The following is a 140343-nucleotide window of genomic DNA, read 5'->3' as shown; positions in this document are numbered from 1 at the left end:
TTTTTAACATTGTATTTTTATACATTTATGCTAGGGGTGCCCAAATCTAGTTTTCCAGAGCTACCATCTGCAACTTTAGATGCATTCCTTCTCTAACAAACCTGGATCATTGACTCATTATAAGCCTCTACAGAACTGAATGAGGGAAGTCAACCTTTTGTCTGGGGTGTGTTTTAGCAGGGATGCACTCCTGATTTGTACCGTCAATGTGGCCCGTTGAGGGTGGCCAATATGCTGAAGTGGCCCTCTGTGAAATTGAGTTTGACACCCCTGTTCTAGAAGGTTCTATTTATGTTCTAGAAGGGTAAAGACTGTTTTAGAATAATCAAGAGATGTGCATAAGGAGATGAATCGCCCACAACACAATCCCACAAATTTGTTTGTTTTGTGCCACTACATGCTACTCTAGACTATATACATATTCATTATGTCTTTCTTGTGCTCAGCTTTATTTGCTCTGATATTCAGAGGATATATTTGTCGGTCTTACTAAATTACTTGCAGCTCCAGGCGACTGTCAGCAATTACTTTTGTAAGACAATTTGAACACGGACAGTGTGACTACGGTGCAGCCAAAGCCTTTTCCTTCATTCTTCACTCGAAGAATGAAGAATGAAGGACAAATCTGTAATAATTTACAGATTTGAAAGTATCCATCATGTTGATTCGAAAGCTTTCTCTGTTCTTCCGAAAACATGATTATCAATCCTAAAACTGTCCGACAGCAGTTTGTGATTTTCCTCTCTTTCTGTTTGGAAGGTGATGTTTTTTATGGGATTGAAGGATGAAAAATGAGACTCATAAACAGAGAGAGTGCAACTAGGACAGCTAGTTTACAGCTAGAAACTAATGATCAGGCTTGACATCTGGCTGCAGCAACGGACTCAGACCTGAACATTCAAAGTCACATAAAGACAGCTACAAAGTCGGCCTTCTATCGCCTGAAGAACATTTCCACGATTAGAGGACTAATGTCTCAGCAAGATCTATAGAAACTCATCCATGTGTTTATCTTTATTTACATTGATTAGTATCTTCACAGGTCTGACTAAAAAAATCATTCAGCTGCAACTGATCCATAACGCTGCTGCTCACGTTCTCACTAAAACCAGGGACCACATGGAGCCTTGCACTGTCTGTTGTATGCTGTTGTTGTATCGACCTTCCAGACCCATCAGATCTTCTGGTTCTGGTTTTCCTCTGCATCCCCAGAATCAGAACCAAACGAGGAGAAGCAGCATTCAGCTTCTATGCACCACAAATCTGGAACAAACTTCCAGAAAACTGCAAAACAGCTGAAACACAGATTTCCTTTAAATCTAGGCTACAACCTCGCCTGTTTAGAGTTGTTTTTGATTAGTAGTAAATGGAACATCGATCAGTATATTTGATGTACATATGATTATTTTGATGATGGCATTTGACAAAATGCAAAGTTTGCTTGTTTCGTATTTGGTCACTGTATTATGCTTTTATGACGTCAACCACTTTGAACTGGCTTGTTGCTGAAACGTGTGATGCAAATAAACTGGGCTTACGACTTTAATTTGGATCTTTTTTTGAAAAACAGTAACAAAATCAAACTGATTGAAGCTACTAGTTTAAATATCGGGGATATGTGCTATGGTACTAGAGCATAAATCATAAATATTTCACCAATCTTATTTCTAATTCTTTCTTGTCTAATAATAACTTCTTTTTTTTTTTAACTAAATCTGAAGCCCGATTTCATGACCTTCGCCCCAATTGATGACCTTAACCTGCGGCTGAACACAGTTTGGCACAAAGTTCCAAAGTGAAAAAAATAAATAAAAATGGCTCCCATTCCCCCAAGCTCTACAACCATCCCATCAGCTCCCATTCATTACATCCCGCTAAGTCCCACCTCGGTGCTAATCATTTACGACCTCAACGACTGAGTGTGTGGCTGAATATATGGGCCTGATCAAAAGCCAGCAGTGAACATCAAACGGGCCCATTCAGTTGTAAGTCTGCCGGTAATTCAGTGAGACATTACAACGTGGCATCTCTGGTGCCAGCAGCCGGAGCCGGAGCTGGGGCAGCAGTTTAGATTAACAAGACAGGAGAAGGCGATGATGACATGCTGGCGAATGTCAGTACTCTCAACTCCACACACTGGCAAACGGCTGAGAGCTCCTTGCAAAAACAAAACAAACAAACAAACAAAAAAAAAAACGATGTGACGTATTCATCTAAATTTGCATGACATCATCTCAGGGGTGTGTGGCTTGATTTTTTTTATTAAGAATCAGCGCATCAGTACAGGAAGCACTGGCACATCTGTTCACTTTTCTCATGAAACAAAAAAAAAGTCTGTTTTAAATCACTGCGTATCTTGACAACCCACCGTCTCCAAACCTATGGCTTAAGCTTGTAGCCTCATGGGCACAAAAAAAAAAAAAAAAATGAGGCATTAGCAAAAAATCTTGACACAGCACATTCTGGAGTCGGACTCAGCAGCATGCATAGTTAAACTCAAGGGGACAGTTTTCTCTTAAAAGCTCCTCCACCGGCTTTGCCTCTTTCTGCAAGTTGAAAAACGCAGTTTTCAAAAGGAATTGGGTCATGGTAATGGCAGAAGAACATGGCATGTATAAAGGATTGGCCCCCGGAGAGAGAGAGGGAGGGAGAAAGACAGAGAGGAGAGGGGAACAATGGCAGAGCCGCTCTCAGACCCGGGACGTGCTCCACTGCTTTGTCAGTGCTGTACCAGCAAACTCCACAGCGCTGGAAAAAGTGAACTCCAACCGGAGGGAGCACGCATCACCTGAAGGCAGCAGAAAGGGGGGGCTAGTCCGGGACGCAGGAGGTAGGGAAGGGTGGGGGAGTTCATTTCATAAACACATAAGAAGCTTAGAGGGCTTCTGAGCGTTAAATTATGCTTACATTTAGAGGCTTAATGCCTTTTTTATTGTTATTTTTTGCATAAAAAGTGCTTTTTTTGGTGGAAACAAAAATGAGTAAATCTAACACCTTTGGAAAACTTGTCTGGAGTCTTTATTCTGCATGGCTAGTTTTAATTGCAAGTTTAAAATTACAGTGTGGGTGGCGGGGGGGCCGCAGGGGGGGAGCGATCTGAGGCACTCAGAAATCAGTTAGGAAGCCTTTATTCTGCTCGGCTGCTCTCTGTGAAGTTTTAAACCGGCTCTTATGACCGCACAGGCGCAAATTCCCAAGCTTTTCCATGGCTTTTTGCTCCGCCTCAAATTTCAACCACAAACTTTTCTTTTTGCAGGAAAGTACGGTATTTCAGGAAAACAAACATATCTTAACTGTGAAAGAGAATAGAAGTCGGTAGATGTTTTTGAGCAGCTATGGACCATGTAGTAATGGAGAAACATCCATCGTTCGTCTCAATCACGTCATTTTTAACGTCGTTTGATTGGATGAGTAATCAGAGTTGGGATTCCACAGGGAAGTTGTCACATTTTCATTTAGAAACTGCTCATTAGCTCCGTTTTAACTCCGCTTTCTGTCAAACCAAAGTTATTGTTCAGTGATCTAACGCTACCTGGTGTATATTTAACTCTTCTTTCATTGGTACCAATTTTGTACTTCGTACTATTGGATAGAGTCTAATACCTCTGGACACAAATGGCTTTCCTTACAAAAGCTAAAGGTCACTGAATGTTGGAAGCACAGATGAGGAAAAAAAAGAAGTAGGCATAGTTGAATATTCCAATTTTTGTCATTATCACAAATATTAAAACTAATCAACATAAGATTTGCTAACATTATACAGCCCTGCTCCTGTGTGGTTTCTGAATCTCTAAACTAGAACAATTTGGCTCTTCTTTGCAAAGTGAATCATCAGAGCAATTTGTACTTAATTACAATTGCTTGAATTCCTCCTTGGAGTCTGATGGTCTTTAGGGATGTCGTCATTTTGTGTAAGCCTACATTTCTCCTTCTGCTGTTTTTTTTTTGTTTTTGTTTTGTTTTTTCTCCCAGCGGGGATAATCGAGAAATGCGTTGTTTCTTACATTTCAATTCTTTTTTTTTTTTCTTTCTGTGAAGACGGTAAAACTGAACATTATGAACCTGTAGTGAAAACTATGTATTTCTGACTGGCTGTTTATGTGCTAAAACGTAAAGTATGAATAGAAGGATCTAACTTTGGTTTCACAGTGAACATGCTTTACGGGGAATAAAATAAAGATAAAGGAACTATATGTACATACTACTATATCTGCAGCCAAATCTTATAGATATGGGGGAATAAGGCTTGATGTGACAGTGCAGAAATACTTATTTTGTTTCACAGCAGTGGAGCTGACTTACTCTGGTTGTAAAATGTTCACTGTGCTCATCAGACAGCCCGGGGGAAGAAACTGCCTCTGTGACTGCTGGTTTTTGCAAACAAAATCCAGAAGTTAAGCAGTTTGTGTCCAGGATGTGTGTGGTCTGCAAAGATGCTAACTGCTCATTTCCTGGACGGAGGGAAAGTGAGCCCCGTTTATCTCCTCTACAGACCTGATTGTTTATCTAAGTCTGCTCCTGTGTGGTTTTTTGTATATGAGCCAAGCCACTCAGTGAGGGACAAAGAGAAATGGATCAGTGTGGTTTAAGGGGGGAAAACAAGAATGAGAACGAAACAAAATCAGGGAATCCGGCAGGACATAAACGCCACTTGACACAGATGAATGAAGTGACGCAAATCAACTCGCAGATCAACAGGAAGACGCAAAAAACAACATACTAAGCAAAGTCAAAACCTGAAACATATCCAAGAAGTGCTGATTACAAACTAAAAGCCAAAACTCGTGACATCCACATATCGTTTTCTGTTTTATTTTATTTATTTATTTTTTTATCGTTCAGGTGTTTTGGTATTCATGATGTAGCCGTCTTAAGCCCACGCAGGTACATAAATGAGTCTTTTTGTTGCTAAAGTGTGATTCGTCCACATCAGGAATTTACAAGCCATCCAACAATTTCTGGCTCAGTCATTTATATTTGAACAGCTGACATCCTTCTTTAAATATGTTCATTTTGTAACACATATAGATACATAAATAACACAGCCTGTGTTTCCCCCCTCACCTCCTCCTCTTTGCTGTGACATAACTGAAGAGCAAAAGGAGGAAATAAATGTTGCATGAATGGAGCTCCATCAGCAGAGGGCTGTCTGAGGAGCAGCCGGTGGTGTTGGATCCGGACGATGGAGGAAGAGGAGGAAGAGGTCACCTGGCTGACCACTCTCTCGCAGATCGGTGACGCCGTTTAAAAAACCAAAAACAACAAGAGACAAATCTCCTGCAGCTTCTGTACAAAACGACTTTTCCTGACGGTGGCACTCTGACTGCTGTCATCTTCCTTCTTTCTTTCTTTTTTCTTTCTTTCTTTCTTTCTTTCTTTCTTTCTTTCTTTCTTTCTTTCTTTCTTTCTTTCTTTCTTTCTTTCTTTCTTTCTTTCTTCTTTACCCTCCCTGCACGTCCTCCAGAGAAAATACTGAAAGAAGGTGGAATGCCAGCTCCCATTAGAAAAGGGATTTCAAAAGCTCCCTGACAGGAACACTAGGGGGGAAAAAAAGCTTTGCATAAGCATCTTTTTTTTCTTTTTCTTTTTTTTTTTACCCCCCTCCACCACCTCCTACTGCCATCGTGGGTGTGACTAGCAGCAGGTTAAAGCAGCCGAAGATTCTAATTTAAAGTCTAAGCGGTTTCTATAAAACTTACAGTATCTCCTGAATGGTTTATAAAACCTCAGCCTGATTGATTTGTACCTCAGCAAGAAACTGTTTTTTTTTTGTTGTTTTTTGTTTTTTATCAGAACAGTTTTATTCCTCTTTCTTTTTTTTGTACACACTGAATGACACCCTGAAGAGGAAAAAAGAAAAAAAAAAAGAGTGTGATGATGTTTGAATCTGAATTCCAAAACCAACTCCGCGCCCTGATTGGGAGGCAGAGCAGCAGTTGCCTGGTAACCACGTTTTACGATGCCAGCCATAGTTGTTGCAATGAAAAATTTAAACTCCCCGACGCCGAACTCGTCTCGGGGACCGTGAGATGAGGCGCGGATGCTTTCTCGGATCAGAGCCGGGGGAAGACGAGCAGGCGGATGAGAAGCGCACGGCGGAGCTGAACGCGCCGCGCCGCGCCGCTCCTCCATCAGCCATCCTTTTTTTTACTGCATCTCCACCAGATGGTCGAACAGCTCGAAGCCGCTTCGTTTGCCGCCAAAGTTGATCGACAGAAGTTATTGTTTTACTTACAGATTCTTCAGCGTTTAAGCTCTCCAGTTTGTGACCAAGGGGGTTCTTTCATTTCCGCTTTTCCCCCCCCCCCCCGCCTTTTTTTTTGGAACGATGAACGTGATTGATGATGCCTACTTTTCGAGTGTAATATTAAATGTTTGTTTTTCTGCAGCATTACATTTGGTTTACCCTGTTTTTAGTGGTATTGGTTTTTTTAAGTGACTTAACTATACAGAGCTACAACCAAGGTTATCCGAAAAAAATCAATCAATAAAAGTAGCATTACATAATACTTCTTTTATTTTCCCAATATCAAATGGTTTCTTTGTCTAACTTTCTAGATATTTTCCAAGAAAACTTTCCCGAGAATTTTACACATTTTCAAGAAAGTAACCAGAAAGTTCTGGAAATGTAACCAATAAAGTCTGTAAATTATGAACAAGCCAGGTGAGAACTTAATAAGCTCCAATCAATCAATCAATCAATCAATCAATCAATCAATCAATCAATCAATCAATCAATCAATCAATAAATCAATCAATAAATCAATCAATAAATCAATCAATCAATCATAATTTCAGCCGCAAGGCATTTCAAAGTGCTCTACATCATAAAAACACAAAGTCATGCAATGTAGAATCAACAATTGAAACATTACATTTATTCAAGTGTTATTGTCAAAATCTTAATTGACTGTGCTTCATCAGTGACTCCAAACCTTTGGGCTTTTAGTCTAGATTTAAAGGCACTCCGTGTTTCAGCCATTTTGCAGTTTTCTGGGAAGTTTGTTCCAAATTTGTGGTGCATGTAGAAACTCCAGTAAGGTTCTCGAATGTACCTGGTAAGTTCTGGAGAAACAATGTAGCAAGTTTTTGAAAAAATAGGATATAAGATCCCATTAAAGTCTTAGCAAGGTGATATTTTAAAAACCGCGTTGTCTTATAAGCTATCAATTTTAGACAGGTTTAGTCATTTTAGTGGAGTCATTTAGTAATCACAAGGGCCGGTTAAAGTTTCAGGAAAGAAGCTAGATAGAAACCTCTACAAAAGTAAGGTCCCCAGACAGTTCTGGACAGTAACTTCTGGTAAAATAGAAATAAAATAATAATAATACTAACATGTATGTGTCTAAATATCCCTGTCAATGACAGGTTACATCCTGTTCTAACACACTGCTCCTCCTGCTTGCTGCTGATTGCTCCCACATTTGCTGCTGCCTGTATAAATTTCTGCTCCGCTCTCACGCTCAGTCATCTACTGGAAAGCCGTCTATGTCCGTTTCAGCCTGTTGTGTTTAGACACTGTTCTCTGTAGCATCACAGAGTTCCCTCTTAGTTAAATTAAAACATCCTTAAATCGCCAACGTGAGTTTTTTTTGCTGACACCAAACAATGTTTGACTGAGGAATAACCTCGGTGTCTGAAGAGCGGATTTGCTTTTCCAACTTTTTTTCACAGCCACGACCTGTATACTTGGTTTTGCTGCTCAGCCCACTCTGCGTTTCCTTTCAAACGAGGCGTCGTACAAAGGGAAATAAACACTCTCCAACTGTAAAATATTTATTGCTAAGGTAAGTGCGGAGTTTACAACCGGTGTAGCCATTTCAAGCTTGAACTTTCACTGCCTGTTTTCCACAAGCCTTTCAAAGGTCTTCTTTGAATCATTCCTCTTCGGTGCTTCAGCGAGATGGAAAATCTCCAGTCTTTTCATCTCATTCTTCAGTGGACCCATCTTCTACATGATACGTTTTCACAGTTTATGGTCCATCAGGAATTATCTTTTTTTTATTTTTTTGGCTCTTCAAACTTTTGTCAGTTTTGTATATGCTGTTTGACAAAAGGGAACATATTTTTGCACAGCAACACGCGGCTAATAGCAAAGCTCCCCAAAGGTCCAACATAAAAACCGGGTCCATGGGAAGCCTCGGCGCTTCAGCTGCTAGTTGTAAACTAATAGATCCACGTTTGTTAAAAGTAAAAAAGTATGTTCTACTCTTTCTGAGTAAAAATAAGAGGACACATGTTCAGATAACAAATCATTTGCAGCTAAAGCTGTTCTACAAACTGGAGCTTTGGGACTTTACAGATACACATTATCACACAACTGTGACAGTTTGACAAAGATTTTCGAAAAGAATGAGTGGCGATTTATGAATAAAATATACAACATAATTTTTTTTAACTCTGTGGATTGGAAGAAATTCCACAATGAGGTCAAACTTACGCACCCAGTTCTTTAATTCCCTATTAATGAACGTATGTGCACACTTCCGCACCACAACGTGTGCACATTTCGTCTAATATTCAGTAAATCTACAGATTCACCAAGGTAAACGTTTAGGATTGAGTTTTTAATGATGGTGAAAACATGATTCACAGGCTTGTTCTTTGCCACCTTTCTAAAGCAACTGCTTTGTTCTTACAGTTTTTCCAAGACAGGTCTTCACAACTTCTCTGAGAAAGATCACAGTGGAACTGTTATGCTCACTCTCTGAAGAAGGAAACTCAGTTTCTTAGCAGATTTTTAAGGTTAGATATTCTTTTTTTCTTCTCCTTTGGATTATTGTGGGGTTTTTTCCTGTAATTTTGTCTATTTCAGCCAGATTCATTTTGTTTTTATCATGTTCAGTCTGTCCGTTTTCATTCAGTTAGTGGAGCTGGTTCAGGGTCACTGCTGGTGGTTGGAGCTCATAAATACAGAGTTTAAAAGGAAGCAGACATACAAGCAAAAATACTACCAAACTACTCTCTTTTTCTCACTTGAAACCCTAGTAGTTTACAAAAAGGGAAAAAGGCCACTAAGGAGAGAATCAAGTCAGAATCCTTATAAAGTCAAAATAAAAGTTGGATATTATGATAAAGGTTAGATATTAATAAAGCCAAAATTCTGAGGAAAATGTCCAAATTTGGATAAAAAAAAAATTCAGGAACTCAGAATTCTCAATTTAAAGTCAAAATTCTGAGATTAGAGTCTCTTTTGTTTCCAGTCACCCTAAGTTCATTTAAATGTAAAGTCTCCCATGTAACCTAGCAGTGCCTGTTTCAGGGTGCAGCTCACCTCTCCCCTGATGACAGCAGCCATCAGCCTCGGCTGCCACGTGGCATCGATGGGAAGAGTCAGAATGAAAAATGAATGAGCTGTAAAGGCCTCTCATTTTCAGGCATTTTTTGACAGACCGAGTTAATTTCTGGCTCCGTCGTTAACACTTTTACAAGCCGACGCGGCAGCAGATAACAAACGTGACAGTTTCACGACAGCACCCTGTAAAAATATTTAGAACCCCAAAGTGTTTTGTTTTGTTTTTTTCTTTTACCCATCGTCGTTTTATAACCGCAATGATTTTACCGGGCCTTTTATTTCATAGACCAACGGCTAATTTTGAAGTGGAAAGGAAAGAAAAAGCGGCTGTACACAGCTGTTTGAAAAACAGAATCCGGAAGTTACGGCGTGATTTTCTACTGAGTCCTCTCTAAACGGAGATCTAGAGTAACCAAGTGCATCCAGGTAATGTTCTTAGAATCTTAAAAACGCACATTTAAAGAAGCAAAAAAAGAAAGAAAGAATGAATGAAAGGAAGAAAGAAAGCACAAATAAAAAAAGCCCAGCATGCATTTGTAATTAGCTTTTTCAAAGATACAATTAAATCATCCTGAATACACCATCCCAACTTAAGATAGTGATGGCAGCATCATGCAGCAAGATGGGTTTTATTTCAACTCGACTACGTTTGTGCAACAAAATGTTTTGCTTGTGCAAAGATATTTATGAAAATTTAAAGAACCAGCCTCCCCCTCCCACTTTTACAAAATCAAAATGACTTTTAAAATGTCATTAATATCTTCAAAGCCAAAGCAGCACAAACAAACAAAAAAAAATGTTTTGCTGCACAAACCAGCACAAACATGGTCGAGTTGATTTACAACGATTTTGTCTGAGTTGAAGAAGGTGGGTGAGGAGCTAGCTGACCTTTAGTGACCTCTGGAAAGATTTTTTTAATATCTTCAAAATGACAGCGGCACAAACCAGGACAAACGTAGCACAAACGTTTGTCACCATTTTTGTCTGATTTGAAGAAGGTGGGGGAGGGGACAACTTCATAGTTGACGTCATAGTTTATGTTCTTTTGCGCATGCAGGTCAGTTAGGAACCGCGAACAGTCTACACTGAAGTCGGAAATATTCCCAGCATCTCCCCCAGTTCTGAAACTTTTTTTATTTATTTATTTTTGGTCTGTTCCATGAGATCCAGGCCAAAATCAGGTTTATGGCCACATCTGATCAATAATTAATGAAAATTGGAGCGGACGGAGCGCTTTCAAGCTACACACGAGGCTGTAATGTTAGGCATAAAACAAAAACCGCTTTTGGAGTTTCAGCTCTGCTTTAATCCGAGGATCAGTGATGCAGCGGCTGATGTGAAGACTGAATAATTCTGCTCTTATCTGAAACCGTGACACGCTGCGATATCAGGACTTGAGACCAGGCACGGAAACGCTCACAAGAACAAGAAGACCCAACTTTTTTTCTCTTTTCTTTTTTTCCCTGAATATTTGCACAACCAACAAGCATCATTTCACACTGACTGTGAGCAGAGGCATTCACACATCACAAGGATCTTCAAGAAAGACGTTAAAATGAGCATAACTCACTAAGATCTTTGAGGCGCACAGGCTGAGAAAGGAGATGCAGACGGTTTAAATCTTCGCTTAATCTCTAATTTGGCCAATCCGCAGCATGGACGCTTTAGCAAATCTGCTTTCATTTGCACACAGAGCACGTCGTCGGTGACATGTGGCAAAGAGCAGCTTTAATTAGCCTGTTTTTGCCTCCTGATGTGCTGAATGCAGTGCTTCCAGTCCAAATCCAGCACCTTCTCCTGTGCCAACACACGCACACATACACACACACACACACACACACTCCATGCACACATAGATCATGCTCAATTCAGCAGTGATGTGAAATTCCAGCCTAGTTGGCCTGTAAATCACGCAACTGCACACCCTGGAATGGTTCACATGAGTATAAAACTTGCTTGCTTTATATCTTGCTTTAATCTGCTCCTGTGGCTTTATTGCCCCCAAATATTTGTCTAAAGCCGTTGTAACCGTGGAAAACGGACCAATTAAAGGTTTTTTTTCCCCAGGCACCTGAGGGTAGCAGAATCAGCTGTGGAACAACACTGGAGGAATATTTAAACCTATTTTTGGACAATAAAAATTACTGGCTGACCAGCAAAAATATCCCCATGCTGATGGTTCCGTGGTGTTTTGTAAAAGGAATCGACCGGAACTCATATCACACTCCATTATATGATAAAAAGGTTCTTTATCGCATCTATATGTGAAAGTAGCATTGAGTCTGTGACATCCCTTAAACAATTGTATTTTTAATGGGATTTCACATGAGAGAAAAAGACTCCATGATGAAAAAAAAAAAACGTATAGTTTTCATATTTGTTATTAAAGCACCCATAAAAAGTTCCATTTTGGTCGCATCTGTCCAGATCACTGTCTTCTACATGCTTTTTGTGCCCACACTCTTCCATACATGTCAGATCCACCAATGGCTGGTGGAAAAAGAAAAGTTTTGTTGTTGTCATATACCATCCAGAAACCTCTTCCTGCATTCTTGTTGGTTTTGCAGGAGGCTCCACTTCTGCTTTTCGCAGATGTATGGTTGTACTATTGCACACGTGTTTGCAGCCATTTCCCCCCTACCCTCTTCATTCTTCCATTAAATCCAGATTTGCATTGTACAATGGCTGCTGGAAAAAGACAAAAGCTTTTGTTGCTGTCTTCCCATCCAGAAACCGCTTCCTGCATTCTTGTTGGTCGCGCAGGAGACTCTACTTCTGCTTGTTGCAGATGTACGTTTGTACAATTGCACACGTGTTTGCAGCCATTGAATTGGTGAGGCCGTGGCCAGCAGCTGCTTGCTTTGATTTAAAGTGACAAGATGCCCTAAAACAGCTCATTCTGAAAAGGATATTGAAATAGGCAGGACTGAGCAGACTGAAATCTCATCACCTAAGACCGATTTTGTGCAAAATATTTTCCAATAGTTCACCTGAAAGAGACACCAAAGAGAAGTTGAAGTTTTTCCTTGACACAAATGGATGAAAGAGAGAAATCAAGGACGGCACTGAGGAGCAGAGGTAAGCGGTTGTTATAAGAGGTGGGATATGTTTGGGATATGATGGACGAGACGGTTAGAAGGTGGAAGGTGTGAGCCTGACATCACCAGGAGGTGGTGAGTGGTGCTTGTCAGTAATGGTTCTTTGTGTCATTTCTTCCAGGAGGAGGGGTGAGAGACGGAGGAGTGTCGGAGGGCGGACGGACACCCGAGTCAGGACGGACGGTGCTGTAGAGGAGGCCTGACCGCGTGAACCAAAAGGAGCGAGAGCTGCAGAGGAGAAATCCTCGATAAGCAGAGAGGGACACAGTAGAGACCAGGAACACAGCATGAACTGGGAAACTGGTTTCCTGGGGGAAAAACAGCAAAAAATAAAAAATCGGAAGACCACAGAATGCAGGAGATGAAATATAGCAGGCCTGATTATCCCTCCTGGAGAAAAACAATCTAGCATCTGCTTCTTGTTTTTTATTTATTTATTTGTTGTTTTTTTGCCCATTTTTAAGAAACATATGGCACCCATTACTGCCACCTATACTGGTATGGAGTGTGGCTCACAATGCCTATTTTATTTCATACGTGTGTTTTGTTGTAAACATATTTATTCATTTATTTATTTCGAACCGACAAAAAGTAAAAACAATTTTTAAAAACTTCAAACAAGTTATCGTGCCCAATTGACGTGCAATTTTACGTTATCTGTTCAATTTCATTAATCAAATTTGTTTCTGTAAAAGGAAAAAAAAATGTAAATTAGAATATTTTTACTTCCTTAATCTCCCTGTACTTATGAAATTGAATGTTTATTTTGTGTTATTTTTCCTAAATTCTTCATGTTCTTCTCCCGTGTCATGTCATCGTTTTCGAAGTAAAGAGCTGTGAAGTCCAAGCTTTTAATTTTACTAACAGTTTTTACTCATTTGTTTTTTTCATCTTGCAAAACCAACTTCCTTCTTCAGAACCTGAAGGTGAGGAGTTCAGAAGTGGAGAAGAGGAGAAGTTTCTTCCCACCGGTGCACAGCTTCCTCTGCGGTGGCAGCAGAAACAGTAAAAGCAGTGGCAATAAATGTAGAAAACCAAACAGAATCAAATCCTTCCACAGTACTCCGGGCTTGTATCGACTTCAGATATTGTCCAAGAAATCAGAGCCACAAACATTTAACCGTACGTATCTGCTAAAATCTGTAATCAGATATTTACAGTACCAAATAAAAAATAAAAAAAACCTCAAAATCTCCACCCAGCTTCTTCCAGCTGTTCTTCTGTTTTTCCCCTCCCGGCTCTCTCTGCAGGCTCTTCCACTCCAACACTCTCTCCCTCTGATCTTTACTTGCGCTCCTTTGGCCCCACATCATTACAGCCCCGGAACACTTCCCCATTAACAATGTGCTGCATGCTTGTCACGTCGCTCGCATTCCCATCCGAGGGGGAGGAAGACGAAGAGGAGGGGGAGGATATAGCTGCGATTTAAGGTCCCGCTCCCGCCCTGCGGCTTCCACACCTCGCTCTTAGCTGCTGTTGTCAAGACACCCGCACCATCGTGATCAGAGAAGTGTCTGGGGTGCAAATCTGACGCTCCAACCAAGTGACACCGAGAGATGTGTGTGCAGGTCTCATACCATCATTATCGAGCCCTGCTCCTCCTGCCATGTTTGGGCTGCTTTAACGTGTAATTAGTGAGCGTCTTTATTTAGAAACCTTCATATTATCATTTCTTTTTTCTTTCTCTCCCCCCCAAACCGGTGACCATGGATTTTCTTTTTTTCTTTGTCGAAGAAAAACAAAACAAAGCCGTGTGGAGGAGTGTGCCTCACGGCTTTGGCTCGTCTTGGCATACTCTTCGCTTGTAATTTACCCCCATCGGTTTCCACCACCATCCCCCAGGTGCCTTTGGCCTGCCTACAGACCCCACATGAGTGACCTTATCTGCAATAACGAGCACATTAAGGCAGTTCTGCACCGAGGTACGACTGCGGTGCGGTGGAAGGCGCTCCATTCACCTCCAGAGTCGCGCAAAATCTGAAAACCAGAGGAGACAGTTTCACTGTTATCCGCAACGCCAAGGGTACCTTCTGTTGGAAGCGCAACAGTACAATCAGTGCGCAGTGATGGTTTAACGAGGTGCAAAGCAGCTTGGAAACGAAATAACAAACGGTTTATTTATTTCTCCAGCTTTCGCTGGCTTTCATGCAGGTGTGTCACGAAATCTGCGGTTGTTTGGGTTTTAAGATGCATCTCTCTGTGTGTGTGTTTGGCTTGTTTCCTTGTTTCCCACATTCTAATAGCTACTTGTCCAATTTCCTCAATCAAATTGGATTACTTGCCTTCCCACACAGGTGCACAACATTTCTACTCAACCACCCAATCCTGGTTCACCAGTCAACTCTCCTAACCCTAACCCTACCTCTCAGTCAGAAAGCTCTTGGTTATGTTGACCAACCTTTTTCCCCCATGTGCTGTACACTTTGGACTTTTGTAAATTTGAGTTTCTTGTTGCTTTCAAGTACGGTCATATTCGATAAATTACAATATAGGTCCTGATGAGTTTTGTTTGCCAGGTAGAAAGTGCCTGGTGAAAGAAAAGATTATTTTAAAGGGACAGTGTTTTATATTTTCTAACCACATAAGTGCCATTTTATTGCACGAGTAAAGAGCTATGTTACCTTCAGTTATTATTAAAAACAACACAAAGTCAAAAAGAAATTTGACTTTGTAAGTTAATGTCTCAAAAATGGGTCTCTGTCTCTTTAAGAAACCCCTGCTCTTGCTGACATTCTAAATCAGGAAGTCATCGTAACATCGCTCCTCTATTAATGTTTTAACAATGTTTTTTAGCAGCGTTGCACTTAAGAGTAGCTTGTATAATGAGCTCAGCACACACGCAGTTCCTCCAGGTGTTTGCTAATTGCTGCTGGCTAGTCTGAAGGAGCTGAAGGGGAGGAGTCGCAGAGGACGGCTCACATGTATGAGGCGGAAGTCCGGAAACTTGGGAACTGCAGGTCAGAGGAGGAACTTCTTTTGTCTTCCCCCAAGTGTTTTGGACACCTGAATGGTTGTCACAGGAGATTAAAGGATTTCTCAAAGATGCATAAAAGAATCAAAGCAACACTGAGGAAATGGCATTACAACATGATGTAAGGCTCAAAAAAAGTCAATTTTACACAGCACTGCCCCTTTAAACCAATTTGAATAACAAACTGAACTTGACTGTTCTGCTTGATAACTAGGATAAATTAGAAAGTACGTATGATTTTATTGAAATCTCTTTGTTTTTGTAAAGATGACGGTTACAAATCTGAAAAATGAACATTTAATCTGACAAAGGAGCAATTTTAGAACACACTCCAATTTAATGAATAGGAACGTGGCGTTGTGATTACATGAGGCAGCCGACTTTCTCTGGTCGCATCTGAAAAATTCTGACTTGAGTACAAATTAAAAGGCACTGTTAATAATGTTCCTGATACAAGTTGGAGAAGCGCCAGTGTCTGTTAATCATTTTAGCTAATTCGAAGAGGTGCACTATATGTCAAATCACTTAGTCTTTGCAACATTCATTTGTGGAATATTGCAATCGTAAAAGACAAATGGCATGCTATAATATTTCAGGAGCCGCGTATTAAAATTCTGCTTCCTAATTGAATGGCACGTCTGCCCAAAAAGCAGATTTAACATCAGCATCCTAATAGCAGTAGGCAAATAGTGGTAGTAGTAGCAATTAATTTCTCTGTATCTACAGAAACAAACAAATAAAATATATACACATAGAGATGTAGGTGTAGCTGGTGATTTAAATGTAAATTGGCAGTTTATATTTGTAGCCGGAGGTAGGTTTTGTATGTTTGGGTTATAGGATTTAAAGTGAGCATTTGAAAGGGGATTCAGAGCTTCCATGTCAAAGTTCTGGTTCAAAGAGGAAATTTCTGATATTTTCTCAGAATAAAGTGTTACATATCCCAGGTATTACATGAACACATAATGTCCAGTTGGGCTTAGTAAGTACTTAATTAGTAAAACAAAACAAAAACAAAAAAAAAAAAGCTTGTTACAATCCAGTTCTCTTTATTCTATGCAGTAAAACGTGTTCACTAGATTTTGGACAGAAAGTGTGTTCCACTGACTTAGAGATGATTTGTTTCTCAATCGTTCTGTACTTTTTATACAGTTGAAATCTGAAGTTCAGAAATACCAAATAAAAAGACACACAGGGTTTTTTTTTTCTGTTTTTTTTTTTGCTTTTTTGCTCTGAAGTTAAATTGGACTAATCTTTAGGTTGGTTAGACTTACCAAAAGTATTTTTATTTTGCTAAATACCACAATAATGACATAATATGTTAGAGATTTATTTAGTATTGTCTTCAAAGTCAACATTTTAAACACACTTCCTTAGTATTTGGTAGAATCGTCTTTGAATTGTATGACTAGGGTCAAACATTTCGGACAAAAACATGTTCTCTGGTACACAGAACCTGTCTTCTCCCTGAGCAATATGATAGCCAGACATTCCCACTTTGACTAAAACATTGATACATTGTTTGAACAGACACCTTTCCGGGTTTGAACCAGGCTGTTGCAGCTCTGCCATTCTGTTCCTGTCATCTTTGGTGTTTTCTTTTGACTTCAAGTGAGAAGGCAGTGTGTCCCAAAAACACATCCACAGACGTGCCTCCGATTAACTCAAACGTGCCTGTTAACCTGTCAGATGTTTCTGAAGCTACGTAATCTGGGCTTTCCCTCATTGTTTAAAGAGGTAATCATTCTGTATGTAAACTCCTGATTTTGAATACATTTTTAAATAAATCTGACACTTTTTTTTTGCTCTCATTATTGTAGCAGTTAGATAGGAATGATTTTGGTCATTCTGATTGGTCAAAAGCACAAAACCTTTGGTCTGATTTAACTTCAGACAGAAAAATGTATTTAGTCTATTTAGTGTATACTTGTGGTTTCAACTGGATGTGTGCTATTACACGTATTGGGTTTTGTGGTGGGAGCTTGTGAGCTGCTTCCTTTTTTTCCATGACAATATCACCCCAAGGTTTGTCCAAGTTGATTACATTGTTTACTTCCAATAAAAATGTGACAGGACCAATAGTACTCCAGTTGGAACTCAGAAGACACGGGATTTTCTTATGTTTTGCTCAGTGACTAGTTATTAGCAATATAAGCTGTATTACTCTGCAGTTAGGCACTAAAACTAACTAATCATGTTCACAACTAGAGCAGAAAACTGTTTATTACTCCAGCTGTCGCAAAGTTTTAAAGACGCGGCCGCCATGTTGGATTTGAAATCGGGTTAGCTTGCTTTCTATCCATCCATCCATCCATTTTCTTTACAGCCTTGGGGTCGGGAGGGTTGCTGGTGCCCATCTCCAGCTATAGTTCCGGGCGAGAGGCGGGGTCACCCTGGACAGGTCGCCAGTCTGTCGCAGGGCAACACAGAGACAGACAGGACAAACAACCATGCACACAGAGGCCAATTAACCTATGGCTTTGGACTGTGGTTTTGGACCGGAGTACCCGGAGAAAATGCACACGGAGAACATGCAAACTCCGAACCCAGAACCTTCTTGCTGCAAGGCAACAGCTCTATCAACTGTGCAGTCCGCTTGCTTTCTAAAAGTTGGAAATTCAACTTGAACAGAAAATTAACTTTTTTTTTTCCCTCAATTGTAATGTGGAAAGTTTGACTTCTAAGTAAAAGAAAAAAAAAGAAGAAGCCATTAACAATTTTGAGGTTACAAGTCGCGGAACAAATGCCATTAGCTATTTTGCCGTGCTTAATTTTACGTCACTTAGCCAAACTTCAAATGTCGTGATGCAGAGAAAACATGCAAAAACAAATCGATATGTTTTTTTTCTTTTCCCTTTTTCTCCTTTTCTTCGTTTTTAACAAACAGATATATGATTGCAGGTGTTTGCTGTTGATTTACGTGTAAATAAAAACTTTCTTACTCCAAATTTGTCATTTTTTAACGATATCCGCAGCCATGTTGGATTTTCTAAAGGTGGCTCCGGGAAAACATCCTGCTTTTCCCAGTCAGAAAAAAAAATTGCTCTTATTGGGCTTTGCAGCTGATTTGTCCGAACTTCAAACTAAACACAAATCGAATCCCCCATAATTATATGGAATATGCAGCTGCCAAGAGGACTGTGTGGGCAAATAAACAAGCACGGGGAATGTGTGTGTGTAGAGAAAGAGAGAGAGAGAGAGAGATACAGAGACAGAGAGAGAGAGAGAGAGAGAGAGAGAGAGAGAGAGAGAGAGAGGCCACCGTGTTCTGCAAACACAGACCTGCGAACCGCCCTTTAATTTAGACGTGTTAATGCCAATAAGCGGGGCTTACTTTCATAAAACAGGAGGCGGCGGAGGCAGGGAGGAAAAAAAGAAGGGAGGGAAGGAGGTCCAATTTACCGATACTTGGCTGAGTTCTGACGTCAGCACCGAAGTGATGTAAGAGACGGAGGGAGGGAGAAGAGAAGAAGTGCGGAGAGAAGGGAGAGAGAGTGACAGAGCCGCTAGGAGCTCTGATGCGCTCCTCACTTTCGGAGACCCAGACATAGAGCGAGTCCCTAGCGGGGATCCAACCAGAGGTAGGTCGCTTTTCATCCTCCCACTCCGAAAAAACACCAGCTGAGCCGAACTTGAATCGCCGAAAAGCCTTAAAAGATGTCATCCGGTTTAGTTTTGCGCAGTTTTTCTTCTGTCAACTGAAATATCATCAATGTTTTCCATTACATTTTCTCTGTGTGGGTGTCGTGTTATTACCCAGTTGAGAAAAAAGAAAGAAAGAAAAAAACCGAGCTGACCAGCATGCGTGAAAAAAAACAAACAAACAAACAAAAAAAGAAACACGCTAAGTTATTAGGGCTCAAGCTGAAAGCATTGTTATTAATTAACGACGGGGTTTGTTACGTGACGGAAATCCTAATGAAGTCGTCTGGTGTATACTTGTGTTCCCTTCAGATTAAGTTTGCCTCCAGGAGAAGTGGCTGGGTCTCCGGGTATCAGCACCTTGGACAGCGACCCGCGCCGCAGCTCAGCCGGGGAGGAGAGCGCGCGGAGCCGGGGCTTCCCCCTCAGCTCCTGTCCCTGCCGGGATCGGGCGTTCTGTTGTCACCGCTCTCTCTCTCTTTCTCTCTCTCTCTCTCTCTCTCTTTCTTTCTCTCCTTCTCTACCTCTCTCTCTTGCGCCGCAATGGGCTTTAGAGCGTTCATTGCATAATAAAAGCAGAGAATGCCCTTGACGACCGCTTTGCGCCCAGCCGTACTCGCAATGATTGCACGGGAAACTGCGCGAACAAGGGCAAGACTGTGATTAAGAAGCCCGTTTTTTAATGCTTGACCAGAGTTAAAAGTGTCTTTCGCCAACACGTCTAGAACTTGAAGAGTTTTTTTCGCGCTGCCATGGGGATAAGGCACATTCTCCTGCTGCTCATATACCTGGACCCCCTCTGCGTCCTGAGCGCAGCCACGGGGGGCAAAAAGCCCAAGCAAGCTCCCAGGAAAGCCCCCAAAGCCACGGTGGTGCCCACGGTCGTCCCGCAGAGGACCCCGAAGCCGGCGCCCGCCAAGGATCACGACACCTGCCAGGGCTACTACGACGTGAGCGGCCAGTTCGACATGTCGTTCGAGTGCAACAACACGTACCACCGCTACTGCTGCGGGACGTGCTCCATGCGCTTCTGCTGCGAGCACAAGAAGGACCGGCTGAACCAGGCGGGCTGCAAATTCATCACGCCGGTCCCGGATGCGACCTCCACCTCGACGCCCATCCCGACCATCAACGAGCTGAGCATGGATCACACCAACACGGCGGTGTACATCACCGGAGGGGTCATAGCCTTCATCATAGTGGTGGGGGTGTCGGTCAAAGTGGCTTACGACAAGGCTACGGGTCCGCCTCAGGAAATGAACATACACAGGTGAGTCCATCATCCAGGACGGAAGTGAGTGAAAACATTGCAAACCATTTAGTACCATCATTTCTGCCTGGAGAGCAAAAGTCAGGAGGATGATGGTGTCACGTGTTAATGGAGAGCCGCGTTAGAAACGTGAAAGCGAAGATGACAGTTAATCTGCTGTTAAGGGTGATGGTTATCTGAAGCAGGCGTTAAACCCCCAAAAGAGTCAAAAGCCTGAAATAATTGCATGTGAGTTGAAAGAGATCTTCGTGAAAGTGCACATCCATCCTGAAGAGATTAATACCCAACATTCATATTGCATGTTGTGTCTCACATTGCCTCCATCCCAGATACTTTAGCTAGTGAGGCAGATAAGTCAGAGCGGTTAGCTCCAACACCATAACTGCACCACCCCCTACCCCTCCCACTGACCCCGCCCTCTGTCTGTGGGCTTCATGTGGGCATCTTGACACACCAATCCCCCCCACAATGAACACTTGCCATAGTGACAGGTCGCTTCACGCCTCCTCCTGTACTGCGGCCGCATCCTAGAAACAGCGCTGATGGTGAATGGTGCATTATTCAGCACCTGAGCATCCTTCAGTCTGTGAATAATGTCACAGGGCCCCATCAAGAGTGTGTGACATGCATGCACTGCTGCACGTCCAATAAAGCACAGGAGGATGAGTGTGCGGGCATGCACAAGGAGAGGGAGGGGTGAAATATTAATTTCAAAGCAAAAGGTTACATGGCTCATACATTTTGTCGTACAAAAGCTTTGAGCCGTGGCTCTGCAGATGTAATTAGATTTCCTTCTGTTTTTTGTTTTTCACCTCTCCCCCTCCTCTCTCTTCCAGAAACCATGCCAGAACGAGCAAACAAACAATTTTTTTCCAACTTTCTTTCATCATGATTGCTTCTCTCCCCGTTCCTTCCACCCCTCTCAGATTCCCACCCTCTTCCCCCCCTTGAGGGCTTCAGCCCTCCATATGCACCTGGTGCCGTCTGAAAAACATCCAAATTCAACCCAATTAGTCTGGATGTGCGCAGCATCCAGTGTTTGTTCCTCTTGCAAATTAACTTTTCGTCACGTTCCCAGACGTGGGAAAAGAGGAAAAGAGTAAATGTATCAGAGCAGTTTTCAAACACCTGTACCCTCTCGTTCCTTTAATCTCGTGTGTAACTGTTGTTCCTGTGTTGCCTTCTCCAGGGCCCTTGCAGACATTCTAATGCAACAGGGGCCCATCCCCATATCCCAATACGACTGTGAGAATTTTGCAGCGATGAACGGCTCGCCAAAAGACAACACGCCGATCAGAACCTCGTCGAAGAATCACTACACCCCTGTGCATTCCTCCAAATCCAACCACGGTGAGCCCCCCCTTGGACCCTCGTCTGCGACGCATGTTAGAAATACACGGATCAGAAACTTAAAGATAGCTTCTGATCTCCGATTTTTTGCAAGAGGACTGATGTGCTGGAACTGATAATGTGGTTTTTCTTCAAACTCTTTAGTGTGTTATGTTAGCATTTAGCACAACTATCATTTCCACCATGTTCCAAAATGTAGTCAGAGGTTAGAAGTGCTAAAAAAAACAAAAACAAAGGATAAAGCAGACCAATTCTCCTGTACTCCACTCAGCTTTTTTTTTTTTGTTCCGTGCAACCTAGCGGCTCTGTGTATGATGCATTCACTAACTGGAAAAAGATTACATTTCAGAGTTTCCGACTGGCTGATCAAGCAGAAAATAGCCTGATTCTGGTCATCCGCCGATTTCTCTGCGCATCTTCACTTTGCTCTGAAAGCACCGCAGCTTTCCCCACACGCATCTGCTGAGGTGTTATACCTGTATGAAGTTAACTCTGTGTCTTTCACTGTGAAGCCTGCTTATTGTTCTCATGTAGAATTCGGAGAAACTTTCCTCACCTGTTCGCTGGTATAATTTCCGACAGAAACATCCTGTAATCATCCGATTAGAGAGAGAGAAAGATACAGCAGCAGAGAGGGGGTGAAAAGAGAGAAAGAGAGGGGGGGGGGAAGTAGCGGCCCCTTTAGTGGAGATAATGACAGGCTGGCAGGGCAGTGAGGACTTCACAGACTCTGACAGGCTGGAAGTGACGACCTCTCTCGCTCAGTCAGTGGGTGAATCGGAGCCAGGCTGCTCGGCGTGATTTAACCTCGCAATTCAGAGAGCAGAGGGGGAGCATCAATCGCTAAAACGCCACCCTCTAAATCTCCCCCCAGCCCCAACGAAAAAAAAAAAGAACTCAGTATGGAGAACACATAAGGTCCAGGAAGCTAGGCGTCATTGGCGGCGGAGGCGGCAGGTTCTTAGGCGAGGCAGGTGTTATCAGATGAAGAGAGGCAAACACACAGATGGAGAATAATGAGATATTACAAAGCAGCCAGTGAGATGGAAAGAAAAACAGGGATGCGGGAGGCTTCAATGTGCAGAATGAGAGAAACTAGAGGGGTTGATTTTGCAGCTGTTAAAGTAAACACACTGACAGTGATTAACTGGCATTTGGAACAAATTCGTCTCGTTGTCCTTCCCATATCCGATCCAGATAACTGACAAAAAAGAAAAGATTCAATTTTTGTGTGTTGGATCATTTTTGTTGCAAGCTGCGTTTCCACTGACCATGAAGTTTCGCAAATTGGAATTACAAAATTAAATTTGCTTAATGGAACCTGCTAATTAAAAAAAAAAACAACAACAAAAAACTGGATAACTGGATGAAAAGTTGTTTCGCAAGGGTGAGGTGGTTTTCTTGGCTGTGTCGGAATTAATGTTTTTTGCAAAACTGCAATGGAAAAACTTTTTTAGCAACACGAGTCATGTGATCAAATGCCTGATGTTACTACTGGCGAAAATGACAAAGAACAAGACAGGAAGTCGTAGAAGGATGATGGCACCTCATGTTTATTAACGACTTATTGCATTAAACTTATTCACATGGAATTTTAATTGTGTTTCTTATTTATATTCATTAGTCGAAGAATATCGTCAAAGCTTTGTGCACATTTTGTAATGGAGCTACTGTTTTGCACAGTTCCCCTGAGATACTGACTTTTCTGACATCAGTGCTGGCTTCAGTTTGTAGTTTTGAAGACGGTTTGCAACTCTGATCCTCTGTTTTTCTGTGGCATCCCTGATCCTCTGTTTTTCTGTGGCATCCCATCCCAACCGATTGAACTTGGAAGTAAGGCATTGGAAAACTAAACAAATTGCATATTTGGGTGAATATATAAGCTGCTCCCTGAACCCGGCACTCGTTGGCACTCCTCCCCATAGTGCTTCTTTGTTGAAGCTAATGGTAGGAACTGTTGCTTATGTTGGCAACTTTTCTTTGATGTTTTTTTTTTTTTTTTTAGTGATATTGCGATTGATGATCCAGGTAATGACGTTTCTGTTTTCCCGGTGCAATAAAACTGAACATAGCCAATCAAAAGTCAGATAAGTTGGACATAAAACTCCAATGTGCCAACAGAGCATTATTTTTAGCTCATTAATTTCAGATGTAAAGTGAGATTCACTTCTGCACTGGAGAAACTGCAGTTAATAATGAAGCAAAAGAGCAAGTCTGTGTGTTTTGACCTGCTGGATGGAAGCTGGAGTTTGGTGGAGATAAAGATGGAGTATTCTGAGCCTGAAGAAGGTATTTCCAAACCTACGTAACTTCAGTGTGTTGAGTTAAGAGAAGGCATGAGCTACTTGATTAATGACAACATGGTGTTCACACAGAGACCTAGAAGTGAAACGCATGACATCATTCAGTTGTTTTTATAGAAAAGAGAAAACAATTACTCCTATTGAGGCTAAAACAACAAAAGAGAGAAACGCTCTCGTTTTTGTAAGTGGAAATACTTCCAAACAGCTGATATTGGTTATTTATTTATTTATTTTTTCTGTAAGCTGGGAGTTTGCAGGAACTAGTGTAGGGGAGGAAAACCATACAGCCTGGGAAAACTCTGGTTCCTTTGACTCTTTTTCTGGCATCTCAGTGAAAGGACTTTAAAATAGGAATGTCCTGATCAGTGTTTCATTTTGTCCTTTAACAATAGCCACGTTCTGATCCCGAGTCACAGCCTGATACTTCTGAAAAATTAAATGTCTTGAAATTTATGGACCGGATGAAAAGTTGATAGCTTTATAGTTCATTTCAGTGTCGCTTTGCTTCATTTCTGGACAGCCTGGACACTGTAGTCTTCCAGCTGGTGATATGGATTTATGTGACTTTGTGTTAAAATCTAAGTCTGGTCACTTCTGAAGATGATTACATCTGAGGCAGCTTACTAAAGTGTAGCTGTACATTGCCTGGCCAAAGAAAAAGTTGTCATCTGAATTTACTTGAAAAAACAGGCATGAGCTTCCTACTGGGTAGGTACTGTCAGCTGGCAAGACATTATTTAACCCCAGCTGATGCAACGAGTAACTTATCATTTCTTAAACAACCATGTGGAAAGACAAATCCTGTGGTCAAGGAACAGATGTTAATCTTTAAGAAGGGTCATGTCATTAGCATTAAGCAGAAAAAAAACATCTAAGGAGATAGTAGAAGCTACTGATATTGGGCTAAGAACCATCCAACGCGTTGTTAAAAACAGGAAGGATAGAGGGGTTTAGAGAAATGTACTCTCCTAGGTTAGAAACTTTTCGTTTCCTGTATGTTGTCAAAGTGAGTGACCAGTGACTCCCCCCAACAATGGGAGCTGTCTTGAGCACATCTGAGCTCGGTGTGTGTGTGGTGGTGGTGGGTGGGGTGGGGGTAGCAGGTCACACACAAACAAAGTGCAGCAGTCGACAGAAAAAACTCTAAACTCTTCTTGTGTTGCTGAGGGAGCGACTGACATAATCACAGACAGCAGTTCTTTAACAGATATCCGAAACTAAGTTTCACGAGGGACTCCAGGCGCTAATCACTAAAAACATGGTGATTGGAGACCTGAGCCAATGCTTATAGGATTGGATCTGGATATCCTTATTAAACCACAGGAATGGGCTCACTCTCACAGCAGTGCTGTGACAAAGAAAATCTTTGAAACTTTGACATATTTTTGCACCTTGTTTAGATCCGAAATAACTCCAGTTGTGAAGAATACATTCAAACAGTAAAAGAGCTTTAAACACTAGTCATAACCTGTGTATAGATAACCTTTGAACTTAGTGACTTGTATTTTTTTTTACACTGGACTGACAAAATTAATTAAAGAATCACTTAAATCTCTTGAATCTTTGCTGAAGGAGACAGCTAAGGAGTTTGATTCAAGCGAAGTAGCAGATTACAGACTTGCTGTATTTTGGTGACAGTGGTTACACCCATAAATACTACATCATTCTGTGCCATGTCATAAAGAGTACTACTCACATAATCATACATAATACGACCACTTGGACTTAGCAAGCCCACAGTATAACCCCTATTAAACTCATGGTTTAATAGTGCTGGTATTGCTGTCTACTCTACAAGGCATCCTGTGTGTTTGATGACCTTTATTTAACCGCCTGACAGTAAGAAATCCCAGGAATTGCCTCATAGCGTAATATTTTGACTTGTGATGGCACCACTTCTTTGCATGGTGCCCTTTTGGTCATGCAGGCTCTTCACAACTTGAATCCTTTCCAGATCCATAGCTGACTAGCATGTGTATCACAGTGCATCCAAATTCCTTAGGGTACTTGGATGTTGGAACATAACCAACAAGTAATTTTTTTTAGAGTGTACTTCTTGCCTTAATCCGTCTCATATTTTACTTTCACATTTGGAAAAAAGTTGCAGTATCCAGATTAAGAAGGATTTAGGGTTTGAGGACTCTAAAGGCTGTAACGTCTAGAAAGCCAAACCGCACCATGTGATTGGTTTTTATGAATGGATCTCGATCTCAGAGGACGGTGTAAATAGACCCACAGACGGCACAATGGTGCCAAACCAAAAAGGAACAAAAATAAAATCTGATAATGGTTTTGAATACATATATTTAAAGATATTGCTACAGCTGTAGTGGTGGATTGTGAGAGAGAAGCAAGTCATGCGGCAGAGGTTAAGGGACGGAGCTAGAACCTGTGACGACCGCATCGAAGACTAAGACTGTATGTGGATCGCATGTTTTACCACTTCACCATCACCGCGCCTATACTTTTTTTTTCGCCTATACTTTTTTTTTAAAGATGATGCTGAAATCTGTACTTTTTTTTTTTTTACTTTTGCTAGTTATGGCGAAGCTCAACCTGTGTTCTTTCACCCAATACACCGTGTACTTTTTAGAGTCCACTTGTGCCACAGGACAGCATCCACTTGGCATAGTGGCAGCTAAATAAAGGATTCCTATTCATATCCATCCAGTGGGTACATGGGGGACTTTTTTTACATTTCTCTATTATGACTGCAGTCTGCATTCATTCACTAAGTGTCTCAGTCCATTCCGTCGCCACATCACTCTCCGCCTAATGTTCGCCAGGCGGCCTTGGAGCGAGACAAGGCTGACATGGAGCTGCACGTGGCAGGCTGCCTTTTGTTCAACCTTGCTTGTACTTATTGTCAGCAAAGGTCAGGCATTGCTCGATTCGTCTATCCGTGGCTTTGCTTGGCCCGGGAGAATTCTGCCTGCTTGCTAAAGCTAGCCAGGCCAAACCCTTCCCAACCCTCACGTCAGGAGGAACAGGCGGTCCTGATGGCACTTGGACATGAAAGGCAGTGGCAGCGCAGGCGAGAGCATGCTTGATGTGCGCATAATAATCGGGAGCCCCACTGTACACACCCGCTCTTGAAAGAGAATGCATATTCATGCGCGTTTAAATGGGCATTTGGCACACACGGAGGAGGCGGGCCTCTTAAGAAGAGGGTCCTCAGATGGAGTCATCGCTGATGAGTTTGGCACTTCACATCCAGAGGCTTTTTCGAGACGCTTTTAAATCAGGTAGAGAGACCTCATAAAGCAAGTGGCTAAAGGGCCCAGGAGGATCCTATCAGCTTCAGTTTGGAGCGGGCATAACATCCATTTTTCCTTTGATCCGCGGCATGTGAAGATGCTCTGTCGCTCTCAGCAGTAATCACATCCTTGCCAAAGTATTTTTTTTTATTCCTTTCTTGTCGTTTTGGAACTTCTTTTTTCTTGGAGACTCTAAAAATACAAGCTGATTTCTTTTTTCCACCTTCACAGGCCTTATGTGACATGGCACCCTTGGTGCATGACAAACTTTCTTGCTTTTTCAGGGCTATATATTCGGGTTTAAAGAGAGAAAAAAAATTGGGGCCCATAGCAAAAAATAAATAAAAATAGTGCAGACAGCATAATATGATACCAGCGCAAAGTGCAGCTATTTTTATTTGAATCCCCTCTGCATTATTGTCGGGCTCAGATTCTCTTTTAGGCCGGGGTGTAAACACAGAGCGCCCTGCAGCCACAACAAGTCGCAGTCCTTGAGAGGGGAGGAGCAGATAACTTAACAGTGGTTCGCCTTTGGTTAAAGTAAACAATAACCGCTCACTGAGTAATGCAGTTTGGCTCACGGCTTTCCTCAGATGAAGTTGATTTATCTGCCGCACACCGGAGACACAGATCTGCTCTTTCTTTTTTGTCTTAAAAAAAAAAAGAAAGAAAAAAAGCAGAAAAATACAAAATGTGTTGCTTGGTTTCCTCTCTGACATTTTCCTAATGCGCAGAATGATGAAATATAGTTTCCAGGTAGTGCGGAGAGTTGCTGTTCTCCTCCGTCTCGCTTTGTTCAACGGCGGGGGAAAAAAAAAGAGAAGAAAACAATCACTCCCGTAGAGCAGTTCCGCAAAAAAAAAAGAAAAAAAAAAAAGAAAGCAAATTGGATTATGAGTTATGAGGCTATGTTCCCGGCATCACAGCTATGAGAGTAAGCAGAATCACCATCTTAGAGCACTTGCCCCCATGGCGGCTGAGAAGCCGTCAGCAGCTGTCTGTATCTGCCTCAGCGCCTCCAGCGTGGGGAACGCCGGGGGGGGTTTTGGGCAATCGGCTAATTTCGTTTGAGATGGGCAAACTTTGGAGCTTAAAGGTCAGCAGTGGTGGACCATGAGAGGTCCTCATGATCGAGTAATCATTCCAGCAGTTTAAGCTGCTTTGACATGACCTTCAGATATTTTTAAAGCGCCACAGTGCCTATAGCACCATGAGAAAGTATTCACAGTCCTCAAATGCTACTGCATGCGGCCACACATTTATATGTGTTTTATTCACTGCTAAAACTTGCTAAGTATTTTTTGGTCTAATTTCGAGGGCAAATATCGTAGCACACTTGAAATAAGATATAAGGGACTGTTTTAAGTCAATAATTCCTTAATACTGATGAAAAATTAGTAGTTATTGGTGAAATTATCTGTCAGTGAGGCAAGAGATTTTTCTCTTATTATGAGTGAAACAATCTACTGGTGAAACTAGTACTTTTTTTTTTTTTACCAATATTAAGGAATTATTGACTTAAAACAAGCTCATGATTCTTACTGAAACGTTACTTATAAGCTAGTTTCTTCTTGTTTCAAGTGTACTTGAAACTAGACCAAAAATACTAGATTTTGTGCTTTTGCAGTGTTGGAATTTTTAAACTAGTAGAGCAACACAAAATAGTCAATAACAGTGAAGTGGAAGAAAAAAGATCTAAGGTGTGAATCATTTTTGCTAATAAAAATAGGGCGATAACATCTGCAAGTTTCTGGGGTATGTCTACAGGTTTTTTACGTCTAGACCCTGGTGGTGCAAGTATTGCGAGAAATACTTTGGTGTTATATCTTTGGTGGTATTTACAATAAAGTTTTATAGGGATTATTTATAAAGATTTCAAGTTTGATCTGCAGCTAACGAGATGAAAGGTTCAAGCACATTTATCTTTGCTTTAATCTCAAGAGAGATTAAAGTATGGGACTGACATCAGACCTGACTTCACTGTTGATTATTAGTAAACCACTGAGGTCTGCTTTCATGTATACTCAGTGACCAGACTGACTGCTCCCATTGAAACACAATAGCAGCATTTTCAACAGAGATCCCAGTAGTTCTCACTAGGCCTTAAGTCCAAAGAAGCCATATTGGATGTTGAGATCAAGTTTTTAGTGAGAACTCAACAGATTTCCTACATTATGTTCCAAATTCATGGGAAACATTATGTAAAGTTTTCTAATCTAAAATGGGAAACTTCAACTTCCATGTAAAAAATAGAATTGACAATAAAACCAGCCGTTCCATAGGTAAGAGCCCACTTAACAATGTGTCGATCTTATTTTAAAAAGTATGCAAAGATGGTGGTGCTTGGTAGACTTAACATTTTCTAAATTGCTTAAGAGAGAAACACTGAACTGAAGAATTATTTTATGGCACTAGCTGGACGTCTGAGGTCATTGGCTTGCTGAATATACCCTACAATTTCCATATTGCTACTGAAAAAAACATTCTTGTTAAATGGTTCAGTGACTATTGTCCTGCACAAGTAGCATTTTGCATGTTTCATCTTGCCAGCGCAGTCTTCCACATGTGTGCTGTGTCCCCCACATTGCTTATATTATTTTGATTATCCACTACTAAAGTGACTTATGAGATCAGTTGCAGTTATAACCCCTTTATTTAGGGGTTATTTAGGGGTAGATGCTAATGTGAAACGTGAGGCTGCATGCCTCACTTTTCACATTCTTATTTGTACAAAAAGAAAAAGAACCATGCACAATTTCCCTTCCATTTTGAAATTCTGTGCTACTCTGTGTTGATTGGTCCAAATAAAAACCCAATACAACATATTTAAGTTTGTGGTCACAGCAGAACAACATTTGGAAAAAGTTAAACAGCTTTGCAAGGCACTCCAGCTCCCTTTATTTACCCAGACAGTATATGTACAGACAATAATTAGTGTCATTGTTTGCCAAAAGGTTCTTTTAGCATTATATTCAGTGAGTTGTCCTGTCCCAGCCACACACCCAAACACGTGCACACTCACACCCAAACACGTGCACACACACACACACACACACACACACACACACACACACANCAAACACGTGCACACTCACACCCAAACACGTGCACGCACACACACACACACACACACACACACACACGTGCACAAACTCATTTTGCCCCCCACACCTCTTTCTCCTTCCCGCCAATTAATCCTGCCATAACATCTCTGCTGTGCTGACTGTGACCTCTCCGGCTCCTGATTGGCCGGATGAGCTTCAACCCAGTATTATAAATAACGTTTCCGTGCTGACTGCATCAACATATTTAATTGAGGCTTCTCCCAGAGTGCACCTGTGTTAAACCTCAGCGTCTCAGAGACCCAAGCTAATTGTCTCCTGGCCTTCGTCTCATTATTACCCCTTATTATGCAGATGGACCTTTGGCCCCGCAAAGTGTATACATGTTCATCAGAGGTGGGATTCAGGTGTGAAGGCAGAGATTCATCAGCATCTCTTTGTAGTGTACGGTTAATTATGACCTACAATGAAATCGGGACTCCTGCAATTCGCCAGTATTAACACAAGAGGGCTTGTGTTAATGGCACCAAAAAGTGGCATTTTGGTACTTTGCCAAAATGGCATTAAACAAATCTCAAAATGTCTCAGCATATAAAACAAAAAGGTACATAGATGGAGACTGTTTTAGATTGTTTTAGGATATACTGAATAATTAAGATTCCCTCTGCCTGGCTCTAGTACGGGTTGGCTGACTTTGAATTCGCACACCCTCCCTCGTCTCAGCAACGCAGCATCGCACTCTGCTCCATTCAAGATGCAATTATCTAAATATTCAAATTCATCCTCTCCTGGAGGTAATTCAGAAAGTGTAAGTGTCCAGTAATGGCTGATTAAAGAATGATTACCTTGTGGATTCTCAGCCCCTCCTAGCCACAGTGTGCCAGGCGTATACGAAGTCACCATTTCCTTTGTATCAGGGACGATAAATTCATAATGCGCGGCCATTGCCCTGCGGACCCTTCGCGACAAACGTCGGCTTAATGAGCTGGAGATGGGAGCGGGTTGGCGAAACGAGCGGGATGACGGCTCTTGAGGGGGTCTTTCAGATGGAAGGGGTTGTCGCATTTGGTTGCGGGGCGGCCTATCAGTGACAAAGGTGACGGAGGGAAACAACAATGGCATGTGTTTGTGTCAGACACAAAATTGCTTGTATGATTGAATGGGAAAAATAACCCCAGCAGATACTCTATCTGCAGCCATAAAAGCAATGTGCTGAGAGGTGTGATTGAGTTCAAAGTGCATCGGTATGTGGGCGGTGGAAATATATTGCTTTTCAGACCTTTTTTTCCCCACCTTTCTTTCTTTTCCTCTCTCAAACGTTCCAGAGTGTTTGTCTGTACGGTTCACAGATCAGCCGTTCCTCCTTTATTTGTGTCTAACAGAAATGACACCATGCAGAAATTGTCTTCTTGATATCTGGGTAAGAGAGTTAAAATAGCCAAATATTTGACAATTTTAACAGGTCACCGGCAAAACTTGAACTGCTAAACATATCTGCTTTGTTAAGCTCCTCAAACATAAGATTGTATAATAATTGCTTTCAGTGGTGGGGATGTGATGTTTCAGAATCCTGGTCTATATTAAAAGGGTAGCTATGCTGTTCAGAGATGTACTTATAGTGGATTTGTTTTGGATTTCTGATTTTCAAGAAGCTGGGATTTGCTACTTATTTGTCTTTAGGTAACTTCTCTTTAGACCCCTCCTGTCATTAGTGGTCATTAATTTATTAAATTAGTAGCTGAGGCAACTTCCCACCCTTGTTCATTGAGAACAGTTGCAGTAAAGCAGAGATTTATTTCTTTAAAACAAAGAAAATAATTCGGAGTAGCTTCTTAAGCGCCTCACATTAGTCAGGAGTCGTAAACATTGATTTCTGCTCGTATTCTGTAGAAAATTCATCCCAATACATTCACTTAACGATTTCCACCACTTTTAATTTTTAGTTTCTGTAACAAACAAAGTTTGAAAGCTGAGAAGAAATGATAAAAAACAAAAAAAACAAAAAACAAAACAAAGCAACTTTTTTGTAAAAGCATTCAGCCTTGCCGGTGTCTGCTGAAGTTAGTTCTGGATCAGTTCGCTGCTTCAGCAATTCAATAAAATGTCCCCAAGGCTGGTACAGATTTATATCCTTTGATGCTCTGCTCCATTTTGGGTACAAAACTGCAAAAGTACAAAATGGAGATGGAGTGAAATGACCAGCGACCCATCAAAGTCTGGTTCTGTTGTAACAGCTTTGGTGGAGGCTGGTTGAACTGGCACGACTCCACTGGAGACATAGTTACCGAAAAATCGTCAACTTTCGTTTACTTATTCCAACAGCAGCTTTTACCCTGAAAATAGGCTCGGTTTACTAATTAGTAAGCAATCTGAGCTTTGATTGGCCATTTCTGGTCACCAGCAAAACTCTCAATGTGTTTCAAGCAATCATGAAAACCCCCTTCGTATCCGATTGGGAGGTATTTAAAACACTCGCACCAATGGCCAATCCTGTGGCTGTACGTGATAAAAATGTTTTCCTGTGTAATTTGTTACTTGTTAGGAAGTGCAATTAGCTGTACATAAGCAGAGGTGACATTGGTGTGCCCACTTGTGTCATGTGCATATATGTATATATATATCATGTTAATGACCTGTGTTAATGTGCGTTCAGGAAGCCAAATTACGAGAGAGCATTCTGCTCTAAGCCTGATGGTTCAAAACTAGAAAAATGTCACCTTCGAATTAGTGAAAGGTTTCTGGCTGACTTTAAGGTCCTTAGTGTCTTATTGATGAGACACGGCTGGATGGAGCATGAACTTTAGGATGTATTCGGCTTCCATCTGTTGGAATAAAGAAAGACCTAAGACAAAAAAATACAACCTTATTCAAGTCAACCTACAGAATGATACCCGCAATACAAATTACTAAAATGAAACTACCCTTTTTAAGCAGAAGGGCTTTGGGGAGAGCCTGAGTATTGTTGCCAATCCGTGACCAAAAGAGGTCAGCAGAGGTGGATGTATGCCTGGCTAAGGAATCCATTTGGACGTTTTCTTTGTATGTCCCTCTCAGAAGGCCGACCCTGAAACATTTGGAGGCATTTTCAAAGCCTTCCAGCCTAATGGGCTTGACACACGGGGAGTGAAGTCGCTCACTCTCCGTCCATTTTCTATGGTACGTGTACGATGAGGACAATTGCTGCCAAGCAACTGGCAAAATTCGAACATGTAAAATTTCAAGCTTGTATGTAGACGTTGACACATGGGCCCGTTGGACTCACCCCTTTAGCTTTCGTTTGTTGCTCCCTGTGTGTAGACCCCATGGATGAATGGAAGGAATGCCAAAAATCAGATGTCACACATACATCACACTACAACGGCCCACATTGCCCCCCGGACTGGAAACTGTTTTGGGACTGTTTTGGGACGTCGTAACCTGTTTTTCCGAGCCACCCTTAAACGCAACATGAGCGCTAAGGCGCTTGCGCTGGGTTTACATCTGTGCAGCATGAAGGCTGAACTGTGCAGGTGTGTTAGAATCATGGCAGCAAACCAGCAAAACGCAAAAACTTGGCATAGCTCCCCCACCCCGCAAATAACCGACTGAGTTGAGTAAAGCTGTTGGATGCAGGTAATGTTAGCTAAATGATGACTAATTAGCTAATACCAATACAGCTCCTTAAGGTTGTTCACAAGTAGCCTACATGCTACTGGTGTTGTTGTCTATGTTCATGTTACATTCATTTGAGTAACTTTTTTTGAAAGGTACTTTTAAGAGTAGTTTTACTACACTGTACCTTTTTCTTTAACTTGAGTAATATTATTATTGCTATGTATATTAATTTTGCCCCCCTCTGTTAAACTCATCTGGAGCCTGGGTTTCAATGCTTTGCTAACCCTTCTGAGTTTGATTATGACCTTGGAAGAAACAACAAAAACAAGCAAAGCACTGCTCTAGCTCAATTAAAAATCCAAATTTAATAGTCAGAATACTAACAAAACCTTTTTTCTCTCTGTCTGCATTCATGTGTCTGCGTGTGCTGTGTCCACCTGAATGAACCAACGTGCTAATGTGGTGCTCGCGCCACCAGGTCTCCACTACGGGAAAGAGAGCATCCGGAGCAGCGGCGGCGGCGGCGGCGACCTTCACAACTTCATCTCCTCTGGCTTCGTGACGCTCGGTCGAGGCCACCAGAAAGGTAGAGCGCCACCTTTTCTCCGCATTTCCTTCTCTTTTCCTCACGCAGGCGGCCTCCTCTCTCATCCATATCGACACGCCGCGCTGCATACACCCCGCTGCATACACACAGCTGAATGCTAATTCCCACCCTCTAATGTTCCACTTGCAACACTGGTGATCAACAACAAGACACTCGATGAAGGTGAAATGTTTTCAGATTCAATTTCCCTCCCCGGGTAATTCACATGGACTCCTGCCTCTGCATTTTTGCAATTAAGTACAAGCTCGCGCGTGTGCCAGCCTCCACTGGTGGGTGACGCAGGGGCGGAGAAGGTGACTTCCAACTCATACACAGTCATGACCACATGCCATTAGTTGGGGGTTTTGCAGGGGGCAAAGTTTTCCCATGGGTAAAACACTAATTAGTATGCAGCTAAGACGTTGTGATTTATTCCGTTTAATTTTTATTTATTTATTTTTTGTTCCGCTATACCAGATGCAGTTCATGGGAGCACGCAACCCCCCTTTCACCTGATAACATCTTTTTGAATATTTAATTGAACGCTTGTTCTGCTGCATTGTAAATAATTGCTCTAGTGACAAGTCTACATGGTTTAAATATAATTTGACTTCCGCTGCTGTGTGCGTCGTTATCACTCCTCCGCTCCCTTCGTATCGCCGTCAGAGCTTGCTGGTTTCCGGTTCGTCGTCCTGACCTGCTGTAGCTGTGGTATCCGCTTGGTTTGATTTCACGCCTTGTTTTGGCCGCCACGCGTCGCGGGTTTTGTCTTCAACTACGTTGAATTGCCTGGGGTGTTGGTGGGGGGAGAAGTTTCCCCCATGTCCTTAACGCGCTTTACGAGCAAACTTCGTGTTTTTATTTTGATGACTTCTTCTTCTTCTATGGCGTTTACTGGCAGTTTACATACTTGATGTATTACCGCCATCAACTGAACAGAGATGTAATTCAGAAGTTAAATCCTGTACCTTCAAAAACCTTAAAATATCCGTATTATATACATACTTATACACTCACACACACAGACATGCATACTAAATCCTCCAGGTTTTGATCTGTTTCACAATCTCATGCCACTAGATTTGGGAAAAAAAAATCAGACGTTGAAACCCCCTTCTCCCACAATGGTCCCCTCCCAATTTCTCTACAAGAGATGAGTAATGTGGGAAAAAGTTATTAGGGTTTTATGAATCTTGCGAATTTTACAGTCCCTAATTTGTTTAAATAGATTTTCGCTTTTGTGCAAACATGACAATAGCGGGCCTCCCACACGGCTGGCAGTGAACCCCCTGTGACAGTATGGGGTGTGCTTTAGCTTTCAGCATCTGTGCTGGTAATTCTGCAGTAATTCTGTGCTTTTCCTCGCAGCGGCTTGCTTCTGACTACTGTTGGGCAAAAACAAATGACAGATTGTGAGATTGGGATGGCGTGCTGATGCTAAAACACCCTCCCCTCCTCCTTTAAAAAGAAAAAAAGGAAAACAGAACAGAAAAGAGAAATAAGTAAAGCACATGGAATCTTTAAACAGTTTTCTCTTTTTTGGCAGCATCTCTGTTTGGCTGCGCGGCGCCCGGAGGCAGGTGTTACTGCAGACTGAATCCTTAAAATCAATGAAGCTCTGTTATGAAATTTCGCTTGGATATTGTTGCCTCTCGGAATTATCTTCAGCATCTTCACCACTGTACAATAACTCCGGGGGCAACAGAACGAAACGAGCAGTTTCTGCTAATGCCACCCCCGCTCTCCGTCTCTCCCGCAAGCCGCTTCTTTTCTCATCTACAAATGCAGATTGGTTTCTTCTATATCCACAAATGTGTTGCTGTGCTGTCCTCCTGCTGCATTGTCGAGGCAGCCAACACACAGCAGGGGAAACAAGTATTGAGCAAATGAATGTTTTTCTAAGTAAATATACTTTGAATGAGGCACCAGATGTTGGTAATTAACCAAATATTTGTGGGAAAATTACTTAATAACCTAAGTTGTATGAAGCAAAGCGGGATTACACAGGTTACACGTTGTAGAATTGCATTTTTAACGCAATTTCACAACATGTTCTGTATGGAGAAACTGTCACATGGATTTCTCAGGTGGATTTTTTTCCCCATAAAAATCTTAAATGCTCTTGGCTCGCTCTGTTTTTCACTTCTTTCTCTAGATTTTCACTTCAATTCAAGCCGAGTGGCTGACTGGGCTCTTCTGGCAGATTTTCTTTCTATCTCTGAAACCAAAAGAGAGTTTTTATGGCTGTGTTTGGAATCATTTCCTGGTGTATTTTCACATTCTCATTTAGAATATTTTGTTGTTTTTCTCAATTAAGCTATTTCTTGTGTTATGGGAAGACTGCTGGTGTACCATAAAATGAAAGACATTCCTACACCATAATGAAACCACCTCCAAATTTCCATATTAGTATTAGTTGATGTGCAGATCCAAATCTACTTCTACTTGAAAGAACATCCAAAAAGTTAGTCTGTTTTAACTCAATTGAACCGTATTTTCCCAGTATTTCACTGGCTTATCCTTGTGTTTCAAAGTCAACTTTAAATAAGCCAAAATATGCTTTTTCTTCACTGGTGGAGTCTTGCGCAGCATTGGTTTAATAAAAAAAACAAACAAATATTTTGATTATTCTTTTGGCTCCTTTGTCAGTAATTTTGTGAAGAGGACATGGTTGTGTCTGGTTTATGATAAATTAATTAATTAATTTTTTTTTATTATGAGCCCAACCAGTCCTCATTTGAGTATTTGGAAGTTTACAAATGTTTCTGTAATGAGTGGCATCAGAATGTTTTGGGTCAATGGCTTTGTTTGACTTTGTTGGTCTATTTAAAGGCGATAAACCTTTAAATAGGCCAATTGTTGGGAGTAAATCAGCTGCTACTGAAAAGAAGCAGGATTTTTCTTTTATGCTGATAGTTTTTCTTGGGTTTCCATTTTTTTTAAGTTTCTTTAGCTTCATATAACACCTATTCCCAATGTCATTCCACTTAAACCTCCCCCCACCCCAAAAAAAGATTAAGTTATGAACTTTATTCTCTGAATGTCAGGATCACTTGATTTGTTGCCACCTTTTGGTGTGGATTTGATGTAAAACAGCCTTAACAGAAATAGATTTACTTGTAAAAAGTAATTATTTCACTCGCTGCATAATGATTTGGAAATTCTTCCATGAACCTGCTAATGTTTCGTCTTGCTCCGTTTTTTTTGGAATTATCTCAAATTTGTCCGTCGTTAAAGCCTTGTGTGCGGCTGATGTGAACTCTGATGAGTCACATTAAGGTTCGCAGCGTGTAAACACTCCGTCTGAATTACAATCATACAGAGTTTCATTATTTTTTGATGAGGTTTGCTCAGCTTAGTTTAATTTGGCTAAAGACAACAAGGCAGGAGAGGGGGGAAAAAAAAGAGAGAGAATACACAAGCACAGACTCAGGGCTGTCGGTGGGAAAATAAATCCAGTAACAGATGTTTGTATTTTTCACTGGATCTTTTTTAAAAAAAAACAACTTTATCTTACAATGACTGAACGAGGTTCAGGAGTCATGATTGTGGTCCTCTGGCGTAGACAAGCTCGCCGTCTGTTATCGTGCCTAATTATACACGCAGTAGGTGTGTTTGATTGTTAATTACGACAAGTTTTGTCTGTACATTGCAAAGCCGTTCCCTTTGGGGAGCGGGGCGGGAGCGGCAGGAGAGTTCAGGGGGTGTCGGCGAGCGTCGGAGCAGCTGGATGCTTCACATCTGTGCGGCAGAGTACATCACAGCTACGCGCTAAATAAGATCAGCTGCAGGCTCCAGGGGGAACTCGCATAATTGGTTTTCCATATTTTCTCAAAAAGTTTTTTCCCTCTCCCCCTCCCCTCACCTTTGCTGGTTTTGGTTTCAGGTCTTCATTAGGCAGGTTTCCATCTTTCAGTCTGATATAATTTTTTTGCATGTAATTGAAATGGGTTGTTATATTTTTGCCAATTTACCAATAGAATGTTTTATAATTACTAAATAAATTGAAGCTACTGTGGACTAGTCTAGTTTGAAGCGTGTTAAGGTGTTAGAACAGCACAATAAAATACTTTAATGCAACATGACAAAGTGTGAAATCCTGTAAGGGGTGTTTGTGTTGTGTTTGCAAGGCATTAATTGTGTTAGCAGACCTGATGGATTCAAAATAATTTAGAAAAATGATTCCAATCCTTTACAATAAAAGTATTTTTTTACTCTTATGTATGCAAATTGTAATAAGAAGAGACATTTTTCTCTGTTAGCCATGGTCTCTGTCTTCTGTCATGTTCCATTTATGTTGGAAATCAGAATGAATAGCAAAACACAGATATTCCTAATGATAGTTAAATAAGGATAATTATTACAAGCAAACAAGCCATTTCTTAAATGAAACATATGTGTGCAACTAATTTGTAACGTAGACATGGTCAGAGGTGTGATTAAATGATTTAGTACAGCAGGTGAGCAGCTAAAGAATTGGCAATTGTGGATTAAAGGAAGGAAACAGAATTTTCTAAATATAATGTTTTAATTAAAAATTTCGAACACTGGTCATTCACAAAGAATGAAAGAAGTGACAAGAAATACCTGTTCTATTATGAAATAATGTTTAAGGTTGTTTTTTTCTATAACAGAAATCTAATCAACAAATGGACCAACACAGACAGAGACTAATGCTTACATGAAATCCATTTTTAGGGAAGTTAAGAGTTTCCAATAAAACTTGCATGTCTTGGATTTTTGAAATAAGTACCTGGAGTAAAATATGAAGAACCGTTGTATTTATGTCATTTAACTGATTTCCATTCTTTAGATTTTATTCTGTTTTTCTCTGTGGATCGTTCTTTGTCACTGAAGGTTTGGAAACTTTTCACAAAGACTTACTTCTAACCACATCGTTTACTATCAGAAAAAAAATAAATTAAGTGATTGTGAGTTGTGGACAACAACAAAGTGGATTTATGAAATAAACAATGTTCCAATTTAATGTTGATTGTTGTTTAAAAGGTTGCTTTGACGTATTTATTTCAGTGCTTTTTCATTCCCTAATCTGTGACTCTGTATGCAATCATAATAAGCAGAGCACCTGCCGTTTCCTGAACAATTACGTTAACGAGGGTAAGGCTGTTTATTGCAGCATGGCCCGAGAAGTCTTAGGATTTATAGTGGCTTGTTAAAGTATTACAATTAAATGCAGATCATTTATTTAGCACCAATTCGCAACAAATGTCATTGCGACACGCTTTACAAGGCACACAGGTCCAGTTTATATCCAGTCACGTTGAGGGCAAACTCCTTCTTGGCTTTTTACACATTACAGCCACAAACCCATATTTAGTACTGGGCTTTAACGTTACAGAATAACACAAATTGTTCGTAATCAGAGAACAATATTATTTTCTTTTAACATTTTTGTCACAAATAGACATTTGGTATTCATATTTAGAGACACCTCTTTCTGAAAGTGCAACTGCATGTCCTTTAGGGTGTTTCACACCAACTTTACACATCATAAGATGAAGATTTTTGTCTATTCCTCTTTATAAAAGAAGCTCCAACTCAGTCACATTGGATTGAACATCAAATTTTAACTCTTACTTCAGATTCTCAATTGGCCCAGTGTGTGTCCTTTGACTGAGCCATTCTAACAGCACATTATTGAGCTAAACCAATCGAATTGACCTCTCCCTCTATATTGAGGGCTGTTTTCCCGATGAAAGGTGAACCACTTTCACATCGTTTGCATCCTCTAAGAGGTTTTATTCAAGGACTGCTCTGTATTTGGCTCCACCCATCTTCACATCAACTCTAACCAGCTGCCTTAAGAAAAGCGCCCCCTAACAACCAGGTTGTTCCACTACATGTTTAAGAAATGCTTTGCGATGGTTCACCATGTAAACGTCCATTATTTATTTATTTATTTATTGTATATCCATAAAGATTTCAGTTTATGGATGCAACATGAGTAAAATCTAAGGATTTTTCAATAGTTTTTTTTCTAGGCTGTGTGTTGTTACAAGTGGTCTGATCTCCATCTTCTACCGACATGAACTCCAAGTACTCAGGATCTTATCTTGACACAGAAGTGTTTTCTCTCTGGCACCCTCCGAGACTTATTAGCTAATTGCGTTCCATTGATTAGCAACCCTCCCCCCCAAAAAAACAACAAAAAAACAACAACCTATTAAGTTTAAAAGTTTATTTTCTTTTACACATCTAAGTGTTTTCCCTGGGTGACAGAGTTTTACTTGTGCTAAACTTTATTTAGTATGCACAGCTGCTAACCTTGCTCCCGTCCCCACGGCCATCTGTCCAGATCGATGCACTGCCTCACACATTCCTTTGTTTCTGCGTATTCTCTTGTCCTCTTGTCCAAAATTAGGAGGCAGCGAGGTGGAGGCTTCTGTCAAACTGAGCCAAACTAATGAGCTTGCTCACTGATCTGTTGTCTGCGTGCCTGTGTGTGTGTATGCGTGTGTCTATGTGTGTGCCGCTGTCAGATGGGACCGCACTGTTACACCGCCTTGGGTGCGAAAACTGCAGAACTCAGTTTGAAGCGTCAGAGATGCCAGAAATTGTATAAAAGTTCACTGGGAACATAATCTCAGAAGATAGATAAGAAGGGAGCCGGAGCAACTTTGCTTCCTCTGTGTGTGTGTGTGTGTGTGTGTGTGTGTGTGTGTGTGTGTGTGTGTGTGTGTGTGTGTGTGTGTGTGTGCTGGCAGTAGTGATGCAACGCCGCAACACATCATCGCTTCCAGCTAATGCAGCCCGATCGACAGTTTGTTAATTGTTCTTGTCACGGGAGAGCTGCAGCGTGGGTTTCCATTGGCTCTCAGTCGCCAGGCCAAAACCGCAAATCTGTAAACTCCCGCTCAGGAAAAAGGCGCGGCGTCCGGATCAAGGATCCCCGTCTTTTGGGCGGCTAGATTACAATGCAACACCTTGATTGACTTGAATTTTCGGCGTCGGACTGAAGATTGACAGCCCGTATGCAAATTTGATTGCATAATGTAAATATGCAGCTTGCAAGCTGTTATTGGTTGAATGCGTCAGTTTTAATTATTTTCCTGTATGTCACTCTTGTTGGTATAAAACACAGCCAAGCCGTAGAAACCGGAGGAAGTGATTACTCCAGACAAAGCCTCCATTCTTGACTTAGCATGTGCAATACTTCATTACCTTGCTAAGCCCAACTTTTAATTCTGCCCTGTGGAGGAAGTCAAATTGGTTTTCATGGCAGGCAATTACTTCTTTTTTCTTTTTTTTATGAATATAATGTGCCTGGGATGGCGGAATTGGAGATGTACGAGCGGCATTAGTGAGGGATGTTATCACAGAACTTTTATTTACAATGTAATTTCAGGGAATTAGGGAGTGCAGGAGGTGCTAATTGGTGTTTTTATGTGGCAAGTTGTTCTGCAAAACAACACATTACTAAGAGAAGGCAGGTTCAGGCCCGGTTTGTACGTACACTTCAGAAAAAGACAACTTTTTTTTCCTGACTGACATTAAATCAGACTAACTTTTTCTGTTATAGGTTTTACAAAAATATTTCTACTTACTGAATCGTTTTTCACAAGAGTTTGCTGGAATATTTTGGTTCATCTTTCCTGGCAGAACTGCTGTAACTAAGTCAGTTATTTAGACCATCTTGACCTTATCAGCCCACAGATTTCCCATGTAGCAAAAGTCATGGAGTTTTGATGGCCACTCCAAAAATACTCACTTTGCTGCCACTTATGGCATTGGTAACTCATTTGAGAGATGTTGCGCTTTCCAGCCAATGTCGAGTTACTACGGTAATTTCACCCCCGCTGAGCAGGAAGTGAAATTAATCTGAGGGGCGACTCTTTTAATAGATGGTAAATTGTAAAAACTTGCTAGTTCCAGTTGTCATAGATAAATGAACAAATATATTTACTCACATGACGTTTAATTGACTGCATACTATTAAAATAAGCAAAAATATCCAGGCGGACATTTGAGACTTGGGTCATAAAGGGTTAAACAACGTGGCGGAGGTCTTCATGATTATAAAGACCCGGTTATGTGTTGTTCATCCCTGCTAAACAGAAATTCCCAAACAGTTGTCTGGATTCTCCCATGGTGGCTTCATTTGCATACAGTTGTTTGAACAGATGAACGTGGCACCTTCAGGCATCTGGAAATTGTACCCAAGGATGAGCCAGACTTGAGGCAGCGCACAGTTCTCTTCCCGATATCTTGTCTGATTCATCTTCATTTTTCCAGGATATCACCGTGTGCTTAAGTTTGTGTCTTTTTGTACGTTGTATTAGCTGTAGATAACAGAACAGCTGCTGCCTGCTAATTCTCCTCTTTTTGTCAACCATTAGTCAGAAAATTCAGTGCTAAAGAGAGAGAGAGAGAGAAAGAGAGAGGTAGAGATAGAGAGAGAGAAAGAAAGTCATTTCCTGCTTTTTGAATAAATCAAATGCCATGGAAGAAAAAGCCCATGGGCAGCACCATCCTCTCCCATCCATGTAATCAACACCCACCCTTCATGATGAAAGCATCCGCCCATGAAAGAGTTTTTTGGGTTTTTTTAAGGAGGAGAAACAACTAGAGCTGAAGTGGTTCACCTATGACCACAAATCATCAAACAAGAGACAGAGGAAGAGATTTGTGATGGAGCACTCACATGTCCAGGCCAATCAGATATGGGTGGTGTTACTCCGTCAGGTGTCAGACTGCCTTCAGCAGACATAATAATGCACTGGGCCAAGGTTGGGGTAATGTCATATTTTCCAGAAGTAGCAATTAAGCAATCAAGGACTCTATTACTTTTAAACTGACCTTGAATAGTTTGACTAAGACATGTAAAGTTGTACAGAGAAGAACTAGAGTCTACAACTTAGATTTAAGCAAAACTTTGCAAACTTAAGAAAAGAAATGAGTGAGAATAAAACTCTAAATACTTACAAAACTAACTCAAAACATATGTCTTGGATTTAAGTCTCATAAGAAATGAGTTTCTTGTGTGAATGCAAGTCGGTAAACTTACAGAAGGGTGTAAACATCTCTGGCTTTGATTGTAACATTACACACTATATGTTGGTTGTCTTCAGTAACTCTTAATGATATATACCAGTGTAAGGAGTCTATTGAAGTTTCCAGTTGATCTGTTTTTATTAAGCATCAAGAAATCTGCTGCAGTAAATAAACAAAGTCCTAACCTTCAACCCATATTCTGCAGTTAAATTGTGCAGTTGGTTTATTAATTATTGTTGAATGGGTCAACAAAAGGTTAATATGTGTTGTAGCATCTTGATGACCATGAAGATTTATCTCAAACTGAACTTTGCATTAAATAATCTTTTAAGATTTGAAAATAGAAAAAAAAAACACTTAACTTTACCCTGACATCTTTATCTCTCGATGTTAAGCTCGCATCCTTCCAGAGACAGTAATAGTCCTTCACAATAAAAGCTCTTCCTGCTTGATTCATTTTATAAATCCTACATTAACACATGCGTATCCCATTTCTATTTTTTTAAACTAAAATTGCTCATCAGTTTTTAAAATGATTAATAAAGATGATAATACTGTAAGCCAACATGAACCTAAAGGGAAAATGTTGTTTTCAGCCACTAGAGATGTGAGACGAGGTCTGGATTTATAGGGTCCCTTAGATTGAGCCTGGACAGAAATCAGAACATTCTTATTCCTGAGATGTGTTTTACTAAAATGTTGACTTCTGTGTGGCATGTGTAGGGTTCAACCACGACTGGATTTTCTCCATGTACTCCAAATTCAATGAATGTTGGATTGATTGGAGGACTGATGTTGGACTGAGGTGTATGTTTGTGTGTGAATTGGTGTTTGTCTAGTATCCTGCATGGCTGCATAGACAGGCTTCAGTTCTGACAAAGACAGAAAAAGAGAAAAAACACTTTGTGTTTTACTGGTCAACTTTTATATAGCCCTGTGAAACATGTATTAGTTTGAGTGAACGCTCTATTTCCTGTTGCTGACAAATCACAGAGAATGCAGTATTTTTTGTTTATTTTCAGGGAATGCTGTATTGATAGGTTCATCAACATCGAGTTGGAACTCTTCGCATTAAAGCTCGCAGAGAGTCTCATTTCTAAACTGAAGCTGCAGGTGTTCAGAAATGCCCTCGCTAAATCTGTAAAAATAATGTGGCATTTTCATTCACTTATCATTCAGACAGAGAGGAAATGCAGTATGATTTTTATTTTATTTATTTGCAAAAGTGCATCTCTAACATTGTTCTGCTCAGATTTCTGCTCAAAACTCTCTTATGAATTTCCTTATAAATTCTCTTCAGTTAAACAAGAAAAAGTCTCATTTAGGTCATTTAGAAGTCGGGGAAAAGAAATCTTTACAAATTGAAATTTACATCAAAGGCTGGTTGAATTTGGTAACCATGCGGATCACACATGCATTTTTAATTTGATTTTTGGAGCTGCATCATTTTAATTTAAAACTCCCTCCTTAATAGTTTGAAGCTTAGAACGAGGCAGCCAAGCTGCACTGCACTGCCATCTATGATTGATGATCATTTAAAGGCCGCAGTAAAGAGACTGCTATCCATGCTACAGTTATAAGAAGCGTTGTCAAACTTAAGTTACTCTGAAGTAAATAAATTACGGAGGCTGTTTTTTGTATTCTGTGAGCTTGAAGGTTTTAATGGAAGTTCATCATTTTGTTTCTGTATCATCTTCCCTCAAAACATTGAGTTTAATTTCAATATAATGAGGGATATATATAAAAAAGGCATATAGCTGTAAGCACCTTACATAGAAAACAAGCTCTCCTAATGTGGTCGAGCCCTAAGGTGTTTTATTTCTGTTGTTTAATTTTGTAATGCAGGCCTAAAATATGGACCTATATGCCCATATTGCAAAATTATCTAATTTAGATACCTTTTGTGCACTATGTAGACTGCTTTCCCCCCCTTTTTGAACAAGCACTGATATTGAAAAACTTATACTGCTGCTTTTCTAACTTCCTATAGCAGCTAATCGTGCTGCAGTGCTACCAATGTTAGCTTATTTTGTAACAACAGCTTTTTTTTTTGGATAACATCAGAATCAGCTACAGTATAGATTGAATGCTACTGGGTCTAAACCTCTAAAGGATTGTTTTGAATTAATTCAGAATTGAAGCGCTCTGAGTCAAATTTCTGTGCATTTTAGAAGGTTTTTGAATTTTACGCCCTAAAACGTCTTCAATAAAGGTAGCAAGCAGATGGGGTGGAGTACAAACCTGAACCGCTGATTGTTTGACATAAGGGATTCAGGTTTATCGGATGGATCGATACTAAATCAACAACTACAGCTCTGTTCAAACCTTCCTCCTCCATGTTCTTATCCTGCGAGAAATAACCGATGCACTTGTCAAAACTTTTCTGAGCATCTGAGCTGATTTTGAAAAAAAAAAAAAGTTGCCAAATGTTTGTATCGCATGTTTTTTTTGCTTTTTAGATCTGCTTACGCAGGGCATCGTTAATGAACAGCTATAAATGGCATATCTGTAAGTCATTAATGAAACTGTTAATGGTATGTATTGTACATGCAAATTGCCTTCTGTGTTTTTTGTTTTTTTTTTAATAACTTTTTGTTGGAAGATTCACCCTCAGCCAACCGGACAAAAAGCTGCCAAAAACTTCTGTTCTTCTTAATTTGTTCAGGTGTGTTGGAGCAAAACATAAAGGCCAGTGTTCCCTAAGGACCAGGAGTTCACAAACAAAAAGTAAAAAACTTGAACAGGCCCTGCAGTGTTTAAATGCTAAATTGATGTTAAGTAAACTAAAGCTTGCTCCGTTCAACCAAACTGACTGTGCAAGATGAGTTAGCTAGTGTAGCATTTTTATTTTTAGACATTGTTTGAGGATAGGAGGAGCTTATAAATAGTTACCATATATTATGATTGAATTTTATCTGAACAAATGAGGCATTTAAAATAAATATACAACATATCCATAAACTAATAATAAACCCACTGATACACACTCCAATCTTCACCGTCTAGAATTTTACACACTCGCCATGGTCTTCTGGATTGTTCCGATCAATTCGCACCTTTATTGATTAAGTTTGAAAATTCTTTCATGTGGGAATGTTTATGAGATACCGAGGAATCTTAACTCACTCAACTAATACATCCTGATGTGTGGGTGGAGCACAACAATGTGTGCAACTATCAAATGATGTGTAAATGGGTTCACACTTTGTGGTTGTGCAACATCACAGTCCGTGAATAATCAGATTTATGAAGTCTATTGGTTTTTATAATCCTTTTTGATCCACTCTTCAATGTCTGGCTCAGTTTTCTACTGACTAGATTTGGCATCAACTGATTCTCCCTCTCTGTCACTCCAAGTCCTAGAGGAACAGACTCAAAATGACAGTATTTTTTGCAAAATAAGTACCCATGAGTAGGTCTCAACGAGTTTTATTGCTGAGATCTGACGTAGATAATTCACTGTGAGACTAAGTACCTTTTGTGGGTTTCCCAATAAAGCTTGGTCCTGGAGTTGACGGATTTGAGTCCGACATCTGGAAGTAAGAGAAATGACCCTGATAGACTCTGAACTGCCACCTAACTATCAGTGTTGTAAAGTAGCCCATTGGAACAATGACAACACATTTCATGGTACAATTTCAATGTGACTGGTTTTTATGCTAAACAAACAAAGCAATGTGAAATCATATCTACGTACCTAGCTGGTCTCAGTAGTCTGTGGAAAGGTGTTGTCATTCTCTAAACTCTCTCCCGTTGCTTGGCTTTTGTTATTAACAATGATAATCAGTGATTGATGTCATATAACTCTGCTGTGTTGTCCCAAGGAATGGTCTTTGACACAAAAATACACCCTGCAAGTGTAGAAAATTGTTCACATCATAAGCCACGTCAATTTATTTAACATAATAGATAAATGCGTTTGAATGAAATCTTTCTAAACAAAGTTTTCCCACAATCAACTTTTGGAAATGTTTAACTAACCATTTTAGATGTTCAGTGAAGTTGCTGGCTGAAATAGAGAACTACTCTTTCTCCCCCACTTCACATCCGCTCTCCAACTCAGCCCTGTGACGAAGCCCACATCAATTCTTTTCACGTTTGCAGAAAAAAAAACCCAACTATCTGTTAAATCAGTGCCAGTTTTTCCCTTTTTTTGTCCAGAGGTCCTTCACTGTCAGTATTTGAATTGCATGCCACAGAATGCCCTAAAGGAGCTGCTGAAAGCACAACCATTCTATAGATTACAGTTCTATTCTCTGACAGCTGAAGGTGTTACAGCTCGCTTTAACCAGAGCAACTTCTTTTACTAGCCTCACCGATATAAATTCCAGTTAGAATGCTTTGAAAAAGCCAGCCCGCACTTCAGGGAGCAATCTTTACCCCCAAATCTGTTTTCCATGGCTTAAAATGCGGCTTGAGTGTCCTGTGTGAGTTTTTGATTGACAGCGCCCGCCGTACTGGAGGGAGGCATTACGGCTCATACAAATTGATGGTCAGGTTCTGGGGAGGTGGCACGGCTGACCTGCTGGCTAAGCACTCTTACAGAATAACCAATAAGAAAGTGTTAATAAGGTCCTGGAGAGCAGAGCCTGGGCCATGGCACTCATTAGCAGAGCGAGGTTGGGAACGGAAGAATTATTGTATTCACGAGGTGGGGGAAATGACCGGGCATCTTTGCCCCATGCCTTGTCTCATCTCCCACGCGTCTTCCCTTGAATACCGAGGAGTGTTTAAAACCAGGACGGAGTTGAATAATTGTGGCTATTGTTCAAAAGAGCACTGTTTCCTTGTCGTTTTCCATTAGGGGCTCACCGGGTATTTCTAGGTATCTTGTGTTAGATGTCTGTTATAAAATTCGCCTTGAAGAGGAAGTCACTGCGTGGAAGAAAGTCACTTGCTGAGCCTTTCACTTTGGTCTGCTTTATGGCCTCTAAAGCCAAATCTGAGGACATGTCCTCCAGCAGGGTGTTACTCTCAGGGACCAGTTAGGGGAAGACGGGGCACTTTCAAAACAATAGTTGCGTTACACAAATAATACATTAATAAATACTGAAAGTTCTATGACTCATAAAAGTTGTTGATGGAATTTTTCTCAAAAGATCCGATGGGAAAGGTTGATTCTTGACCTGCGACTGTACAGTATTTTGAACTTTTTAGCATGATTGTCCAAACCTTGATTTATCCTTTTTGCCATTTCTTGCAGCTAGTGAATGTCAGTGCAATGTTTCATTAAAGTTACTCAAAGGACCTTATTTTTTCCAGGAATCAAAGGTTGTAATGACTAAAACTGAAGGAAAATTTTCACATTTATTAAAGGGTTTGACTGAAAAACTGTCTTCTGGTAGACTTTCACAGATATGCACATTAGATTGCATATGCATCTGTGTCGGCCTTCCAGTCAATTCTAGGTTTAACATATCGGTTTTCCACAATGTGCAGTATCTGAGTGATTTTATATGCCGCCAACCGAGGCTAATCATTTGGTTTAAGGTCCCACAAGAACCCTAAGTTCATTCTTCAGACACGCACAGGTGTGCACAACTTCCTACGTTTATGACTATTAGGGAATAATAAACATTGGCTATTATTTTACCTTTATTTACTCAACTCAGCAGCAAACCCCCGTGTTCATTTAGTGGAAACTGAGATAATAGCTCTCATTGGCTTTTACAGAATTAACACTTTTCCAAGCTCCTTGTAGCTATTGAAATTACCACCAGAGAACAAATATGTTGAGGTCAGTGAATGACAAAACTCCCCAGATTTTCTGACAAGACCCTTGGGAGTCTTGAGGAACAATAGCACTCTCAGATAGCAGTCAATTACGGTGATGTGAGATGTGGCAGCAGACAGAGAAAATGACAGCTGGAAGACAGCTCTCTTATCATTGTCCTTCTGTTGGGGCCACTTTAGAGCAAGTGAAGCTATTTGTCTGGCAATGTGCTATCCTGGAGGGGAAAAGAAAGTCGGCTTTTATCTCTTAAGGAAAAGACAAGGGAAGAAAGAATAATAAAAAAAACACGTCAAAAAGAAAATAGCAAACTTAAAAAGTCGAATTAATTCAAGAGAATTTGTTTGCTGAGCACAGACTGCAAACAAGCAGGTAGTTTGGTGGGTTGATAGGCAGACAACGCTGCTGTGACGTTTGCTTGGGCACAGTAACATCATCTTAATGCGCCGCATCAATCAAGACGCTGCCCGCTGCACAGCACGGCGACTCTTATCGGCGCTCATTAAAGTAAGCACAGATATTTTATGCATCGGTTGGAATGCAAGGACTTTTTCATGCTAATTTCCCTCCTTCCGAATCGGCATTCATCATTTTTGATCAGCGGGGCTCTACACACAAATAAAGCACCATATCGGACTGAAATCAGTCATGTGCTGAAGCATCATGCCGGTGGATTGTTTTGTTTGCTCAAGCTTACTTAGCAAGGTCAGGAGTTTCATTCTTGTTTAATGTCACTGTGTAAAGCATTGAACAATCCTCCAGCTGAAGGGAAGAGCGGCTAGCTCTTTTATGCTAACATGTAGCTATGCCAGTAGAAAGTAGGGCCGGTTTGGCATTCTCGTTGTATGCTAACATCGTTTCTCTTGTGTTGTTTTTGGTGCCTGTCCTGAAAAAGCAGACAGTAGAAGTGCAATGTTGGGAAAAGTTTAGAGTTTCTATGCCCAACATTACCTAAACACTCAAGCAGAGCTATTGTTGTTTATGCACATTAACAATGATATGGTACTTTTCCTAACATCGTGAAGCCCAGGCTGAAACAGATGTCTAGGAAACCTTTTATTTTGTTTTGGGAGCCTGGAGAAAGTGTTGCTAGGCAGTTTTGTATGATCTGGCAAAACTGCAGGAGTTAGTTTCTCAGTGTTGGACCTTTCAGGTGAAAGTCATTCAGTCATAAAATACCATAAGTGTACGATGTTTTCTCTTCCACTTTTCAATAAGCCCATTTAGTTCGGACATATAGGTATCCCAGGGAAAACTGTGTTGTTTTATAACTATTACACTCTACAATCCTTCTAGCAATGTTAACATAAGGGTTTATGTAATGCTGAAAAATATGATTTTAAGTGCATTTTCAGGAGAGGTGTGTGTGAGAGTGTCCATTATTTTTCGTTAAGAAACTTGTTTCCACATGAGAAACTTGAAGATAAAATTATTTTGTGACTGCATATATTTACAAGTCTTTATGTTTTTCTTAGGTGAAGGTGTAGGTTTTCTTCAACCTACAAAAGGGGGAGAAATTACAGAACTGTGTTACGTTACACTAGATAAAGCTGAGGAAAACACTGATTCTTCTGGTACCTCCTGTGGCATCTAATTTTAAAAGTTTTCAACAACAGAAGTCATAATCATTCAGTTTTGAAATGACTTTTAGAAGCCTTGATATATTTTGGCTCTGCAGGGTCTCAAAGAACTTTCAGCTCGAGAACATTTGCAAATCCTTGTGAAGGTGTTTTTTCTCTTCAGATACTTGTTAGGTAAGGTAAGCTAACGCGCTATCAACTATTGACAGGGAAGTGAGACCCTGCAAGGAATAAGCATATAGAGAAAATGGACAGATTTTGCACGTTGATACCATGACTACTTTATCGTCCTTCAAACTAAACTCTCTGCAAAGTCTGGAAATTTTCTTTTCTTGTCCTTCAACTCTTCTCCTGGTAGCGATTCCTGGATGAAAATAACTTTTAGCACCTTTAATTCTTTCCACCTCCTTCGTCGCCGTCTTAACCTTCACTTGGGGAAATCCATAATAAAAGTGACTCGAAACGCTATTATGCTCTGCTCAGAAATCAAATGAACTTGTGAACTTTTAGCCTGAATATCAATCCCTGTGGACCGTTTGCCTCTTTCCTGCACATTTTCTCGCAGATGAAAGGAGGATGGCTGTAGCGGTTGAAATTTGTTTCGGCCCTTTGAATTTCAAGCCTTTTCACACAGAGCATTTTTCCTCCTCTTTTCTGCGTAAGTGATGGGATTTGAATCCAGTGTGTGCCTTTAATTGATTTTTTTTTCTTTTTTTGCTATGACCGAATGTGAGCAGTGAGCACCCTCTCTCATTAAACACACGACAGCAGATCTGAGAGTTGCTAATCCGTTGCTAAAAGGACAGCGTCGAGGCTTTGAACGAAAAGTCCTTTTTTTTTTTCTTCCAACCACCCCTATTTAAAATGCCTTTAGGTCCCGGCTACGCATTTAATTTACACAGCTGCAGCTGCTTGGATTCCTGTCCTCTCTAAATACCTTTAACCTGCAGTTCTCAGCTGGTGTCGCTCCCCACCAACTGAGAATCCAACTGAGAGAGCATAAAGACGGCTAAGCCCGACACAAGGGAGGGAAACGTCTTACAGACACACCAGCGAAATACCTAACAGACAAAGATTTAGCAACAAAAATAGCTGACCTTTGCCTACAATTGTGTTGAGAAGCTTGACATTGCCCTCTGAAAAGCTGTGTCCTTCACAGAGATGCCTTGAGTGATAGAAGGATGAGACATGAAAAGTCTTTCGCTGAGAGCAATTTCCCAAGTACTTCTAGACCAACCTGGTGAAGCACCGATCATGGCACTGGTATGTTGACCTCAATCGGCTCTATACCCACTTCCCTACAGCAAAAAAAAAAAAAAAAAAAAAAAAACAAGTCACACACTCATCTGTAATCTATTATTCATTACGAGGAGGCAGAGACAGAAACTGGGAAAGGCAGATAACTTGGTTGCATCTTCCGCCGCCCGCCCCCACCCGCCAATCGCTATTGTCCAGAGGCCATTGTGTGGGGAAAACAAATGGAACGATTGCCTTTTGTTGTACAAGAGAAGGGGAGACTTCATATTCTGTGCAGAGTCTGAACGTAGACTTGCCATTCAGAGCACACGAGTTGCGGCTGCCGGTTGCATTGTGCAAATACCGATGCACGGGAGGGATCAAATTAAAATTTATCAGCTCCGGGTTGGCATCCATCTCAAAATCCATTTCCAGCCGATGAAAAATTGAAAAGGCAAAAGGGGAGTGCGCGTCTCTAGAACAGCGCTAATTTGCACCATCGTTCCTTCTAGATTCTTCTCATTGATTTTTTTTTTTGTTCAAGGCGAACTCCAAAATGTGTTTGTTGTTACCCTGCTTGGACTGAGGAAGAGTTTTTTTAATGTCAATTTCATCTCGAGTTAATGCATGCACATTTTAAATGCTTTATTGTTAAACGCAAGTGAGCGCAAAACTAGGACAGCGTGGACACCCAGCACACCCGGCCATCCGAGTTGATGTCAGGACTCGGTTTTCAGTTTTTTGCTTACAGTACAACATTAATAACCCATGTGTGCACAAGCACTTATTCCAATAAAAACCCAGACACGTCAAGATCTAGCAGCTCAGCTTCCAATGCGGAGGCTGATAAATGAGTCTTGTTTCCTTGGTAATAAGTAATCATTATCAATTTGCATTGGGCAATTGTTTACTGCACACCTAAACAATTTGCTAATTTCGCATTCACAGACGATAAACCATTACGGGGCACCCTTTTCTTGTTGCTCTCGGTGAATAATAGAATCCAGTCTGGAACTTTAAACTCGCCGTTTCATTATCTCTGCCACATATTTAGCAGGAATGCCGACACGCCGCGCCTCGCCTTAACCACCTCACGCTGTTTTTTTTCCTTTCTTTTTTTTTCATGCAACACGTCGGCTGAACGATGAGGGATTAATGCCCTGTCAAGTTTGGCGTGAGGTACTAATTTTAAGCAAAAACACACACAGACACACGCACACACAATACATGAGAGACTTGACATGCTGAGCGGAGCTCTGTGGGCCGATGAAGGCTCTTCAGGACCTGGTAGTTAAAGAGAGAGAGAGAAAGCATGGCCATGTCTACATCTCATAGCTGTCACTTACTCCATTCCCTCACTGCACATTACGGCACACCATTCCCCGGCCCTCTCCTCCACCAGAATGGCAAATTGCCTCCACCTTGTCGCCATGGCAGGTTCTGTGAACTAGGTGGGCGCTTGAATTACCGCCGATAGACGCTACAGGTATTCAATCTGCTAGTTCAGACTGTGAGGGTAATGGACGAGGGGAGGCAGGAGGGTGTGCAGAGGTATTATAATTGAAAGGCCCCTTCTACAGCGATAAATAATGAAGTTTCCCTAGAGGCCATTAAGGGTGGGGGAAGGAGTGTGTCATATTGAGGAGGGTGTTCTCACACACACATCGAGTGTGCCTGTTAACCCCCCACTGAGTGAGGCACTGAGGGAATATGATGCGGGTGTGAAAACTCAGGAGGGGTGGGGCGGGGGTCACTCTCACTGGTTCATTACGCATCGACCGGAACAGGTCCATACATGGTGTAATGCTGATGATATCTCAGGTACCATTTGCTGACTTTTCAATTCCTGATACCCGATAAAATAACCTGTAGAAGTATCGTATCTTCTACTGGTGGTGTAACAAAATCTCATGATATTTAAATATAATATTTCTTGTTGAGGTAAATGCCATCTTGTGAGCTCTCGCTAGTTGCTGTCACTATGTGTTTATAGTATCAATAGTAACTGGGAAATGTTGTACAGCAGACCATACATAGTGAAAGAAATGTTTTAAGGTCTGAGGAGAAGAAAACAAATCAAAAAATTAAACATTGTTTTGTTTTTTTTTAAATTTGTGGCAAAATCTATAAAAATGCAAAATAACGTCTGTTTTAAAGCATAAATTGATCTTTGAACTTTTCTTGAAATTAATATCAAAATCATGTCTCATCTTGTTTCATGAGTTTTAGGTATTTTTACTCTCCTTTGTTCAGGTTTTTGGCCAAATCTGAATTTGTAGCTCCAGGTATAACAGATAAATTTATTTGTCATGTTAATTGTCAGTCAGAAGCTTAAGTCCACTCAAGATGGGGACAGATCGATTCATTTTGGGCTTCTAATGCTTTGAGTAATATTTGTTTCAGCCAGTAATATTTAACAAACAACATCACCTTGACAACACTTATCATTATTTTAACAACCTTCTGGTTCAACTCTGACTGGATATTTGACCATTCATCTTGAAAGAATTGGCAGATTTTGTTTTATGTTGGTTACCTGGTACAAACCCAGTTCAGACATTTCCAGTGTTGCTGACGTTTGAACTTTCCAAAAGCTGCATTTTAGTCTGCCTTATTCTTTCTAAAACTGGTTTTGACGCATGTTTGTCCTCTTGGAACATCCAAGTAATCTGGTCTACAATAGACAGTTTTAAGAGAGATGTGACCAGGATTGTACTGATTACCTTGATGATGGAAACTACTCCATACCTAGCTGACACTAAAAAGCGACATGAAATGTCAATTGACAGCTGATTGGCTCAAGAAATTCTAACTGCATACCATAGCATATTTCTTAACCTTCACACAGAAAAAAAATTGTTAGATATATAGGCATGTAACAAAAGAATTGGGTTGAGCAGAAATAACTCGTCCATGTTCAACAGTTACAAGCTTGGCGGCTGTGTGAATTTACATGTAGCTGTTTTGTTTCGTGAATGGAGGAGAGCCGTGTGCCTCCCGGTTGCTCGGCTTCCTCTGAAAAGATGTCTTATCTGCTGTCAAAGCTGGTCGCGCACGTCTAACAATGTAGTGACAGTTGCGCAGGCATATTGTAGTTTTGTAGCTTGTTTTGCAGAGTGTTAATGTGGCTTCAAAGAATGCCATTATAATCAAAAAAACTGATCACAGACAAACTGTCTAAAGATGGGGAAGAGCTCGGATGTGTCAAGCGGAAAACACGTCTTGTGAAGGAAAATTGTTTATTGACACGCGTGCATGAAAACACATGCCGTTTGAAAAAAAAAACGGTCTGCTATCTCAAATATGTCGATTTTTGACTGGATATTTAATATAATTACTGACGCTTCCCTTGATATTATAATCAGGGTAAGTCATATTGTTCACCAGGTGTGCAAGAATTACTTTCACATTCAGCCCACACAAATTCCAACTAAGTGCTCATATTTATCCACTTAGAAACTCTGAGCTGAATTCACACTCCACACATAGAGCATTTTATTCTCAATCAAAATCTGAGCAGTCGACTCTTCCAAACAAATGGTAAATCTGCACAAAGGACTTTATGAGTCATTTAGTCTATGAATGGCATCAAACACGTCGCGTTTGTGGTTGTGGTTCTCTGTCCTCCCATAAACTGTATTATAATAAGGCAGCATATGCAATGCTCTCATTCACGCATTATTCACAGAAAATCTTCAAATGCAAGATCAGAGAAGAAAACCTCCCATCAGATATATTATTTCACACAAATAACGAACAGAGGGGAAAAGCTAATTCTTGCAGATAGAATTATGGCCTAAAAAAACCCTTACGGTAACAAAAGTGTGCGCGAAAGCCTCACTGAAGAGCAAACCACTTAATCCTCCACTCAAACAAAAAACAAAACGTATAGTGGATCTTTGTCTGAATTTAACATTGAGTAAAATGAAAATTTAACGTCATGAATAAGGAGGGCAAATGTATCGCTGTTTTTAATATTATCCAGGTTTTGCTTCAATGTTTCTAAAATAAGCAAAAAGTATAATTTGGGATGTGATCACACTATAGGAAGATTCATAAATGTGTTTGGTAAAAACAATGGTATGGTGAGTTTGCTTAATAAGTGAGACATAACGGGTGATGTCTGCAATCTGCAGACAACAGCCACTGAACACTCAGCATCCACACTTGTAAAAGCAAAAAAGGAAACAAAACACTGTAAGTAATTGTCTTGAAGATGTTTTTTGTTAAGTTCAAAGTGAAGAATATTTACACTCAAGCCTCTTATTGTGAAGATTTGCCGAATATTCTGCGCTAAACCCAGCATGTTTTCTGAAGACCAGTCAGAACCACAGCTGAAAATAAATTTTTCTGGTGCAACTCGGTGCTAAAACATCTGACTGCAAATGCAATGTAACAACTACAAAGTTATTTTTACAACCGGTCTCTCATTAGTTTAGTCTGTCTTTTGGTTGGTCTTCTTCTCCTTAGACTTGACTTTGGTTCCAAATCTCTCAGGATCTTGTCTTTGCCTTGACTCGTTCTTGGGTTAATTAGCCTCGACTACAACACTAGTAAATTAATTTTAAAGCAATACTGAGATTTAAAAAAAAAATTGTATTTAAACATTTTGTCCCAAGTCTGTAAAGTCTCAAAGTCTTCATTCCACAAAATAACATAGTTTAATGTTGCTAAAACGGTTTGCATTAAGTGCAATTTGCTTAGGTAAAAACAATCTTAAGTTCAAATACTGGTTGGTTGTTTCTCACACTAATTAACATACCCATTGGAATGTGTTTATGTGCCACACTGATCATGTGATCATTTGTATCATACATTAAAAATGTCCAAATCCATCTATTTTCTAAACTTCCATGTGCAAAAATACAAATTCTGCTTTTAGCTTACATTGCATGTCGGAGTTGTTTTAAAGAGTGAATGTAAGACTTAAGTATCTTCAGTATTTTTAATAATTTAGATTCACTATCAAAACAAGCAAAAAAAAAACTACAACCGTCTCCCTTTGTGTACCTGTGAATATGTAGAGTACACACTGCTTTGTTGCAAAGCAGGCAAACTTTGTTTTCTGCTCGGTCAAAAGTCGCTGCCTGCGGTATGTCCAGATTGAAAGCTGGCCGCCTTCAAATCAGCAAAAAATTAGCCACATGCTGCAGCATCTGACAGATACGAGCGTTTCAGTCCTCCCTCCAACCGAGTGCTGGAGTTTTCTGTGTCTTAATTACCTCACATTTGGCACAGTGAGCTGCAGCGCTACCGGGGGCCACGGGGAGTTAGGGACTCAGCCGAGACGCGCAGACAGCGGTTGGTGACAGAAGCCAAGGGAGGACGCAGCAGAGAAAAGGCTCCCAGCTATCATGCCTGGGATGACAGAAGCTGCGGTGGAGGGGGCCCCGAGATCCCCGAGGAGAAGCGAGAAGAAAGAGGAAGAGCTCGCTTTAGGGAGAAATCCCCTCAGGCGCATATGGTGGGATTGAAACATCCATATGCCGTCTTGAAAGAGAAGATATTGAGTGTGTCAACACTCTCAGTCACTTGTTCTTTCCGCTTTGGAGATGCCATGTACTGTCTGGTTCCTTTCATTTTGCACACAAATCAAAACCCTTGAAGGAATGCTGATGGCGGTAAAAGGAAGATAAGGGTGTTACAAGAAGAAAAACTAAGAGAAACACTCAAATTATACTGACGCCACAGTGTCGTTTCATCAGACTCTGCTTGTTTAAGACAGACTAGCAGCGACACAGGAAAAGTTAAATGAGTTAGCGTTGTTACATGAGCGAAGTGTACTCAGATTTAAATTTGTGCTCACACTTGAAAGTTCTCTCCTCAAACTTCGTCTCTGAGATCCATTTTTGTGCAAAAGCTCCCAAAAAAAAAAGGTAAGCTTCTGACAAAATGTTATGAAACATCAACAGTTGCAATATTTTGTGAATCTCAACAGTGAATCATGTAATGCTGTATCTGGTTGACGATCATGTAATAATTTTGTTTAAAGGGAGGTGCAACAGTACACAAGATTAGAGGACACACAATATTAGAGAATGAGACGTTTTTAAGCAATATCCTTGGAAAAACCCATCTTCTGTTTTCATAAATTGAAACTAAATGAATCTTAATGAGTGCCTGAGTTAAAATAAAATCAGTGTTAGTATATTTTACGAGTGACTGCTCAGTAGGTAGAGTCGTGGTCTTGCAGTTGGAAGATCTCTACTAAGAGATGCGCGATATTTCTGCAATGACATTGGAATTAAGGTTGATGTTTGGTCATGCAGCACAGGGATTGTGGAGAGTTTATCTGACGCTGTGGCGAAGTCAGCTGGGTAGTCGTTTTATTCAAGGTGTCAAAGAAGTAGTGAAATTTATAATATCGGTAAATATCGGTTATCGGTCATAAATTTATATCATATATCAGTATCGGCCCAAATTTTCATATTGGTACATCCCCAGTTTGATTCACAAATTTATGTGGACTTGTGAGTTAAATTGGTGAATGTGGCTCTAGTGTGAAGCATAATTAGACTACCACTAAGTAAATTAAGGTCCTACACAAACAAAAAGAAGTTGTGTTAACATGAAGCTACATCCAAAGCAGGTAACAGAATTAGTGCAGTAGTTGGCAACTAAATTGACCAATTGCAGTATTCTGCCGGTACTTACTAAATATTTATATGTTTTATCATTTTTATCACTTATTTTTTTATTCCACAGGGTATCCAAAATGTGGCCACATAAAAAATTTAGAGTGACTGGATCTTCTTCGTAGGGAGGTAGCGACCGTCAAGCCTGCAGCACACACCTTCGTAAAACACATCCATATTAATCCGCTTTGCTTGGACATTACTGCACTAGAGGTGACATCCTCACAGCAACTGCATGGCATTCTGTGAGATAGATTTTGACTGGAAATATTGTGGTATTTTTATATTACCAGGTCTCGTCTCATGGGTTTAACAAGGAGTCAGAGTTTCCTAAAACTATCGTTAAAATTTCGTCTCTTCTTGTCCTGGTGAGGTCAGTCTCAAGTACCGTTAACGTCTCATGAGCCAGAGATCTTATTACGCAACGGATCAAATTATTAATAATCATAATTAGACTGAGCTGTTAGTGATTTTTAATTTTTCATTGAATTAAGTTCTCAATTTGATTATATCAAACTAAATTACATCTGGCTGCGATTTGGCCCTGTAGAAATAATTGAGTTTAATTTACTACAGACAAAACAGAGACTCACCTGTCGTTATATTCTACGCAACGCTGTCTTTTTGTTTACTTGATTTTGAACACCAGGACATTTAGGTTGTAGCCATCAACAACGAAGCCATCCAAATGGCTGAATTAAAGTTTTGCTAAAAGATGGCAAGACACTCCGGGATGCGGAAATCTTTCACGGACACTTTAGTTTTGTTTCAATTTAATCATTATTTACAATCAAATCAGCTAGTGGAAATCTTCCATTACACTCAAATCCATTTAGATAGCGAGACATAAAAGACTGCTGGTTGTATACCCAAGCAATTTCCAGACAGTGTTGTTTTTTTTTTTTCTCAGTTGGTTGATATTGGAAAAGCACAAAAGGAGCCTGCTGTGAAAATAGAAGCCTGCAGCCGTGGGCAATGAACTGCAAAGGCTGACAGCGAAGCACTGGTGGTGTTGATGTAAAATCTGTGCCTGTATCTGTGCTACGAAACACTCTGCCACCCGAACCCGTGCTTGCTTGCTTGCTCAGTCTTTTTAATCCTAATAGTCAGCTGATTGTGAGCAAAGCATGCATGGAAATATGATGCAGATGTGAGGCATTACGAAACACAACGGTCCACATCTAAACCACATCTAAACTTGGACTTCTGTTGGATGTATCACTCCCATCACACCACTGCATATGTGCATTGTGTTTCATTGTGTGGAAAGACAATACGAAAGGAAGACAACACTCCAACATTACCTTACTAAGCATTTAACAATTTGTACCTTAAGCCAGGAAGGAACATACTTTTTCAGAGATGTCAAAAATGTTGTCACATGACTACCTCACAGGTTAGGTATACCAGAGCTTTACAGATTCGTTACAAAATCTATGGAAGGATGAGTCAAATGTTGCAACAATTACCCAATGATAGCATTACTTAAGCTCACACTGCATAGTCCTGTCTGCATGAATGATGTTTCACTCCCCTCAGCATGCTGGATGGTTGACACTCAAAGGGACTCTTACAGTTTACCCTACTTCGTTTAATAATCTGACTGTTTAATCGTGCAGTTTCAATCCCAGACAGTCAGCTGATATAAACAAATTAATCAATAATATGAAAATGAAATAAAATGAGATGCGTCACATCAATGTAAAAGTGACGAAGCTTTTCTTGATCCAGCACAATACTGAATTCCACCTTCTTATTCCTAATGTACATGCACCATATAAAACAAGACCATAATCAAAAGCAAAAATGTGATTTGTTTCTTCGTATGAGTTTTTCAGTACCCCAGCACGCATAGAAAGATAGGATGTAGTTTGACAAAGGCTGCATTTCCATGACAAATATGCACAAAACTTTGTCAGTACTGCACTGTCGAAAAACCACAATTTCAGAATTGCGTTGCTTCCATTAAATAAGAAGCGCAATTAAAATCATATGTGACTGAAATTGTTCATGTGATAAGTCATTAAAAAATCACGCCACGCCATCATCCTCCAACTACTTCCTGCCTGTCATCTTTTTTATCTTCTCCACCAGTAGTAACGTCCGGTTGTTGATCATGTGACTCGTGCAGTGCGGAAAAAAGTGTTTCCACTTATTTTCAAAATGCCAAATTTTGCGATTACATGGTCAATGGAAATGCAGCAAAATAAGAAGTGCTTAGGATTTCGTCCTCACAGTGTCATTGCTCTTCAAGGCACAAAGCTCAATTCCTGCCCATTTTAAACCGAATGAGATACCTCCCTTCTTCTCTCCCCCGCTTCCTTCATCTCTCCTTGCTAAACTGCCTCTGTTCCCTTGATGTGGCATTGATCTGTCTTCTCAAAGCATTGTTAGAGCCAACCTGACCAAGCACCATCAATATTGCATCACATTCAGTGAAAACAGCCCAGAACTCCTTGCAGTCCGTCCAGGGAAATGTAATAAAATTCCTGCCTGTCTTCATTCCCTGGGCGAGGAGAATCACATTTCACCAAAGCTCAACCTTTTGCTTTATTTTGTACAAGTGAGGGCAGAATAACTTACAGCCCTCTTCCCTCCACACACCCACACATGCACACATACCAAGAGGTTAGGTTTGAATGTAAAGGAGGAAAAAAAAATTAGTTCCTACATTATTAATCGGCTCAAATATTAATTAGCGCTCCCCTGTAATTAGCATTTGGTCCTTTCATCACCTTGAATCGCCTCCTCAGAGGAGATTAAATGTTTGCAAAAGAGCGAGTCAATATTTGCTTGTGACTAATTGAAAGAATTGTCTAAAGAATTACCCCCGGAGCGCTCAAACTCACCTGGCGACGCAGGGAATTGACGCCGTCCAGTGCTGTCGGAGGAGATTCGCCTGCACATCGCGCTTCTTTCCTGTTTCCGACCACGGTGGCGTGCGTTTTGCAGACATTGCGAACCTGCAGAAGTGTGGAGATATTAAATAGAAGCCACGCAGCTGCCTCAAAGCTCCTTTGGGAAATATAGAGAAAAATGAAAAATGTTTCCAGGAGGAGGATGTCTACTCTGTTGGTGGCTCATTGACTTCAAGTCTTTAAGCTAGCTCACTGACTATTTCAGTATAAGTGACTCTACCAACTCTAGTGGTGCTGGTGCAGTTCTACCTTGCCTTCAATTCATGGCATGGCGTCTAAACTAACTGCTTGCCATGATTGGGAAGCCTGTGACGTCTAATAATTGAACGACGATTATGAGAATAGTTGGTGTTTGACGACACGGGCTATGACGTCAGAGCCAACTGAACAAGAAAAAAAGGAACTCAATGGCAGTGTCTTCATTCAAAGCTGGAGCAGCTAATCTTCTCTTCCAGTGCAGTGACCTCAGACTCTATTTTTAGGTCTTCGTTTGAGTAGGGATCATTTTTTCAGCTGCTTGAAGAGAAATGTTTCAGTTTTCACTAGTAGCACATTTGTTTGGTCTAAGCTAAGGCATGTGCCAGAGTGATATAAATGCAGATTGCAAAAGCAGCTCTTTTGAATGAGTTCTGTGAGAAACTCCTGCACTACTAATCACTTAACAAAGCACGACTAATGGATCCTGATTTGTTTGGATTTCATTGGGCTGTTTTAATGCAGCTATGGACATTAGAATGTATCGCTACACAAACGTTTGCTAAATGCACATAATTCTTCAGTATTAGAATTGATTAGATTTTTTTATAGGTTTTTTTTTTCTTATATTTTTAGGTTTAGTCATCTCACTGAAAATACAATTATGGAAGCAAATTAATTTCTTTTTTACTCATCATAAAATCTATGAGTTAAGATCAAGGAAGAAATTACTTTAAAAAGAAACCATGCATAAAAAAACCATCAATTTCATGCCATATATCAAACATAACAAATGTAGGGTGTCTTTTTAAGGATTTTTGTGGCACAAATGACATTTATTAAACTTTGAAAGAAAGAAGGGTGGAGGTAGAGGAGGAAGACATGCAGCAAATAGACCAGAGCCAGACATCGAACCAGGAACAAATGAGTACTGAATAATTGGCATGCTGTTCTTTTTCTTAGATGTGAATAGAAACTTTTTTTCCTTTCAAAATTGATGCTGCTTTTAGATTATTATCTTTTGAAAGATGCTTATCACATTTTTCATCAGGAACCAAACTTCTGATGAATGACAATAATTTTATGTCTGTCATGTTTTGTCTGTCATGGATATTAGTTTAGTGATGGGAGTTTAAAGTTGATCTCATATAATCCACTATTTGGAAACAAAAAAGCCTTTTATTGTATTTCACTTCAATCATTTCTGGTATCCTTCAATAGTTCTGACTCAAACACTCCAGCCCAACCGGATCTTGCCTTATGTGTTTTTTTTTTTTCTTCCTCTGGCAAAGCCAGATTAAAGAAGAGCCTTGGTTCACATTTGTTCTTTAAGTATCTGTAGTGCAGTTGTTTCTTGAGGATTTTTAATATTATATCTTTATGTTTTTGCATTTATTTTTTCCTAAAAGTGTCAGTGGTTAGGGTTAGGCTTCTTATTTCGGCCAGAGAGATGTCACCTTTGTTGGCTGCTGTGAATGGCTCCACTTTACTTAACTGTTAACTTCCTATCAGCTATTATTGATTATTATTAATGTTAGTTTATCAATATTTACTGTCAGTTATCTTTAGCAACATACTTTTTGATTTGTTTGCTTGGTTTTAAATTTTAACTTAAATTGGGGGCTCGTCCGGGGTCATATTAAGCCAAAGTTGTCTCCTCTTTTTTTTTTTTCTCAAGTTTTTCTCATTAGTTCTGATCTTGGAAAATATTAGCTTTTTAAATACATGGATATCACACAGCTCATGCTATCCAGTTAAACATTTTTAACCAAAAAAGTTGTAGAACATTTCACCTTGAATTAAAGTTTCTATTCATTGGTCTTAAATTTGATACCCCACAGATATCAAAAGGCATACAAATGTGCCCAAGCAGTTATTTAAAAAAATACTCACAAATTGGGACTACTTGCTGTCTTTTAAATATTTAGCTGATTTTTGGAAGTGAAATATTGATCCTAATGCAGGCTTTAGCGGTGTTGAGTTCTTGTTATTTTATGTAAAATGCTATATTTTGTTGAATTTTTGTTGTCATGCAGGCTGATTTCAAACGCTCCTCGTCAGAACAGGGCAAATTTCCTCTCAGGATATTTACAGACATGTTGCTCCCAAAACACCTGTAGCACAATGACTTCTGGGAAAGAGACAGCAGCAGAGAGACATTTCTAAATTCTCCAACCTGTTCCATGATGGCTGCTGTCTGTCCTTCAAGATGTCTTGCCCCTGACAGCTCAATTCATCGCCATGCGCATAATCCATTATTTTAGCCCATTAATTGAGCCCCATAGTTAAAGATCAGGTTGGTGGCAGGGGCAGCCGGACCCTCCTCGGAGAGGGTTTTGTCATACAGGAGCAAGCATGGGTGTCAGCCAGTGCCCACTAATCACTCTATACTGTGAGTAATGGCTATGAAAGCAATCACAGTGGAAATGCATCATCTCTGCAGACCCCCGATCTATCAACCTGACTCGCCCTCATTTGACTGAAATGCGTGCCAACATGAAATATGATGCTTTGTCAAAGGCAAAGGGAGCACATTGGCTCCTGAGCTGCAGAATGTAATAATTAAACACACCCATAAAGACCCATTGTATTTCATCCAATGACATGTACGTGGTACGCATTTTCAAAGCAGGACCCTGGATAAACATTTCATGCCCGGCTCCAGAGCTTAATTACAATCCGTCCCTAGTTTATGGACTTACAATACACTAACAGTCATTTTCCACTTCAGTCGTCTTTCAATTAATTTCTCCACATGATATCACTGGAGCAGTGTCGAAAAGGGGGAAGAAATCCCTCACTTGCAAGCCATCAAATAACCATTTGTCTGGAAATTTGATGTATTTTGAGCAAACAAATGCCACAAGCAGAAATCCTTGACTAACCAATCTTTTTAATGGTTTGCATTATGCAGAGACAAAAAAGCAGCGCTCTCTTTTTTTTTTTTTTTTTTTTTTTTTTTTTTTACAAATCTTGCACTTTCAAAGATGTTTGTCAGGCAGATTTTATTTTGCGCTTGTTATACCACCTTGCAATCTGCTCTCTTGTCTGCACTTGCATGCCTCCCCAAAGTGCCTCTGCATTATGCAGCATGTTGTTCGTTTCAATAGGTACCTCAGGTTTTTGCACAGAACCTCAACTTGATAGCTCAGGAGGAAAAGAGACACTAGGGCAAACTGGGCAGAGTTGATGTGGACAGCAACTAGTTTGTAGCCAGTAAAAATAATTACTTCCGTTCAGAAAATAAGATGTTGGTCATCTAACACGTGCAGTAGTATTCATTTGGAGAGAAATGATTGCTGTGTCTCTGGAAATGAGTTGTATAGATTTTCCTCTGAGCTCAGTGAGGGTTATTACTTAATTAGATCACAGAAAGTCGCAGTCAGACATCTCCCGTACCCCCAGCCGAGACCTCGCCTTACGTGCTCGTTGAATACTGATTGCTCAGCAAGTCCTTTGAATTATCAGCCAGATGTAAAATTTAAGCTAACAAAAACTATGCTTTTCTACACTTTCTGTCTTTCTGCTCTTTTACAGTGGGGTGAGGGACCATTTTCAGTAAATATTCCTCTCCACCTTCCATTTCTCATTAGAAAACATAAACGACAGAATTAAAAACACATTATGGTTCCATGACATTTAGAGTTTTTTCATTATGTGAGCTTATAAGTAATTTGTGGGCTCTATCAAAGTTTTTTTTTTTTTTTAAATCTCACAATATTATGTCTTCAAAAGTATTACCTAATTCTTCTGATATAAATCAAATTATTTCCCAGGTAACAATTCTGTCAGAACCAACTCAGAGCTTGGTGCTTGAAATTAAATTAAGATAATACCTGGAGCAGATTTTCCTCAATTCATCACTAATTTCACTGGCTTGAAATTGGCAGCAATCATCCATAAAACTTTAATGATAGGTTCAACTCAATTGTTGTAGCTTATTAAGTGATGAAATAATTAGTAAAAAAAAAAAAAAAAGCCTGCCTCAAATTTAATATTACTCCAATCTGACCTGAGCAAATACAAAACCCTTTTCAAATATTTTTTAGCAAGAGGTAAAAAAGCTAATTAAACCAACCTGGTACTTTGTAGTATAAAGTAAATCCATGAAATGTGAATCAACAATGACTAACGAGACTTTCTGGATAGCTGACATCAGTTTCAACCCTGTAGACTCTACGACTCGCTGAAATACAACCTGTTTGGGAATATGAAGTAGTAATATGAAAAATAATAATAATAATAGTGGGAGAGTTCAAAGGCCAAAGGCACTTCTGATCAAAACAGACCACAGAACGTCAGCCAAAAACCATCTTGATCATCTGTGAGACTTTGAGGAAATTAATAAATTAATAATAAATGAAATCAGTTAAACACTAACTTTGTATTTACTCCGGTTATCTTTGTTTGATGATCTGAAGCATTTCAGTGTGACAAAGAATAAACGATTGAAGAAAAGTCTGCGAAAGCGAAAACCTTTTCTCAGCAGTGCGTCGTCGGGCAGTTTGAAGGAGCGTCCTTCAGGGAGAACTGTGGAGATGTTTTGATCCCATTACCTCCTCACTTCTGGCATATAGAACTTATTATGTATCTGCTTTCACAGAGAACTATTTACTTTAGCATCCATATATTGCTATGAACACTGGCAGAAAATGACTCATTGCTTCTTGTGGCTATTGGAAATATAAACATCTTCCGTATTGTCAGCCTTGAAACCATCAAACTTACTCACTGCAGTAACTCTGAATTGGTTTTATAGTGTAATATAATGTAATGTGGATATAAATTGGGTGTGTGTATCTTACAAAGTGCTTTGAGATGATTTCTGTTATGAGTTGGTGCTTTATTAATGAACTGAATTGAGTCTGCTGTTATTGCACAAATGCAATAAGTAAAATAAGTAAAATAAGTATTGAACACATCAACATATGCACCGAAATGCATTAAAGGTTTTGTGGAAAGGCCTGTAATAAGATGTGTGTGTTTAAGGCTGCTGTCTTGTTTATTGTTTCTTGTCTGGAGATTCATACTCATTTAATTTTCAGATTCTTTTCAAGAATATTCTGGTACAGCTCTCCATTCGTCCTTCCTTCAGTAACATGGATTTTGCCAGTAGATTATGCCGTAAGAAAGCTCTCACCATGATGTTTCTATCGGCAATCTTCACTTTTAGCGTTGTGGTGTTTTTGGTGAGGCAATATTCCTCCAAACATTTTTTTTTTTTTTTTTTTTTGCAGTGACCAGAGTTGAGCCAGCTTTTGCCTCATCTGAGCAGACTGTACTCTACCAATGTTTCACTGGCTGCATCAAATGTTCTGCAGAAAGCTTTGAACCAGCTGCATTAATCATTTTCTTTGAGCAAGAAGCATCTTGTAAAGTGAGTAGGCATTAAGGTTGCTGAAGTTTCATGGGGAAGGCTGTCCATGTCAGTGCTCTGCAGCTCCATGATTCTTTGGATTATTATTTTGACTTTTCAGTCAGAAATTTTATGACTCTCTCGCAGCTGGTTTGTGGTGAAATTATGTTCTTTCCAACTCAGGATTGTAGCTCCAATAGTCTTCACTGGAACTGAAAGGTTCCAAATGTTCAAAAGTATGTTTTGCAGCTTGGAGACTTTCTTCTCTAAAGGTCTCTTTGCTTTTACCAATAGTGCAATACTATGGACTGTCGCTTTATGAATGTTCAATGATTCATCCTTGTGTCACTCTATATTTTTTAAACCATAACATCTTTGTAGACTAAAGGGGTGAATTACTTAGTTTGTTGCCAGGCACCTTGAATTGTTTGTCAAAAGAAAGTAAAAATAAATTTACTGTGAAAAATGTTGACATTTTACACTTATTTTACCTGCATAATACAGCAATATGCAGCCTGAATGACTGATACTAAAAATACATGCTAACAAATGTTGCATCTATTTTGAGTTTTTTGTGGTCAGAATGTTGCACACACTGAAACTGTGATGATGATTGTGATTAAACATGTTGTTCAGCTCCAGCTCTTATCTAAGCTTTTGAACATTTCCCTCCTTTCTACGGCTTATTTAAAAGTTTGCTGTCTCCTAGCCACCAGAAGGGGGTGCTGTACCTGCCCTCTCTGCTCTCTGTTCCAGAGTATCTGCTTTACCAAAACAGTACAATTATACCAGCTGATGTAGTCTGAAATGTAATAATCTGTTTCAGATTATTACGTAGAGGTGTTGATTCAACTTGATGAAAATTTTAAGCTTTAATCTGCTCCAGTTGCCATGGCAGCCAGAACTCTGATCTTACCATGTCCATCAAACCCGATTAAACCATTTGGATTTTCTAATTAATCTAATTAATTAATTCTTAAAATGAAAGCTGGTTGCCTTTCAAGTGCTCACGCCAAAAATACAATCCACCTTGTTTGGAATTTGGTGCAATTCATGTTAGAGCTGACGATCGACCTCCATTAATAAGCATGTTACTCAATGTATATATTGAGATTAGGTTGGGTTATTTCTTTCAGCTAATAGCACAATAATTAGGTAATCCATCAGATTTTTTTTTACTTGCTACTGGTTCTGGCAAACTTTCTCTGTCATTCAAAGTAAATAAAGTGTATTACAATATCAATGTTTATTAAGGTAAATTAATACTAGAGCTGACCAATTTATAATTAAAAACTGCTGAAATGTTTCACGTTATTGGCCTACATGGCCTGTTCACTGAGGACATCATTTAGTCCACTGGTTTTCTAAAACCCTCAGCACGAATACTGACGGTGAGAGCGTTTTAAAACTTCTCCTGTCTCTGCGGTATGATTCATTAAACTGTTGGTAGCTAAAACGCTTAGACCTTTTATAGTTGTTGACCTGGAATAAAAAGGATGTGTCCTGTCGAAACATAGGGGTAGAAGAGTAACTACATCTGCTTTTACGTTGGCTCATCGATGCCAAACAACAATGACCCTGAGTTTGCACAGAAGCAGCGGCGTACACTGGAGACTTAGCTGAGCACGAATGCTGTGCCACACAAGTACAGGCGCATTTTTATCTCAGAGTTTTCAGTTTCCCCCAAAACAGATAGAAGCTAGTAACAAGTGGAAAAGAAATCTTTGTGGGTGAAGGTGTGTTTCTTCCACATCGTTCTGGTGGTTATTCTGGGATTTGTCCTGCTTTGCTAACAGACATCTCAACACGTATTGACTGAAAAATTGTCTCTTTGTAAATCTGGGGTTAAATCATTCTGCATTGCTTCTCAAGCCACTTTATGAGAACTGACAGGTTTAAGCCTTCAGTGTTGCTTCGCTATCCAAACTGGCAAAGATTTACATTACTAAAACTTAAAGACTTGTTCAATTTCTTTCATAGATTTGCTAGTAAACAACATAAACATCTTTGTTCTAACATTTGTTATCATTTGTAACTTTTTAAATTAAAGTGTAGATACGCTTAAGGGTCTTTGTGACATAAAAAATTAAACCATGGTATCCACCCATCATTACCGAAGCTGAAGTGCATCAGCTGGTACATTTGGCAGTCGGTGGATGTGCGTCGGTGAACTCTGCTGCAGCAGAACAGCTTACTGGACTTTAGCCGTGGGTAGTTTTACCAGAAACACAATGATTCTAAAGAGAAGAGTTTAGAACAGTATTGCTTAACCTAATGTTGTGAGTTGTTGACTGTCTCACAGTTTTCCCAATTTCTTCTGGTCTTAATTTAGTCAAGACTCCTATTGATACAAAATTTTTGTTTTTGCACTTTACTAAAATAGTGGCCTGCCATTTTTTAAGCAAGTGATTTTTTTGTTGCTTTCCTAAAGCATCTTTTGGAAAGAAAGATATTTTTTTCCAATCACTTTTTACCAAACGTAATTTTTTATTTTATTTTATTTTTTGCCAAAAAAAAAAAATAAAAAAAATAAATAAAAAAAACACCCTCCCACCCCCCACCTTTTTGATAAAAACCCTCCAACCCAAAAAATCTAAGGGTCAAAGTTTTGGCAATATCAAATTGTAATAATAATCTGTATTAAAAATACTGTCACTATGCAATCAGAATGGATTGCATCGAAATCTGCGTTGCAGTTTCAACACCCTTGTTTAACAATAGCATCTTTAGTAAAAACACCTGAGACTACAACAAATTTGTATTGTACTGAGTTATGTGATTTAATTTGCATGATACCGATCGTATATTCAAATGAGCAATCTCTGCTTAATTTAGCATTTATCCCACAACAAAAACACAATGTATTTTTATAAGATCTTACAAAAGTTTAAGCAGTAAAGGGTTAATAAAAAATAATTGTACTGATTCTATCATATCCTATGTCACCGGTTCAGGCAATAAGAATATCTTTAGAGCTGCATTAAAGTCAGACTTGTTAATGCACATTCGTGCGGAGACGTGGCAGCAGAAACCCCCTTCCTTTTGGAGCAAACAGGAGGATTAAGTGTGTGACTGACAGACTCCCTGTGTAATAACTACAGCTTTCTGGTAGCATGACTGAAAAGCGGCATTAGTTCGGCGTTATTAGCACTCGGGAGTGCGGGATGGTTTCTACCATCCTTGGATATTATTGCATGTCGCCAAAGAAAAGTCGTCCCAACGAGAAAACAATTTACTCTCCTTCCAATCACCATCAAATATTAAAATGCCAACCGTACGGCGCCATAAACCTTCTCCAACAAAGTCCACCTCGCGATGCCCTCTCTATTGAACACACAGGAAATTAATCACAATAGCTGTGATTGTTCGGCTGATGTGACCACTGGCACTTTTTTTTCCTTTCTTTTTTTTGGAAATGTTAATAAAGCCACGTTGAACGGTGCATTATTCTCGGCTGGAAGTCCTTTGCCTGTGGCTGCTCACTAAATCTCAACGACTTCATTAACTCATTACCATGATTCATGGCGTGCCGTGCCAGCAGCAATTAAAACACGACAGAGAAGAGCGGCGTCCTTGGGTCCACGGTTCTTCTCTCGAGACTCGCTGGATTTTAGCAGGATGATTGACGTATCAATAGGGACCCGGGTGGACTAAACGGCTTCAGCCAATATTCAGATGCGTCTCACTCACGCCCAGCGTCAGGAACAAATTGAGCACACCTTGTCAAGTGCTATCAGCTTTTGTGCTTTTTGGCAGCTGTTCAAGCAGGATACACATGTTCCGCTGTATCTGGGGAGACTGGCACACCTTTTGAAGGTTTTGGTTAAACTCCCCCCAAAAAAAGGAATTACACTTTTGACGTACAGAGCCAGGGGGGAAAAACAGGATCAAAAGTGAAATCACAGATGGTCGGAAAGGTGACCAATATTCCCTATAATGTAGAGAGGAATTGTTAATATTCAGCCAAACCTTTTTGTCATTTTAGTCCCAATTCAAGCAGGAGGCCAGAGGAGATGGAGGGGGAAAAATGGACAATTTCAATGAGTATGTCAAGGCTTTAATTCTGCTCTCTGGTGTCTTTTGTGGAACACATTTCTATTCACAAGGCCAAGCCGTTACAGTCATGGCACCGCATACTTATGTTCACTTTGTAAAAATTCAAGCAATATGGTAATTAAAATGCAACACTGAGCTCCTGTCCCCCTATGCAGTAATAAAGAAGCCTTTATCTTAGAAAATGACTGACAGTTGATTATAAAAAAATTTAAAAAAAAAACCTCTTACATTTCTGTCTTTTATATCCTCCCCCCCGTGTGAAGGCAGTCCTCCCACACCTTCTGCCTTTGTGCTCACTATTGTTGTGGCTTCATTGTTAATGAGTTTAGGTTTAACTGGCTGTAATGAGTGGAGACTGGAGCCCCTGTCGAGCCTGATTGTGCTGTTGAATTGGGAGCTGGAAGCAGCGCGCTGCGTCGGTGCACATCGTCGTGCAGGTGTGTGTGGGGGGCCGCCGCCGCAGCGCGCCGTCTGCATCAGCAGAGCCTAGGAGGATCGCTTTTAGGAGGGTCACGCCTCGCCGCGCGGCTCCGCTGCAGCGGCACCAGGTGCCATTTACTTTAGCTGATTGTTTTTTATTGTGAAAGTTACTGTTAAGCAGGCGTTGACTGCTAAAGCTGTGACCTCGTTCAGTTCTCAAACTCATCCAGTTGGCCGTCTCTTGAGCTTATTCATGTTCAGCTCTGGAAAAAGTTAAGAGCCCACTACATCGAACCCCATTGAAAATCTCATGGTTCTTCCACCAAATATTGATTTCCGATAAAATTAACATTAACTTGTTTTCTTTGCATTATTTGAGGTCTGAAAGCACTGCATCTTTATCGTTAATTTGACCATTACTCATTTTCTGCAAATAAATACAAAATTTTTGCTTGGAATTTCAGAGACATGGCATCAGTAGGTCATAGAGTAAAAGAACAATGTTCATTTTACTCAAACATAAACCTATAAAGAGTAAAATCAGATAAACTGATCATTTTAAGTGGTCTCTTAATTTCTTCCAGAGCTGTATATATATATGTGTGTATGTATATATATATGTATATATATATATATATGCAGTGAATTTCTACTTTCCCAGTAATTGCATTGATTGAAGACAAAACTAAGATTCTATTTATGATACTGTGATAATTTAAGTGAAAATGTGGTGTTTTTTTGAGCACAGTCTTTAAAGTGAGGTTCTGCGGGTGCCGAACCAGAGTTTGTGCATGCTTCTAGGTTTGAAACTAGAAGCAATAGATCTGCTCATAAATTAGCAAGCGACATATCGGCCATCATGCATTGCACCCCCACATTTAAATAAGCAATTATGAATGCATTTGGGGTAGGGCATTTAGAGGGCACACAGTTCACCACCACATACAGGAGGAGGTGAACTGAAAGGTTTGAGGAATGCTGTATTAATGCTGTACTACTTGTAGCATGGGAAAGTAAAACACTTTGCTCTATTTCTACGATCATTTCTACATCCACCGTGTCTGCAGCTGAAGAAAGAACTTGTGGTTTGAAACCGTCATGGGTGGAGCTGCTCCTGCAATACAGCAAATAGAAGTAAACAATTTGCAAAACTTTGCAGAGTGCTGACTGGGACATTGATGGTAAACACAAGGACATAATTACATATTTGTGCAGTGGACTTTCAGCTTAGGGACCACATTAACTAACTATTTATTACACCAAATACACCTTATTGTGCAACAATATACACAGTGGAAACTGTCTTGTTAATACCAAGGAAGCTAAAACTCACGGCCTTCCTTAACTGTGCTGCAAGAGAAACAACCAATCAGCACTAAGGAAATGAATTGGCTGGTTTGTAAATGTCAGCCAATTGCACATAAAGTGTTGCAGCCAGGTATTTCAGCTTCACCAGTTGAATTTTCCTTAGAATAATTTAGATCAATTTTTCGAAATCACTAAGAAAAATCCACAAATAGAAAGATTTCCGCAAATAATTTCTATTTAAAGACATAATTCTTTAACACTGGTGGTTCAGGAACCGTTTGAGTCGGCATGTCTAAGTTACCTTTTGATAGCAGTCATGTCTTAATAATTTTTTTTTTTTAAGAATCATTTCTGTTTAGCGTCTTTGGAAACTTGACTATTGGAAGGTATGTAATTTGGAAACACCTCGGGGCAGATGCTAAGGTCTCCTCACCCGCTTGCAGGTTCCATCGTGGGTCAAAAATCGTTTGCGTGAAACATTTTGTAGCAGTTGAGCTGAAGTTTGGAAGCTTAATTTGTGTGCTGTGTCTTCTCTCCCCTGCCGTCCTGCAGCATAATTCTCTAAAATGAGTATGTGGACAGAAGATGAGATATGATTCTTGGAATTAAAACAGCATTTTGTACTTTGATCATCCAGCAGTGTGTGAAGCGATGAAATAAGAGGCTCCTCTTTATCGAGTCCTTGCTCTCTCTCTCTCTCTCTCTCTCTTAATCTTCCCCTTGCTCGCTTGCCCTGCTCTATCTGAGCTTAGGGGATTGCTGGATGAGATGGAGAGTTAATGAAGAAAGCCTTTTTCTCTCCCCTGCTAGAAGACTGGTAAACTGCAGCAACTTTGTACTCCTCTTTTGTTAATCACGTCACGATCGGCTTTCTTGCTTTATGGTCTCAACCCCTGAACCAGTTGAGCATGAAAAATTTCACGTCGTTACTTTTAAATATAGAGGGAGCAAACCCCAACCAGCCGCACAAGCTGCTCTAAGCGGGTCTTCTAAAGCGGGCTGAGAGGATTCATTCCTCTTCTGACAAACAACAAATTTAATCTTTCCCTACGCGCTTTTGTGTTTCATATCGTGCGCACATCATTCTTATGTTTGTTTGCACGTGTTCTCGTCTCCATGAAGTGAAGCGAGGTACGACGCTGTAAAAAAAAAAAAAAAAAAAGAAAAGCTGTTTAAGATGCTATCCCCTAACGCGGAGGCTGACGTGGGCTGGAGCTGGCAGCGTGGGTTTTACAAGCAGGGTTCTGAGGGACTGATAGCAATTCCAACACGCCCAGCAGGGGAGCAGCTGTGAGTTTGTCAGTGTGTGTCCCCGGTGTTAAGTGTGTGTGTGTGTGTGTGCAACATAAATTACACCTTCAGTCTACAGCACAATAACGGTGCTTGACGTTTTGTCACAATTACAGAGCAGTTTGGGTCTCTGACATGTTAATTTGTTAATATGCTAATGCTTAGCAGTTAGCAGTGTCCGAAAAACCCCCTGTCTGTACTGGTAGATATCTAGATTGCTTATACTGACTTTATGAGCAATTTTTTGGTCAAAGTGAAAACCTATTAAAAGTCAAAAGTCATCCTAAGTGAACAAACTGGTTCACCAGCGTCAAACTCATTAACACAACATACTGACAGTAACATTATTACCCCTGCCTCATAGCAAGATTTTAAAATTGTGCACTTTTAAGGTGTGGCGTTGAGCAACACAGCACACACGAACAACATTCAGGGAAATCTCACAACAATTATGTACAAAGAAACCAAAAGATGCTCACCGTGCTGTGGGTGATGTTTTCACTTTCCAAGCAGATGATGTTGCGGATCTCTGCCTCGCTTGCTTTGTGCCCAAGTCACTGACACTCTGTTGCGGATTCGTGATCTAGAGTGTAAGAAGCAATCTGACGTCTCTGTCCTCAATCCCAGAGAGGTTCTCTGGGATTGGGAGAATCCCAGAGAACCTCTCGAGACTAAACGTGAGTTCAACGTAAACAAACATGGCCGACCAGGAAGAAGCAATTTAATAGAGAAAAAAAAAATAAAGACCTCTCTGATGTCCGGGTATTGTGCGTACAGGAAATGCAAAGCCAACTTAGACGAGTCTCCAAGTGAGAGTCGTAATGTAGCAGCAGTTGCTTGAAAGTGAAATCAGAAAGTCGTTTACGAAAAACCTACACGTACACCAACACATGCTCTTCTCTTAAAACACGTTAGTGTTGTTTCTGTAAATCTGTGGCATGTGATCACGCATTTTTTTTACAACTTTGTTAAAAGTCTAACCACTGTTTCCTGTCAGTGCACTCTAACATACTACACATCAGTGGCATGAGGTTGTGAAAATAAAGCTGAAATGACTAAACCAGACATTAAGAGCCTGACAACAATACACCACTGGATTCCTTCATCTCTTTCTGCTGAGGAACAAAGCTGTAAAACAGTGAACTCAGAACCCTAACAGCTCTTTTCCATGCTATGCTGAAAGCTTGGAGTTATCACATTACGATGATCCATTTGCAGCGATGAATTAATGAACATTTGGTTTGAATGTGGTTTCGGCTCCCAGGCTGCACCCGCATCATTAGCGAGTGAGAGTTTTTTATTTTTTATTTTTATGAGATTTATGAGAGCTACATGCGCTACATTGTGTGTTAATATGAAACGCAAGACTATGTGAAGTCTCGCAGTCATAAAAAAACATTTAGCTTTATTGCAACATACATCACAGTCTGGCAGCAGCCCCTGGAGTCAGTATTACCATCATGTAAGCCGTTATGTCACTGAAATACTCATTATTATCAATGAAACTCAAACATTGACACTAGATCAAGAGATTTAGCAAAAGGCGCTCACTTTTATGTGTGTAATTTCTGCTTTCTGTTCTTATTTAAGATTATCAGTGGAAGCAAAAAGTGAAGTTGTGAAAACGTTCGTAGTTCTGAACTCGACTCTTGAAGTCTCACCTTTGGTTTATCGATTCTTGTCACGATAAATTTTGCTGGACGATAAATAGTCTCAGATATTATCGCAATGAACAATAATATCTTTGTTTTAATATATTGGTAATGGCATAACAATCCAGGTACACCCTCTCAAATATCAATATACTTTAAGTTCTAATGAACGTTTATCAACATTGAAACTGGACGACGTTTTAAATGTCCAAAATAAATAAACAAAACAACAAATCAAATGAATTATGATGTCTCTGTAAACAAAATTGTCCTTCAAAAAATTGGCTGGTTGACACCGAAGCACCAGACTGAGGACTTTTGTCGTCTAGTTTTTGGTAGGAAGAGAGGTAGAAAAAAGAGAAAGACGATAAATCACACTAATTAATTGATTTATTGTTTATTGCGACAGTCCCAGCCTCTTATATAAGCAAGCAAGCGCCACATCGCTGATTCCAGTGAAATAATTTTGCTAATATGCCACGGAAAAATCCAAGAAGAAGAAATCTTGGGTTGAAAAGCCAAGCAAATACTGGAAAAAGCTGCAGGTGGGAATGCTGGCAGGTTGATTGGCCCTGGGAAAGGATTCTCTTCTTCTCCGTTTATTATTTTTTTATGCTTGGAGTTTAAAATGGTGCATTATCTGAAATTCAAAAATTTCTTCCCTTCTTTTGTTGTCAGGACTGCTCTCGCTGAATAAGTGGAGGTGTGAGAATGGCACTTGAAAACGTAGTGTCATTCCAGCGAGGAAGCACGAGCGCGCCCCGCTGAGCTGCCAGGTGCTCTTTTATTTGTAACCGGCGTTAAGGTTTCGTCTTTTATGAAACGTGTTGTCCCTCGGCTGACAGTTGTTTTTGAAGCCTTCGACTTATACTACTCCCCGGGCAAAAAAAACAAAACACTAAACATCGAGAAGACTGCCTGACATTAGATGGCGACACCGTGAATCGAAACTATCATTTGCTTATTTGCTGAGGGGAAGTTTTGAATCTTTTGCTCTCGTCAACCTTAAGTGTTTCTGGCTAAACACTTAAGGTTGACTAAGGTAGTGCCCTTCAAAAAGAAAAAAAGAAATGTTAAGTCAGCAAAGCTTGGGCTTGAAAATTTATCAGATTTTTCTTCCTAAACCCTCCCCCGCCCCCCCCAAAAATAAACAATAAGACTGGGAGATCCCCGTTTGATGGATCACAAAAGTTTGAAGGTTTTATTTTGTTTTTGCTTCTCCAGCTGGTTCAGAGAGAGAATCCGCTGAAATATCACTAATAAATTTCAAGGGACGTATTCTGCGTCTGTTTAAAGTTGATGATTTACAACTACCACGTTTCTCACTTCAAAAAATGTTGGGAGTTCGCCGGGTTCCTTCGCCGTAGTCATACAGCACGAGGCTTAAGCTGAACACCGAGCCAAGGACAGGAGAGTCTCTTCTCTGCAGAAAACACTCCCAGAGATAAAACACTCTCCTTTGAATATGTCAGCTATTAATATCTTCACTACTTTTATAGTTTTTCTAATTGACTAGAAATAAGAATGTCCCTGCTACAGACTGGGATTTACTGGCCGATACCAAGTTGCAGTTTTCCCTGAAGTCTTAACCTCTGTGTGTGTAAAATGTGTTATAATTTCATAATTAAATACTATAAAAGAAAAGAAAACTGTGCTGTAGATTCCTGGTTTGCTGTAAGATCTTTGAATCCAACAAAGAATAAAATCAAGGAGATCCCCGGTTGGACTTCAAAACAAGTATCCTTAATCCCTTTTTTTTTTAACTCAAATAAAAATCATTTCTAAGAGCTGGATGTATTTGATGCATATTTAAACCATAAAATGAGTTAATTTTGACTTTTAACATATTTAATCAAGAGAAACAGCAGCATAAATGTTTGTTTAAAACAATGTGTGTGACTGTAGATCAGAAGAGCAGGAAGGTTGAGAGTCTTCATGTACAAAGACGATTCTTAAAACGATGTTTAGGAACTAGAGTGGACTTAGATCTGTTTGGATTTCTGGACTAATACAGTGTTTTGTGTTGACCTGTGCAGACATTTATAGCAACAGTCATGCAATGTTTTTGAACTGTCCAGGTTATTTCTGTTTTCTAAATATGTCTACAAGTCAGAGCAACTTTTATTAAAGGGGCAGTGTTATGTCAAGTCAACTTTTTGGAGCTTTACATCATGTTATAATGTTATTCACTCATCAAAAACATACAAGGAGTGTTGCTGTGATTCCTTCATGCATATTTGAGAAATCCTTTCATCTCCATGGCAACCACTGAGCTGTCCAAAACGCCTGGTTGGGCTTAGCCCCACCTTTAAGGTGCAGCTCATCCTCACAGAGCAGCCCTCCACCATGATTCTCCTACTCTACTCCTTCAGACTAGTCATCAGCAATTACCACACCGCCTGGTGGAACTGTGGCTCAGCTAAGCTCATTATAGGAGCTACTTCTCAGGTAAAGTTAAATGGTTAATTATGGAGGATTGATGTCGTGATTACTTCCTGAAGGTGGAGTTTCAGAAAGAGCAGGCGTTTTTTAAGGAGACAGAGGCCCAATTTCAAAGTGTTAAATCAGGAAGTAAATATTTTTTTCTTTTTGACAACATCTGAAGGTAACACAGTTACTTGATAATGCTGTAAAAATGGCACTAGGTGCACGGAAAACACATAATACTGCCCCTTTAAGGCCCTGTCAGTTTGCTGAAATGAAAAAAAAAAACAAAAAAAACCCTGTTATTTTCATTTCACAGTGCATCTCCAGCAAGACTTCTCATAGATGTAAACTGCGCTATATTGGTTCATTTAGTTGATAGGTTTAAGGTCAAAACTGGTGTGCTCGTCGTCCTGAGCCACATCTCAGGAACGCATCCTGGTTGCTGTGTGGGAGGCAGTGGCGATGAGACGCTGATGGTAAATCAATAGTGATGGATCAAAGTGCTGCATGGCTGGAGCCCCGTGGTGTCGGTGTGTGTGTGTGGAGTGGGGGAGCGGGGGGGAACAGCAGTGACTCCTCGCCTTTCTTCTTCTCATTATCCTCTCCCCACCTCTCCTCTCGCCCCGTTTCTCTCTTTTCATCTCAAAATCCCGACTCCTCTCTGTCATCCCTCCGCCCCTCCACCCACGCCTTAGCAGTAATAGCTGATACCTTGTGTCATGGTGTCAGATGGGATCTGCCAGTAGTTGATGGGAAGATAAAATGCCACAGAATCAATATCAAACCGCTAAAATTGTGCTCATCTCCCCGCTGCCTCCCGCACTCGGCCTGTCCAGAAATCTGCTGCTGTGGCCCCCGGGCACCCGTTAAAGATTTATAAGGGTTAATTATAATGACATTATGCTCTTGTGCTGTTTTATTATCTAATGTTGGAATGTTCACACATATCGACCATGTCAACCAGACTGATGTCTTGAATAAAACCGTTTTTTTTTTTTCTTTTTCTTGCTATGCAATTCAACCCGCAGTGACTTCTGCTAACTACTAGCTCAGTGTGATTACATTCTGTGGCTGTTGCTCAGTCTGATCAATAACCACTGGGTTCTGTTTTCTAGGGGAAAAACATTGGCCGGTCCGCTCCCAGAGTCACCATGGTAGGGATGGCTGTTTTCTGTTTAAGGGTCAAAGTTGCCTCAAACCACTTCCTGTTTGGATTTGCTCTGTGAGCCTGTTAATGTTCAGCAGCAGCAGAGACAGTGTTTGGAGGCAGCTCATACCTGGAGTGTTAATCATGGTGCAGTGCCCTCCCATTGACCTCTATCTATTTATCTAACCTGTGTATTCGACCTGTAACGTTTAGCTCTCCTGTCTGTGTGATGAACTACATGTGTTACAGTCTGGTTTTTGTATGTGCTAGATTCAGGGGGTGTAACGGTACAAGAGGATTTTTAAGCAGAATTTATTTACTGTCCACAAACTGTTCTGCTTTACGTTCACTGGTTTTGTTCATTTTGGTATTCTCTCAAGAGAGACTTCAAGATATTACTTGCAGATCTTTTTTTGTTTTCCTTTTTTTTTCTCCGAAAATGCAAAATAGAAACAAAAAAAGTTGCATGTCAGATATTTTATAATACTTTTTTTTTTCTTATAAAGCAGCCAAAGTGCAAAGGAAATGATTGATTTGATGTAAAGACTACATAAAAGCTGGAAAAGAGACACATACTGTATTTACCATTTGGTTAGCTAACCCTTCTTTTTAGATGGTTCTGAATTCAATTCAGTTTATATAGCGCTAACGTGATGCAACACATTTTTTCTCGCTTTACAAAAACGTAAATTCATTCCCGTCATACACACATTCAATTATTCCTGATTATCAAACAATGAGGTAAAGTAGGGTTTATTTGTCAAATTGGCTAAAAAGTCAAAAAGTGATTGATTTGCAGCGTTCACTCCGCTTACAAGGGCAGGTAGTGAAAGTACACAACCAACTGCGTTGTGTCTCTGACTTTGCAGCAATCCCTCATACTGAGCAACTTTTGTCCACCATATTTTTTCACACATTTGGCTGCTTGACCAGATGAATGCTTTCCTCCTAAATGAATATTAATTCTACTGAAATTAAAACACGGACAGTGTTCAGTCGGTTACTGTAGTTCCATGAAGTAGTTGGACATGTGATTGAGGAGTTTTCCAAACAACCAGTTACCGTGTTAAAACTGGTTCTGGAGGATCTTAGCTCACCTATAAATACACCTGAAACACACATACAGTATTATTTTAATTTAAGAAAAATGTTAAGAATTTGAGCAGTTTAGAGCTGGTTTTTGCAGCTAAATGCTAATCAACTTTAGCAAACAGCAAAACAGTCACATTTATTAGCTGCTAAGTTTTCCTGAGAACTGATTTTTTTTCTAACTTTCACAATAAACCTGAGTTTGTTCCTGAGTTAAAAATCTACATTTGATTATACGTTCTAAATCATGACAACGTATTGGTGAGAATAACATTGTAATATTACAAGAATTAATTTAAAATATAATAAACTCATAATAATATGAAAATAACAAAATTCAAAATAACAAAAAATCAATTATATGAGAAAAAACATATTACAAGATATTCAAAACATAATAAATTCATAATAAGATGAGAATAAAGTCATATTACGAGAATAAAATTTTTATTTTATGACTTTATTCACTAATTACTTTGTTCTTATGCAAGCTTATTCTTGTAATATAATCATTTTATTCTTGTAATTTAATTCTCTTTATTGTGTTAGCGTGGCCCTAATATCCTATCAAACTAAATATAAATCAGTTATTTACTGAAAAAAAAAAATCATTTCCTTTGTTTTTATTTCATATGAGAAAAAATGTATAGACAGTAACTGTGTTTGTAGCCTGTAGCTTCAGTGATGTCACTTCCTCCCTTGTCTCTCTAGCTAACATGATCTGTAAAGTCGATTAAAAGTGCAGAAACCTGTAGTGGCTGTGAATTACTAACCTGGTACCGTGACACCCTTTCTTGGTTTTGCTCTAAACTCCTGTGTGCTAATGTGGGCCTGCCTTCCACACCGTACGGCTGCCGCCTCTCCTGCTCTGTTTTACATTTATTAACTGAATTGGACACTCCTTGAGCACAGATTGGATGGAAGTTGTGGAAAATATGAAAAAGCCAAAACTATACTGTAAGTAAAGAGGCGCTCCTGGTGTTTGTTGCAGCCGGCCCACATCGTGTTTAGTCTCTTTATTGTGCTGTGCCTTAGAACCTGACTGGTCGGCCTCATTTCACTCCTCTGTTCTACTCTGTGCCCTCTGAAATGTACGTTTGTTTTTCTTTTTAAAAACTTGCTTCACTTTCTCTGTGATGTCGTGACGCTGGAGTTGATGTGCTAACCTCTGCCGTGCGTGTGCTCTCTGGCTCTGTCCGTCTCAGTGGAGAGGAGGGCTGGTCTATAAAGGCACGGATAAACGCAGTTTTGATGATGTTACTTCTTTTATCTTAAGAAGACATCAGATAAATCTGTGCTTATCCTTGCTTACGATATACGGACCCTCCTCTTCCTCCTCTGCCTGTTCCTCGCCCTCCACCTCCTCTCAAAAGGAAGTCTGCTTTTCAACAGCCTGCAAGTGGACTTGGTTGGTATCTCCGTCGACTGCTGAGAAGAAAAAAAAGAAACGGCCTTTGTTGTTATACTTATTCATTTGATGTAACTTACCATGCAAATGCCGACTTTGGTTTTTCAGGGAGAAAAACCTGGGTTAATTATGTCTATGACACAACAACTCCGCTCTCCCAATAGAATGGTTACTTTATTGCCTTCACAGGGGTCACAAGAGTTCACCCGTCCATTGTTTTCCACAACGAGCCGGTCACGGAGTCCATCTCAACGTCTTGCGCTTGTTTCCCCACAACCGCTGGCAGTATCCCGGCACATTTGTCAAACGGGAGAGGCGATGACACGTCAAGTAACAACTTGGCCTTTGCTGTCTGGGGGTTTGATTGTGAGTTATGAGATAAAGAGCGATACTTACCAGCGTACTGGATGGAAGCAATCTGGACAGGGGTTGTTCCACACGTTTAGAGCATTAGAGTGATATTGATTTTTTTTTTTAATCAGAGCTATTCATTTCAACCAATTCAAAACACATTCATTTAGATTTAGTCATTATCCGATGTGAAATATGGATAACTCAACAAGCACGGCCGTCTTAACAAAGTACAAATGACTATGATGGCAAAACTGATTCATAAAGAGGATTGTCTCCGTGTGCATGGAAATGGATGCTCTTATTAAATTAATGGCGATGGCTCATTACAGCTGAGAACACTGATGCAGTCGTGTCGTTTGTTTGTTTTAGAACTTCTTCAAGAGATTTCCCAACTCAGTTCAAGGAATTAAATCATTTTAGTCTCTTTTTTTTGTTTTTGCTTTTTACTGATATGAAACAGGCATGCGCTGCAGTATTTAAAGCTAATTCTGTTAAATACCACATGAGATGAGGGTGCGTAATGGAAACGATGTGCAGAGGATTGACTCTTCTGCTCTATTATGAGTCGATCTTTTAACATAAAAAACAAAGAAACAAGACAGGGCCAGTTTGGTTTTTTCTTTACATTTATAAAGCTGAATATTGTGGATTCCACCCCACTGATCCTAGTATACACACAGTATTCAAAATAGAAATGCATCAAAAACAAAGCAACTATTTAGAAGCACAACATGACTGACTTAGCAAAACCTTCCTTCCTCACTTTGTTTTACAAAACAATAGCAAAAATACTGTAAGAAACAGTACAGCAACTTAAGATTTCAATATAGTAAACATATGTGACGTCTGACATTTTTTGACAATTGGGCTAAACTTCAAATAAGCTATTAGTTGTTCGTGAAGCAAATTGTTCAAATAGATTCTCAAATTTCAAAGTGCAGACACCAGAATGAATGCTTCTAAAAAGTGTGCTGCCATAACTCTTAATGACACAAAATTATATTGAAAGTTCACTTGGGGATAAAATCTGCAGTTAAATGGGTATATTTATGTAAATTCAAGCCAATCAAAGGGATCCATTACACCAAATATCAGTACAGACAAACTGATAGATGTTTAGGTTAACTAGTTTTTATCTGGGAGTTAATCATTCTGGTCTGTTATTGCACATTAGCCTCACTTCCAGATTATATCCCAAAAGAAGTTGAAATTTTCCAGATCTGCTGGACTTGATGGGTACGTTTGCGTCGAGACGTAACTAATTAAATACAAAGACGGTTCAAATGATTAAACCATTTGTAGGCAGACAGTCAAAATAAAGCAGCTTTTTTGTTGTGCTAATATTACTGCTCACTGATTAAGTCACTTACTGAAAAGATACCCAGAAATAGATATAGACTGAAAACCATAGGATTTCTTACCAGACTTAGATTAAACTTGTCTTAGACCTCTCATACTTCAGGGTCCAGCTTGTGACCCATTTGCAATGTTTTACCACTAAGAGTAGAACCAGTTCCCCCTTTCAAAAGGGATCTGGTTCCCTTTCCTTGCATTTTAATGACATAGGGGGATAAATAAAGCCTCACTATTCCTTTCTCAAACACATATGATAGCTTCCGCAATTTTGTTTGATATGTCATTACAGTTCACAGCATTACATTACATTACTTCCTCAAAACTGAAATGCCATACACAGCATGCCACACATTTACAACACTGCTACGCAATTTAAAGATTTGCTACCCAAGTGCTGCACCAACGAATAGAAACAACGTTGCTTCATCACATGTAATATGCAAACACTTTGCACTGATGAATATTCACACCCTCCAACTACTGGCAGCTATATCTACCTTTTATTTTCAGCTCATAATTCCTGAACACTCGGGAACATTTTTATAGCATTGCATATTTAAACTAACTTAACACAAGATATTCAAAATGGGGTCACATAAAAAAAAAATAAATAAAAAAAGGAGGATTAAGAATTTGACGTAATTGTTTGTGTGTCACATTGTTAGAGGAATTCTGAGTCTGACCCACACTCCTTCCCAACAGAGCTTCAGTCCATTTAGGTCTGCAGGTATTTTACTGATGCACAGCTTTCTGAAGGTCCTGCTGGCTCAATGCAATGAAGTTTGAGCACTCGACTTTGACCGAGCGACAGCAGAAAACTTTTAATATGTAACATTCGCAGAGCATTAGCTGCAGCGTGATGAATTAAAAATGAGGGTGCAAAGAGACTGATGGAGCTACAGTGCAACTGCCAGCAGCATTTTAAAGTCAGGAATCAACGAGTGAGTCTGCAGGAGGCACTGAAATCACAATAAATTCTCTGCCTCCTGCCTTGATGCCTAGGCGGAGCTGTCACTCACTGCCTTTGTGGAGCGCATTCAAGTTTCAGAAACCACACTGATGTGTCAACCAATTAGGCTGGCATACATGTTAATATTTATTCCGTCTTAGCTCCACGTAAATTGTGCTTTGGTTAAAAACAGTGGGTGAAGAGATAGCTTATTACAGTGCCTTGCAAATGTTTTAATAGACTAAACTTCATACAAATAAAAATATGAACATTTTTATGTGTATTTTTATCCAGTGTCCTTATGCTTTTTAGAACCACCATCCACTGCAGTTCCAGCTGCACATGTTTACTAGGTTTGCACATTAATGTTGAACATTTTGCCCATTCTTTTTTGCTCAGCCGGTCTGGATGGAGTACGTCTGTGAACAGCACATTTCTAATCTGGACTTCTGACTGGGATTTTCTAGAGCAGGAATACGCAAATATTTCAAACTGTTTACCACCTCAGAAAATACCAACCCTACAGCGCACCACCAATATAACAGGGAAATGCATTTGAAAGATAATAAACATACATGTTTGACATAAACATTCAAACTGCATAGATCTGTGCATATAAACCTGGAATATATATTATCTTTTCTATTACGCTTTTTTTTAAGTGGATACTTACAAAAGATTTAGCAGGAGTCAAACAGAAAGGCTTCCGATATATTCTACTGGGCTGTGGCTGCATATTTAGTGTTATTCACCTTTTCATATGTGGCAACCTTGAAAACTACAGGTGGACAGATCGATCCACACATCAGTATTAGTATCGGATCAATAGCGTGATAAGATTGATATTTTAGTTTCAGATTTCCTCTTGGATTTCTTTAAAATTATTTTTGTATTTTAGTTTCTCAACTTCAGAGTAAAAAAGATTTTGCTTTGATAAGATCTCATTTTTTGCAGTTTATGTAGTAAACAATCCACACAAATTTGTTTTTCTATTGTTTCCGTTTGTCGTGTGAAGATGTTATTCAAATATTTTGTAGACACCTGCAGACTTTATCTAAAGTATGTCCAAAGTTTTAACAAATTAAGGAAATAAGGAAAAACCACAAAAATGATATACCGATACTTGGGTATCGGTATCAGCGATACTGGCCCTGTAATTTACTTGATATCGGATTGAAATCAAAATGTGCAGTATCGCACACTTCTGTTGAAAACTATGCATCTTGCCTCCATCTCGCATGTGTGAAAAAAAGGTTGAAAGGGCAGAAACACCTTTGTAAGGCTCTATACGTGTAAGAGGATTGATTCATCAGCAACGCAGAGATCAAAGAAATTAAAGACAGAAGTTAGTGCAGAAACTATATACTCACTGGTTCTTATAGTTTTGGCCGAATGTGACAAATACCTTTGGATAAAAGTTAAGCTTTAAGTTCAAATGGTCATTTTTGTTAATTACAAAGCATTACCCACAGTAGCCACTCAGTTAAGCCAAAATTAGCAGAGCAGCAAGTTCTATTAACAAAACTCCGAAGCTTTATCATCAAATGCTGCAATTGGGTCAGCGTTAAGCTTCCTGCTCTGCCGAGGAAATCAATGGAGAGGTGGAAGCTACTTCTATCCAGGGGCCTGAAGCTTTGTCCCCACTAATCGAGTGAAGTGGGGCTATTATGGCAGTTAACATTTAGCTATTAAATGTGAACACTCTTTGTCAGTTGTTAAATGTCAGGCCCACGGTGGCTTCCGTTTCCTCCACGTCCTCGGAGGCGAGAGGAAGGCAAGGAGGTGTTACTAACAGCACAGCACGCTGACAACTGAGCCGGCGGGACTCCACTATCTGTATTCATACCTGTCACATGGATTTCCACACACAAACATAAAGGATGTGTGCGTGTGCACTCTGAAGCCCTTGTGGCAGTGCAAGCTCCTTTTTGGGGCTGTCATAGTTCCAGGATGTTCCTTGGCATGGCTAAAAGAGCAGAATGGCTGCTGGTTTTAGAGAGGGATGCCATGAGGGGAGCAGAGCACAGAGCAGACGATGACTTTCTTATGAATCTGCGGTGGGTGGTGCAGAGGTGAGGGGCAGAGGGAGCGCTGTGAGGGCTTGTGATCACTCGCCCATGTTGATGGTTCTCTCCACTTTTTATTGCAGCACTCCACCAAATCCTTATGTTTTTTTTTCTCTTATCTGCTTTCTGTCTCACTTTATCCAGTGTCCAGTGTATTTCTGTCTCCATAGCCCCTCGCTCTCTCCCCCACTGCTCCTCTGTCTGCTCTTGTGTGTTGTTGAGTGATATAAAGCCTTTAGGCTTTTCATTAGGTTGTGTTTATCTGTCTGTAGTGTATTCTGGCCTGTCTGAGGCCACCGTGCTACGTGCAGTTTGAAGATCTTGGAAGAGTTGAAAGCTGTAACTTTAAGGACTCATTTTCCTGACATTCTGGTGTGGACCAATCCATTATTTGGACTTTGGGTAAAGGTATACCACACAAACCTTTTTGCCTGAAGTATTAATTGATTCTTTTAAGGGTGTCAGACAACTTTTGTTGGCAGGCTAAATAATCACCTTTTCAAATTAGAGTTTTCTCATTTTGTTCTGATCAGGATAGTGCTGCAAGAAGGTTCTAGGTTCAGGTTTAAGATGAGTTTGAACCGTATGACCAGGTGAAAATCTAACAAATGTTGCCATTTTTGTCCCCAAACACACCAAGTCTACCAGACCATCAGGTGAGAAAACACCCTGAAAAACATGCGTCTGCCATAGCAAAGGAAAATCCAATCAGTTTTGTTATGACTCCATCAGCACCGTAAAGCAAAGAGTTTGCAAAATGTGAATGTTTCTCTTTGATCTTCAATACATTATGACAAAAAACCCAAAGTAGCTAAACAAACACAAATGAATAAAACGTAAAATTTCTACAATGACATGAAGGTCATAATCTTGACAGCAGCACGACGGTATTTTAGCTCCTTTAAAATTCCTGCAGTTTGACCTGAAAGCAGGTAGAGTACCGCATGCGGGACGTAATTAACAACTCAAGGCAGAAAGCTGTGTGGCAATCTCTTGATTGTGCTTTTGATGTTGTGCCACCATTGGCCTCATGGCAGCTGTTTGGAAAGCTCTTGGAGAATGTGTGAGGAGTCTCTGACCGCGTTCAGAGCCCTGTCCGAACACCAGTAGGTCAGTTTATCCTCTGTAATGCTGATATGTTGTCCATCAAATTAGCTTTCATTGCATGGACATTAGAGTATGATCTTTGTATCCAGGGTAACTTTAAAGAAAATGTTGTTCATCCAGTTTTAATGTCTTGGTTTCCATTGTGCGCTGCAGTACAATGGAGTTAATTCACCAATGTCTGTGTGATATAAAGTTGACCTTTAATGATGTACCTGAGGCCAGAATACTCCTGAATGAATGTAAACACCCTCATGGGAGGAAAGGATGACCTTTTAAATCGTTGTATGGACTTCTTTTGGTTCTGAATGAGATTATACTAAACAGATATTTGTTTAAACTTAAAAAAAATAAAATAAAATAAACGACTCAGACCAACATCTTTTCACTGTCTCGTCACAATGCTATCTCCTCTCCCACCCCCGTCAACACTTATCACACACCAGTACCCGGTGGAATAGTTTCCTGTTGTTGCTCTTTACCCAGATCCTGGCTTCTTACTTTTACCTCCTGTGGGAAGTGGAAGAGTTGAGGATTCTGGCAATTTGCGAGTTTGTTTTCCTGCAAATTGCTTTTACTTGACATAATGAAGTTGACTTTTGGCAATCCACGGGTGCCAAGTCAAACACCCTGATGACCGTGTTTGTCTGCGTGGATAAATGAGTTGCTGTGCCTTAGCAGTCAAAGTCCTGGCAGTGCATCACCTTTCTTTCCTCTCCTTCTCTTTTATAAGCACAGAGTCTTGTAAAAGTTTTCATCCCCATTGATCATTTTCCCTTTAGTGACTACATGTCTCTTCCAGCTTCCCACATCTACAGTCTGTAACTCTGCTTGAAAATGGCTGAAACTCTGTCAGATGTGGTTGAAAGCATTTATACAGAAGTCTGATTCTCAATTGGATTTAGTGTGGACTTTGACTAGGGCATTCTGCTTTAATGTAATGTATCTCCAGATGTAATTGTGTTATAGTCATCCTGTTGATGTGGAATCTCTAACAGGTTGAATGCACATTAATAAATATAATCCATTTTACCTTTAATTCTGGAAAGCTGTCCTATTCTTGCTGCAAATAATATCACACAGCATAATGCAGCCATTACCTTGTTTTGCAGCTTTTCTGACACACAAGAATTTTGCATGTGGGCAACAAGTGATTTCTTCCCCTTATATTAGAAAAATCAAATGTGGACTTTGGTAGTAATTAGGTGACATTTAAAGGTTAATCGCTTGCTGTTTGGAATTTTATTTCAGGACATCAATGTAAAAGACGTTGAACACAAAATCATGTCAACTTTTTCGCATTTTTGTTTCTGTAAAGTTTAAAGTTGTACATTTCTTTTCTTTCACTTTTACGCTGCAATTAATTGTTCTGGCCGTTTGGCTCAAGGGGTGTGGACACATTTTGCAAGACACCGCAACATTTCTTCTCATGAAAAACAGGCTGGATTCCCGCCTGGATGCCGTGACATCAAAGAATGCAGAAATCAATGGCAGAGACAGAAATACGGGTACGAGTGTGTAACTACAATTAGCTCCGCGATTGCTTATCTAACCTTGGCAGGGGGTTTCAAGGTGCTTTCCAGTTGGCTCACACTCCCTTGGCATGCCTCCCCTGAGTGCTTTATATGGATGCGATGCTTGGAAGTGTGATGTGAAACAAAATGCCACACCAAATGTCATATTACTGACTCACTTGCCCGCCATCTGGATGTTATTATGCAAACTCGCCAAGGAGGTATTCTCCAGAGAACCCTTACTGTGTAAGCAAAGGGAAATTTAATGTGATTAATCCTCTTGTGGAGTTGCAGGCGACTGTATCCAGAGGAATGCGTGTGCGACCGGCCTCTGCAGCTCACTGATCGTAGATGCGTTTGAGGCCGATTTAATCGTTAAGTTAAAAACACACTGCTGCGTCATCCTCACGCTGGCAGCACAAACAGCCATTTAGCGATTTAGCTCCGGTAATCAGAAGGGGGCATGTCAGTCACAAAGGATTTTGTCATCGTGTTATTAAACGGCACTGCTGGCTTCGGACGCGCTTTAGCACGACAAGCTAGGGAGGTAAACGCAAGAGCCAACAGACATGAAGGTCCGCGGGAGGCCCCCGCGTCTCATCAGGAAACTTTAATCACTAATAGGTTCCTGGGGTTGCCTCAGAGGAACGGTGTGTGTGGAGGTTATTTTCTGACATAAGCTTAAGGAGGCCAAGAAGGTGACGAGGCTGCGGGGTGTCAGGAGCTGATAAGCGGAAGGAGAGTTTTGGTGGGAGGCTAACTGTGCTGGAGTTTCTTGAATGAATTTAATTGGTCTCCAGATTATGATGGGATCACTGAACGAAGCCGCCCGGGGTCTTAATGAGCCTTGGCCCTTCTCTGATTCTGCTCGGCTGGTTTGTGAAGCTCAGGCCCGTCTCCTCAGAGCCCCTTGGACCGGGGCTTGGAGTAGAAATCGCCAGAGTGAGATCAGAATTTGAGAAAATTGCCTTGTGTTGGTTCACATTTGGGGGTTTTTTAGCTGTGTGTTCAAATGGGCGATGGGGGGCTTACTGCAGAGTTGCGGCGAAGCAGTGCAGGAAGTTGTATTAAAAGTCCCAACTTCATTCCTGTGAACATTAAACTCACGGCTGCAGAGGAACTGAACATTACATCTGTATTGCCAAACTTCCTGAAATGCAGTTTTGTTTACCTGTTTGCCAGGTACATTTGTGAAACAGGCTGTTTTCCTCTAATTCTCCTGGGTATTAATAATGACTTGTAGAGAAAATCCTTAGGGCCTAAAAACTGAATATGAAAGTCACTTTTAATCAATATGTGCTTTTATCTTACTGTTTGATCTCGTCTGTCAGATCAGTTGAAAAAGCTCTTCTTTCATTCTTACGATGTTTTCAGACCTGGTAGTCCTGGAGATTCTGTTTGATTGGGGACCAAATTTATTACATTTACTCAGTGAAAAAGACTCAGAGTTTGATATCTTGTTAATGAGGTTTTTTTTTTAAATACAGTAAAAAGATTTAAGAAGCTCTGTGGTTCATTCTGATTATAAAAGAAAGTGAAACCCTGTCAGAAGATGACAGACAGTGAGAAGAGAACAATATAGCATATATATATATATACAGTATATATTTTTATCCAGTTAAACTTTAAACATCTGTCTGTCGTCAAAAATCTTGGCTTTGAAGATGTTGGCAGCATCCAAGATGTGTTAGCGTTTGATGAAGATTTGCATTGTCTATGAAATACATACAGAGGCAACTGTTGTAACAATGCTGAAGCCAGGATGGTTCCTCCGTCAACTTCTCTTGTTTTAAGATATTATGAAAATGTCAACTTTGATTCTTGCATCAATCTTGGAAGATCGCTTAGAGCATTCATATTTTCAGTGCTGCTTTATGTCTTCTTAAGTTCCAGCTCTTTAAGAGAAATCAGAGTTGGTCCAAGTTGGCATCACAGTTCAAAACTTTGCACCATCCAGAGATTAGAAATTCGACACAAAATCCACGAGTTCACCTCAAGGTTGAGTATAAAGACTACATTCACCTCTAATTCACATTAAATAATTCAGATTTAATAAATAAAAAACAGCCCAAGTTTAAAATAATAAAATTCTGCTTCATCAGTCCTCAGAGCCGTCTCTCTATACCTCAGGCATTGGTTTGTGCAGGACGGGTAGCTGCTGTTGATGTTTTTACCATGAAGGTCATTTCTGTAGCAGCTCGGTGGATTAGAGCACCGCCGCGCCGGCATGTTAAAACTTTATTTAGCGTTTCATTTCACACGCTTACCAGCACTTTTGGAGGGGTCAGCCGGATCGCTGCGGACTGAACCCGACCTCTGCTGCATCTGCAAACGCGTGAAACAAAACAGGCTGAGGAGCTGGGATGAAAATAACATAAATAATAAACGACTCCGTTCTCAGGAGCTCGAGGTTTTCTTCTGCTGCATTCAGTTCACAGTTTACTGTGAGGAAAAATTTGCCATTTCAACACAGTAGAAGTGATTCGTTCAGTCCAATTAGCCGGGTCCATTTCAGTCTGAAACAGACAAATGGCTGCCTGTATGGGAAGCGCCAGCCGTATCTCAGTCAGCGCTATATTCCCCCCCGTTGTGTGTCTTTCGAGCCGTTTGTGTAGATTTTAAAATTGTTTTTAATATTTATGGTTGCCTGAATTCTCATTAGCACAATATCCATAATGTGGCAAAACTCAGAGCAGGTATTCATTTCTGTCTCACTAAGAATTTAACTGTCATGTCCTCATTACGGCTCAGCCTGCTCCTGTTTGGTGCTGATTAGCTCTATTAATTTTTTTTCTTCTAGTGCTAGGCAGCTGCTTAAATTAATCAGAGGCTGGTCATTAGGGCTCCCACTGCAAAAGCATTAAAGAAAAAGTTACTTCTATTTCCCTCTTTCTTTCATTTCCCTCGTTTTTTTGGGTTCCTGGCCACCCCTTACCTAGACACCTTAAAGCATTTCTCCACTTTTTCAACTTTTTTTTTTTTAAAGTAAATGGTTATTCTGATCTTTCTTACATTAATTCATCATCAAGTCAACTCCAACTTCCTCCACCCATCGTCTCTACCCAGTTGTCCTTGCAGGGCGGCTGGGGGGCTGGTGCCTGTTTCCAGCAGTCATTGGGCGATTGGCGGGATGCGCCCTGAAGTAGTTGCCAGTCCATCACTGAGACATACAGGACAGACAGCCATGCACGCACGCACGCACACACACACACACACACACACCCACACACACACACACACACACCTAAGGGCAATTTAAAAGAGACAATTTAAGCCAACATTGGTGTTTATGGACAGTAAAAGTTGGGAGAACCCACGCATGGATGGGGAAACAGTCAAAGTCAATGTAAAAAGATCCCAAAGTGGGATTCAGCCCACGAGTTCAGCACGACTTCTTATTATGGCAAATTTAGCAAGTTTAATGGATGTTGGATTGTTTGTTTGTTTTTTTTTGTGCATTTTAATGATTTCATGAAGGGAACAATGACTGTACATCAACAGGAATACATCACAGAAATATGCCAAATTTAGCCAAAGAAGCTAATTTTTATCAGTACTCCTCTAGCAGGTTGATGGAAGAGATTAACAACATGCATGACTTATGGTTTTTATGACAGATTTCAGTGTATAGCTACTGTAATTTACAGAAAAAACAAGTCACATCCATAAGAAAACATGTAAAAGCATATCAGATCATTTAAAAATGATTCGAGACATGAGTACAGTTTATCTAGTAAGCATTGCTCCAGGGTTTTCCTGAAAGAGTAAAGTGATGTAATGTTTCTTAGTTCTGATTGTGATGTTTTCCAACAATCTGAAGCCTGACAGTGCTGTACCACTCCACTGCTTTTTTTCCCCCCTAAAACATTAACATTAAAACAAACCACACACACCTGGGATGCGAGCCGTCCACATCAAATGGTTTTGCGGGATTGTAGAATTGTAGAATTCGTCAAAGCAAACTCTTCATGCAGGTTCTAGTGGAACCTCAATATATACGGAGTCTGCAGCCTTGCTGAGTATCTGACATGTGAATATTTCTCCTGTTTAAGACAGGATAGCGCTTGGATTTACAGATTGAGTGTGGAATTAAATATCCATCATGATTATTATTATTGTGGCTAAAGTGACATTTTCTGGAAATCAGCCAAGTTTTTGCGATACAGAGGGGAAAATAATCTCTGCAGAGAGACAAATAGACGAGTCGGTTCGCAGGTTACCCTAAGTCTGTGTTGGATTCAACTGGTTGGCCAACTCTCACCTGTGAGAGGTGAATTATTTGACTAAACTAATGGACAATCCAGCTAAAAAGCTCGACACTGTTAAGTATGGTCAGAAAGTACCATCTCTGTATCACCTCTCTGTCAGACTCAAATAATCAAACTAATTTTGTAACTCCAGAAAATATAAAAAAAGCTATTTTTCGGCACTTTTTGAAAACACCAACACTGCCCATCCAAAAGCAGCGACGACTATCGCTTCAAAATCTCCAGCCGTAGCTTGGATTCCTCCACCTCCAACACTAAACGGGCAGATGGTTTTTATCATGATGACTGTTTAATATGTTCGGCAGAGAGGGCCTCGGATGTGTGTGGATTTACCGCCGTTTGAGCAACATTTGTAGTGAGAGTCGCTGTTAAGCAGAGATATGAGTAAAGAGAAAGGAGGAACACAGACAAGACACATGCCATCTATCTTCATAGCCTGAGCAAATATCGAGAGCTATGATGTGAGAGCGTCGAGCCTCGCTCTCCTCCTTCACTTCTGTGACAGATGTAAATTGATGTTTCACCAGTTGGCTCTAATGCATTTTTAAACAGGCACAGCAGCAGACAGCATAAGAACGTGTCGCGACGGCATTACTATGACGGAGCCTCCGTCTATTGCCGCCTCCTCCGTACACGTGACACGCAAAAGCTACTTATACATACACACACGCACACACATGCACACTGCTGAGAATGGCTGCCATTCATCATCTTTCCCAGTACAATGGGCTCAGTAAAGGTCCCATCTTTCAACTAAAGCACCTCCACAGTGCAGTGCCCAGCCAAGCACCGCAACACTGCATCACGTCTCCTGTCATCTGCAAAACACTCCTTACCCAGCGGGGAGGGTGGATGATTGGCTGAAACTCTTGATTCTGTGGCTTGAAATTAAAACCACTCTCCCGATTGAGGCGGCAGGTGACAAGCAAAAAAAAAAAAAAATTGCCGCTCGTTAACGCTGAATACCTTCAAATCTAGAGTAAAGTAGTCTGGAGATTTCTTTAGCATCATCTGGCGGAAGCGTTAACAGGAAATTGTATTCCTTGAGCCGTATCACAGATCTTGGTTGTGGATAGTTTTTTGGGTGTGTGTGTGTGTGTGTGTGTCTTTCTGTTGCCCACTAATGGACTGGCAATCTGTCTGAGGCGTCCTCCATCTTCCACTTATTTTTCTAGCTTCTCATTGGACTGATGAAGTTGATGTAGAAAATGACTTCTTTTTTACGTATCCACTGTAATTTGAGTTTAGAACAACCTATCCTACTGAAGCTGTGATAAAATACTTGAGCAGTTGTATGGTTAGGACACAGAAGGGATGTTCGGTCGATGAGATCCAGCGTTCAGTGGAATTAGCCACATTTCTTGGTTTGCAGGGAAACAGCCAATCCAGCATAATTTCATAAGCTATGTGTAGCTGTATAATACCGCTGTAATAAGCAAGATCTAGAAGTTGCAAACTAGCAGAAAAACAGAAAGACGCCACTCCTCCTCCAAGCTAGTGGTTTGTGCCTACGAGAGGATGGGGGTGTTCACTTTGTCATAACTTGAGAAATTAGTTTTAACACATTTTAATTATTATTATTATTATTTTTAGAAAAGGCGAAAATTACCTCAAGGGGGCATAAAAACGTTTTTTTGCAAAATTGATGAATTACATCGTTATTTTTGAAATACTTCAAAATACGCATTAAAAAGGTTAATTGAAACGTTTAGTGTATCCTTGGATACAAGGTAGTTTACCACCATCTGTGTGTGAATGTGTGCATGAATGGGTGACTGATTGTATTGTAAAGTGCTGTGGAGAATATAAGGAAGACACCAATGGTTATTATGACCCAAAGTTTTAGCCAAATGTTATGTAAGATATTTAGGGGGAAATGTTTACTATTATTACTCTGTTCATCTGTTTTTACCCTGATAAATGTAGTGGAAACAGTGTTAGATGCGTGGTTTGACTTCTTTTCTTTTAGTAAACCATTAAAAGCATGTAGTAAAAAAAACTAAATTGTCGCAGCAGGACTACGCAGCTATGTCAGAAACCTCTCAGATCATCATTGTCAACTCTCACACTCAGGATCATTGATGCACCTACAAACATGTAAGATTCGTTTATTCTGGGCAAAAATGTGTAGCTTTGCGAATGGGATTCTGTAGCAGCTCCAGGACGGTAGACCATTCCTGTGTGTGTTAAAGGTATGCTACTTCTCTGTGTGAGCCTGCTGTCTCCGGGGCGGAGGAAGCTGTCGTGTTAAATGAAATTTCCTCAATCATTTCCTCTGACTTCGTAAGTGTGATTCTGTGAGTCCAAGCTTGGCGCGTATTTCCATCACAATACATAGCAGAACAATGTGGCTCACAGGGTTACCGCACGAAGCCTGATGGTGTGATAGTGACAGCCTGTGTTGAAAATAGCCGTCTGTCATAAAAATTCGAAAAGATGTCACTTTGGAGGGCTGCTGGGCTCCACGCAGTGCTTCTGTGTTTTATGTTTCTCCTTTATCTGCCGCATTATGTTTACTGGTTTTTGTTGCTGAAGCTTTTAAATGTCACTGCAGCGTTACACGCACGAAGCCGACGTTTCTATTTCGGTCTTTTTTTTTTTTTTTGAATGTACGTCGGCCGCTACCTATTATTATCTCTACTTGTTGGATTAAAAAATAAAACGGTTTGAATTTTTGATGAGTTCACGGCTAAACCATGTGAGACAATTGCACTTTGCAGAAGCGCCTTGAGCTGTGTTGAGCTATCTGGAGACGATCAAAGGCTTTTCTGCTGTTAACACAAGTAAGAAGGAGCATCCCAATTATCTAAACGAGAGGATTTAAAAACACATATAATTATCTATGGTTCAGGATTTGGTATCGGATCTGATTTAAAAATGATTCTTGGGTAAGAAAAAGTTTTAGATCAGGAGTTTAGTGACTTGGTCAAAGTCGAAACAACATTTTCTCAGGCTTGCCTGAACAGTGGAGTCTTACTGGCCGGTCAGTAGCCTAGTTATCAGGAGAAATAACACCCAGTGTTTTTATAGTTTAATTGAAGGTGCCTCTCTCCATTAATTAAGAAACTTATGCTATTTGAATTTTCAAATGATGAAATCATTTTATTGGAGGAAAATAATCTATCCAAACCAAGTTGTTGCCGCATTTTACTTGAGGTTATATAATCTAGACAATTTGAACCTGTCTAAAGCAGCTCATGAAATCCCCACTAAATGAGAGATGTGGCATTAAAAACCAGAGCTGTAACGTCCCCACAGCACTCACAATAACTAAGCAAATGAGTTTCTGTGGACTGGATCTGGCCACAAGCGGTCGGAGCTGAAGGAAGGCGTTTCTCCGCCCCCACTTCTCCTAAAGCCCCGGGGAGAAAAGGTAGTTTAGAAATGGGGCTGCAATTTTATTTATTTATTTATTTTTTTTCATTTTTTCTAGAAGATGTATTTATTTATTTTGGCCTGAGATGGATTCGAACCAGGTTTACCTCAAAATGGATGTTGCTTATGCAATATGAAGCTGCAGTAAATGGCTGTGTGTTCCTCGGTGGTTAGCTGTGCCTTATAAAACACAGTGTCTCCCTTTCTCAGTCTGGTCAGCAAGTACTCCTGTTTCATTAATCTTCCAGCAGCTTCTTGCGCCGGCTGCTCTGCATATATATTATCGTTTTTAATAGGACCACATCGATTCAAGTGGTCGCTGTGTATGACTTACTCTTAAATGATACAATTTGCCTGTGTGTTCCAGGACAGGATGTAATAAATATTGCATACTGACCCTGCTTTATATATATATATATTGCTTCTCTAATGCATTTGCTGTTGGCTCTTCTTCTCTGGATGCTGTTTGAAGTAAACAGGTTTGTTGGGTAGAGCTGAAGTCTAAGCAGGCTTCATTCATTCCCAATTCTCACTCTCCTCTTGTTTTCATGTCCACTGTGCTACTTTAGCAAAAATAAAGGGATATTTCACCTACTTAAAAAAAAATAAAAAAAATGGGACTTCGGTTCCATTTTTTGTTTTAATAAAAAAAACAATCATACTTTTGCATCCAACTCAAATGGTAACTGGACTGAACTTATATAGTGTTTTTCCAACCATTTTGACCACACAAATGCTCACACATTTATACACCGATACGCAGATCAGTAGGCAATTTGGGGTTGAGTGCTTTGCCCAGGGGCACATTGACATATGGCAGGAGGAAGCTGGAATCGAACCTAAAACCTTCCGATCACAAGTCGACTACAGAGCCTAAGGTTTTTCGCAGTCAAAAAATACAAAAAAAAACAAAAAAAAAAAAAGGTGCCATTGAAACCCAACGTTTAAGACGACTTCAGTGGAATATCCCTTTAAATGCCTCTCCTTCACACCACTGTGTTTGCACTCTGACACCTGGAGCTCCTCCTGGACATTCAACAGATCTTTCACTGCTTTTTGTCATTGCAGGTACCCATCAGCACAGCTATAACCATGTGGCTCTAGGTAGCCCCACACGCACACCTAAGAATGGTAAGAACAAGTGACTGAAGTGACTTCTTGGCTCAGCTCTGTGTTCGAGAGGCGGCTCTTGGAAAAAGACGGGTGGGGAAACCCGATGACACGCTCCTCCCTTTCAGTTTCACTCCATATGCAAAAGTATTCATATCCCTTGGGGTTTTTCCAGCTTTTTGTCACATTACAGTGGCAAGCTGCGACGTACTTTATTGGGGTTTTATGAAGCAGATATATGGGAAAACTGGTGCATAATAAGCAGTAGATCCCACCTGTGGGTCATTAAATCGCAGTATAAATGCAGCTGTGCAGTAAAGGCTTCAGAAATTTGCCGGAGAATATTGCAAACAGGATTATGAGGACCAAGGAACGCAGCAGACAGGTCAGGCAGAAAGCAGGGCTTAGGTTATGAAGGAATTAGCCAAGCTTTAAGACCCCTACCACTAGGAAACTTTAAAAAATTTAACTTTACTGGGAAAACCAGAAAGAAACATGGCCAGAGAAACCACCAGAAAGCTAAGAAAGTAACTCTGGAGGAGCAGCAGAAACCTACAGCTCAAGCGGGAGAATCAGTTGTCAGGACAACTGTTAGTCATACTTTGCACAGATTTAGCCTATAGACCTCATTTGTCAAACTCAAGGCCCTGAGGGGCCAAATTCAACCCGCCATGAGGTTTTATGTGGCCCTCTAAACTCTAGAGAGTCACAAAAATACATAACTAGAACTTTCAAGATAACAATTGTGTGTCTAGATATTACTTTGACAGATAAAAACTTGCCTTAAAACCCCGTCAGACTTCACGTCCACTGGAATGGACATGATTGATTTCTGGGTTTAAGCCAGAACAAAAGAGTTGAATGATTCACTGAGCAGTTTATTATTGATTTATGGCAATGAAGGTCTAAATCTTAGCTTCATGCATTAGACAAGACAAACATTGCTCTGAATTTACAGAAGGGGAGCAGCGAGTGTCTATTTTGTATCAAAAATATAAAGTTCATGGAAGGCTAATAAAATTGCTCCAGTATTTCCAGTGACAGAATTTGAAGTTATTTTGGAAATATTGTCAATCATTGAGATGTGTATGAGCCAACACTTACTCATTTAGTGTTGCCATGTTAAGATAAAAAAAGTGTCTAAGCATTTTATAGCTTATGTGTGATTTCATAATTCATTTATTTTATTTTTGTAATGTTTTCTATAAACTCTGACTTTTTTGAACTGCTTGCACAAAAAAGTCTTTTCACTTTTTTTCCAATTCGGTTCAATTTGGTTCTACAAAATGTGACATGTTCAAGTCGAACAGAGTGCGAATACTTTCCCAAAGCACTGTAAAAATAAAAAAGGAGGCTCTTTTTCCTGTGGAGACTGAACCTTGGGAGTGTCACAGTCTCCAGTTCTTCTTCTGTCTTTCAAACAAAACACAGCTGGCCGGGATTGGACTCGACGTTCCTTCCAGGTCGTCCCGTGGTGATGGGCTGTGAAGCAGCCTCACTGTAACTCACTGTGATCCCAAGTAACAAAAGTTATCACCAAAACTCGATAATGCCCAAGACAAACAACACCACAGATTCTTTTTTGTTATTACTGATGTCATTCAGCTGTCAGGTCTAAATTGTTCTTGTGAGGGTTGCCGAGTCTGGTCCGGGGCTGCAGACTCCCACGTTTAAAGATGTAGCAGAAAAGCCCAGATCGAACAGCAAAGAGTCACCGATCTGAATACAAACCCCAGACGTGTAGATTTGGTTTGTTTCATTTTCTTCTTATGCATTTCATTAAAAGTAGAAAACAAGAAAAAAGTATTTCAAGTATGCAGGAAACGCGTCTGACGTCTTGCAGTCGGAGCGGCTCTTTCCTTTTGTGGACATAATTGACCATATGGCGTAGACACACTCACCCAGATAAGCAAGCCACACACTGGGAACAAATGCCTGGAGATCTGTGGGAAACATGAAAAATCCATTTCAACAACATATCTAACACAGCCACTTTGATCACAGTCTGGCTAAAATCCTTTCGCATTTCAGCATGCAGTGTGTTTCCCAGATAGAACCCAATGTTCTGAGCCTCTCTGCGGCCCACTGCTGACACAACCGGAGCACGCCGCTCTACATCACACGCACAAAATGGCAAATCGGGCACAGACTCCGGAACCGGAGCCTCCGGAGGCGAAGGCTGAATTCATCAGAATAATTGTTTGTGGGAGGATTTTCTGCACTGGTCATGCTGAATGTGGAGAAGGTTTGTGTGCGGTGTGTTTTCTGCCCCCTCTTGCCATCGACATGTTTCTGAAAACACTACTGTTGTTTTTTTTGTTGTTGTTGTTGTTGTTTTTACTTGGGTTTGGTAGCTCACCGATCATTGAGACGTGGTAAGTCATACATACATATTTGATTTGATATAAGTGTTTCTTCACGCCATTTGATCACGCATACTGTACGTCCTCCACAAACCCACCCTCGCGTTTCTGTCCTTTCTTCCACATCGGCTGGTGTGTTTTGTTTTTTTCTTTCAGACCTGATTTAAGTAGATTAGAAAAAGCCCGTTTGTTCCCGCTCCGACGGGAAACTTTCAGGGTTTTGCCATGTGGTTTCAAATACTGGGTTCAAACTATTATTAGATTTCACGCGATTGCAAGTGCGCAACCCAAAACGAGCTTTTCAGTTGCGACTTAAATCTTTCTTACTGCCAACAAATTCTACGACTGAGTTTGTCATTTTTGTGGACAAAGCCACAACAGGTCAAAATACTACAGTTTCATACTTATGCTAAAATCTAAGAAAAAACATAAAACTTGGCCAAAAACGGCAGGAACTGCTGTGACGACATTGATTATTAGTTTCTGACTGTTTTGTTTTTCAGGATCAGAGATATTCTAAGTATTAAAACTTACCGCTAAAGTAAGAGACCCAAAGTGGAAATAAATATATATTTATTCAAACCCAGTAACTTCACATAAAGAATAAAAAAAAGTCAAAAGATAATAACGACTAGATGGTTTAACTCCTAGCCTGAAAACCAACGCAAGCAAAGCACTGCAGTAGCCAGGTTTGAAACTGATGTTCTCTGACGATAGGTTTGGTTTTTAACTATTAATAAGTGCCAAGGGAAGATGTTAATAAAGTTGTTCATTTAGATCACATTGACTCTGGACACCTCCGTATTAACCATCTTTAGCCAAACAGTCAATTATTGTTTTATCAATACCCATGTGGTGAGGTGTGGTTTTATAGAACAATGGCTGAAGGAGTGAATTTTTGCACTATGTCTCTCAAACAGAAAGCCCTACACATAAACAGAATAAAAAAACAGCAAACAGCTTTTCTCCTAAAGATGAACATTTATGAACAAAAATACCTCGACTTCCAGTTTTCAAGAAACTCTTCATAGCTAGGCCAGTAACATTCAAGGAATGCAAATAAATGACAGAAAAATAGTAGAAAGGAGCAAAGAAAACTCAACGGTCACTAACTAGTGAAATGATTAGTGAAGGTTACCATAACCACTACTGACAATGGTTAGTAACGGTGATATGAATGTGTCAGAAACTGAGGTTTATGACAAGTTAGCTTTAAAAACTAAAAAAACAACAGTTGCTACAATCGATGTTCAAACAATCATTTACTGAATTAGGAATAAATAATTCAGTAAATGATGATGGACAATTGATTGTTAATGTTCTGGTGACTAGCCATCACAGTGACTAACTGAATGGTTAGTCACTGGTTAGTGATGCAACACTAATCGAATTAAAATTTCTTGCAACTTCAATGCACAAGCCAAATTTTTATATCATCGAGCTCATCACTCTTACTCACTCAGTTTAATCACCATAAACAATATAATAATTTGTTATTTTTTATATATCGTGATCCAGTTTTATCTGCTTAGAGACTCCAGAATCTCAGGCAACCAATTTCAGCCATTATCCAGGTTTCTCTCCACAGTATTCATACTCGATTTTTAGTTTTGGACATTTTCATTGAATTTGTTGGCAGTAACGAATAATTTCAAGTTCTATGGTGCAAAGCTTTGTGTGAAATTGATAACTCCCAGAAGCCTGGGACTATTTGAGCCAGGTCTGTGTGGTTGTAGTGTCCGTCTTGATGAAGGGGTAAAAACGTGTTTGCTCTATTGAACGCTAACAGCATGCCACATTCTGAGTCGGTTCTTCCTTGTTGATGCAGGATTGCCGAACTCTCCACTTACGAATCATTCACATCCTTCAGTCCCCATTCCCTGCAGCTTCCCGGGACCCCCAGCAGTTGTTCGACGCCCTTCTGCCCTACTTTGTCCAGCTTCCCGTCCAGTTTTCTCTCCTTCTTATACTATAGTCAACTTTTTTTTTTTGTCCCTTTCAGATGGTCACATCTACATCTTTGCTGCGTTTCAGTCTCATGCTCTCCATCTTGCAGAAATTTACTAAAGCCCCATTTTTTATTTTTTTTTATCTGTTCAATGGAGGCTGCTTTAGAGCCGCGCCCATGCTGCTGCTCTGCACTGTGACAGACTCGAGGCTCACAGGGGAAGTGAGATAGAGAAGCAGCCAGAGAGAAAATGAGAGAGAATGGAATACTGGATGGACAAGAAAGAATTAAGAAGCGGAGAAAAGTGGGTGGCAGCATGGTGGGATAGATAAGATTGACAGAGTGAGGAAGACGGAGGTAAATGGGACAGACTCCGGATGCTTGCGCGCATGCATGCGTGTGAATGAGAGATAAAAAAAAAAGAAAAAAAAAAAAGTAGAGTGAGAATAACAGAGGATTTAGGTCCTTGAGACATGCCTCTCGGCAGAAACCCACCCCGGGTGTCTTCCTGAAGCCATATCACGTTGTTTCAACAACAGTCGGTTCGGGCATTGCTCCCCTGCCTGGTCCCAGATCACATCACAACGCTGTCATGAGCAGGGTCACTCTCCAGCACACAGCGCCCGTTCCGTGTATTGTCTTGTTTTCTTCCACTCGTTTCCTTCTCAGAGCACCGTTTCCTCACGTCAAACCACCGCCTCACCTGTCGAGTCAGTCCCACACCAAACGCTCGCTCAGTTATGTGATGTTTCCACCTATACTGCCCCCCACCCACCCCACTACCCCACTGCCACCGACAGGAAGCTGGAGTTTTAGATGCGCAACCGTTTCTGAGAAGCAGGTACTGGGATGTTGAAGGTTTTTTTTTTCTTTTGACAGAAATAGAACTTCAAAGGCAAGATTTGTGAAAGAACAACGATTGGAGTTCTTTGCAAAGCTAACAGCCAGGAGAGTGTTTGGAGGTTTTGAAGATTCATTAAGTACAGCCAGCTGTAAAAAATGCTTTATTCCTCATTTCATTTATATGCTGGCTTCCAAATCTATCAGTAACCCTCCAACTTCTTCACATTTTGAACCACAGGCTCCAGTGTATCTTATCTTGACATTTTATGAGATGGACCAACACAAAGTGGAGAATAAAAGTGGACATAGTGGACATAGCAATGATTTTCATAACTCTACAAATAAAAATCTTCAGTGTGGAGTATGTGCATGTTCAGCTTCGCTCAGTTGATACTTGACAGGAGTTTCTGTTGGGGTATCTGTTGGCTAGCTTTGCACATCTACAGACTAAAACTGAGTAAATGCTCCAGCTCAGTCTGATTGACAGGGAGTTTCTGTGAGCAGACGTTCTAAATTAATGAAACAGATCCTTGGTTGGATTCATGTCTGAACACTAACTGTTGTTTTAAAGGTTTTTGTAGTACTGGTGGGATTTATTCCACAGCAACAAAAAAGAGATGGGGAAGACATGCAGCAAATGTCCTGAGGTCGGGAATTAAACCAGGGACATGACGATTGTAGCCTCTCCATATGGTGTGCCTGCTTTACCACTGAGCCTTTGACTAGACCATTTTAAGACTTGATTACAGTAAGCAATTCTACTATTCTGGCCAGGAAGGTCAAGGCAGATTTATTTATATGGGACTGTTCATGCAGCTAGCATTTCAAAAGTCTTTAGATCTTTAGACCAACAGCAACATTTTGCAGACAAACTGCCTTCACAGGACAGATGATATACAAAACGGAGATCTCCATTTATGAAACAAATCTGATGACTTCTGTTTACACGTGACTTTATGTAGGTGTATCAAAGTAAAGGGGTCTGAAAACAATTTTATTTGTAAAGAACTAAAAATACAGAATTCTCCCAATGTGAAAGACAACACTTTGTGTTGGTCCATCCCATAACACCCCAATGAAACACATTTCAAATGATGGCTTTAATGTGAAAAAATGTGAAGATGTGTCTTTTGTTAACTTAGTTTACCTGCACCAAAAGGAACGGATTCAACCACGAACTATTCCTCCGTAAGACGATGTTCTCAGAGCACCTTTAGAGCACCCAGGAAATATTTGTACAACTAAGACTTCAGCTCCTCCATCAGGCTACTCTTGTTTCCCTCCACTTCAGCAGGTGGTCGTCTGCGCTGATCGCCTGAGCTTTCGTCCGTGCTCGGTGTCTTTTGAAGGAGTTAGGGTTGGGAAGCCCATTTTTTTCTTCTTCTGTGTCTGTATATGTACGTATGTGTCTCCAGAGAACAATCGGATAAGCAGCATCCTGACCTCGCAGACGGAGCCATACGACCTGTCTTTCTCGCGCTCCTTCCAGAGCCTGTCACACCTGCCGCCCTCCTACGAGGCGGCCGTCAAGGCCGACCTAAGCCGGTTCTCATCCCTGAAGAAACTCAGTAGGTCCAAGTTCACTGCACTAATGCAAGAGAAGGATCCCGGTCCTGGTGCCTGCATGATAACCCCCCCCCAAAAAATAGAAAGAAAAAAAAAAAGACAAACAGAAACGCATCATCATGTGTGCTTCCATGACTCCTTACTGGAAGCAAGAAGAATTAGATTTTCCTGCTGTTTTGAGGTTATCTGGCAAAAGTACTCATTCACATTACTCCAATTCGAGCAAATATAAAAGGGAATCAAGAGAGTTTCGAATCTAATTGAGGTATTCATTTCTCAGCTCTGATCCATCAGGAAATCAGTGAAGTCATCTCACAGATACTATGAGTCATTGATATTCGTTGCTTTTTCTCCTCTCCACTTAAAGACTGCAGCCACCTATTCTCTCAGAGCAGAGAAGCGCAGTGTTAAGTGGAGTGTTGCGCCTGGCCCGACGCGGCTTGGTTTCGTATTGATTTAGTGGCACTACGCTGTATTTCTGCTGCGTAATGAGGTCTCCTCTCCTGATATTGTTTAAAGGAAACGCAAATATTCCTTGAGGCCTGCGTAATCTCATCAAGATTGCCCGACCTCACACTGCAGGCACGCGCTCAAAGTGAAGGATGACGATCTGCGGCTCCTCCGGTCAGGGTTCACGCCACACTGGCGCACGGGGCGGCTGCTGCCAGCAACCGTTTCTGGCCAAAGTGTGAAATGGCTTTGCAGCACGCAGGGCTAGTTGTTATCCCTTCATGTGAAGAATGCTTGGGAAAAAATTAAGACAACAGCTTTTGATGGGCATTAAATCAGAAACAAACAAATTCAATTGTCACAACAGAAGCCGACCACAGAGCTGGTGTACAAAGCAGTACAAATATCCCCAGGCTGTGTCCTTCAGTCTCGCTAACTTTCTTTCTGCTTCCAAAGCAAATTATTTGTTGCAGCAAACAGCCAAAAGGCTCTGCTGTTTCTTTTTGTCGTCTAACTACTGTGGGCATGCTGACGGATCATGCAGGATTGTGCGAGAGGGAAGATAGAGCAGTGGTTTCATTGTTGAGATAATAAAAGAGAATAATGATTCTGCTTATTAATGCAAATTGCTATCAAACTGAAGAAAAAAAGCATTAGACTGTTGCCATGTAGGACAGTATACATCTCACGTTAATTCACTCCATGATAATATGGCTGATGTGCTTGCAGTGCCCTGCCCAGATCGCGCTGACTATTATGCTTGAGATAGGAACATCTTGTTTTTATTATCTCTCATAATGAATCGATTTGCAGCGAGCGCCCGTGGCTTGCCAAAGGGGATTTTGGCTGAATCAAATATGGACAGGTGGCATGAACACTTTTGCACTCATTACAGAAGAAGATAGCATCACACACAAAAGTCATTTAGGAGCTCTCCATAAATTATTTCCGCTTGCGTTCATTCCTAATTTAGTACAGCGGCGGACCAGTTATTCACCGACATTCACGGACGCCGATTCCGTGTTGCTTTGACCAGACGTCTGGCCCGACTTTTGTATGTGTGCCACCATGTTTGTAATTCAGTGATGAGTCTTTATGCATGTGTTTGTGTTGTGTGGCATGACCTTGATTCCATGTTCTTTCCTACAATTGATCATCTGCGAAAGTCTTCTTGTCACTTTGATCTGCCTCTAAATGCATGTTTTCTTGTCTGCTGACGTAAGTAAAGAGGCACCCACTCAGTAATATGAAACCTCTTGCAGCTCTCAAGGATGACCTGTTTTTGCCTGGGAACCAATAGCATTCCAGCATGTGTGTATAAAGTGCCTGTATGTTTCCCTCCATGTCTGTGAAATGAGCTTTCCTGTTTATAGATTTTCACATGACCTTTGAAAAGTTTCCCCCTACACAGCCAGGGCTGACCGTAGCATTCCTGATGAAGCAAGGATATGTGGATGTTGTGTGCCTGGCATGTAATATGCAATTCCTCTACTTTCTATTCCCCTTCATGTGCTTGGAAAGGTGAAACACAGATGGGTCTGTCAACATCGCTCTCTGCCATGTGTGCAATGTTCTACACTTCCTCTTGATCCAATTTTTCCCTTCCCGTTTAAACATCTTCCTGTGTGTTTTCTTGTTCCTTCACATCCTGGATCTCTCTTTTCGTCGCTCGCCTCCTTTTCTTTTCCTAATTATCATTTCCTCTGTAGCAGATAAAGAAGTTGATGACTACTACACCCGTAAGCGGCACCTGCCTGACCTGGCAGCAAGAGGCACTCTTCCTTTGCATGTTCTCAAAATGAGTCAAGAACAGGTGGGTGCACAAGGGTTAGATTTGAGTGAGCAGTCTTTAAAATGAGGTCATGTTCTCTGAAGTGTGAAGTATAAGTGCCGGCTTCCAGACTTCAGGGTATTCAAAGCTATATATGATCATCCACTAGATTCCTACTAAACTGCCTCAGATTGTGAGTAAACTTACCCCATCTCTGTTTTTGCTCTCCAGCATCGGGAACAGCAGCAGCAGCAACTCCAAAGCCAACCTCCACCTCCTGGTATCTCCCAGGCCCCTCCTCAGTCGCAGTCTTCACAGCAACAGTCGCAGCAAAGGCAGAGGCCTCGCCGTGTCCAGAGGGCCATGTCCCAGGACCGCGTTCTGGTCCCACAAAGTGGTCCCCACCAGGACTACAACATGTCTTCTGAGGGCATGTCTCCCTACGGAGGCCGAATCCTCTCAGATGAGCAGCTTCTGTCTGCTGAACGTCTTCGTTCCCAGGAGCGTCTTCTGCCACAGGACCGTCACACCTCGCAAGATCGCCTGTACTCTAAGGACCGCATGTACTCCAAGGACCGACTCTTGTCCCAGGAGCACTTGTATTCGAAAGACCGCCATTACTCTCAAGAGCGCCTCTATTCGCAGGACCGCTTGTACTCGCAAGACCGCCTCCTGTCCCAAGATCCTCTTCTGTCGCCGGACAAGCTGATGATGTCCTTGAAGCGTGGCATGGTCAGCAGCATTTCTGGAGGCTTCTATGGCAGTGACAAGTCAATTTCCCGCGCCATTTCACACACTGACGTGTTCACACCGACCACTCCGCTCATGGATCGTTACAAGATGACCAAAATGCACTCCCATCCCAGTGCCTCGAACAATGGTGGTAGTGGCGGTGGCGGTGGCAGCAGCGGGGCACCGGGGACGGGGGTGGCTGTGCATTCCAACACGTTAGCCATGAACCAGACAGCAAATAAAAGGCAAGTGTTTGCCTCCAGACGAACTCACACTGTGGAGCAGCTCCACTATATCCCACAGCACCACCAGCAGCAGCAGCAGCAGCAGCAACAACAGCCACAGCACTACCGCACAGGCAGCAAGACTGAAGTGACTGTGTAACAGCAACCCAAACCTAAACTGTGCCAGAAGAACCACTGCTGTACCAGGCGGTGGGCTCGATTGCAGAACATGGTTACACTTGCCACCTTGTAGAGTAGGAAGTAGTGACTACATTTTCCTTAACTGAAGATTCCAGGACCAAGATCATCCGCTAGCTTACTGTGAGACCGGAACAAAGAACTACACTGTACACTGCATAAACATGCCCAGCAAGATTTAAAGCCAGATTGGGTTGTGGAAGGGGTGAGGTTGGGCATTGTCAAGTTAACCTGCCTAATACAACTTCCAGTTTTTGGGATAATCCTATTTGTCCACAGTCTTAACGGCCTGCATCTGTGTATGTTTTAGTGGAAAACACTGATTGTGTCTGTTTAAGCCTTTATCAGTCCCCTTTGTCCCAACAATCTGTGACCTTTTCTGGCAAATCTTAAGGGCTTTGCATGGTTATAGACAAAAAGTGATTCCTCTGTGACTTCTGTTGTGCAAAGCAGCACCATCACAGGCGATGAACAAGAGGGAGCCTGTAGTATCTTTATAAATATATAAATAAATAAATAAATAAAGGAATAAAAAGAATATTTTTACGCCCCATCTAACTCATAGCTCTAGAGAATCTCAAGAGAGAAACTGAAATGGATGTTATCTGCACTCGTATTTGGTGCCTCTGACAGATGTTCCATTTCTGAATATCAAGTGGTTTTGTGGGTTACAAAGCACAATCAATAGAAAATATTCAGTTTTGGTTTATCTTTGACTTTGAATAGTGATGGCTAGTTTGTTTTGTTCTTAAAACAATGGCAATCTTGTTCTTTTTTGTTTTGTTTTTGTTTTTCATTTTTTGCTTCCAGTAGATAATTGTAAATAAGCTATCCTAGAAGCAGTATTATGGACAAGTCTGTACTGGATGAACTTTGTATTAGACTGTCTGTTTTAAATAGATTCTAAACAACTATAACTCATCACTGTTTTGTGAGTTCAAGATAGAAACCCACTTAACCAAGTATCTGAAAGGATAATTATCGTGTTTCTTTGCAAACGTGCTTGGACGAGAAGTGAATGAATGTGCTGCTAACAACAAATGTACCACATTCATGTTTGGATGTAGACTGTATTCCACTGACATTGGAAGACTGAAATTTCTCGGGTATGGAGTCCAAGGCTTGTCAAAGTAGGGTCAAATAAATCATCCATATTTTTCTAAACATGCAACATGGCTCGGTGAGGTCTTTGTGTTATTTGCTTTTCCTTTATTAGAAGTTTTCCTACTCACCTAGAACACGCTGATTACATTTTATTAGCTCTGCAGGCGAGTTGTGAAAATTAAATATAGGTAGCCTTTGTTGTGAAGTTTAATCCCAGCAAGGGGGGAGGAGGTCTTTCACCATGTACCTTCAATTTTATCATCATAAACATATTCAGTCACTGGAACAACACTGACTGCCCAGATATATATAAAAAAATCAATAAAGTCTAAATTTATAGAAATCTGTTAAAAGCGATATTTCTTCATTTAAAACTACTTATTATCTGAATTTATTTACAATTGTATTAACAAAATACAACCTCATGTAGATGCTAAGTTGAGATTGTTCAATTGAATAATAATGGTATGTAATATAATTAAAATTAGTTATTTGGTTTGCAAATGTGAAAAATTGGCCACAAGAAGAGCGGATAGAAGTAAAACAGCGTCTGTAGGAGTTAAGGTGAGGTGCTATTAAAATTTAAAACGTTCTTGTAGTAGATAACCTTCATACTATTTTCATTTTTCATAAATCTTTATTAACTCAAGGCTAGTTGGAGAGGGGTCAAGGCCATTGTGGACTTGTACGAAATTAAAAGACTAGAACCAAGGTACCATTTGCATTGGATGGTTAATTATACAGAAACCAATTAAAATTTACTTGGAAAATTGATGTTGGAAGCAATGAACTACTTAAAGGTCGTCTCCTTGTAAACATGCATTGAGAACATGCAAACGTTCTCTAGTTGGAGTCGAACACATTTTTCCAGTACATGCAATATCTTGGGATTTTTTGCACCAGTTAACTTTTTTGTCAATTGTCTGACAAAAACACTAAAGCTTGTTTGATGACAGTAGAGTCCACCTGGGTCTCGACTTCTCTGAACCAAGCCAGTACAATTGGCTGCCAGGTCCAGCTAATCTGAATTGATACAAATTGAAGAATTTTTAACTTTAAGATTTGAATCGCTTTGAACGTTTTTTTGTTTGTTTTACAAAAATCAGCTAAACACGTAACTGCCTTTTGCAGACATGTTTTTAGAATCTGGAAATTCTAAATTCCATGTTATGGTGCGTTCACACGTTATGCGCGTCAAAAAAACACGTCCGACGCTTCAAGTTCGACACATGTGCACTTTGAATGCAGATGCTTGACATTTTGCTTTACACCTCATGTTTCGCGCGTCTAGTTTACATAAAAAGTCTATGTGGAGGTGCATCGAGGGAGCGTCAGACGCACCAGCTCTAGCCACCATTTTCCGTTGGGCACTCAAAACGCTGCAAACGGTTCAAATTACTCCATGCTAGATGCTCAAAACGCGCCTCCACATACTTTGAATGTAAACCAGACGTACCCGATGCTCAAAATGCGTTTGGTGTGAACGCACCTTTAGGGAAAATGAAGGCCCCTTGAAAATTGTGTTAGTAGAGCTGTTTAGCAAAGATAAATTTATGACTGACACACAAAGTACCATTGTGAGTAGGTGTTATTGACAGTTAATTTCTAACTAACGTCTCCTTAATTAAAAGCAGAGGAAACATCCCATATGGGTATTTTAGCAAATCTGGCAGCTGTCTGTTCTTTGTCATTACATCCCATCTGTGTCATGTTTTGAAAGTAAACATTGTTGAAATCTAACCTAAATTGTACAAAACCACAAAGTTCAAGTAATTTTGTACTAAGTAAAGATCAAGCCAAAATGTAAAATTTTACATAAATCTTTATTAACTCTTGAAAACAATAATTTAGATATACAATCCATCCATCTACTGTCTATATTAGGTTTGCTGGTGTCTATTACCAGCAGCCATTAAGCAGATGGCAGGTTAAACCCTGAAGAGGTTGGTAGACCATCAAGAACAATTTCTGAAAACTCACAATGCAAAAAAGCCGACAACAAAACTCACAAACTGGGCCTCCAACAGGTTTCCTCAAGGAATCAAGTTTACAAGCCTGGAGTAGGAGCCTGAGCTGATACTTTAAACAGGAAATACATTTTTGCCATTTTTCTATTGATATCCTTATTCTCTCTTCGGAACTGCCAAAAGAAGATATATATATATATTTGTTTTTTTAAAGAGTTCAGGTATAACAATGATTACAAAATGCAGAGTAAATCTGTCTCTGCAATCCCCCTCTCTCATTGCCTTCTTTCCTGTCAAACTACTTTCAAATAAAGGCCACTCAAGCCAACAAAACCTTTAAAAATAAAAAATTCAAAGATAGTTTATTAAAAAAGGTCAGCAACATGGGTGAAATGCAAGACATCAGAAATGCAAATTAAACATTAGAACACCAAAGGTCAGATGCTCTCCCCTGTGGATACCGCTGATTGTACAATTTGAGGAACAAATGACAAAGGTTTCATAAAGGACTGTTTACACAGTGGATTTTCATCATTTCACTCCTGATGTCTTCATCTGCAGAATCTCTTCTCGTCTATTTAACTGCTCTCTCCAAGCCATCCACAGGATTTAATTTGTTTTTAATGATATTTTACGTTCTAAAAGCTGAACTCTACCTGCGATTCTGAAAAGTTCATGAGTAAGTTGGTAGTCATTTTTGACCATTTGTGAGGTCAGACACTGATGTTGGACAAGAAGGTCTCCACTCTAATTCATTCCAATTGGATCAAGATCTGGACTCTCTGCTGGCCAGTCAAGTTCTTCCACAGCAACCTTCACCATCCTCGCCTCTATGAGCCTTGCGTTGTGCACCAGAGTACAGAAATGTGGAAGGAGCCGTCCAGTAGCACTTCCCAGATAGTTGAGCGAATTAAATTTTCCAAAATGTCTGGCTATGATGGACAATTAAAAGATCTTTTCACTTGAAGTAAGAGGGGAAAACGCAACTCACTAAAAACAGCCTCAAGTTAGAATCAACTCTGCATAAAATTTAACACTTCACACAATGCAATTGAGGAAAGTGCCACTGTCTCAGCAGCTACTAAGGTTCAGGCAGCAAGAATAGGTTCCCACTACTAAGTCTGCAGAAAGTTTCAGTGCCTCAGCATCTGGTGACTCTGGTTTGTGAATTGATTTAATTCAATTCAGTTCATTTATAAAGCACCAATTCACAACAAATGTCGTCTTGAGACACTTTACAAAAAACAAAGTAATTTCAGTTTAATCATACATACATTCAAATCGATTCCAGTCATCAAACAGTGCAATAAGCTCAATTAGTTATTCAGAGTAGTTTCAAAGTTTCTCTCCAAGGAAACCCAGCAGATTGCGTTGAGTCATTGACTTGCAGCATTCACTCCACCTGGAGTTTATGTCGTCTACCACTTTGTGGTTGAGTTGCTGTCATTCTGAATCACTTCCATTTGGTCATAATGCCTCAAATGGCTCACTGTGGAGCATTTAGAGACGAGCAGATTTAATGACTGGACCATTAGCGATGGCAGGGTTGATCTTGTTACACACCTGTGGCCACGGAACAGAGTTTAACACCTAATGCAATTATTTTGTAAGGTTTCTACATGTTTGTCCACAGGTAAAACAAACAACTCCAGATCGTCACTTCACAGAACCTTAGCTTTAAGAAAACATCCCTGCAGGCTGGCAGAGAAGGCTGCATTGTGCTGCCCCGTCTTTGTGCCTTTGCTGGGAGTGAAAACCTCTTTGTCTCTGTTCTCTAAGCTGCAGCAACTCCTAACACAAGAGTTTCTGTACTTCTGGAACTGCTTCTGCTAAAGGTTGGTATCGTTTACGGTCCAGGCTGCCAGCTTTAAAGAGAGAAGCAGTTGGAGGGTCATGAACCTGAGGTGCATCGTGAACCGATCGCTCACATGCCAACTCGCTCTTTCAGCAGGATGCCAGGCACCCGCTGCCCTGAGCTGTGACTCAGTTTGACATCTGAATTTAAAAAACGGAGGATTTTAATGCAGGTCAGTGCAGCTTGGAGCCTTTTTTACATTCATAGAAATCCATGGGTTTGAATCTGCATGACAAACAAAGACGGCTTCAATCCCCTCCGCCCCCGCCGTATCCAAACATACCAAGGAATGGAAAAGAAACCACAGTAATAAGTTTGGCTTTTCAATTTACACTGATGTTTGAGCCCATCAGCATTTAAATGAAAATATGCGACTCCAATCAAACTGAATAATATGAATGAGAGCAGCTTAAAGTGTCAGAGGATAGATGTGATACTCCAAGTCGGATTGAAGACGTTGACCAGGAAAATAATGAGTTGTTTCTCAAACGACTTAAGATGCACAAACATTACTTTATTACCTGTCGGCGCTGCGTTTTCTAGCAAACATGAACCGAGGCTGGGAAGCCTTAATTTGGGATGTTTTGTTGCTGTGGCCAGACGGAGCCGTCAGTGAGAACACTCAGATCGTCATGTCTGAATGTTAAACAGACGTTTTCATTTCAGACTTCAGCAGCGGCGCACAAAGAGCGTAGTCCAGACATTTTGTTTAAAAGACAAAAGACTCAGCTTATTCTTCAGTTCTTAACAGAAAGTAGAGCCAAACATGGAGCAGATATTTATATGTTTCTCTTTTGTTCTCCTTCTGTTAAATGTACCCTGTTGTGGGTTTCTTACTTTATAGGTCAGGACACGACATTGGTTCTATGTCTACCCACATGTCCAATGTGTTGGACAGAGGAACACTGGGGAACTTGTCTGCATTTTATTTAAATCTCTCGATCCATGAAGTTCAACTTCTTGGCAGTCACCTCGTTTGCCTCTTGTCTGCTTCAGCCTCAACCTCTGTCCAGCTCACTGGAACCAGCGGAGCGATCAGAACGCCATGTGGCAGGAACACACCGTTTCTCTACCGGTGGTCAACGGAAAACATGAACACATTATGTTCAGTAGTGTTTTGGTCTTATTTATGGCAGGAAAAAAAAAACAGAACTTGTGAACTGGACTGCGGCGCAATTCTCACAGCTGTATTTACTTTAACCATAAAATTGTACAAACTGGAATTATGAGGAAACAATTTATTTAATGGAAACAAATTCATGTTTTTGATAAAAAGTGTTTTTTTTTTTTTTTTGGCTGCATGAAAATAGATTTATTTCAGAAAACTGCAATTGAGACACGTTTCCCCCACACGAGTCACTTGCTCAACAGCCGGAAGTTACTACTGGATAAAACAACGAAGATGACGATGACAGGAAGTAGAACAAGGATGATGTTTTTGTTTTTTTTAAACATTTTTGTTTTCAGACAATGCAGCTCGCTCCTCAAGAAGACTCAGTATTGCACGGTTCAGAAAAATGTGCGATTTGAACGTGTTGAATCTACAGCCGACAATAATTTTCCCAAAACGTCGCACATGTTCACTCATGAGCATCATGGGCTTGTCGCACCAACCCCTGAACAAGACGCCGACGTCTTCTCTGATGGCTGACAAATGATGAGCGCCACCAGAATTATGAATCTCTCTCATGTAACAGTTTACATCGGTCGCTGCCATGAGTGTTAAGAGCTCATCACATGAATTATTCACGTGTGATTTTAATTTAATTTCTCATTTAAAGAGCATTTGAAACGCATCATTTACAAGCTGTAGGGTGAGAAGAGCCAGTTCCAACTTATTTTTCCAGTGTAACCCACAGAGTCCCGACTGAGTTGGGATCTGGAAGATTTGGAGGATAAATCAACACCTCAAACTCATTGTGCTCTTCAAACTACTTCCAAATCATTTTTGTATTGCAGTAGACTACTTTGTCATGCTGTTTCAATGAAAGGGTGCTGAGGGATGGTATCTTTCACTTTGTTTCTCTGGTCCAACAAACAAGTGTCAAATTGTGCAAAAATATTTCTAATTACCTAATTATTTGAATCAGGATCATTGTTCTTCTTCTACAACATTTATAGGCAGCTTACAATGCATCACCGCCATCAACTGGACTGAGGTGTAATCCACAAAATTTAATTCATTCTAGCTTTCAATTGCCCTTAATAATAGTAATAGAAATAATAGAAAAAAGAAAAAAATCAGTAAAAAAAAAAAATTGAATACAAAAAAAAAATAAATTATTTCCTCATCTAACTTTGTGTCCTTTAAATACTTTATAAGTGCTTTTGTGATAGAGTGTGATTCTGGCTTCACAGTTGTTTACATAAATATAAGTATGAATAAACATAAATATAAATAAAAACATGAACAATGTGGAATGTTTGTCTACTTCTATTTGGAAAAGCCAGCTGTTGAGTTTTTAAATGATTCTCTTTCATATGTAAAGAGAATCATTTACAGAGGGAAGCAGCTCCTTTGAGTGATCATTTAAATATAAAAAAATAAATTAATGGAAGAACATTGTGTTTTCTAGCCTCGTTACACACATTGTAAAAGTTTTAAATTTCCTTCTTTTTTTTAAATGATGAACTCCCTCTTTGGATGCACAAGACAAAACGTAGAACTAAGTCAAAGATTTGAACTAAGAACCAGATTAGAGATACTAAACAACATAATGAGTAAAATAATAAAATATTAATGAAACAGTCCAGTCAACAAATTAACAAAAGATTTGGGATTTCTAACAGGTGAGGAGGGGAAATCCTCACCTGCTGGGCAGATTTTTGTGCACAATTCTTTAAAATTATCATCCACAAACTCAAATAACAACGTTCTCCTATCGTAACAGGAGCCATTAAATTCCTTCTGTTGTAATGAGTGGTGAGCAGATATCTCAAGGAAAAGTGGGGGTGAGGGGAAAGAGAGAGAGAGAATTTTAATTACATGGCTTCAAATAAGGATCTTAAAGATTAAATTTCTAAACATGAAATAAATGAGTGCAACTTGAGTGTGAACAGAGATAATTATTGCCACTGTGAGTGCAGTGAGCTTCTAAAAAGCAGACAGAAGCTGCTATTTCTACGGCTGGCTGCTCAGAGTGCGCCCTGCGCCCAGCGAGCGGGACCTGACCCCAGTTATTTGGGATAATCCCCAGATTGTAGGCAGCTAGCAGACATTTGTTTTATGACAGATGCCAGAGTCAGATAAACATTTAATTAGCAACTCATCAGCTGTGTCAAAGCTAATTACTCCGTCCTCCAGCCAGAGCCAAAACCCGACTCGCTCTTCTCACAGCCGTCCTGGTTGGCGGCTCGAGTCTGCTGGCTGCTGCGGAGACGGGGGGGCGCTGGAGGCAGCGAGGGTGGGGGGGTGATGTAAGGTAAGGTCCGGCCCAAACACTCTGACGCTGCGTACAGTCTGAGCGAGCTGAGGAGTACGAGTCGGGCACAATTACAGGCTGAGACACCACAGTGCAATTTGTCAGCACATCTGTTGTGAAAATTAATGCTAGCAGCACTTTTGTTGTCACGGCAGCAGAGCTCTCTCCGTCAGGAGCGTGATGGGGATCTTAGGGGCGGGTAGTGCAAACACTGTCTGGTTGTCAAGTTGCTACTGGAAGGTGTGGGGCAAAAACAGTAACAAAGGCCTCTGCTGGTACACAGGTAATGGATGACGGGACCAAAAGAAAAAAAATAACTTTTTCAGTGGACGGGGGCTTTGAGAGGTAATGTTGTTCTGCATCACACCAATTTGCACATGTGCTGCTGATGGACGTTATTATTAACCAGCATTAACCCTCTGGGGTCCCTTCATTTTGTGCTCCATCTGTGTTCCTTGGACACTAAAACGCGCTCTTTCAAGGACTGCCACACAAATATTATGTATGAGCATGGTTCCACAGCATTTTCTATGAATGTCATTTATTCCTTCTACACAAAAATATTCATGAGATTTGAACCCCGTAGATGCCATTTTTAGTGACAAAAGTCTCATGCTTAAGCAAAAAAAAAAAAAAAAGAAAAAAAGAAAAACATAAATCTGATTCCCAACACATAAAGGTAAATATTAGAATATCTACACCGAGTGGAAAACAAGAGAACGACTTTAAGGAAAACACAGGATTAGAAAACATGAAAAATAGTTTTTAAAAAGCAATAATTCAACCTTGTAGGTCATTTTCTAGGAGTATTTTGGAGATCAAAGTAGGATGTTTTCAAATTGTTTTAATGCTTATGTAAAGTTTTGAGAAAAGTTATTAAATGTAACTAGACATTGTAACAATCAATACAAACTTTTGGAAAGACAAAAAAACACTTGTAAGCAAATTTTGGATCCAAGACTGACCAATAGGGTTCAAGCTCTACGTTTGGGTAAATAAAAGAATACAGGAAAAAAAAAAAAAACATGTCAAGATTTGTACTTTTTTAAAATGTGAATTAATGGTGAAAAACATACAGAGACACAGATTGCTCAGTTTAGTTTAAAGGGATCGGAGATGATTAAAAAATATGCCATCATGCAAAAATCTAGAAAATCTTCCATATTTTGCAGTTTACAGGTGCAGCAAATTCTGCAGAGTTAAATCAACACTATCCCAAGACTATTTGGTCCTTATCAGAATTGGTGTTCATTTAACTCTTTCAGAGTTGTTTCAACAAGAAATTGAGTCATTTTAACACTTGAAAGGGTTAACACTACTCAAACTATTGTCAAAATAACTGTACGAGTTAAATTAATGCCAATTCTAAAAAGGACCAAATAGACTCGTGTTGATTTAACTCTGCAGAATTTGCTGCTTGGAAAATATTTCACTAGAACTAAAACTCAAGAGTCTCAGTACTGAAACAAAGAGTCCTACAACATTGATATGAGACACCAGCGATTTTATTTAGTGATTCCCGCTTCCATCAGGAATGTTTGTGCACATAAACTAGAAAACTGGACTTCTTTTATCTAATGGGATTTTGCTGACGGATAGTGAGGGTGGCTACGGTAACGGGGTGACCAACCAGAGGGCAGCTGTTGGACAGAATGCAAGAGACCAGAATGACGTCATTCCCTGGGAGACTGAACATTTTCTTTGCTCTTGCAGAGTACAGACTTAAGCCTGTAGCTACATAACTACACCGCAGGATAACGAGAGCAGCTCGAACCAAAAGCTTCATCAAAAAGGAAAGTTTTAAGCCTGGTCTTAAAGGCAGAGACAAACATTGAGAGAAGAGTTTTGTAAGGGAAATGCCTCCAGTTACATTCCGACAGCATGAACTACCAGTGAACCAGCAGTTTAAAAGCAGGAGTTTCCTTTAAGGAATCTACACGTCTTTTATCAGAGAATGAGAGTGATTAGACATGGATTTATATGTTTAATTTATATGTATGATTTAACTGTGCAGACAAGCAAATATTGGACAAATATGACGTTTCCAGTCATTTCCCGCGGCGCTGCAGGATTTGGGATAAGCGGAAGATGTTTTATTGGGTTTGTTGAAAACAATTATTTCTTAACACATGACTTTTGCCCATTAAATGCCATAAACTTAAAGGTTGGATCATCTGAAAGTGAGTATGTCACAGCTTTGCATACTTCCAATCGATAATGTCATGACATCCGAGTTAAAGGCACGGTGCTTTCTCAAGTAACGTAAAGGAGAAATCAAAAGAACCAAGCCAGGTCCCGAATCCCTCACCACTCTGGTTCATCCTTTAGTGTCAGCAATTACATATGCAGGTAAATATCATGGGAATGTCCAGTTCTTGTGCCGTTTATGAAGGAAATGGGTTCTGTGTCTCAGAAATTCATAAAATAATCTCCAGAAAAAAAGGAGAAGCTCTTTCCAGGATGTTGACTGAGGTTGGCAGGAGAGCGACAGTGAAAAATTCAAAGCGTTTGTCCAACATGACCGTCGTTACAACCGGAGTGCGAAAGGGGAAAACCAGCTTTTGTAGAAACCTGTTAGTTGACAGCAAGTGAAAAGGGCTGAGAGGGCGAGTGGAGGGGTTCCTGCATCCTGCGCTAATGGCCTGCAGGCTATCCTTCAAATGACCACCGCTGGGATAGTTACTGCTGCAATCGCAAGACACATTTACAGGTCTCCAAGTGAGCTTGAAAATGTCATGTATTTGCTTTATGGTGAATGGCACATATCCAGACAGTAAAGCTGCGTTTGAGTCATCGCCATGGTTATTGTTGCTGCTGAGCCTTGCTAGCACGTTATCACATTTTGTCCAAAGTTAGAACTCTGCTTGCTTCAATATCATACGCACCATGAAATCTCTATACCTTTCGCATTAGCCGTGCCGGACTGACCTGTAACCTAGCAACTGCTTGATATCTTATATCTCACACAAGCAGGCCATTAAAGAAAGCCACTTTTTCATTCCGAGCATGAACACTTTGGTAGATCTGTCCTCTCCCTCCCCGTTTCACTCCACCAGCATCCACCCGGCAACGCACAAAATGATCCTCCAGCAGAAAACGTGAATCATCACCGTTTGTGAACCTTTGCAGGAAGGGGATTCATACGGTTAAACTTCTAAACAGCCCATAATTAGTGGCTTTTTGCAGCTCTTACGAATCTGGCCTTTATCTCTCTCGCCAGGATGGAAGCATGTCTGCTGGAGTGGCTGGAGGACCTCCTGGTCAAAATATAGTTACTAATGGTGACGGGAAAAGGGTATTTGCCCCTTCATGGATTTCTTGTTTATTCTGGGGTTTTTAAAAAAGATTTTCTGTAAGTGGGGAGGATAGAAAAGGGCAAACTGAACCTGGGAGTCAAACCCAGGACACGTGAAAACTACAGCCTCTGCACATGAGGCGCCATGGAGACGCCTAGAGCCCCCGATTTCTGCCTTTTTCTTTGTTTAAATGTGTCGGACTAAAAAATCCTACAGGCACATAAATATAATCTGAGTTTAAACAAACTATTGTTTTCAGATAGTGAGCCTATTGGCCCCATGTGAGGAACCAACTTCCTCCAAATCTCAATATAAGTCATGTCGCTAGTTGTTGAACAAAAATCAAGTATTTGCAATAACAGACAATTAGTTTTATTTATATCATTTATAAAAGACTCATTATAAGATTTCTACCAACTTCTAGTCTTTTTAGTAGTAATTTTGTAAATTGTTCATGTTCTTCCAAAATTCGAGGATTTTCAAGCAAGATTAGGGTCAAACCTCAGAGTTTCAGTTGGATTTAAGTCCAGAATTTGACAAGTTTACTTCAAACCCCCTTTTTTATTTTTAAAATGTATTTATTTTGAACATGATAGCAGTATAAAATGGCAGACATGAACAAAGAATGCAAAAGACACATGTTTGGTTGTTGGCATGAGTGTTGTTTTTTCTGAAATGCCGTCTTCTTGACACTTGTAAAAGGACAAAAACCTTCCAAAAAGTTCAATTTTTAATCTTCAAATGTCAGACAGGACTTTGTGTTCTCTTTGATCAGGAATTATTCTCTTCTTGCAACTCGACAAAGGATGCCACTTCTGCTCGGTGCATAACTATTCACTGGGCGAACTGCAGACCTGCAGTTCTTGCTCTGGGTTGTGAACTCTTGGTTGAGATGTAGAACTGCTCTTAAAAATAATCTCGAAAGGCCAGGAATACCCGAGAAGGTTCAACACTGTTTTTCATAATTTCACTCTTTGTAAACAGCAGCTTTAAATGTGGTGTGTTGCTTTGTTAGAAATGGCTTTTGATTGATTATTTTTCCTCATCTGCTCTTAAATTTCTTCAGATTGGGGCATGATGCGTCTTAAAAAAGACTGTTTCATCTCCTTAAGTTTGTAAGAGTTTCTATTTAAAGTTTTTTGTATTCTACAGATCAGACAGAAATGATGCCTCAACGTGACAAGAAAAACTGAATAGTGAAGCAAAACACGGTGATTAAACAAGGATAATAAGACCACTTTTTATTCGACACGTTCTCCGTCTATAATATCAAAATATGCTTAGTGACGTGTGAGACAAATCTGTAAGTAGTGTTTTTAAAACCACTGTAATCTCGGGGTAATTTGAAAATATCTTACCTGCAATCGTTGCAGGATCTATTTCCACAGTGGCACCTGAAGCCGCTGTTCGGAAGATCCACATAAATTGTGTCACTCTGCATCACTGCTCTCCTCTCCCTCCTCATGTGTCTCTGAGCACATTGTTAAGACTCTCCAGTAACCAGATAAGAGAAGTCGCCAGGGAACCTGGGCTCAGGCACTGGGAGAACAAGAAAGACAGGAAGCAGATAGAGGGGGAGTTTTAAGCCGGGGATGTACTGTAGCATGTGTGCATGTCTCTGCTCTACATGAGGATATATCTTTGAGGCTCCATACTTTCTGCTTTGGAGAGTTTGCTTTATCTTGAACAGGAAGGAGAGAGGACAAAGAGAGGACTGGAAGGAGGAGGAGAGCAAGGAAAAGAGTCGGTCTGAAGACTTAAGAGGAGGAAGAAGCGGGAAGGAGGGAACTGGAAACGGGAGATAGGGGAGGAAAAAAAGCACATTGGTACTAAAACTGGATGTAGTATATGAAAATAAAAGCACAAGTACAATCTGGAATGGCATGATGAAGAATCTTTATTTTAAAACTTTTTGAAAGTGAGAGTAGTAATTTTGAAATACATGTGGGCATATTAAGAGATCAAAAGAGCCGATTATAGAAAAGAAATCTTGTGCTTCTCAATGAAAATACATTCCACAAATGGTTTTATGGCATTCCCTAAAAAAATTGGTTCAATAAAATATTAGTTGCCTTTTGTAGACATGTATGCAACTGTTTTTTTTTTATTATTATTTTCCCTCTATCAGAATTACTTGCTTTTCCACTTGAGCTACTTTGGGTTAATATCAAAAATGATTTAAAATGGTCTTGTTTTTTTTTTTTTTTACATCCCAGTTTTCTGGAACTTTAACAGGTTTTATGGAGAAATATTGTGTATTTTTATAAAAGCATGATCTTGACTAGAAAGTGTAATTAATATTCAGATTAGTTGCTTGTTTCCAGTCACATGGTATGGATTTTTTGTTTCAGTTCATGTTCTGACACTTGGCTGAAATCTTGTAGCAAGCTGAGCAGAAGGATGTTCTGCAGAATAAAACTAGAAAAAAGGCTGAATTTGTGCAGCTTACATTCATAAAACGGTGTGGGGCAGGCAGTGAATTACACTAAAGAAGAGAGAGCAGAATCAGAGCTGACAGGATATTCAAGCCATCAAAATGGCAGATTTGTTGACTTATCTTCCCATGTTAGAAATCTGCGCAAAACTCATTTATCTTGTTTTATTATTGATCTGTACGCCGTGGGGAAAAAAGAAATCATAAAACAGCACCGTGCTGAAGGTGACCTCTAATTCACAGTTTTTTAAGCACAAAATCTTTAAAGTTAAAGCTCCATTTCCAAGAATACTTTGGTTTGTTAAAATGAAAACTGGATTATCTTCAAAGATGAGTTTCATTCAGGCCTGATTTCCAGTTTTCCTTGAGGTCTGACATGCAGTTTGCAATTAATCTTTTTTTACTTCTAGATAATTTAATACATGAAAGACAACAAAAACGTGCCTGAGGTTCTTTGATTGACGTGGTTTTAAATTTAACAGAAAACAGAGTAATTAAAAGAATATCACCATTTCTGCATATGAAATAATGCCTCAAAGTACGCAATGTCAGTTAAAGAGTTCATAGACAGACCATGATGAGATTTATACATCATAATGCAGTTAATAAATCAGAAAAAAAATATTTCTATTATTCAATGTTTGCCTATCACAGATGTCAATCAACAAAATATTTTCTAGAACTGGTAGTATTGATTCACTAGTGACACTAGTAATAGAAATAGAATAGAAAATCCTGCTATCACTTTAATTCACTTCTCTTTTTACTGCAACCAAATAAAATGATTCAGTTGTTCACCCTGTCGGCTCCCTCAGTGTGGCGTCCCTATAAGCAGCTATGTTTGCAGAAGCAGCGCCACACCAGCTAGCGTCCACTTGGAGGGCTTTTCTTTGGTCCTGAGGTTAAAGGTCCACACATATGTGGGCCCCCTCTGACGGGTTTTATAGACGGGACAGTGGTAGACATTTCTGCTCTCCTGTTTGTCCACTGGAACGGCCCTGATGAAGATGACCGGCATGGCCGGGGTGAGCTCTTTCAGACGCGCATCGACGACCAGGCCAGTCTGAAACAAACAGAGACGGGAGGAGATGTGAGGTGAGGATGCAGGCTTGTTATCACGGCAAACAGAAACGGCCAGAAAACTGTAGGAAGTTTCCAGTCTTCGGAACACAAGGGTGAGGCTTCAAGAAACAGATATCAGGATTAGATTCATTAATTTCTGATTCACTAAATCAGCTCCATGTTTGTCCAAGCCAGTGTCAAAAACATTGGCTTTCTTTGCAACAGATAAACTTTTCTTTGGTAATTCCTGCTCTGTAATCAAGAATGTCTCTTACAGATTTCACTTTTGTCTTTTCACAAATTTCCTTTCTGAAAGACTTAATTCTGTCTGAACAGCTTCGATTTACTCAATTCATTTTATTTTCCAGTTATTTGTATTTTTTATTATTAGCACATGGAACTTCTGTAAATGTTATTGTCCTTTTTTTTTTACTAACTCAATATCAGACATGCCAAACGATGATAATTTGGAGATGACTTTCACTGGATTTTATAGCAGGGTATCAAAGTAAAAGGGGGATGAATCCACATGCATGTCACATTCTTAGGTCTTTATTGGTACATAAAGGTTTTGAAAACCATGCATCGTTTTCCTTTAAGTCCAAAACAATGCACAACTTTGTTTTGGTCAATCACAGGAAATCCTAATAAATATACTGACGTTTGCAGCTGTAACTCCACAAAGTCTGGAGAAAAAAGGGAGTGAATACTTCCACAAGGTGCTTATAACCAACAGCGATTAACCCGAGCGATTTTTGACTTTGCGTTTCAGAAGGCAGCGCTGCGGCAGCCCTGGAAAAGCTGCGAGAGTTCGATTCAAAGTCGGCCTGCTCCCACAACATCCTCGCTAAACACATCGAGTCTAAGTGGTCTGTCTCATTAATTAATCCTTCCACACTTAGCGCCTGACAAACACAAGTTTCTCCATGAATGCGCAGCGACTTTTAGGGAGGAATATAAATCCCGATGACTTTGGTAAAAGCCGAGAGGACAAAGCTTTAATTGCTTCTGCAGTTGCTCTCAAACTTTAAAAGATGTGTTAAACACTGTACCACAAAACTTCCGTGTTTGTTTGGGCCAATGAAAGGAAGTTATTTGGGCTCCTTGTGACGCACTATAAAATTATTTAATGACCGTTTAAAAAGCAAACAAAAAAAAAAAATTATATTGCCTAGTCTCCCGACATACTGGTGGAGCAAAGTATTTATTACAAAGCTGAAGTACTCGGGACCAATAAAAGTGACCCATTTACATAAATACATATTGTTCCGCAGTGTAATGCCTGCGTCTTTCTGTGCAAGGTGCAGCATTTGGCCATCTTTGATTCATAACCCCCGATGAATGAGACGCACGGCTCATTAATATAGATGAGTAGGTTTATCATAAATCTTTGACTTTTATTGCTTCATAGAACTGTGTCCAGATGGAGTTCTGCTCGCTCTCTTCGCCAGCGGCTCAGAGCCGGCCTTCGGGGCCGAGCGGAGGATGTGCACAGAGGAGAGGAGGAGACGAGTGGAGGGTGTTGGAGCGCGAGACCGGCCCCGTCTCTCCGCCTGTCTATTTGAGCGCGGCTCCAACTTTAATGAAGAAGAAGAAAAAAAAAAAAGAAACACTCCTCTAAAGTGTGATCTAAGTGTTCGAGTGCACACTCTGCACATTCCCTAATTAAGAAGTCTACAGGGATACTCCTTGAAAGCTTGGTGCATATACAGTGGTTGAGTGTATGTAGATAGATGGAGTCCTGGGAAGCTGAGTAATGCACTGCACTCCACCAGCTGAACACAAGCAGGATTTAAAGCAGAAACTGGAGCCACAGAGGGAACGCCGAGACTCGCCTTGGGGTTCATCCCAAAGTTAATTTACTTGACTCTGTTTAAAGGGGCGTTTTGAAGTTAACTCACCTTGTGTTCCCAGTGTCTGTGCTGCATCATCGAAAAGTACAGTGCAGGTACTTATGCTGCGATCTAACTTATGCCTTATACAAAACGTTGTAAAAAGAAAGTGGGCCCTGTTTCAATCCTGGAGTCTTATAAATCAGAACGTAGGAGCTATGATCTGGCTTTTACCGGGTTTATCAGGTAAACTTCAGGTGCAATTTATCCTCGAGTGCACAAAAAATACACCACAGAATCCATTTGGTCTTTTTTTAAAACAAGAATAAACTAAAGAGGAAAAACTTTATTATCAATAATTTTTAGGAATCCTTGTCTGTTTGACTTCATCAGACTCACATCATTATGAGGGAGTTCTGTTAAACTTTTCCTTAGAAAGTTTCTCCAGGTCATTGAGTTTTATAAGATTGAGGTCTGGATACGTTTGCAACACATTGGTTGTTTTCTTTATCAACCATTCGATTGTCCATGTGAAGCTGTGTTTGGAATCTTTCCTCTGTTGATGACAGAGGAAAGGTTACTTTGGGTCAAACTTTGGGTCAAACTTTAGCTTCAGACAGACACGCTCATATGCGACTGCAGAAATTTTTGTATACAGTTGGTGTTTGAATCCCAGCTCCTACGTCACAAAACAAGGAGCGACTTGACATGGACTAATCTTTTGCCCAAGAACTAAAAAGTCGAGGGAGAAAATATATAAAGAGCAAAGACATTTTAGGTGATTTTCTGATGGAGTGCAGTTGTGAGAAGAAAACTGAACAGAAAACATGCAGAGGAAACCAGGGAAACAAAGACACAATCTGCGTTTCCATTACAACTGTGCATAAAACTTTGCCAAATTCTGCTAAAGTCAAAAAAAAAAAAAAATTTGTGATTGCAATGTTTCCATTAAATAAGAGATGCAATCAAAATCACACTAAAGTTTGTTCATGTGACACGTCATTAAAAAAAAAAACATGCCATGATCTTCCAGCTACTTCCTGTCGCTTTCTTCTTTGTGGTTTGCACCAGTGGCAACATCAGGCTGCTGATCATGTGACTCGTGAGATGCGAAAAAATTGTTTCCATTGCAATTTTGGAAAAATAAATAAATTTAGATATGGCGAAAAAAAAAAAATCATCACCTCATCCCAGGGCCAAAATGTATTTTTTTTTCTTTGTAAATATGGCACAATTATGTGGTCAGTGGAAACGCAGCAGGAAACTGGAAAAGTGTACAAACCAGAAACAACGCAACACAAAACAAAAGAATGACACAAACCTCCAGGTCAGGCAGGTTTCAAAATAAATCAAGCTACGAGAGAGAAAAAACTTCTGCAACTCGCATCGGGATATAGTTGCACTTAAAATATTTAAAGTGCACAAATGCATTGTGGGTAGTTAAACGAAAGAATGAACTGCACATGCACAAGTCATAAATTAATTAATAAATGCAAAACAAAAAGTCCAATGATTTGTGGTGACTATAAATCACTTGTTAAAGTTTGTTGCTCCTTTTTCAGTTAAAAACTGAATAAAGATCGGCTGTCAAATTCTAAATAAATCAGAAACGAGAGCTGTCTGAGTATCTCCTGTGTGATACCTGCGAGTCCCACCGTGCTCCTTCCATGAACAGTCCGTGGACGTACGCTCCTTCACGAGGAGGCGAGCTGAAGTCCTCCCGGTTCTTCTTTGTGACATCACACTGCAGGCACATGCTGTCGAGAGGCCACTCGTTCCTGTCGGGAAGGTAACAAAAACCAGTTATTCTGCTAAAGCTAGAGGCCGTTTGTTTAACATCCTGACCGACTCTACCTCCTGGCCATGGCCTGCATGATGGCTGTGAGGAAAGACTGGGGGTTGAAGAAGCCGGCCAGCCACACCGCAGGGGGTAAGATGAAGTCCGCCGACCAGGCTTCGAGCTCCTTGACCCTGGCCAGGAGGTCGTTGAACCACAGAGCCAAACCGGCCGTGGAGGGATACGCTCGTCCAGCCCAGCTGTCTGGAACGGCGTCCAGGAAGATGGCGTTCTGTAGATTCTCCATTTCGCTGGTCATGGTCAGCTCTCCCTGATCGGCGAACAGCGCAAGACAGATGAGCTAAAATCTTTTACCTTTGTTTTTCTTTTAAAAAAACAGAAAACAGCTCTAGAAGGACACATCAACCACGCACTAGTTAGTTCTTGTCAAAACCAGGATGGGGTCGATGTTGACCCGTCCAGTGAAGCTCGCGGTCCAACAACGTTCCCTCGTATTTTTGAGACATTGGCGTTTTGTTGCCTCAACATACAATGTAGGATTTAAATGTAGCAAAACTACTGGAAAATAACTTTCTGAAGATGTTCTTTGTTCTGAGGCGAACAGTTGTGTACAAATCAACAAAATATTTCTTTTTTATGAATCAAGTCCTGATTTGTACTCTTATTTTACAGAGCTCTGTGTAGAAGAACATCAATTAATCATACATGGAAGTAGGACTTAGACTTCACAATTGAGTTTAGACTATAGCTGTGCAATCACACAACAGGAGAATCTGGACATTCGGTGAATGAAACTACAATAGTTGGACTGATTCATCGGGGGGGGAAATCAATTTACAGGAAGGAGGCCAAACACCTGGAGGCCTTGTGCAGAGAAAACAATCTGGTGTTCGGCGCAAATAAAACAAATCAGATGATCATTGACTTCAGAAGGCCATGACCTGAGCACAGATTCCTGCAGCAGAGAAAGTGGATAGCATTAAGCTATCCCCCATTTGGAACACCACCGGGATGCTGCTACTGGTAAACAAAGAGGACCGTACGGAGAGGAGCTGGGAAGGTCGTTGCCGTGTTCCTACCTGCTCTCCCGGTTCTGTTTCAGGGCAGCTGCAGGAAATCTGGACATTTTCAGGGACTCTTCAAAACCTCCCCCATTAACATTTTATTAAACTGCTGCCATCAGACAAAAGGTAATGAGATCAAAACTGCTACACAGCTTTCTACTTCAAGTTGTTCACATGCTGAACTACTGGCAATAATATGCACTTCACATTATTTCACTTATTTTATACTGTACTTTTTTATCCGTGTTTTCAATCATCCACTTCATGATTTTTCACTCTAAAATGTCGCAGATCTCATAGAAACTCATTTGAAATCCATAAAAACAAACTAACTCTGGTTATTTACTAATTGCTTAAAAAATAAAGAGCAAATGGCATAAAGTTGTATTTGTGGTTTGATGCAGCGGGAAAAGACGAGTGTTTTCATTGCAGTTAGTCACACACTGCTGTCATTCTAGCTCATGTTGAGGCTGGTTGCTGTCATGTGAAAAATCTAATGTGTAACTGGCTCTTTGTTTTTGATTGTTATTGAAAAAAAGCTAAAAACCTCTTAAAGACGTGATTGACTGTGATCCTGTTCTCGCCTCCAGGGAGCAACCAGGAGTTCCCTATCTGACTTCTCGTCAGCTGCTAATTGGAAATAAGTCTCAAAAGAGTTGAACATAAAAGATAAAGGACGAATGACACAAGGTCACCAAAAACCTAGCTGACACTAAAGGAAAACGCCATGATAAAATGTATGATACTCTGCCTGACGCATAGTTAACGTGTGTGTGACTTTCATCGGATCACTAATTCATCCCAGCGTCCCGCACAGCACAAAAATCCTGACCAGTTATGACCGTCCGATTGAAACAATATGCAACAGAGAGAGCATCAAGGCTAACACCCTGATGGCTCCTACTTATTCCACCATGCAGGCAAAACATGATTCCATTTTCTGCTACAATAGTCGACACGACTTTTAAATCACTGAAGCAGTTTATTGAAGCTTGTAGAGCCGGGAGATCGAAGACTCATAACTCCTGAGAAACACGTTGACACATCCCCCCCCCCCCCTCCGTCCGTCTTACTTTTTCTGTTCGGTGTTAACAGATGAGTCAGCCATGTATGACACATTGACACAGATGTCTCCTTGGTTTTTAGTCATGTCAAGCCACATATCCCAAAACTCTGGCTTGTAGCAGTTTCCACATGGGCTACAACTTTCAACTTCATTGTATTTAATTGGAGACTTATTCGACAAATGTACACAACGTAGTGAATAGATATTAACCCTTTCATGCATCAATTATGATCCTTTGTGTCAGGATTTTTTTCATTTTTTTATTTTCTTAAGGCATAAAAAAGTAGGAAAAATAAATGTATAATTTTTTATTTTTTTTTTTAGGTGATCAATTGTAATTTTCTCCAAATACAAAGTTATTTGAAAAATTCATCAGTAGTATTGTTCTTTAGGGGTTATGTAATGTCACAATATTTTTACCAGCAAGAGTCGTCTACAGCAGAAGGAGGGATTGGCCTGCTTTTTTGTCTGTCAGCCATATTGGATTTAACAAGAATAATTTCTTGCCTTTGCAGCTGATGGCCAGTAAGGAAAGGATGCAAAATGTTCAAAATCTCTCACCAGAACCCCTTTGCCATTTAATGTCAGATTCCATTTAATTGACATTAATTTCAATAAAGCCACTTGAAATTAGTGGCTTTATTTCAAGAATTATATTCTTTTTGCAGTTCTTCAACATTAGCCAGATTTGTGGGTGCACCATTAATAGTTGGAGCAGGTCCTCCACCTGAGCTGTTGATCTCTGCAGCTCCTCCAAAGTTAATGTTGGCTCCTTCTTTGGCCTGTACATGACAGAAACTCCTGATTAAGTCTTTCTTTTCTTACTGACAAAAAATAAAAAGTGGTATCAATGCTCAAGTCTGTTTCATTATGTCAAAAATTTTGCTTGTTAACTTTAAATGTTTTTAACTTCTGTTGAGAATAAACAATTATGTGTCGTTCAGTTATTTGCACGCTCGTTTATACACTCATGCACAAACACAGAGCACACGAGAGCAAAGCTAAGGTTAAAGGAAATGACACGTTGGGGGGTGTCCTCTTCAGGCCGTAGCTTAGAGAGAACCCAACAAAGAAAACTAGAAACTATTGTTATGTGCCATTTTGCTGTTAGCCGCTAAGGATAGCATGAACAAATAATGGACCAGCTGTATTTTAGTCTTAATAAATGAAATTCATGAAATAAACTCACTGACTCTTCTTCAACCTCATCCAGAACCTAAATGGAGGAAGGATAATTCTCCGACACTTCACAAGTTTTCTGCTTGCGTCTTTCTGATTTAACTTTTGTTTTTAAGTTACTTTGACAGAGCGAGTTTAAAGATTGAAGGATACAGATTAAATTAGTTCACCTGAAAAAAACATGGTCACTTTACAGCCACACAAAGGTCGACACAAAATTGAGCTCGTCATGGAAAACCCAGTGGGCTTTAATACCCCCCCTCTTCTCTGCTTAGATAAAACCGTTCTGACCTTTAGTCCGAGGTTCAGAGCGTTCAGAGAAAGTCTGATCTCCTGGGTGAGGACGTTCATTCGCTCACACTCCTGCAGCGCCACCACCTGGTATGGAGTCCTCTCCTCGGCCTTCCCTAGCAGCTCCGCCATGTCAAACTGTTCTGGCAGCCTCTCCAAAATGTCTTCCAGGACCGAGCGCACCTGATAAAGAGGGAGAGAAAGGAAAACAAAAGGGAGGTGAATGTCTCTTTAAAAATTTGACAAAAAGAAAAAAGAGAGAGATGAACTGTCTGAGTCGGATAAACTCACACTTGCCAACACAGGCAGCCTGAAAGTTAGTTTCAGCCAGACAATACTATAAATATTCATGAGGATATATTCTGCAGTGCCATCTCTTTTTTTTCTAACAAATTTTAATTTCTACAGTTTAATCTCTCTACAAAATCGATGCTCACGTCATTTTTGTGGGTAAGTGAGGAAAGATAATGTCTTCGTCAACAGTTTCTGAGAACAAGCAGCGTGAGCGATCAATCAGTGGATTAGGTGCTGAACAAAGGATACGAGGTCATCATATTTATTGGAATTTTCTGATAGAATAGCTGATTTTGGGTCTGGCAGCCAGCGAGTACTCTGAATACCGAGTGGGGCTCATTGATACTCTCCGCATGGCTGTTTGTTAAGACAGGAGTTCTTCGTCTTCTCGGCGAGAAAGGTCACATCATAACACATCGACGGATGGATACACACCAGGGCTCCACAGAACATTTAGCGGTAAAATGTTTGATCCCACAGGGCCGTGTGACGAAGCAAGCCAATAACTCAGCCAGTCCAGTATATCAGTCTTTGGATTTATATTAAAAAATAAAAAACAATATGATTACAAAACAAAAAAAAAATCACTTTAATAAATAATCCAAGAGTACAGCGAGTGTGCTTTTTCACTATATATACACCCTGTAAAAAAGGAACAAAAATCAAATAAAAACACAAAGTCAGACTTCCCTCTAGAAAATGGATTAGAGGAAAAAACAACACAAAGAATTATCAGTATAGAAATACATACAGCAAAACAAAATCTTTATGGAAAGGAAGTGGAAAGTGGTAAATAAACTGACATAAGATAAACAACAAAAGAGTAATTTTTTGTACATTCTGAACTCATAATGGAAACCATGAGCCCAGAAAAGGTCAAACCGTCTTTACTGAGAATTAAAATAATGTGCGAGCAGGAACAGGGCCTGCCTCTTGGGGTCGACGTTCAGGTCAGATTCTGCAAAAGACAGGATGAGGAGTGATGGATAAGGCAATTAGGAAGAACAGCTCAAACAGAAAGACAAGGTTTCCCGGACTTTCCCGACTTGGACGTGCTTCGTTGGAATAGATGAAGTTTTAGGAGAAATAGACGGGACAACGTCTGTTTACCGGGAATTGTTTAATAGATCCCTTCACAATCAGGTTAGCCAGTGCAGTGATTTATGGTCCATTTTCCTTATGCTGGTCAACGCAGCAGCATTTTTAAAGAACTGATCATCTAACTTACTCAAAACACAAGCATCGTATTTTTTTTCCTGTGAGCTGTTTGGATAGTATGGTTTCCTTAAGTTTTGCAATAAAATTTAATTAGGCTGACTCAGTAAAAGAGTTAATGTGACTTTAAAAATTCAGATGAGTCCATGTGGAGCTTTCTGGCATAATCTGCACAAAGTTAGCGAGTATGCTGATTCACACGCTTACTTTGAAGGCGTACAGTAGAAAGATAATATGGGCCGTATATGAACAGCTTTAGTGTTTAAGAGCTCATTAGGCGCTGCAGAGTCATATATTTTGCATTTAGGAGTTTCCGTAGAAGCAGAGGTAAACTAAAACAGCCAATTTGAACCAATTTTTCTGAAGTCCTGCGTTAGATGAAGTTATTATTGTGGTCCATAGTGTATACTAACAAAATAAATAAATAAATAAAAATCTGCTTTTGTCATTATGCCTTACGCGAACAGAGCAAGTGTGTAGGAATTAAAAGCAGTGAGATTTTGCTGTAATGCTTATGTAAGCAGCATAGCGGCATCCATCTGGTGGAAATGCTGTCCTAATAGCATCACCTAAGCTTACTGCTCCTCAGGGATATCACTGACAGATTGGATTTCAGTGACATTTTAAGAGACCGTGTTTGGAAAGTGTTATGACAGAGCAGATATTTGACCAGGTTCTTTATTAGTTTTATATACAAGTCTGGTCCATAATTATACTGACACAGAGCGAGTGAGTCACAGCTGACAATACAGTCGCTGTGTGAGATTAAGGTTCGCCCATCTCTGGGATGATTTACATTCATCAGGAGGCTTTAATGGTTCATTTAAATATTTTTTTCTTTTCAGATTAAACAGCTTCAATTTTATATATATATTATATATATATAAAGCAAAAACTGGGTGAACAAGATTTAATTTATTGTTAATCGTCTCCACCCATCCTAAAACCTGTGTTCACTTAGAGTTCATGGCTGGTTGCTTCACTGACTGGATAAACTCACATATAAACTTCAAAGAACATGATGGAGATCTAAGAAAGAAAGCTAAAGATCTACAAAAGACGGGGACAGTCATTTGGTTTCTCAATTTGTCGACACTTCGCCGTTGTTTGAAAAAAGACCCAAGTCATAAGTTACAGATGAGGGAAATCTAGTTAGGATCCCAACTAGAACCTGTGTGGACTAGAGCAAGTTCAGTCGATGGTTTCAATAATGAGGGAAAAGAACAGGAAATCATTAACATTTAGACATTATTATGGCATTCATACAGTTATGAGTCAGTCTGTATTGGCCTATGAGACTGTTTTATGTTTGATGTCAAGAATCTATAACTACTACTATAAATGCGTCAGCATGAACACAAGGGTCGCAGTTATTTCAATTATTTTTTTTCAGTGAAACATTTTAGCAGTAGGGAACTTGACTCAACTTGATGACTGCATGTAGAGTGAAGAGCTTTAGATAAAGACAAGTACTGGCCATTTTACATTTGACCATTTAAAATGGTGGAGTGAGCATTACGTAAGTTAACCCTTTCATGCATAATGGTCACTACAGTGGACAGCTTTCTAAAAGCCTTTTTCTTGTGCTTCTTGTGAATTTTTATGTTATAAATGCACACAGACCACTGAAGTGGACACTAGTGCATCATAAAATACACCATCAACTACTGGCCATCAGTTGCAAATGCAAGAAATTATTTTTGTTAAATCCAATATGGCCGACAGACAATAAAGCCTGCCGACCGACCTGGTCCCTCCTTCTACTGTAGACGACTCTTGCAGGTAAAAAAAATTTCTTTTTGCCTTCGGTTACCCCTTAAGGACCATTGTTCTTGTTTATTTTTTCAATTACCACTTTTTTTTTTGGGGAAATTTCCATTTGTTCTTTTAACCAATTATATTTTTTTTTTTTTTTTTTTTTTTTTCCCCTTTTTTTTCCTACCTTTTTTATGCCTTAAAAACTGGGAAAAAAATCCAGACACAAAGGATCATAATTCATGCATGAAAGGGTTGAGGTCAACTTCCTACAAAATGTAAATACATGCCAAATATGACAATTGACAACCAAGCAAAGACAGACATAACTTCTGTTTATGAGAGAGAAAGAAATTCACTCAATGATGTAGCCAGGAAACTATCTGAATCCAACTGATAATTTATGTCGGAAATCAAAGAAAAATTATCCTAAAAACATCCTGTGTTAACTACTCTAATGAAGAATTATGTCTTTTTGTTTGAGTAGCACAGATCTTAGACTCTAAAACAAATGCTTCTCTGACAGAAAGCTTAAGTTTTGCTTAAATTTGGAGAATTCAAGTTGTCAGAAAGGCGACACAACAGAGCCACTAATCACACTAATTGGATTTCTTATGTCTTAGTTCATTATTCCACCATTTTTTTCACTATACTTGATTTGAAAAAAGTTTATTCATGATATTCAGTTTTTTAAGCTGAATAAAAACTGCAAAGACAAAGGCAAAATAACTAACCGAACATCCTCAGAGAGTTGTGATCCTTTATTTTTTTTGCCTTTTTTTTGTTCCCCTTTTTCCTTTTGCAATTTTAATTTTGGGCCGGATTTTTAGAAAAATCATAATATATTGTTTGAGAATAAAATCATCATCCACTCGCAAAAAAATCCCCAGAAATACAGAGAACCATCACATTATTTTACAGCCCACAGCAGCAGATGTAATGACTTCAACAAAGAGAACGGTCAGGCAACCAAGACCCTTCTTTGTTATTATTAACAAAGTGACAGTCTCTTTACGAAGCCCCTATGCAACACCACGGCCTCTGTGACACAATATTTATTTCAACTTTTACACTCAAATAAGCTTCATTTCAGGGTGGATTCGAGCAGAAAACACACCAGAAAATGTCATCTCTGTACAATTCTCCCTTTGAGCTTTCCCAGGCCCCAAACAGTTGGTTTGAAAATTAGTTTCAATTCATTGTGCAGGAAGCATAGAAAATGTCACCTTCTGTCATCATCTATTTCAGATTCGGTGCTCCGGGGGTTTTGTAAGATGGTTAGCCTCACGCAAGGCAAACAGCTGACAGACTGCTGGAGGTTATCGTCTTTAAATAAGGGCTACCCTTATATGCAAGTCTTTTTATTCTAGATGCTCAGATTTTGTTCAGTGCTGAACGGGGGCAATGAGATATGCTGAACAGGAGACGGAATTTGTTATATAAAATGTTGTAATTGCACCTGTCGGCATTTACTTGGAACGTTTCGAAAAGTGTAAAAAAAAATAAAAGAAGGACAGAAGAATGTGAAAAGAAGGAAGAACAGGTAGGAAGATGTTTTACAAACTTGATAAGGATAATAATCCAAATACATTTCAAAGCTGACCTAAAGCTGTATCTGAAAGCTGTGCATATAAAGACACCAAACAAGCCTGCAGATATTTCATCGCCGACTATGCAACAAACTTCAAGCGTAATCGTCGAGTCGATTTTTCTCTCGTTTCTGCACGAGATTGAGTTTCAAGGACTTTTACCTTCTCCTCGCTCGTCATTCCTCCTCCCTCTCCGACTCCTCCGTCTCTGGGCTGCATCTCCAGCATGGTGCGGAAAAGCTTCTCTGACGTCTGCGTGAGGACGCCGATCTCTGCGTTGGGATGAAGGCCGTACAGGTAAGGCGACTCTGCAGGCAGCGTGTCGTCAACGTACTGAGGAAGGAGAAATGACAGACAGAGATGGAATCAAACAGATGGTTCTGTTCTCATTTGTACACCATGACTATTTTATTTTGATTTTTTATGTCAGTTAAGTGTTTCGGAACATGAAACAAATGTTAAGAAACTTAAGTAACACAAAACAAATAGTTTTAAGATAGTTGTTTGACTTATCAGGGGAAAGACACCATTAGCATCTCTCTGCCGTTAGGTGAAAAATATGATTTCGTTCATGTTGCATCATGACTCATAAGTTTATGATGCAACAATGTTATTAAACGCTGTTTAATAACATTGTTTGGAAAGTCATATTCCCTACCCAAACTCTAGCATGGTTATTGTTATATCTGTAAAATCAAGAAATGTCATGAATCTGCTAGCCTGATGGAAATAGTTTGAAAAATCTATAATAAAAACAACATCTTTAAAAAAGTGGCACATTATGCCATGAGCTAAAGAAATTCAACAAGGGGAGATAAATAAATCTATTGAAATCTATCAGTGGAGAATGAATTGTAGCCCCACTTTGAAGATTTTGGGACAGTGAGTCACTATCCAAAAACAGAGAAAACAAGGAATAGTTCAAAAACAAAATTACAGAAACAGCATCTTGATGACTCATCCAGGAGGTCAAAAAACCCAGAACAACATGGAAGTAACAATAAGAAAGACAGTGGGTAAAAATCGGTGTCCATTAGAGAATACCAAAGCAACAACACAACCAACCAAAAAACATAATATATATCTACATAGGCTTGTCTCACAATTGCCAAGAACTGGCAAGTATCCATTTTTTGAACTTGTGCGTCCAACTGCATTAGGCATAGAACTAACAGATTACAGAAGAAGAACTTTTAGTAAATAGGGTGATGGTAATGTAATTCTACTCTATTCTATTTATATCTAACCAATTTTCAACACAAGTTAGGGTGATTACAGGTGATAATAGACTGAGGGAGAATATCTGGCTCTCAGTGACTCAGTCGCTCTGTTCGGCCAGCAGGACAATAATCCAAAGCTCACCAAAAGTTTGACCTCTGCATGGCAAAAAAAAAAAAACAAAACAAAAAAACAAAACAAAACTGGAGTTTTGAGGTGGTCTATTCAAAGCCCGGAATGATTTCAGAGACGTTGATTATGCCAAAAAAACTCTTCAATGTAGCTGCATTAAAACATTGCTGCAAAGAAGAGTGGGCCAAGATTCCTTCAGAGTGAACGACAAAAAAAAGCTAAATCAGAGGTAATCTATAAGAGATTCTCTTTTACAGAAATTGATACCTTTCTTTTTCTGTTCTTACTTTTTCACAGGTCTGCACATCACCGAGCAGCACAGCAAGACAACTTATTCAATAATGTGATAAGCAGCTTTTTAAATCTCATGTCTGGTTTTTCTTCAATAGAACTGCTGACAAAAAAAGAGAAGAACCACCACAGAGTTGAAGGAGTTTTATTCAAACAATTAAACTGATAACAGATGACGGCACAAAGAAGATGGAAATGCTGCATTTTGCATCTGCTACTCCATAATGAAAACACATGCTTCTAAACTGAGTGCAAAATAAAAATCAAATAGAAATAAAAAAGTGCTTATTTGGTGAGTTGCATTAAAAAAAAAAAAAAGTTCCTCTGATGTCAGGATGAAAGTTTTAGAAACAACCTGGCTTTTAGTACAGGATCTCTTTGTAGTTGCTGCTTTGATCTCTTTAATCCTTCCTGTCGAACTTTTACTGATAGCGTGTGTTTAATGTTGGAGGAACAAAAATGTTTCGGGTGGATGTGTGCGAAATTCCACCCGGATGGTTACAGTGGAAGTGATGGCCTTCTGGTACCCAGAGGGCATTTAAAAGCCCCGGCTCTCCGGTCAAACTCCTTCCTGGCTCAGCCTGGCCGTGTTGTGACAGCGAAGAGTAAAAAGCTGCAGTTTCTCCCTACAGAGCTACTTAATACATCTATATGTGCTCACTGAGCAGTCCACAGACTAAGGGGAAATTAAATCCAAATCAAACATCCCACTCCTCTTTGGCTCCACTGGAAAACGTATGGGAGGAATCTGAACCGATTATTGCTCACATATTACATCACCGTGGGCCACAGCACACACAAACTTTAATCGCTGCTGATTTAATCCAGTCAATTAGGGTTTGTGTTCAGTGATAAATGAAGGTGAGGGGCAGGAAAAAGTGACGGCATGTTGAGGTGAAGCAGCAGCCAGACAATAGCACGATTCCCTAAAGTTGGCTAAGCAGGTTTAAAAGTCAAAGGACACTTTCAAGAAATGTTATTTGAACCAGCATAAAAAAATGCTGGTTCAAATTTGTTGGTTTTACTTAAATCCAGTTCAGATATGATTAAAATTGTACATTTGAATATCCATCTGAAACATTCTTCTTATATTACATATTTCCCAATAAGCTCCATTTTAAACAGTTTTTAAGCTGGTTTATATTTGTACTTTTTTGTAACTCATCATTCAAAATCCATTGCATACATCTACTCCACACACTGATAAACAAAAACTCTTTTTTGGTTCTTCCAATACAATGTTTATTTATTTTATTGTTCTGCATTAGGTTAAAATATAATCAAAACAAACATTTGTTTTCATGACAAGAACAATCATTTTCAATTTTGAATTTTTATCTTTTAATGAGTAGTGTTTTAACTCTGTTTGGCATTTTTGATTTTAAACATTGTATATTAAAATGTAATTTTTTTCCCCTTGTGGATATTGCAAATTAGCTTGGTATTTGTTAACATTTAATAATTGTCCAAATACAAATAAACCAATAAATGACAGGTGAACAAATAACAGTACAAATATAAGGTTTGAAATGGACAGTGAACGTGGAAATCACTGAAAGCTAAATTAAATAGTAATCTTTACTGAATGTTTCATTTTTATAAATATTACTGTACTATTTTGGTTTGTTTCTAAATCTGCCTACTGTGACGACTGTATTGCAGATATTGTTGACATCTAAATGAAAAACAAATGCAGAATAGGCTTTTGGTTTGGGGAAATACTCCAGTATACATGGACAGAGTTTTTATAATTGGGTGAAATAACAGTACAGATGTTATTGCAGGCAGTTTTCTATCTCTCTGAAACAAAAGCTTGTAAGCAAAAATTTTTTTTAAAGTTTTGCTTCTGAATGTAAACTCACTGATAATCACATTCACTTTTTTTAATACTTTAACTAGATGTTCATCAATGGAACCACAGACAAACATCAAGTCTGATCAATACCATTGATTCTTACAAGAAAACAAAAATGAGTAAAAATTCAGATGTATGGTTAAATGCCTGACAGCAATAAAATGCAACAGTCACCATTCGTCAAACATGTTTGTACAGAAACAACATCAAAATCTTTGATGTTGTTGTTTTTGTACTTGAATTACAGTCTATAAAACACTACCACAATAATTAGACAAAATATCATTTCTGCATCGTCTTACTGTGAACTTATAAAAGGCGATGCATCTTGCCTTTTAGGATAGATTACTTTATACCAACAGAGAAACTTCTTCCACCCACAGAACAACTCTGCCTGTGAGACATATTAATATAACTAAACTACAATCTGTAATTTCCCAGGGACCCACACATAGTTTTATTGGTATTGATTTAGCATTGAACTGTATACGTCCACACAGTGCCCAGGGAAGAATGATGGAGAAAGACCTATTAATTATAGCTGTTCGGTCAGAGCCGTTTGAAGCGGTCATTAATTTGCAGAGGGCACAGAAAAGCCCCCTGGGAACAAGTAGGTGGAGGGACCTGAACTTTCTTCTGGATCACTTACCATTTACACAATGTCTGATCCAACTGTACAAAACGTTCTCTTCCTTTTCTTTCTTGTGGTTTTGGTGGTGGGAATGGTTTTACTAAATGGTTTCATGTTGTCCAATTGGTGGCAACGTTTCCCTCACCTGGTGGTAGCTGTTGTAATCCATGTTGCCAGGCAAGGGGAAACCAGGCGCCAGAAAAAACTCTCCCTCCATCATCTCAGGCTTAATAAACTCCTCCAGGTAAGTTCGACACAGATGTCGATCCCAGTCGTCGGTGATGTGACCCCCGTACATGATCTCGCCAAACAGGTAGCGCAGGTCGTCGTACGGCACCTGGCAATTACAAAGAGAGACGATGTTGCTCCGCCAAAAGCGCCTCAGGGTGTCACACGAGTTCACATTTCCAATTAAGACTCCAAACAGTATTCTTTGCAAACCACCTGCACAAGAATGGAAAGAAAAGAGAGGGGGGCGGGGGGGTAATGTACCTTCAGATTGGCCTCCAGGTAGTTGTAGAGGACGTTGATAGAAATGGTCAGGTCTCCGGTGTTAAAGGGATACGATCTGTTCCAACCTTGAGGACCAAATTTTCTTCTCTCAGCGACCACCGCGTGGAAGTAGCAGAGGGAGAACCAGATGCTTTTGAACTCATTCTCCCGTGCACACATGTCCAGAGACTCCTGTTAAACCAAAGGACAAACTGCAGAAGGAGATCTTTTGGCACAAGAAATTACAATATTTTCATGCAGATATGTTTCGTGTAAGAGAGTTGATTTCCACAAAACTCAGTCCAGTTACTGTTAGGGCTCCAAGCCACCCCCCCACCCCCTCACCCCCAAAAAAGGTGAGTAATTTTTAATACACATTTGACACGTTTTTGACAAATGAAAGATAGTCATTTTTGAATTTC

The 140343-nt window shown here is 40.1% G+C and overlaps 2 protein-coding genes and 2 long non-coding RNA genes across 16 annotated transcripts in view; 2 read left to right on the top strand and 2 right to left on the bottom strand.

The window, feature by feature from the left end:
* Positions 1 to 5836, bottom strand: part of LOC107837363 (uncharacterized) — a 10786-nt gene extending 4950 nt beyond the window's left edge. Inside the window, exons 1-2 of the long non-coding RNA XR_001663388.1 lie at positions 5826 to 5836; positions 5726 to 5731 (exon numbers count right to left, since the gene is read on the bottom strand). This is a non-coding gene — a long non-coding RNA (uncharacterized LOC107837363). The remainder of the gene's footprint in view (positions 1 to 5725; positions 5732 to 5825) is intronic.
* A 12833-nt stretch (positions 5837 to 18669) lies between these two features.
* On the top strand, positions 18670 to 109250 carry LOC103144564 (shisa family member 6). Of its 13 annotated transcripts, none has more exons than XM_007561621.2 (10): positions 18670 to 18945; positions 19319 to 20276; positions 21466 to 21626; positions 34321 to 34428; positions 79360 to 79398; positions 97943 to 98005; positions 100339 to 100359; positions 104554 to 104706; positions 106867 to 106967; positions 107157 to 109250. In XM_007561621.2, the coding sequence occupies exons 2-10, from the start codon at positions 19759 to 19761 to the stop codon at positions 108039 to 108041; spliced, it is 2049 nt and encodes a 682-aa protein (XP_007561683.1). In that variant the 5' UTR covers positions 18670 to 18945; positions 19319 to 19758; the 3' UTR covers positions 108042 to 109250. The 13 variants fall into 13 exon arrangements, with proteins under 13 accessions (XP_007561683.1, XP_007561679.1, XP_007561692.1 ...); XM_007561617.2 differs by having other exon boundaries at positions 106864 to 106967; XM_007561630.2 differs by lacking the exon at positions 79360 to 79398 and having other exon boundaries at positions 18671 to 18945; positions 106864 to 106967.
* A 12353-nt stretch (positions 109251 to 121603) lies between these two features.
* dnah9 (dynein, axonemal, heavy chain 9) overlaps positions 121604 to 140343 on the bottom strand; it is a 173313-nt gene continuing 154573 nt past the window's right edge. Inside the window, exons 75-78 of the mRNA XM_016676322.1 lie at positions 130450 to 130632; positions 126906 to 127159; positions 126694 to 126829; positions 121604 to 123220 (exon numbers count right to left, since the gene is read on the bottom strand). Coding sequence (XP_016531808.1) covers positions 122993 to 123220; positions 126694 to 126829; positions 126906 to 127159; positions 130450 to 130632 — 801 coding nt within the window. The 3' untranslated portion in view covers positions 121604 to 122992. The remainder of the gene's footprint in view (positions 123221 to 126693; positions 126830 to 126905; positions 127160 to 130449; positions 130633 to 140343) is intronic.
* LOC107837298 (uncharacterized) lies at positions 123783 to 125208 on the top strand. The gene is made up of 2 exons (XR_001663314.1): positions 123783 to 124088; positions 124631 to 125208. It is a non-coding gene; the product is annotated as an uncharacterized LOC107837298 (long non-coding RNA).

The sequence above is a fragment of the Poecilia formosa genome, unplaced genomic scaffold (genome assembly GCF_000485575.1).
Source record: "Poecilia formosa unplaced genomic scaffold, Poecilia_formosa-5.1.2 Scaffold4, whole genome shotgun sequence".
Taxonomy (NCBI): domain Eukaryota; kingdom Metazoa; phylum Chordata; class Actinopteri; order Cyprinodontiformes; family Poeciliidae; genus Poecilia; species Poecilia formosa.
Note: the sequence above shows the minus strand (reverse complement) of the source record. Positions and strands in the feature narration are given on the sequence as shown.

What these genes read in the sequence shown, in the direction of transcription:
- LOC103144564 (XM_007561617.2), top strand. Translation starts at nt 19,759, where the DNA reads ATGGGGATAAGGCACATTCTCCTGCTGCTCATATACCTGGACCCCCTC. An exon ending in CCGCTCCCAGAGTCACCATG is followed by an intron (nt 79,399 to 97,942) that starts GTAGGGATGGCT and finishes TTGTCATTGCAG; the next exon opens with GTACCCATCAGCACAGCTAT. An exon ending in TCACCGATCATTGAGACGTG is followed by an intron (nt 100,360 to 104,553) that starts GTAAGTCATACA and finishes ATGTGTCTCCAG; the next exon opens with AGAACAATCGGATAAGCAGC.